The sequence below is a fragment of the Lonchura striata genome, chromosome 35 (genome assembly GCF_050655825.1).
Source record: "Lonchura striata isolate lonStrDom1 chromosome 35, ASM5065582v1, whole genome shotgun sequence".
In the NCBI taxonomy this organism is placed as follows: Eukaryota; Metazoa; Chordata; class Aves; order Passeriformes; family Estrildidae; genus Lonchura; species Lonchura striata.
The window spans coordinates 1,127,986-1,242,335 of record NC_140737.1 but is presented as its reverse complement, the minus strand read 5'-3'; the positions used below and the strand labels follow the sequence as shown (position 1 = coordinate 1,242,335).

The following is a 114,350-nucleotide window of genomic DNA, read 5'->3' as shown; positions in this document are numbered from 1 at the left end:
CCCCAAATCCCCAAAATTCCCCCAAAATCTCCAAAATTTCCCCCCAAATCCCAAAATTTCCCCCCAAATCCCGAAATTTCCCCCAAATCCCCGAAATTTCCCCCAAAATCCCGAAATTTCCCCCCAAATCCCCGAAATTTCCCCCCAAATCCCGAAATTTCCCCACAAAATTTCCCCACAAATCCTGAAATTTCCCCCCAAAATCCCCGAATTTTTCCCCCAAATCCCCGAAATTTCCCCCAAATCCACAAAATTTCCCCCAAATCCCGAAATTTCCCCCAAATCCCCAAAATTTCCCCCAAATCCCGAAATTTCCCCCCAAATCCCCGAAATTTCCCCCCAAATCCCCGAAATTTCCCCCCAAATCCCCGAAATTTTCCCCCAAATCCCGAAATTTCCCCCCAAATCCCCAAAATTTCCCCCCAAATCCCCGAAATTTCCCCCCAAATCCCCGAAATTTCCCCCCAAATCCCCGAAATTTCCCCCCAGATCCCCGAAATTTCCCCCCAAATCCCCGAAATTTCCCCCCAAATCCCCGAAATTTCCCCCCAGATCCCCGAAATTTCCCCCCAAATCCCCTAAATTTCCCTCCAAAAAATCCCCGAAATTTCCCCCCAAATCCCGAAATTTCCCCCCCAAATCCCCAAAATTTCCCCACAAATCCCCGAAATTTCCCCGAAATTTCCCCCAAATCCCCAAAATTTCTCCAAAATTTCCTCCCAAATCCCCAAAATTTCCTCCCAAATCCCCGAAATTTCCCCCCAAATCCCCAAAATTTTCCCCCATATCCCCGAAATTTCCCCCCAGATCCCCAAATTTTCCCCCAAATCCCGAAATTTCCCCCAAATCCCCAAAATTTCCCCGAAATTTCCCCCCAAATCCCCAAAATTTCTCCGAAATTTCCCCCCAGATCCCGAAATTTTCCCCAAAATTCCCGCGGGGCGCGGCGGAGGGGGCGTGGCCTGGCCGAGTGGGCGTGGTCTCAGTCTGGTGGGCGTGGCCTCTGCGGCCGCGCGCGTGCGCAATCGCGCTGTGGGCGTGGCCTGTCCGCTGTGGGCGTGGCCCCGCCCCTGCGGCAGCCGCTGCGGGCGCGCCGAGGGGGCGTGGCCAACACAGAAATGGGCGTGGCCAGCCTGGAAATGGGCGTGGTCAACACGGAAATGGGCGTGGCCAGCCCGCAGTGGGCGTGGCCTGAGGCCGGCGGGGCGGCCCCGTTCGAAACGGGGGCTGGAGGGGGGACCCCAGAAATGGGACAGCCCCCAAAAATGGGACCCCAGAAATGGGACAGCCCCCCAAAAATGGGATCAGTGAAATGGGACAGTCCCCCAAAAATGGGACCCCAGAAATGGGATAGCCCCCCCAAAAAATGGGACCCCAGAAATGGGACAGCCCCCCAAAAATGGGACCCCAGAAATGGGACAGTCCCCCCAAAAAATGGGACCCCAGAAATGGGACAGCCCCCCAAAAATGGGACCCCAGAAATGGGACAGTCCCCCCAAAAATGGGATCAGTGAAATGGGACAGTCCCCCCAAAAATGGGATCCCTGAAATGGGACAGTCCCCCAAAAATGGGATCAGTGAAATGGGACAGCCCCCCAAAAATGGGATCACTGAAATGGGACAGCCCCCCCAAAAAATGGGATCAGTGAAATGGGACAGTCCCCCCAAAAATGGGACCCCAGAAATGGGAGAGCCCCCCAAAAATGGGATCAGTGAAATGGGACAGCCCCCCAAAAATGGGACCTTCCCCCACATTGGACCCCCTGAAACTGGGAATGCCCAAACTGGGAATGCCCAAACTGGGAATCCCCAAACTGGGAATCCCCAAACTGGGAATCCCCAAACTGGGACTCCCCAAACTGGGAATCCCCAAACTGGGACCCCTCCCCAAACTGGGAATCCCCAAACTGGGACCCCTCCCCAAACTGGGACCCCCCAAACTGGGACCCCTCCCCAAACTGGGACCCCCCAAACTGGGACCCCTCCCCAAACTGGGAATCCCCAAACTGGGAATGCCCAAACTGGGACCCCCCAAACTGGGAATCCCCAAACTGGGAATCCCCAAACTGGGACCCCTCCCCAAACTGGGACCCCCCAAACTGGGAATCCCCAAACTGGGAATCCCCAAACTGGGACCCCCCAAACTGGGACCCCCCCCAAACTGGGAATCCCCAAACTGGGAATCCCCAAACTGGGACCCCCCAAACTGGGACCCCCCAACCCCATTTTTGGGGGGTCAGCGCAGTTTTGGCCCCGCAGCCCCCCGGGTGTGATGGAGGCCGGGGGGGGGGGACCCCCAGAGCCCCCCGAAGCCCCCCCAGATCGGGGAGGGGCAGGACGGGCTGCTCGACCTGGGCAGGAAGGTGGGAGCAAAACAGCCCCGAACACCCCAAAAATGGCCCCAAAGCACCCCAAAAATGGCCCCGAAACACCCCAAAAGTGGCCCCAAAACACCCCAAAAATGGCCCCAAAACAGCCCCAAAAATGGCCCCGAAGCACCCCAAAAATGGCCCCGAAACAGCCCCAAAAATGGCCCTGAAACAGCCCCAAAACACCCCAAAAATGGCCCCGAAACACCCCAAAAATGGCCCCGAAACAGCCCCAAAAATGGCCCTGAAACAGCCCCAAAACACCCCAAAAATGGCCCCGAAACAGCCCCAAAAATGGCCCCAAAACACCCCAAAAATGGCCCCGAAGCACCCCCAAAATGGCCCTGAAACAGCCCCAAAAATGGCCCCGAAGCACCCCAAAAATGGCCCCAAAACACCCCAAAAATGGCCCCGAAGCACCCCCAAAATGGCCCTGAAACAGCCCCAAAAATGGCCCTGAAACAGCCCCAAAACACCCCAAAAATGGCCCCAAAAAACCCCCAAAACACCCCAAAAATGGCTCCGAAACAGCCCCAAAACACCCCAAAAATGGCCCCGAAGCACCCCAAAAATGGCCCCGAAACACCCCAAAAATGGCCCCAAAGCACCCCAAAAATGGCCTTAAAACAGCCCCAAAAATGGCCCTGAAACACCCCAAAAATGGCCCCGAAACACCCCAAAAATGGCCCCGAAACACCCCAAAAATGGCCCCGAAACACCCCAAAAATGGCCCCGAAACACCCCAAAAATGGCCCCGAAACACCCCAAAAATGGCCTTAAAACAGCCCCAAAAGTGGCCCTGAAACACCCCAAAAATGGCCCCGAAACACCCCAAAAGTGGCCCTGAAACAGCCCCAAAAATGGCCCCAAAACAGCCCCAAAACACCCCAAAAATGGCCCTGAAACAGCCCCAAAAATGGCCCCAAAACACCCCAAAAATGGCCCTGAAACACCCCAAAAATGGCCCCGAAACACCCCAAAAATGGCCCTGAAACACCCCAAAAATGGCCCCAAAACAGCCCCAAAACACCCCAAAAATGGCCCTGAAACAGCCCCAAAAATGGCCCCAAAACACCCCAAAAATGGCCCTGAAACAGCCCCAAAAATGGCCCCGAAACACCCCAAAAATGGCCCCGAAACACCCCAAAAATGGCCTTAAAACAGCCCCAAAAATGGCCCTGAAACACCCCAAAAATGGCCCCGAAACACCCCAAAAATGGCCTTAAAACAGCCCCAAAAATGGCCCTGAAACAGCCCCAAAACACCCCAAAAATGGCCCCAAAACAGCCCCAAAACACCCCAAAAATGGCCCTGAAACAGCCCCAAAAATGGCCCTGAAACACCCCAAAAATGGCCCCGAAACACCCCAAAAATGGCCTTAAAACAGCCCCAAAAATGGCCCTGAAACACCCCAAAAATGGCCCCGAAACACCCCAAAAATGGCCCCGAAACACCCCAAAAATGGCCCCGAAACACCCCAAAAATGGCCCTGAAGCACCCCAAAAATGGCCCCGAAACACCCCAAAAATGGCCCCGAAACAGCCCCAAAAATGGCCCCGAAACACCCGAAAAATGGCCCTGAAACAGCCCCAAAACACCCCAAAAATGGCCCCAGAACAGCCCCAAAAATGGCCCCAAAACAGCCCAAAACTGGCCCAAAGCACCCCAAAATCCAGCCTTGAACTCGCCCTGAACCAGCGCTGAAACATCCCCAAACCAGCCAGAAAACAGCTCCCGAAATAGCCAAAACCCAGCCCAAAAACCAGCCCAAAAACCAGCCCAAAAACAGCCCAAAACCAGCCCAAAACCAGCCCCAAAAACACCCAAAAACAGCCCAAAACCAGCCCAAAACCGGCCCCAAAAACACCCAAAAACCAGCCCAAAAACAGCCCAAAAACCAGCCCAAAACCAGCCCAAAACCGGCCCCAAAAACACCCAAAAACAGCCCAAAAACCAGCCCAAAAAACACCCAAAACCAGCCCAAAACCGGCCCCAAAAACACCCAAAACCAGCCCAAAACCGGCCCCAAAAACACCCAAAACCGGCCCCAAAACCGCCAAACTCTGCCCCAAAATCAGAGCAAACCCCGTTCCAAAATGAGATGAAACCCAGTCCAAAAAAAAACCCCGAAACCGGCCTGAAACAGCCTCAAACCCCCCAAACCTGCCCCAAAAATCGACTTTAGAGCCCCAAAATAGCCCAAAACCAGAAGCAGCCCCAAAATGGGTCTCAAAGAGCCCCAAAATAACCCAAAACCAGCCCCAAAAATCAGCCTAAAAAAAATAACCCAAAACCAGCCCCAAAATGGGTCTCAAAGAGCCCCAAAATAGCCCAAAACCAGCCCCAAAATAACCCAAAACCAGCCCCAAAAATCAGCCTAAAACCAGCCCCAAAATAGCCCAAAACCAGCCCCAAAAATCAGCCTAAAACCAGCCCCAAAATAGCCCAAAACCAGCCCCAAAAATCAGCCCAAAAAAAAAAGCACAAAACCGGCCCCGAAGCAGCTGAAAGTGAGACCAAATCCAGCCCCAAAAACGCCAAGAAAAATCAGCCCAAAACCATCCCAAAAATCCGAGCCAAGCCAAGCCCAAAACTGCCAAAAATCAGCCCAAAATGGGTGCAAAGGCAGTGCCAAAACACCCCAAAACACCCCAAAACACCCTAAAACACCCCAAATCACCCCAAAACACCCCAAAACACCCCAAAACACCCCAAAACACCCCAAAACTCCCCAAAACACCCCAAAACACCCTAAAACACCCCAAATCACCCTAAAACACCCCAAATCACCCCAAATCACCCCAAAACACCCCAAATCACCCCAAAACACCCCAAATCACCCCAAAACACCCCAAAACACCCTAAAACACCCCAAAACTCCCCAAAACACCCCAAAACACCCCAAATCCCCAAATCCCCAAATCCCCAAATCCCCAAATCCCAAAATTCCCCCAAATCCCAAATCCCCAAATCCCAAAATTCCCCAAATCCCCCCAAAATTCCCCCAAATCCCCAAATCCCCCAAATCCCCCCAAAATTCCCCAAATCCCCAAATCCCCAAAATTCCCAAAATCCCCAAATCCCAAATCCCAAATCCCAAAATCCCAAAATCCCAAAATTCCCCCAAATCCCCAAATCCCCAAATCCCAAATCCCCAAATCCCAAAATTCCCCCAAATCCCCAAATCCCCAAATCCCCAAATCCCCAAATCCCAAAATTCCCCCAAATCCCCAAATCCCCAAATCCCCAAATCCCAAAATTCCCCCAAATCCCCAAATCCCCAAATCCCCCAATCCTTGTTTTTTTTGGACTGCAAATTTTGGGATCCAAATCCCAGATTTTGGGGCTTTCAATCCCAATTTCTCCCAATTTTCGGGACGGGATTCCAAATTGTTGCGGCCTCCATCCCTTTCCTTGCTGTCCTGATCCCATTTTTGGGATCCAAACTCCCAAATTTTGGGGTGGAAATCCCAATTTTTGGGGTACCAATCCTGATTTGTTCATTCCCACCGGAATTCCCGGTTTTCCCCGTTCATTCCCACCGGAATTCCCGGTTTTCCCCGTTCATTCCCACCGGAATTCCCGGTTTTCCCGGTGTTTCCCAGCGGGGCAGGGCAATGCTGCAGGTGGAATTCCCAGGGTTAATTCCCGCTGGAATTCCCGGGTTTTCCTGCTGGAATTCCCACTGGAATTCCCGGGTTTTTCACTGTGTTTTCCCCAGTCATTCCCGGTTTTTGCCATTCATTCCCAGTGGAATTCCCGGTGTTTTCCCACTGGAATTCCCCATCCATTCCGTGTTTTCCCGGTGTGAATTCCCATGTTTTTCCTGGTGTAATTCCCAGATTATTTTGGTTTGTTCTCAGCGGGGCGGGCTCTGACAATTCCCGACCATTCCCGTTTTTTCCCCGGGGTTTTCTCCATCCATTCCCAGGGATTATTCCCGGTTATTCCCGGTGTTTAATCCAGGTGTAATTCCCAGTTATTCCCGGTGTAATTCCCATTTATTCCCATTGTAATTCCTGGTTATTCCCGGTGTTTATTCCCAGTTCTTCCCAGTGTAATTCCCGGTTGTTCCTGGTGTTTATTCCAGGTGTAATTCCCGTTCGTTCCTGGTGTAATTCCCAGTTATTCCCGGTGTTTATTCCCATTTATTCCCATTGTAATTCAAGTTATTCCCGTTGTAATTCCCAGTTATTCCTGGTGTAATTCCTGGTTATTCCCAGTGTAATTCCCGGTGTTTATTCCCGTTTTAATTCCCATTTATTCCCGGTGTAATTCCTGGTTATTCCCAGTGTTTATTCCCGGTTATTCCCGGTGTTTATTCCCGTTATTCCCAGTGTAATTCCTGTTATTCCCGGTATTCCCGGTGTAATTCCCGGTATTCCCGTTTTAATTCCTGGTATTCCCGGTGTAATTCCCGGTTATTCCCAGTATTTATTCCCGTTATTCCCGGTGTAATTCCTGTTATTCCCAGTGTAATTCCCAGTGTAATTCCCGGTGTAATTCCCGGTGTAATTCCTGGTGTAATTCCCATTATTCCTGGTGTAATTCCCGGTGTAATTCCTGTTATTCCCGGTGTAATTCCCGTTATTCCCGGTGTAATTCCCAGTGTAATTCCCGGTGTAATTCCCGGTGTAATTCCCGGTGTAATTCCTGTTATTCCCGGTGTAATTCCCGTTATTCCCGGTGTAATTCCCGGTGTAATTCCCGGTGTAATTCCCGGTGTAATTCCCATTATTCCCAGTGTAATTCCCGGTGTAATTCCCGGTGTAATTCCTGGTTATTCCCGGTGTTTATTCCCGGTGTAATTCCCGTTCTTCCCGGTGTAATTCCTGGTGTAATTCCCGGTGTAATTCCCGTTATTCCCGGTGTAATTCCTGGTGTAATTCCCGGTGTAATTCCCGGTGTAATTCCCGTTATTCCCGGTGTAATTCCCGGTGTAATTCCTGGTGTAATTCCCGGTGTAATTCCCGTTATTCCCGGTGAAATTCCCGTTATTCCCGGTGTAATTCCCGGTGTAATTCCCATTATTCCCAGTGTAATTCCTGTTATTCCCAGTGTAATTCCCGGTGTAATTCCCGGTGTAATTCCCGGTGTAATTCCCGTTATTCCCGGTGTAATTCCCGGTGTAATTCCCGTTATTCCCGGTGTAATTCCCGTTATTCCCGGTGTAATTCCCGGTGTAATTCCCATTATTCCCAGTGTAATTCCTGTTATTCCCAGTGTAATTCCTGTTATTCCCAGTGTAATTCCCAGTGTAATTCCCGTTATTCCCGGTGTAATTCCCGGTATTCCCGGTGTAATTCCCGTTATTCCCGGTTATTCCCAGTGTTTATTCCCGGTTATTCCCAGTGTAATTCCCGGTGTAATTCCCGGTGTAATTCCCGGTGTAATTCCCGGTGTAATTCCCGTTATTCCCGGTGTAATTCCCGGTGTAATTCCCGGTGTAATTCCCGGTTTTTCCCGGCAGCGGGGCTGCGACAGGCCCGGCCGGTGAGTCGCCATCCCGAAATCCCAGAAATCCCGGAATTCCCAAAAATCCCGGGCGAAATCCGCTCGGAAACGGCCCCAAAATGGCCCCAAAACGGCCCAAAATGGCCCAAAACGGCCCAAAATGGCCCAAAACGGCCCAAAATGGCCCCAAAATGGCCCCAAAATGCCCAAATGACACAAACCGGCCCAAAACGGCCCCAAATGACCCAAAATGGCTCAAAACGGCCCCAAAATGCCCCAAATGACCCAAAATGGCCCAAAACGGCCCAAAACGGCCCAAAACGGTCCAAAAAGACCCAAAATGGCCCAAAATGGCCCAAAACGGCCCAAAATGGCCCAAAATGACCCAAAATGACCCAAAATGACCCAAAATGGCCCAAAATGGCCCAAAACGGCCCCAAAACGGTCCAAAATGACCCAAAATGGCCCCAAAATGGCCCAAAATGACCCAAAATGACCCAAAACGGCCCAAAATGGGTCCAAAACGGCCCAAAATGGCTCAAAACGGCCCCAAAATGCCCCAAATGACCCAAAATGACCCAAAATGGCGCAAAATGGCCCCAAATGACCCAAAATGACCCAAAATGGCCCAAAATGGCCCAAAACGGCCCAAAACGGCCCAAAATGGTCCAAAAAGACCCAAAACGGCCCAAAATGTCCCAAAACGGCCCAAAATGGCCCAAAATGCCCAAATGACCCAAAACGGCCCAAAATGGCCCAAAACGGCCCAAATGACCCAAAATGGCCCAAAATGCCCCAAAATGCCCCAAAATGCCCCAAATGACCCAAAATGGCCCAAAATGCCCCAAAATGCCCCAAAATGGCCCAAAATGGCTCAAAATGGCCCCAAAATGACCCAAAATGGCCCAAAATGACCCAAAATGGCCCAAAATGCCCCAAAATGGCCCCAAAATGCCCCAAAATGCCCCAAATGACCCAAAATGGCCCAAAACGGCCCAAAATGGCCCCAAATGGCCCCAAATGACCCAAAACGGCCCAAAATGGCCCAAAATGACCCAAAATGACCCAAAATGGCCCAAAATGGCCCAAAACGGCCCAAAATGGCCCAAAATGGCCCCAAATGACCCAAAATGGCCCAAAATGGCCCAAAATGACCCAAAATGGCCCAAAATGGCCCAAAACGGCCCAAAATGGCCCAAAACGGCCCAAAATTACCCAAAATGGCCCAAAATGGCCCAAAACGGCCCAAAACGGCCCAAAACGGCCCAAAATGACCCAAAATGGCCCAAAATGACCCAAAATGGCCCAAAATGCCCCAAATTCCCACCACAAACGCCCCAAAGCCGCCGGCACCGCGGGCGGGGAGCCGCGCTCCCGAAAATTCCCAAAAATTCCTGAGTGGTCAAAAAGAAATCCAGGAATTCCTGGAATTCCCAAAATTCCCCAGCCGGGCCCGGGAGGTGCTGGCGGCGCGTCCCCAAAATCTGCCGAAATCGGCCCAAATTCCCCCAAAATCCATGGAATTCCCAAATCCATGGAATTCCCAAATCCCTCCCCCCAAAATCTACCCAAAATCTGCCCAAAATCTCCCCAAAAATCCATGGAATTCCCCAATCCCTCCTCCCAAAATCTGCCCAAAATTTATCCAAATTCTCCCAAAATCCATGGAATTCCCAAATCCATGGAATTCCCAAATCCATGGAATTCACAAATCCCGCCCCACAAAATCTACCCAAAATCTACCCAAATTCTCCCAAAATTCATGGAATTCCCAAATCCTTGGAATTCCCCAAATCCTTGGAATTCCCAAATCCCTCCTCCCAAAATCTGCCCAAAATCGGCCCAAATTCCCCCAAAATCTCCCCAAATTCCCCCAAAATTCATGGAATTCCCAAATCCATGGAATTCCCAAATCCATGGAATTCCCCAATCCCTCCCCCCAAAATCTCCCCAAATTCTCCCCAAAAATCCATGGAATTCCCAAATCCCTCCTCCCAAAATCTGCCCAAAATTTATCCAAATTCTCCCAAAATCCATGGAATTCCCAAATCCCTCCCCCCAAAATCTCCCGAAATCGGCCCAAATTCCCCCAAAATTCATGGAATTCCCAAATCCATGGAATTCCCCAAATCCATGGAATTCCCCAAATCCAACCCCCCAAAATCTGCCCAAATTCTCCCAAAAATCCATGGAATTCCCCAAATCCCTTTCCCAAACCTCCCAAAATCTGCCCAAATTTTCCCAAAATCCATGGAATTCCCCAAATCCCTCCCCCCAAACCTCCCAAATTCTTCCCAAATTCTCCCCAAAATCCATGGAATTCCCTAAATCCATGGAATTCCCTAAATCCCTACTCCCAAACCTCCCAAAATCTGCTTTTTGGGGGATTTTTGGGGATTTTTGGGGCTTTTCGGGGATTTTTGGGGCTTTTTGGGGATTTTTGGGGCTTTTTGGGGATTTTTGGGGATTTTTGGGGATTTTTGGAGATTTTGGGGGATTTTGGGGGATTTTTGGGGATTTTGGGGGATTTTTGGGGATTTTTGGGGATTTTTGGGGATTTCGGGGGATTTTGGGGGATTTTGAGGATTTTTGGGGATTTTGGAGGATTTTTGGAGATTTTTGGGGATTTTTGGGGCTTTTTGGGGATTTTTGGGGGATTTTTGGGGATTTTTTGGGGCTTTTTGGGGATTTTTGGGGATTTTTGGAGATTTTTGGGGATTTTTGGGGCTTTTTGGGGATTTTTGGAGATTTTTGGGGATTTTTGGGGGCTCTCCCCGGTATTTCGGGAATTTGGAGGGATTTCTCCCAGTGTTTCCAGGGGTTGGGGGGATGATCCCGCTTTTTGGGGGTTTTTTTTGGGTGTTTTGAGGGTTTTTAGTATTTTTGGGGATGGATTTTGGGGGGATTTTGGGTGAATTTGGGTGAATTTGGGGTGAGTTTGGGTGAATTTGGGAATGGATTTTGGAAATGGATTTTGGGTGGATTTGGGTGAATTTTGGGTGAATTTGGGGTGAATTTGGGGGTGGATTTTGGAGATGGATTTTGGGTGAATTTGGGGATGGATTTGGGGGAATTTGGGGATGGATTTTGGGTGAATTTGGGGTGAATTTGGGGATGGATTTTGGGTGAATTTTGGGTGAATTTGGGGTGAATTTGGGGTGGATTTTGGGTGAATTTGGGGTGAATTTCGGGGTGAATTTCGGGGTGGATTTGGGGGAATTTAAGGATGGATTTTGGGGGGATTTTGGGTGAATTTGGGGATGGATTTGGGGTGAATTTGGGGATGGATTTTGGGTGGATTTGGGGGAATTTGGGTGAATTTTGGGTGAATTTGGGGGTGAATTTGGGGATGGATTTTGGGGGGATTTGGGTGGATTTGGGGATGGATTTTGGGGGAATTTGGGGATGGATTTTGGGTGAATTTGGGTGAATTTGGGGATGGATTTTGGGTGAATTTGGGTGAATTTCGGGATGGATTTTGGGGGGATTTTGGGTGGTTTAAGGGGGATTTTTTGGGGGGATTTTGGGGTTTTGGGGGATTTGTGGGATTTTTTGGGGGGATTTTGGGGGAAATTCGGGGGATTTTGGGGGTTTGGGGGATCTGGGGGGGATTTGGGGGATTTGGGGGATTTTGGGGATTTTGGGGATATTTGGGGGGCAGTTTTTGGATCTCGAGGGATTTTGGGGGATTTTGGGTGGATTTGGGTGGATTTGGGCAGTTTTGGGTGGATTTGGCGTTTTTGGGGTTTTTTGGGTGGATTTGGGGTTTTTGGGGCAGTTTTGGGGTTTTTGGGGCAGTTTTGGGGGTTTTTGGGGCAGTTTTTGGGGTTTTTGGGGCAGTTTTGGGGCAGTTTTGGGGTTTTTTGGGGCAGTTTTGGGGTTTTTGGGGCAGTTTTGGGGCAGTTTTGGGGGGTTTTGGGGCAGTTTTTGGGGTTTTTGGGGCAGTTTTGGGGTTTTTTGGGTGGATTTGGGGTTTTTTGGGTGGATTTGGGGTTTTTGGGGCAGTTTTGGGGTTTTGGGGGCAGTTTTGGGGTTTTTTGGGTGGATTTGGGGTTTTTTGGGTGGATTTGGGGGTTTTGGGGCAGTTTTTGGGGTTTTTGGGGCAGTTTTTGGGGTTTTTGGGGCAGTTTTGGGGGTTTTTTGGGTGGATTTGGGGTTTTTGGGGCAGTTTTTGGGGTTTTTGGGGCAGTTTTTGGGGTTTTTGGGGCAGTTTTGGGGGTTTTTGGGGGCAGAATTTGGGGTTTTTGGGGCAGTTTTTGGAGTTTTTGGGGCAGTTTTTGGGGTTTTTGGGGTGGATTTGGGGTTTTGGGGGTTTTTGGGGCAGTTTTTGGGGTTTTTGGGGCAGTTTTGGGGTTTTTGGGGCAGTTTTGGGGTTTTTGGGGCAGTTTTGGGGTTTTTTGGGGCAGTTTTTGGGGTTTTTGGGGCAGTTTTTGGGGTTTTTGGGGCAGTTTTGGGGGTTTTTGAGGCAGTTTTTGGGGTTTTTGGGGCAGTTTTGGGGGTTTTTTGGGTGGATTTGGGGTTTTTGGGGCAGTTTTGGGGTTTTTGGGGCAGTTTTGGGGGTTTTTGGGGCAGTTTTTGGGGTTTTTGGGTGGATTTGGGGTTTTTGGGGCAGTTTTGGGGTTTTTGGGGCAGTTTTGGGGTTTTTGGGGCAGTTTTGGGGGTTTTTGGGGCAGTTTTGGGGTTTTTGGGGCAGTTTTTGGGGTTTTTGGGGCAGTTTTTGGGGTTTTTGGGGCAGTTTTGGGGTTTTTGGGGCAGTTTTTGGGTGGATTTGGGGCAGTTTTGGGGGGTTTTTGGGGCAGTTTTGGGGGTTTTTGGGTCTCTCCCCAGCGCCCCCATCCGGACGTTCTCCTCCTGCCGCCCCTCGAACAAACCCAGGCGGGACCGGGGGGACGAACTGGTTTAAACCGGTCCAAACTGGTTTAGACCGGTCCAAACTGGTTTAGACTGGTCCAAACTGGTTTAGACCGGTCCAAACTGGTTTATACTGGGCTGGACTGGTTTAGACCGGTCCAAACTGGTTTAGACCAGTCCAAACTGGTTTAGACCAGTCCAAACTGGTTTAGACCGGTCCAAACTGGTTTATACTGGGCTGGACTAGTTTATACCGGTCCAAACTGGTTTATACCAGTCCACACTGGTTTCTACTGGTTTATATCAGTCCATACTGGTTTATACTGGTTTATACCGGTCCATATTGGTTTATACTGGTTTATACCAGTCCATACTGGTTTCTACTGGTTTATACCAGTCCATACTGGTTTCTAATTGTTTATACTGGTTTCTACCGGTTTCTACCGGTCCATACCAATTTCTACCAGTTTCTACTGGTCCATATTGGTTTATACCGGTTTATACTGGTCCATACTGGTTTCTACCTGTTTCTTCCCCCCAGCTCTCCCCCGCTGGACATGGAGCCCGACCCTGACCCCTCTCGCCGCCGGCCCCGGCCCCGGGTCCGGCCAGTCCGGCCAGTCCGGCCAGTCCGGCCACTCCGGCAAGTCCGGCCAGTCCGGCCAGTCCGGTCACTGCGGTCACTCCATCACTCATCACTCCATCACTCCATCACTCCATCACTCATCACTCCATCACTCCATCACTCCATCCCTCCATCACTCCATCACTCATCACTCCATCACTCCATCCCTCCATCCCTCCATCACTCATCACTCCATCACTCCATCACTCCATCACTCCATCCCTCCATCACTCCATCACTCATCACTCCATCACTCCATCCCTCCATCCCTCCATCACTCATCACTCCATCACTCCATCACTCCATCACTCCATCACTCCATCACTCCATCACTCCATCACTCCATCACTCCATCCCTCCATCCCTCCATCACTCATCACTCCATCACTCCATCACTCCATCACTCCATCACTCATCACTCCATCACTCCATCACTCCATCACTCCATCACTCCATCACTCCATCACTCCATCACTCCATCCCTCCATCCCTCCATCACTCCATCATTCCATCACTCCATCACTCCATCACTCCGGTCACTCCATCCATCCATCACTCCATCACTCATCCCTCCATCCCTCCATCACTCCATCACTCCATCACTCCGTCACTCCGTCACTCCATCACTCCGTCACTCCGTCACTCCGTCACTCCGTCACTCCGTCACTCCGTCACTCCGTCACTCCGTCACTCCGTCACTCCATCACTCCATCCCTCCATCACTCCATCACTCCATCACTCATCACTCCATCACTCCATCACTCCATCACTCCATCACTCCATCACTCCATCACTCCATCACTCCATCACTCATCACTCATCACTCCATCACTCCATCACTCCATCACTCCATCACTCCATCACTCCATCACTCCATCACTCCGGTCACTCGGTCACTCCATCACTCCGTCACTCCATCACTCCATCACTCCGGTCACTCGGTCACTCCATCACTCCATCACTCCATCACTCCATCACTCCATCACTCCATCACTCCATCACTCCATCACTCATCACTCCATCACTCCATCCCTCCATCACTCATCACTCCGGTCACTCCGGTCACTCCATCACTCCATCACTCCATCCCTCCATCCCTCCATCACTCCATCCCTCCATCACTCCATCACTCATCACTCCATCACTCCATCACTCCATCACTCCGGTCACTCCGGTCACTCCATCACTCCATCACTCCATCACTCCATCACTCCATCACTCCATCACTCCATCACTCCATCCCTCCATCACTCCATCACTCCATCACTCCATCACTCCATCACTCCATCACTCCATCACTCCATCACTCCATCACTCCGTCACTCCATCACTCCATCACTCCATCACTCATCACTCCATCACTCCGTCACTCCGTCACTCCATCACTCATCACTCCATCACTCCATCACTCCATCACTCCATCACTCCATCACTCCATCCCTCCATCACTCCATCACTCCGTCACTCCATCACTCCATCACTCCATCACTCCATCACTCCGTCACTCCATCACTCCATCACTCCATCACTCCGTCACTCCATCACTCCATCACTCCATCACTCCGGTCACTCCATCACTCCATCACTCCATCACTCCGGTCACTCCATCACTCCATCACTCCATCACTCCATCACTCCATCACTCCATCACTCCGGTCACTCCATCACTCCATCACTCCATCACTCCATCCCTCCATCACTCCATCACTCCATCACTCATCACTCCATCACTCCATCACTCCATCACTCCATCACTCCATCACTCCGTCACTCCATCACTCCATCCCTCCATCACTCCATCACTCATCACTCCATCACTCCATCACTCCATCACTCCATCCCTCCATCACTCCATCACTCCGGTCACTCCATCACTCCATCACTCCATCACTCATCACTCCATCACTCCATCACTCCATCACTCCATCACTCCATCACTCCATCACTCCATCACTCCGTCACTCCATCACTCCATCACTCCATCCCTCCATCCCTCCATCACTCCGTCACTCCATCACTCCATCACTCCATCACTCCATCACTCCATCACTCCGTCACTCCATCACTCCATCCCTCCATCACTCCATCACTCATCACTCCATCACTCCATCACTCCATCACTCCATCCCTCCATCACTCCATCACTCCGGTCACTCCATCACTCCATCACTCCATCACTCCGGTCACTCCATCACTCCATCACTCCATCACTCCATCACTCCATCACTCCATCACTCCATCACTCCATCACTCATCACTCCATCACTCATCACTCCATCACTCCATCACTCCATCACTCCATCACTCATCACTCCATCACTCCATCACTCCATCACTCCATCACTCATCACTCCATCACTCCATCACTCCATCACTCCATCACTCCATCACTCCATCACTCCATCACTCCATCACTCCATCACTCCATCACTCCATCACTCCATCACTCATCACTCCATCACTCCATCACTCCATCACTCCATCACTCCATCACTCCATCACTCATCACTCCATCACTCCATCACTCCATCACTCCATCACTCCATCACTCATCACTCCATCACTCCATCACTCCGGTCACTCCATCACTCCATCACTCCATCACTCATCACTCCATCACTCATCACTCCATCACTCCATCACTCCATCACTCCATCACTCCATCACTCCATCACTCATCACTCCATCACTCCATCACTCCGTCACTCCGTCACTCCATCACTCCGGTCACTCCATCACTCCATCACTCATCACTCCATCACTCATCACTCCATCACTCCATCACTCCATCACTCCATCACTCCATCACTCCATCACTCATCACTCCATCACTCCATCACTCCATCACTCATCACTCCATCACTCCATCCCTCCATCACTCCATCACTCCATCACTCCATCACTCCATCACTCATCACTCCATCACTCCATCACTCCATCCCTCCATCACTCCATCACTCCATCACTCCATCACTCCATCACTCATCACTCCATCACTCCATCACTCCATCACTCCATCACTCCATCCCTCCATCACTCCATCACTCATCACTCATCACTCCATCACTCCATCACTCCATCACTCCATCACTCATCACTCCATCACTCCATCCCTCCATCACTCCATCACTCCATCACTCCGTCACTCCATCACTCCATCACTCCATCACTCCATCACTCATCACTCCATCACTCCATCACTCCGTCACTCCGTCACTCATCACTCCATCACTCCATCACTCCGTCACTCCGTCACTCATCACTCCATCACTCCATCACTCCGTCACTCCATCACTCATCACTCCATCACTCCATCACTCCATCACTCCATCACTCCATCACTCATCACTCCATCACTCCATCACTCCGTCACTCCGTCACTCATCACTCCATCACTCCGTCACTCCATCACTCCATCACTCCATCACTCCATCACTCCATCACTCCATCACTCATCACTCCATCACTCCATCCCTCCATCACTCCATCACTCCATCACTCCGTCACTCCATCACTCCATCACTCCATCACTCCATCACTCCATCACTCCATCACTCCATCACTCATCACTCCATCACTCCGTCACTCCATCACTCCATCACTCCATCACTCCATCACTCCATCACTCCATCACTCATCACTCCATCACTCCATCACTCCATCACTCCGTCACTCCATCACTCCATCACTCCATCACTCATCACTCCATCACTCCGTCACTCCGTCACTCCATCACTCATCACTCCATCACTCCATCACTCCATCACTCCATCACTCCATCACTCCATCCCTCCATCACTCCATCACTCCGTCACTCCATCACTCCATCACTCCATCACTCCGTCACTCCATCACTCCATCACTCCATCACTCATCACTCCATCACTCCATCACTCCATCACTCCGTCACTCCATCACTCCATCACTCCATCACTCCATCACTCCGGTCACTCCATCACTCCATCACTCCATCACTCCATCACTCCATCACTCCATCACTCATCACTCCATCACTCCATCACTCCGTCACTCTGTCACTCATCACTCCATCACTCCGTCACTCCATCACTCCATCACTCCATCACTCCATCACTCCATCACTCCATCACTCCGTCACTCCATCACTCCATCACTCATCACTCCATCACTCCATCACTCCATCCCTCCATCACTCCATCACTCATCACTCCATCACTCCATCCCTCCATCCCTCCATCACTCATCACTCCATCACTCCATCACTCCATCACTCCATCACTCCATCACTCATCACTCCATCACTCCATCACTCCATCACTCCATCACTCCATCACTCCATCACTCATCACTCCATCACTCCATCACTCCATCCCTCCATCACTCCATCACTCATCACTCCATCACTCCATCACTCCATCACTCCGTCACTCCATCACTCCATCACTCCATCACTCCATCACTCCATCACTCCATCACTCCGTCACTCCATCACTCCATCACTCCGTCACTCCATCACTCCATCACTCATCACTCCATCACTCCATCACTCCATCACTCCATCACCCCCTGAAATTTTGGGATAGAAATCTTTATTTTTGGCGCTTTAGAAATTCTTTATGGGGAAACAGAAGAGGGGCGTGGCCTGCAGAGGGCGTGGCCACACCCGACCACGCCCCCAAAATTCTGGGGACCCCCTCTCCGAAAATTTCGGGTTCCCAGCCCCAAAAATCCCCAAATTTTGGGACAGAAATCTTTATTTTTGGCAATTTTTAAAAGAGTTTAAGGGGAAGCGGGAGGGGCGTGGCCTGGAGGGGGCGTGGCCACACCCGACCACGCCCCCCGTTTTTTGGGGGGGGGGATCTCCCCCAATCCAAAACCAGAAAAAAAAAATATTTTGGGGTGAAAAATCTTCATTTTCCCAATTCTGGGCGGATTTGGGGCGGCCTCGACCCAAGAAACGGCTCCAAGGCAGCGGCTCCGGGCGGTTTTTTGGGGTTTTCCCCCCAAATTTTGGGGTCACGACCCCTTAAATGTTGGTAGCCTCCCCAAATTTTGGGGTTTCCCCCCTAAATTCCCCCCCAAATTTTGGGGATTCACCCCTAAATTCCCCCAAAAATTTTGGGGTTTCCCCCTAAATTTCCCCCCCCAGATTTTGGGATTTCTCCTTTTGCTCCCCAATTTCGGTTCCAAATTCCCAAATTTTGGGGTTTCCCCCCTAAATTCCCCCCCAAATTTTGGGGATTCCCCCCTAAATTCCCCCCCAAATTTTGGGGTTTCCCCCTTAATTTCCCCTCCCAGATTTTGGGATTTCTCCTTTTGCTCCCCAATTTCAGTTCCAAATTCCCAAATTTTGGGGATTCCCCCCTAAATTCCCCCAAAAATTTTGGGGTTCCCCCCCTAAATTTCCCCCCCCCCCAGATTTTGGGATTTCTCCTTTTGCTCCCCAATTTCTGTTCCAAATTCCCAAATTTTGGGGTTCCCCCCCCTCCAAATTTTGGGATTTCTCCTTTTGCTCCCCAATTTCGGTTCCAAATTCCCAAATTTTGGGGTTCCCCCCCCTCCAGATTTTGGGATTTCTCCTTTTGCTCCCCAATTTCGGTTCCAAATTCCCAAATTTTGGGGATTCCCCCCTAAATTCCCCCAAAAATTTTGGGGTTTCCCCCCTTAATTTCCCCCCCAGATTTTGGGATTTCTCCTTTTGCTCCCAAATTTCGGTTCCAAATTCCCAAATTTTGGGGTTCCCCCCCTCCAGATTTTGGGATTTCTCCTTTTGCTCCCAAATTTCGGTTCCAAATTCCCAAATTTTGGGGATTCCCCCCTAAATTCCCCCCCAAATTTTGGGGTTCCCCCCATTCAAGCTCCTCCAATTTTGGGGTCCCCGTTCATTCCACATTTTGGGGTTTCCCCAGAATCCTCAGCAAATTTTGGGGTTCCCCTCCTTAAGTGAAACAAAATTTGGGGGTTCCCCTGTCCTCGGTTTTGGGGGATTTTTGGGGGGATTTTTGGGGAGTTTCGGGGGGATTTTTGGGGGGATTTTTGGGGAGTTTCGGGGGGATTTTGGGGGATTTTGGGGTGGATTTTGGGGGATTTTGGGGTGGATTTTGGGGAGTTTCGGGGTGATTTTTGGGGTGCATTTTTTGGGAGTTTTGGGGGGATTTTTGGGGTGGATTTTGGGGGATTTTTGGGGTGGATTTTTGGGGGGGTTTTTGGGAGTTTCGGGGGGATTTTGGGGTGGATTTGGAGGGATTTTTGGGGGGATTTTGGGGTGGATTTTGGGGGGATTTTGGGGTGGATTTGGGGGTACTTTCGGGGGGATTTTTTGGAGGATTTTTGGGGATTTTGGGGTGGATTTTTGGGGAGTTTTGGGGGGATTTTGGGGTGGATTTGGAGGGGTTTTTGAGAGGATTTTTGCGGAGTTTCAGGGGGATTTTGGGGGTATTTTTGGGGGGATTTTGGGGTGGATTTGGGGGTATTTTTGGGGGGATTTTTTGGAGGATTTTTGGGGATTTCGGGGTGGATTTGGGGGTATTTTTGGGGGGATTTTTTGGAGAATTTTTGGGGCGTTTTGGGAGATTTTGGGGTGGATTTTGGGGTAGATTTGGGGGATTTTTTGGAGGATTTTTGGGGGAATTTCGGGGGGATTTTGGGGTGGATTTGGGGGGATTTTTTGGGAGTTTCAGGGGGATTTTGGGGGGATTTTTTGGAGGATTTTTGGGGAGTTTTGGGGGGATTTTGGGGTGGATTTGGGGGTATTTTTGAGGGGATTTTTTGGAGGATTTTTGGGGATTTCGGGGTGGATTTGGAGGGATTTTTGAGGGGATTTTTTGGAGGATTTTAGGGGATTTCGGGGTGGATTTGCGGGTATTTTTGGGGGAATTTTTTGGAGGATTTTTGGGGATTTCGGGGTGGATTTGGGGGTATTTTTGGGGGGATTTTTTGGAGGATTTTAGGGGATTTCGGGGTGGATTTGGGGGGATTTTGGGGGGGATTTTTGGAGGATTTTAGGGGATTTTGGGGTGGATTTGGGGGTACTTTCGGGAGGATTTTTTGGAGGATTTTTGGGGAGTTTCGGGGGGATTTTGGGCTGGATTTGGGGGGATTTTGGGGGGGATTTTTTGGAGGATTTTTGGGAGTTTCGGGGGGATTTTGGGGTGGATTGGGGGGTATTTTGGGGGGGGATTTTTTGGAGGATTTTTGGGGATTTCAGGGGATTTTGGGGGTACTTTCGGGGGGAATTTTTTGGAGGATTTTAGGGAATTTCGGGGTGGATTTGGGGGTATTTTTGGGGGGATTTTGGGGTGGATTTTGGGGGATTTTTTGGAGGATTTTTGGGGGAATTTCGGGGGGATTTTGGGGTGGATTTGGGGGGATTTTTTGGGAGTTTCAGGGGAATTTTGGAGGGATTTTTTGGGGGATTTTTGGGGAGTTTCGGGGGGATTTTTTGGAGGATTTTTGGGGATTTCGGGGTGGATTTGGGGCTATTTTTGGGGGGATTTTTTGGAGGATTTTTAGGGATTTCGGAGCAGATTTGGGGTGGATTTTGGGGGGATTTTTTGGGAGTTTTGGGGGGATTTTGGGGTGGATTTGGGGGTAATTTTGGGGGGATTTTTTGGAGGATTTTAGGGGAGTTTCGGGGGGATTTCGGGGTGGATTTGGGGGTATTTTTGGGGGAATTTTTTGGAGGATTTTTGGGGATTTCGGGGGGATTTTGGGGGTACTTCCGGGGGGATTTTTTGGAGGATTTTAGGGGATTTCGGGGTGGATTTGGGGGCATTTTCGGGGGAATTTTTTGGAGGATTTTAGGGGATTTTGGGGTGGATTTGGGGGTATTTTGGGGGGATTTTTTGGTGGATTTTTGGGGATTTCGGGGTGGATTTGGGGGTGGATTTGGGGGTACTTCCGGGGGTATTTTGGGGTTGGGGGGTTTGGCTGGGCGGGCGCTCAGGGCCGCACGCTGTGGCGCACCCAGCGCAGGTACGGCGGGTTCCCCTGCGCCACCGGCAGCGCCACGACCTCGGGCACCTCGTACGGGTGGCGGCTCCTGGGGAGCAGAGCCCAGCTCGGGACCCCAAAAACCCCAAAAACTGCCCCAAAAACTGACCCGGGACCCAAAAACCCCAAAAACTGCCCCAAAAACTGCCCCGGAACCCAAAAAATCCCAAAAACTGCCCCAAAAACTGCCCCGGGACCCCAAAACCACAGCGGGAACCCCAAAACCCCAAAAACTGCCCCAAAAACTGCCCCGGGACCCAAAAATCCCAAAAACTGCCCCAAAAACTGCCCCGGAACCCAAAAAATCCCAAAAACTGCCCCAAAAACTGCCCTGGAACCCCAAAACCACAGCGAGAACCCCAAACCCAGCTCGGGAACCCCAAAAACCCCAAAAACTGCCCCAAAAACTGACCCGGGACCCAAAAATCCCAAAAACTGCCCCAAAAACTGCCCCGGAACCCCAAAAATCCCAAAAACTGCCCCAAAAACTGCCCCAGAACCCCAAAATCCCAAAATCAGCCCCAAAAACTGCCCCGGAACCCCAAAATCCCAAAATCAGCCCCAAAAACTGCCCCGGAACACCAAAATCCCAAAATTACACCCCAAAACTGCCCCGGAACCCCAAAATCCCAAAATCAGCCCCAAAAACTGCCCCGGAACCCCAAAATCCCAAAATCAGCCCCAAAAACTGACCCAGAACCCCAAAACCACAGCGGGAACCCCAAAACCCCAAAAACTACCCCAAAAACTGCCCCGGGACCCAAAAATCCCAAAATTACACCCCAAAAACTGCCCCGGGACCCAAAAATCCCAAAATTACACCCCAAAACTGCCCCGGAACCCCAAAATCCCAAAATCAGCCCCAAAAACTGCCCCGGAACCCCAAAATCCCAAAATTACACCCCAAAAACTGCCCCGGGAACCCCAAACCCACCTCGGGAACCCCAAAATCCACAATATCCCCCCAAAACCAGCCCTGGGGACCCCAAAAATCCCCAAAATCCCACCCGGGACCCCCCAAAATCGGACCCAAACCCCGCTGGGACCCCCAAAATTCCCCCAAATCCACCAGCCCCCCCTCCAGCACCCTCCAAATCCCCCCTGGGACCCCGAAAATCTCTCCCAGGCCCCCCAAAATTCCACCCTGGACCCCCAAAATTCCACCCGGGAACCCCAAATCCCCCCTGGGACCCCCCAAAATCCCCCCAAACGCCCCCAGGACCCCCAAAATCCCCCCTGGGACCCCCAAAATCCCCCCCAGAACCCCCAAAATTCCACCCGGGACCCCCAAATCCCCTCTGGGACCCCCCAAAATGCCCCCCAGGATCCCCAAAATTCCACCTGTGACCCCCAAATCCCCCCTGGGACCCCCAAAATCCTCCCCAGGTCCCCCCAAAATCTCCCCCAGACCTCCCAAAATTCCACCCGGGACCCCCAAAATCCCCCCCCAGAACCCCCAAATCCCCCCAAACGCCCCCAGGACCTCCAAAATCTCCCCTGGGATCCCCAAAATTCCACCCAGAACCCCCAAAATTCCACCCGGGACCCCCAAATCCCCCCCTGGGATCCCCAAATCCCCTCTGGGACCCCCCAAAATCTCCCCCAGGTCCCCCAAAATCTCCCCCAGGCCCCCCAAAATTCCACCCGGGACCCCCAAAATCCCCCCCCAGAACCCCCAAATCCCCCCCAACGCCCCCAGGACCCCCCAAAATCCCCCCTGGGATCCCCAAAATCCCCCCCAGAACCCCCAAAATTCCACCCGGGACCCCCAAAATTCCACCCGGGACCCCCCAAAATCTCCCCCAGAACTCCCAAATCCCCCCTGGGACCCCCCAAAATTCCACCCAGGCCCCCCAAATCCCCTCAGGGACCCCCCAAATCCCCCCAGAACCCCCAAATCCCCCAACCCCCCCCAGTCCTCACCGGACGAAGTCGCTCAGCGCCGGCACCCGGGAACTGCGGGTCTTGATCATCTGGGGACAGGGGACAGGGGACACTGGGGACACTGGGACACTGGGGACACTGGGGGGGACACTGGGGTGACACTGGGGACACTGGGACACTGGGGACATTGGGGACACTGGGGACATTGGGGGGACACACTGGGGACACTGGGGGGATTGGGGACACTGGGGACACTGGGGACACTGGGGGGATTGGGGACACTGGGGACACTGGGGACACTGGGGGGATTGGGGACATTGGGGACACTGGGGGGACATTGGGGACACTGGGGACACTGGGGACACTGGGGGGACACTGGGGGGACACTGGGGACACTGGGGACATTGGGGACACTGGGGGGACACTGGGGACACTGGGGACATTGGGGACACTGGGGGGACACTGGGGACACTGGGGGGACACTGGGGGGACACTGGGGACACTGGGGCCATCACTCACCAGCAGGACCTCGCTGTCCTCCTCCAGCTTCCCCTGCCACGTGTACCTGGGGGACATCGGGGACACTGGGGGTGGCACCTCCTGTCCCCAGTGTCCCCAGTGTGTCCCCAGTGTCCCCCCAGTGTCCCCAGTGTCCCCCCAGTGTCCCCAGTGTCCCCAGTGTCCCCAGTGTCCCCAGTGTCCCCCCAGTGTCCCAGTGTCCCCAGTGTCCCCAGTGTCCCCAGTGTCCCCCCAATGTCCCCAGTGTCCCAGTGTCCCCCCAGTGTCCCCAGTGTGTCCCCCCAGTGTCCCCATGTCCCCAATGTCCCCAGTGTCACCCCAGTGTCCCCAATGTCCCCAATGTCCCCAGTGTCCCCAGTGTCACCCCAGTGTCCCCAGTGTCCCCATGTCCCCAATGTCCCCAGTGTCACCCCAGTGTCCCCAATGTCCCCAATGTCCCCAGTGTCCCCAGTGTCCCCCCAGTGTCCCCAGTGTCCCCAGTGTCCCCAGTGTCCCCAGTGTCCCCCCAGTGTCCCCAGTGTCCCCAGTGTCCCCAGTGTCCCCCCAGTGTCCCCCCAGTGTCCCCCCAGTGTCCCCAGTGTCCCCATGTCCCCACTCACACCGAGGTCACCCCGGGTATGATGTTGACACAGGCGGCCAAACGCTGCTGGACCAGAGCCCTGGAAGGGACAGGACAGTGTCACCTGCTGTGTCACCTCCTGTGTCACCTGCTGTGTCACCTGCTGTGTCACCCCGTGGGACAGGGACAGGACAGTGTCACCTGCTGTGTCACCCCGTGGGACAGGGACAGGACAGTGTCACCTCCTGTGTCACCTCCCGGTGTCACCCCTGGGACAGGGATGGAGACAGGGACAGTGTCACCTCCCCCTGCCACCCCTGGTTACGGTGTCCCTGCGGTGTCACCCCTGGTTACGGTGTCCCCCCCGCTGTCCCTGGTGTCACCCCTGGGGACGGTGTCCCCCCGGCGTCACCCCTGGTTACGGTGTCCCCCCCGCTGTCCCCGGTGTCACCCCTGGTTACGGTGTCCCCCCGGTGTCACCCCTGGTTACGGTGTCCCCCCCGCTGTCCCTGGTGTCACCCCTGGTTACGGTGTCCCCGCGGTGTCACCCCTGGTTACGGTGTCCCCCCCGCTGTCCCCGGTGTCACCCCTGGTTACGGTGTCCCCGTGGCGTCACCCCTGGTTACGGTGTCCCCCCGCTGTCCCCGGTGTCACCCCTGGTTACGGTGTCCCCCCGCTGTCCCCGGCGTCACCCCTGGTTACGGTGTCCCCCCGCTGTCCCCGGTGTCACCCCTGGTTACGGTGTCCCCGCGGCGTCACCCCTGGTTACGGTGTCCCCCCGCTGTCCCTGGTGTCACCCCTGGTTACAGTGTCCCCCCGCTGTCCCCGGTGTCACTCCTGGTTACGGTGTCCCCCCGGCGTCACCCCTGGTTACGGTGTCCCCCCCGCTGTCCCCGGTGTCACCTGGCCAGCTCAGTGGCCACGCTGACGTTGGGGCAGGTGACGAAGGCGGCCGAGATCTCGGCGCTGTCCCCGGATCCGTCCCCGGCGCTGTCCCCGGCGCTGTCCCCGGCGCTGTCCCCGGCGCTGGCCGTGCCGGTGGTCGCAGTGGCTGTGCCGGTGGTCGCGGTGGCCGTGCCGGTGGTCGCGGTGGTTGTGGTGGCCATGCCGGTGGTCGCGGTGGCCGTGCCGGTGGTCGCGGTGGTTGCGGTGGCCATGCCGGTGGTCGCGGTGGCCGTGCCGGTGGTTGTGGCAGCCATGCCGGTGGTTGCGGCGGCCATGCCGGTGGTCCCGGTGGTCGCGGTGGCCGCGGGCGTCACTCGCCGGCCCAGCGCCGGCAGCAGCAGCAGCGACAGCGCCTGTGAGAGAGAGAGCGGCTGTTGTGATACCGGCCTGTCGCGATGGGGTGTATCGCAACACCGTGTGACGATATCGGCCTGTCGCGATGGGGTGTATCGCAACACCGTGTGACGATATCGGCCTGTCGCGATGGGGTGTATCGCAACACCGTGTGACGATATCGGCCTGTCGCGATGGGGTGTATCGCAACACCGTGTGACGATATCGGCCTGTTGTGATGGGGCGTATCGCGATAGTGCTGTGTATCAGTCAGTATCAACCTGTCGCGATGGGGTGTAACATGACACCGTGTCATGGTGTCGGCCTGTTGTGATGGGGTGTATCACAACACCGTGTCACGATATCAGCCTGTTGTGATGGGGTGTATCATGACACCGTGTCACGATATCGGCCTGTTGTGATGGGGTGTATCTCGACACCGTGTCACGGTATCGGCCTGTCGCGATGGGCTGTATCGTGATAGTGCATGTCACCATATCAGCCTGTCGCGATGGGGTGTATCTCGATAGCGCTGTGTATCAGTCAGTATCAGCCTGTTGCGATGGGGTGTATCGCGATAGCGCTGTGTATCAGTCAGTATCAGCCTGTTGCAGTAGCAGTGACGTCAGCCTGTCGCGATACCGGCACGTCACAACAGTTATCGTGACATCAGCCTGTCACACCATCAGCCTGTCACACAATCAGCCTGTCACCCATCAGCCTGTCACCCATCAGCCTGTCACACAATCAGCCTGTTGCACCGTCAGCCTGTCACCCATCAGCCTGTCACCCATCAGCCTGTCACACAAACAGCCTGTCGCACAATCAGCCTGTCACCCATCAGCCTGTCACCCATCAGCCTGTCACCCGTCAGCCTGTCACACATCAGCCTGTCACCCGTCAGCCTGTCACCCGTCAGCCTGTCACCCATCAGCCTGTCACATCATCAGCCTGTCACCCGTCAGCCTGTCACCCATCAGCCTGTCACACAAACAGCCTGTCACCCATCAGCCTGTCACCCATCAGCCTGTCACACTGTCAGCCTGTCACCCATCAGCCTGTCACCCATCAGCCTGTCACCCATCAGCCTGTCAGTCGCGATATCGCACAGCCGCCCGCCTGGAGGAGACCCCCGAGGCCACAGAGCCCCGAGAGCCCCGAGGGGAAACAGGAAACAGGAAACAGGAAACAGGAAACAGGAAACAGGAAACGGGAAATGGAAACGGGAAATGGAAATGGGAAATGGGAAATGGAAACGGGAAATGGGAAATGGGAAATGGAAATGGGAAATGGGAAATGGAAATGGAAATGGAAATGGGAAATGGAAATGGGAAATGGGAAATGGGAAATGGAAATGGAAATGGGAAATGGAAATGGAAATGGAAATGGGAAATGGGAAATGGGAAATGGAAATGGAAATGGGAAATGGAAATGGAAATGGAAATGGGAAATGGGAAATGGGAAATGGAAATGGGAAATGGAAATGGAAACAGGAAATGGAAATGGAAATGGGAAATGGGAAATGGAAATGGGAAATGGAAATGGAAACAGGAAATGGAAATGGAAATGGGAAATGGAAATGGGAAATGGGAAATGGAAATGGGAAATGGGAAATGGAAATGGGAAATGGGAAATGGAAATGGGAAATGGGAAATGGGAAATGGGAAATGGAAATGGAAATGGAAATGGGAAATGGGAAATGGGAAATGGAAATGGAAATGGGAAATGGAAATGGAAATGGAAATGGGAAATGGGAAATGGGAAATGGAAATGGGAAATGGAAATGGAAACAGGAAATGGAAATGGAAATGGGAAATGGGAAATGGAAATGGGAAATGGAAATGGAAACAGGAAATGGAAATGGAAATGGGAAATGGAAATGGGAAATGGGAAATGGAAATGGGAAATGGGAAATGGAAAATGGAAATGGGAAATGGGAAATGGAAATGGGAAATGGGAATGGGAAATGGGAAATGGAAATGGGAAATGGAATTAATTAATTAATCCCAGAGCGCCCCAGGGGCACAGAGCCCCGGGACACCGGGAATTCCCGGGATTAATTAATTAATTAATTAATTAATTAATTAATTAATCCCAGAGCGCCCCAGGGGCACAGGGCCCCGGGACGCCGGGAATTCCCGGGATTAATGAATTAGTTAATTAATTAATTAATCCCGGAGCGCCCCAGGGGCACAGGGCCCTGGGACGCCGGGAATTCCCGGGATTAATTAATTAATTAATTAATTAATTAATCCCGGAGCGCCCCAGGGGCACAGAGCCCCGGGACACCGGGAATTCCCGGGATTAATTAATTAATTAATTAATTAATTAATCCCAGAGTGCCCCAGGTGCACAGAGCCCCGGGACACCGGGAATTCCCGGGATTAATTAATTAATTAATTAATTAATTAATCCCGGAGCGCCCCAGGGGCACAGAGCCCCGGGACACCGGGAATTCCCGGGATTAATTAATTATCAATTAATTAATTAATTAATTAATCCCAGAGTGCCCCAGGGGCACAGAGCCCCGGGACACCGGGAATTCCCAGGATTAATTAATTAATTAATTAATTAATCCCGGAGCGCCCCAGGGGCACAGAGCCCCGGGACACCGGGAATTCCCGGGATTAATTAATTAATTAATTAATTAATTAATTAATTAATTAATCACAGAGCGCCCCAGGTGCACAGAGCCCCGGGACACCGGGAATTCCCGGGATTAATTAATTAATTAATTAATTAATTAATTAATTAATTAATCCCGGAGTGCCCCAGGTGCACAGAGCCCCGGGACACCGGGAATTCCCGGGATTAATTAATTAATTAATTAATTAATTAATCCCGGAGCGCCCCAGGGGCACAGAGCCCCGGGACACCGGGAATTCCCGGGATTAATTAATTATCAATTAATTAATTAATTAATTAATCCCAGAGTGCCCCAGGGGCACAGAGCCCCGGGACACCGGGAATTCCCGGGATTAATTAATTAATTAATTAATTAATTAATCCCGGAGCGCCCCAGGTGCACAGGGCCCCGGGACACCGGGAATTCCCAGGATTAATTAATTAATTAATTAATTAATCCCGGAGCGCCCCAGGGGCACAGAGCCCCGGGACACCGGGAATTCCCGGGATTAATTAATTAATTAATTAATTAATTAATTAATTAATTAATCACAGAGCGCCCCAGGTGCACAGAGCCCCGGGACACCGGGAATTCCCGGGATTAATTAATTAATTAATTAATCCCAGAGTGCCCCAGGTGCACAGAGCCCCGGGACACCAGGAATTCCCGGGATTAATTAATTAATTAATTAATTAATTAATCCCGGAGCGCCCCAGGGGCACAGAGCCCCGGGACACCGGGAATTCCCAGGATTAATTAATTAATTAATTAATTAATCCCAGAGCGCCCCAGGTCCACAGGTCCCCGGGACACCGGGAATTCCCAGGATTAATTAATTAATTAATTAATTAATTAATCCCAGAGCGCCCCAGGGGCACAGAGCCCCAGGACCCCGGGAATTCCCGGGATTAATTAATTAATTAATTAATTAATTAATCCCAGAGCGCCCCAGGTGCACAGAGCCCCGGGTCACCGGGAATTCCCGGGATTAATTAATTAATTAATTATTAATTAATCCCGGAGCGCCCCAGGGGCACAGGGCTCCGCGACGCCGGGAATTCCCGGGATTAATTAATTAATTAACTAATTAATTAATTAATCCCGGAGCGCCCCAGGTGCACAGAGCCCCGGGACACCGGGAATTCCCGGGATTAATTAATTAATTAATTAATTAATGCCAGAGCGCCCCAGGTGCACAGAGCCCCGGGACACCGGGAATTCCCAGGATTAATTAATTAATTAATTAATTATTAATTAATCCCAGAGCGCCCCAGGGGCACAGAGCCCCGCGACACCGGGAATTCCCGGGATTAATTAATTAATTAATTAATTAATTAATCCCAGAGCGCCCCAGGGGCACAGAGCCCTGGGACACCGGGAATTCCCAGGATTAATTATTAATTAATTATTAATTAATCCCGGAGCGCCCCAGGGGCACAGGGCCCCGCGACACCGGGAATTCCCGGGATTAATTAATTAATTAATTAATCCCAGAGCGCCCCAGGGGCACAGGGCCCCGGGACCCCGGGAATTCCCGGGATTCACTAATTAATTAATTAATTAATCCCAGAGCGCCCCAGGGGCACAGGGCCCCGCGACATCGGCACTCACAGCCCAGGCCGCTCTCATCGGCCGCCGGATCCTCCTGGGCTGGGGGGAAGAGTCAGAGCTAAAAGGGACCCCAAAAATCCCAAAAATCCCAAAAAACGCCCCAAAAGCACCCCCAGCACCAAACCTGACCCCAAAAACCCCAAAAATCCCAAAAAACGCCCCAAAAGCACCCCAGCACCAAACCTGACCCCCAAAAATTCCAAAAATCCCAAAAAACGCCCCAAAAGCACCCACAGCACCAAACCTGACCCCAAAAACCCCAAAAACCCCAAAAAACTACCCAAAACCACCCCAAACCTGACCCCAAAAAACCCAAAAATCCCGAAAACCCCAAAAACCCCAAAAACCCACCCCAAAATCGCCCCCAGCCCAAAAACCCAGCCCAAAATCACCCCAAAGCCCCCCCAGACCACAGCCCCCAAACCCGACCCCAAAATCACCCCAAAAACGCCCCAAAATTACCCCAAAATTACCCCAAAATTACCCCAAAATCACCCCAAAATTACCCCAAAATCCCCCCAAAATCCCCCCAAAATTACCCCAAAATTACCCCAAAATCACCCAAAATCCCCCCAAATCCCCCAAACCCCCAAGCCGCCCCTCCCCCAAGGAATCCCGCCCCTCCCCCAGAAATCTCGGCCCGGGCCCCGCCCCCTCCCCAAAATCCCCCCGGGCTGCCCCAGAGTCGCCCCCTCCCCAAATTCACCCAAAATCTCCCTGCGGCTGTTCCCAGGCCCCGCCCCCTCCCCAAATTCCCGCCAAACCCCCTCGGATTTCCCGCGGGATCTGCCCAGGCCCCTCCCCAAATTCCCGCCAAACCCCCACCCCGGATTTCCCGCCGGATCTGCCCCGCCCCCTCCCCTTCCCCAAATTCCCGCCAAACCCCCTCCCAGAATTTCCCGCGGGATCCTCCCAGGCCCCGCCCCCTCCCCAAATTCCCGCCAAACCCCCTCCCAGATTTCCCGCGGGATCTGCCCAGGCCCCTCCCCAAATTCCCGCCAAATCCCCTCCCAGATTTCCCGCGGGATCTGCCCCGCCCCCGCCCCCTCCCCAAATTCCCGCCAAACCCCCCCCCGGATTTCCCGCGGGATCTGCCCCGCCCCCTCCCCCTCCCCAAATTCCCGCCAAACCCCCCTCCCAGATTTCCCGCGGGATCTGCCCCGCCCCCGCCCCCTCCCCAAATTCCCGCCAAACCCCCCTCCCAGATTTCCCGCGGGATCCGCCCGGGCCCCTCCCCCTCCCCAAATCCCCCCGCCCCTCCCCCCCCTCACCGCTCCCGCGCGCCGCTCGCGCCGCCGCCCCCACGTGACCCCGGAGCCCCTCCCCCTTCCCCGTGACGTCACCGGAAGCGGCCGGGGGCGGAGGGAGGGGGGGAGGGGGAGCCCCCGCCCCTCCCTGCCCCTCCCCCACCCCCGATCCGCCGCCCCTCCCCCACCCCGGGGCCTCCCTCGCCTCGCCCCTCCCCCACCTCGGCCCCGCCCCCTTTGGCCCCTCCCCCCCTTTGGCCCCGCCCCTCCCCGCGGCCCCTCCCCCCACTCCCGGTCCTCCCCCCCCTCCCCTCCCCTCCCCTCCCCCCCCCGGTTCCCGCTGCCGCCCCTCCCCCACCCCCTGCCCCGCCCCCTTTTGCCCCTCCCTCCATTTCCGGCCCCTCCCCCTCCCCTCCCCCTCTCCCCTCCCCCTCCCCCCTCCCCCCCCCCGCTCCGGGTCCTCCCCCCTCCCCCTCCCCCGCCCCTCCCCCCGCCGGGGGTGTCGCGCGCCGGTGGCACCATGTCCTATGTCCCCTTCCGAGGTACGGGGGGGCAAACTGGGAGCACTGGGAGCACTGGGAGCGCGCGGGGCCGCCCGCGGGGCGGGACTGGGCGAACTGGGAGCGGGGGAGGCTCTTACTGGGGATACTGGGAGCGGGGGAGGATCTTACTGGGAGTACTGGGAGCGGGGGAGGCTCTTACTGGGAATACTGGGAGCGGGGGAGGCTCTTACTGGGAGTACTGGGAGCGGGGGAGGCCGGGACTGGGGATACTGGGAGCGGGGGAGGCTCTTACTGGGGATACTGGGAGCGGGGGAGGCCGGGACTGGGGATACTGGGAGCGGGGGAGGCTCTTACTGGGGATACTGGGAGCGGGGGAGGCCGGGACTGGGGATACTGGGAGCGGGGGAGGCTCTTACTGGGGATACTGGGAGCGGGGGAGGCCGGGACTGGGGATACTGGGAGCGGGGGAGGCTCTTACTGGGGATACTGGGAACGGGGGAGGCTGTTACTGGGGATACTGGGAGCGGGGGAGGCCGGGACTGGGGATACTGGGAGCGGGGGAGGCTCTTACTGGGAGTACTGGGAGCGGGGGAGGCCGGGACTGGGCGAACTGGGACTGGGGGCGGCCGGGACTGGGGATACTGGGAGCGGGGGAGGATCTTACTGGGAGTACTGGGAGCGGGGGTGGCCCTTACTGGGGATACTGGGAGCGGGGGATGCTGTTACTGGGAGTACTGGGAGCGGGGGAGGCTGTTACTGGGGATACTGGGAGCGGGGGAGGATCTTACTGGGGATACTGGGAGCGGGGGAGGCTCTTACTGGGGATACTGGGACTGGGGGCGGCTGTTACTGGTCATACTGGGATTGGGGGCGGCTGTTACTGGGGATACTGGGAGCGGGGGAGGCTCTTACTGGGGATACTGGGAACGGGGGAGGCTCTTACTGGGGATACTGGGAGCGGGGGAGGCCGGGACTGGGGATACTGGGACTGGGGGAGGCTGTTACTGGTGATACTGGGAACGGGGGAGGATCTTACTGGGGATACTGGGAGCAGGGGAGGCTCTTACTGGGAGTACTGGGAGCGGGGGAGGATCTTACTGGGAGTACTGGGAGCGGGGGAGGCTGTTACTGGGAGTACTGGGAGCGGGGGAGGCTCTTACTGGGGATACTGGGAGCGGGGGAGGCTCTTACTGGGGATACTGGGAGCGGGGGAGGCTCTTACTGGGGATACTGGGAGCGGGGGAGGCTGTTACTGGGGATACTGGGAACGGGGGAGGCTGTTACTGGGAGTACTGGGAGCGGGGGAGGCTCTTACTGGGGATACTGGGAGCGGGGGAGGCTGTTACTGGGAGTACTGGGAGCGGGGGAGGATCTTACTGGGAGTACTGGGAACGGGGGAGGCCGGGACTGGGGATACTGGGAGCGGGGGAGGCCCTTACTGGGGATACTGGGACTGGGGGAGGCCGGGACTGGGGATACTGGGACTGGGGGTGGCTGTTACTGGTCATACTGGGATTGGGGGCAGCTGTTACTGGGAGTTACTGCGACTGGGGGCGGCTGTTACTGGTGATACTGGGACTGGGGGTGGCTGTTACTGGTCATACTGGGATTGGGGGTGGCTGTTACTGGGAGTTACTGGGACTGGGGGCGGCTGTTACTGGTCATACTGGGATTGGGGGTGGCTGTTACTGGTTATACTGGGACTGGGGGTGGCTGTTACTGGTCATACTGGGACTGGGGGCGGCTGTTACTGGTTATACTGGGACTGGGGGCGGCTGTTACTGGTCATACTGGGATTGGGGGTGGCTGTTACTGGTTATACTGGGACTGGGGGCGGCTGTTACTGGGAGTCACTGGGACTGGGGGTGGCTGTTACTGGTCATACTGGGACTGGGGGTGGCTGTTACTGGGAGTTACTGGGACTGGGGGCGGCTGTTACTGGTCATACTGGGACTGGGGGCGGCTGTTACTGGGAGTTACTGGGACTGGGGGTGGCTGTTACTGGTTATACTGGGATTGGGAGCGGCTGTTACTGGGAGTTACTGGGATTGGGAGCGGCTGTTACTGGGAGTTACTGGGACTGGGGGCGGCTGTTACTGGTTATACTGGGACTGGGGGTGGCTGTTACTGGTTATACTGGGACTGGGGGCGGCTGTTACTGGGAGTTACTGGGACTGGGGGTGGCTGTTACTGGTTATACTGGGATTGGGGGTGGCTGTTACTGGGAGTTACTGGTTTCCAGTGATGCTGTTACTGGTCATACTGGGAGATGGGGACGCTCTTACTGGTGATACTGGGACTGGCGGTGGCTCTTACTGGTGCATACTGGTACCAGTGCATGCTGGAACTGGGAGTTACTGGGACATGAGACCGGGGTTAACTGGGGGTTACTGGTGTTAACTGGGGGTTACTGGTGGCTACTGGTGTTAACTGGGGGTTACTGGTGTTTACTGGTGTTAACTGGGGGTTACTGGTGGCTACTGGGAGATGAGGATGGTGTAACTGGTTCTTACTGGTTCTTACTGGTTCTTGCTGGTGGTTACTGGTGTTAACTGGGGGTTACTGGGGGTTACTGGGAGATGGGGATGGTGTAACTGGTTCTTACTGGTTCTTACTGCTGGTTACTGATTGTTACTGGTGGTTACTGGTTGTTACTGATTGTTACTGGTGGTTACTGGTTGTTACTGCTGGTTATTGATTGTTACTGGGGGTTACTGGGAGTTACTGATTGTTACTGGCTGTTACTGGTGGTTACTGGAGGTTAATGGTGGTTACTGGTTGATACTGGTTGTTACTGGTTGTTACTGCTGGTTACTGGTTGTTACTGATTGTTACTGGCGGTTACTGGGAGTTACTGATTGTTACTGGCGGTTACTGGGAGTTACTGATTGTTACTGGCGGTTACTGGGAGTTACTGATTGTTACTGGCGGTTACTGGGAGTTACTGATTGTTACTGGCGGTTACTGGGAGTTACTGATTATTACTGGCTTTTACTGGTGGTTGCTGTTGGTTACTGGTGGTTACTGGTTGTTACTGGCTGTTACTGGCTGTTACTGGAGGTTAATGGTGGTTACTGATTGTTACTGGTGGTTACTGGTGGTTACTGGTGGTTATTGATTGTTACTGGTTGTTACTGGGGGTTACTGGGAGTTACTGATTGTTACTGGCTGTTACTGGTGGTTACTGGGGGTTACTGATTATTACTGGTGGTTACTGGTGGTTACTGACGGTTACTGGTTCTTACTGGTTGTTTCTGGCGGTTACTGACGGTTACTGGTTGTCACTGATTGTTACTGGTTGTTACTGGTGGTTGCTGTTGGTTACTGGTGGTTACTGGTGGTTACTGGCTGTTACTGGTTGTTACTGGCTGTTACTGGTTGTTACTGGTTGTTACTGATTGTTACTGGCTGTTACTGGTGGTTACTGGCGGTTACTGGTGGTTACTGGTTGTTACTGATTATTACAGGTTGTTACTGGTGGTTACTGGCGGTTACTGGCGGATACTGGCGGATACTGGCGGTTACTGGTGGTTACTGGTGGTTACTGGAGGTTAATGGTGGTTACTGGAGGTTACTGGTTGTTACTGATTGTTACTGATTATTACTGGCTGTTATTGGTGGTTACTGCTTGTTACTGGCTGTTACTGGTGGTTACTGGTTGTTAGCGATTGTTACCGGCGGTTACTGGTGGTCACTGGCTGTTACTGGTGGTTACTGGGGGTTATCGGGGGTTACTGGGAGATGGGGACGGTGTAACTGGTTCTTACTGGTTCTTACTGGTTCTTACTGGTGGTTACTGTTGGTTACTGGTTCTTACTGGTGGTTACTGGTTCTTACTGGTGGTTACTGGTTCTTACTGGTTCTTACTGGTGCGCGCGGCTGGGGGGTGCCAGCCCAGCCTGTCCCGTGGGTCTGGGGGCCGTGGGGTCCCCCCGTGGCTTTTTGGGGTCCTGGGGGGGCTGAGGGACCCCCGGAATTCCCAGGGGGAATTTGGGGACCCCTCCTCAAACCCCCCAAACTCCCAAAATCCCCAAAATCTCCCAAAATCCCCAAAATCCCAAAATCCCCAAATCCCCAAATCCCCAAAATCCCCAAAACCCCAAAAACCCCAAATCCCCAAAAACCCCAAAACCCCAAACTCCCAAAATCCCCAAACTCCCAAAATCCCAAAATCCCCAAATCCCCAAAATCCCCAAAATCCCCCAAAATCCCCAAATCCCAAAATCCCCAAAATCCCCCAAAATCTCCCAAAATCCCAAAATCCCCAAATCCCAAAATCCCCCAAATCCCCCAAAATCCCCAAAATCCCCAAATCCCCAAAATCCCCCAAAATCCCCAAACTCCCAAAATCCCCAAACTCCCAAAATCCCAAAATCCCCAAAACCCCAAAACCCCCAAAATCCCCAAAATCCCCCAAAATCCCCAAAACACCAAAATCCCCAAAATCCCCAAAATCCCCAAAACCCCAAAAACCCCAAAACCCCAAAATCCCCAAATCCCCAAATCCCCCAAAACCCCAAAATCCCCAAAACCCCAAAATCCCCAAAACCCCCAAAATCCCCAAAATCCCCAAAATCCCAAAATCCCCGAAATCCCCAAAAACCCCAAACTCCCAAAATCCCCAAATCCCCAAACTCCCCAAAAACCCCAAAACCCCCAAAATCCCCCAAAACCCCAAAAACCCCAAAATCCCCAAAATCCCCAAAATCCCCAAAATCCCCAAAATCCCCAAAAACCCCAAAATCCCAAAATCCCCAAAACCCCAAAACCCCCAAAACCCCAAAATCCCCAAAATCCCCAAAATCCCCCAAAATCCCCAAAACCCCAAAATCCCAAAACCCCAAAATCCCCAAAACCCCCAAAACCCCAAAACCCCAAAATCCCCAAAACGCCAAAATCCCAAAATCCCCAAAATCCCCAAAATCCCCAAAAACCCCAAAACCCCCCAAATCCCCAAAATCCCCCAAAATCCCCAAAATCCCCCAAAACCCCAAAATCCCCAAAATCCCCAAAATCCCCAAAATCCCAAAAACCCCAAAATCCCCAAAACCCCAAAATCCTGGGAATTTGGGACAGAGGTCAGTCCTGGGTGTTCCCGGGGGGATTTTGGGGTTCCCAAGGGGGATTTTGGGGTTCCCAGTGGGGATTTTGGGGTTCCCAGTGGGGATTTTGGGGTTCCAGGGGGGAATTTGGGGTATCAGGGGGGATTTTGGGGTTCCCAGTGGGGAATTTGGGGGTCTCAGGGGGGATTTTGGGGTCCCAGTGGGGATTTTGGGGGTTCCCGGGGGGATTTTGGGGTCCCAGGAGGGATTTTGGGGTCCCAGTGGGGATTTTTGGGTTCCCAGTGGGAATTTTGGGGTTCCCAGGGGGAATTTTGGGGTTCCCAGTGGGAATTTTGGGTTCCCAGTGGGGATTTTGGGGTTCCCGGGGTGGATTTTAGGGTCCCACGGGGGATTTTGGGGTTCCCAGTGGGGATTTTGGGGTTCCCAGTGGGAATTTTGGGGTTCCCGGGGTGGATTTTGGGTTCCCAGTGGGAATTTTGGGGTTCCCGGGGTGGATTTTGGGGTTCCCGGGGTGGATTTTGGGGTTCCCAGTGGGAATTTTGGGGTCCCAGTGGGGATTTTGGGGTTCCCAGTGGGGATTTTGGGGTCCCAGTGGGAATTTTGGGGTTCCCGGGGTGGATTTTGGGGTTCCCAGTGGGGATTTTGGGGTTCCCAGTGGGGATTTTGGGCTCCCAGGGGGGATTTTGGGGGTTACCGGGGTGGATTTTGGGGTCACGGGGGGGATTTTGGGGTTCCCAGTGGGAATTTTGGGGTTCCCGGGGTGGATTTTGGGGTTCCCGGGGTGGATTTTAGGGTCTCAGGGGGGATTTTGGGGTCCCAGTGGGAATTTTGGGGTTCCCGGGGTGGATTTTAGGCTCCCAGGGAGGATTTTGGGGGGGGTCTCGGACACCAGTTCTTCCCCATCTGCGCCTCTTGGGGGGCACCCAGGGATTGGGGGGGGGTCCCAAAGGTGCTCTGTGACCCCCCCCCCAAAAAAAAAAATTTTGGGGTCCCCCCAATCCCCCAGAATCCCCCCCCAGCTTGGGGGGCACCACGACCACCCCGATACCGGGCTGAGGGTGGGGGGGTGCCTTGGGTGGTCCCGCAGCACCCTGGGGTGAGGATCGGGAGAATTTTGGGACCCCCCCCCCAAAATTTTGGGGTCCCCCAGAATCCCGCCCAGCCCGGGGGGTCACTGTGACCACCCCGATACCGGGCTGAGGGTGGGGGGGGGGGTGCCGTGGGTGGTCCCGCAGCACCCTGGGGTGAGGATCGGGAGAATTTTAGGACCCCCCCCAAAATTTTGGGGTCCCCCAGAATCCCCCCCAGCTTGGGGGTCACCGCGACCACCCCGGTACCGGGCTGAGGGTGGGGGGGTGCCATGGGTGGTCCCGCAGCACCCTGGGGTGAGGATCGGGAGAATTTTAGGACCCCCCAAAGAAATTTGGGGACCCCCCCCAAAAAACAAGGCCCGGTGGGCGCCGCGGTTGCCGGAGCAACGGGAGGAGGATGCGGGTGTGGTGGTGGGGGAGGGGGCGGCCAGATGTGACCCCCCCACGCCCCCCCAGATGTGCGCGGAGCCCCCCTGGGCCGCGGGCCCTACGCCCCCTCCCCTTACGAGCGCCCAGCCTGGAACCCGCGCTTCTGCATCATCTCCGGCAACCAGCTGCTGATGCTCGACGAGGAGGAGGTGAGCACCGGGAAGATGGGTGGGGGGTCCCCCAAAAAACACATTGAGACCCCCCACAAAATCGGGGACCCCCCACCCACCCACCGCAGATCCACCCGCTGCTCATCCGGGACCGGCGGGGGGAACCGTGCCGGAGCAAGCTGCTGCGGAGAACCGTCAGCGTGCCGGTGGAGGGGCGCCCGCACGCCGAGCACGGTAACGGGGGGCTCGGGGGAACCGGGGAACCGGGGGGGAACCGGGGGTCCCGACCCCCCCCTCGGTTTGGGGTGGGGGCGGGTTTGACACCCCCCCCTCCCTTTTTCGGGAGCCATGGTGACATCCCATAATGGTCGCAGAGGCGCTGCGCTGCCTGGCGACGGTTGTCGTGGAAACGGGGACACGGGCTGCCCCCCCCTCCCCCTCCCCAAAATTCCTTCCTCCACTCCGCGGCGGTGCCGCCCCCGGCCGCGGGTTTGGGGTAAAACGGGGCGAATTTGGGGCTCCGGAAATGGGGGTGGGGAGGGGCAGCACGGGCAGGGGCAGGGGACGCTGCTGTCACCTCCCCGGTGACACCGGGAAAAGGGACAGGGACACCGGGACAGGGACAGGGACACCGGGAAAAGGGACAGGGACACCGGGACAGGGACAGGGACACCGGGACAGGGGCAGGGACACCGGGACAGGGACAGGGACACCGGGACAGGGACAGGGCCACCGGTGTCACCTCCCCGGTGCCACCGGGACAGGGACAGGGACACCGGGGACAGGGACAGGACCACCGGGACAGGGACAGGGACACCGGGGACAGGGACAGGGACACCGGGACAGGGACAGGGACACCGGGGACAGGGACAGGGACACCGGGAAAAGGGACAGGGACACTGGGACAGGGACAGGGACACCGGGGACAGGGACAGGGACACCGGGACAGGGACAGGGACACCGGGGACAGGGACAGGGCCACCAGGGACAGGGACAGGGACACCGGGACAGGGACAGGGACACCGGTGTCACCAGCGGTGCCAGGGGGACACAGGTGCCACCGCTGTCACCTCCCCGGTGCCACCAGGAAAAGGGACAGGGCCACCGGGACAGGGACAGGGCCACCGGGACAGGGACAGGGCCACCGGGTACAGGGACAGGGACACCAGTGTCACCGCTGTCACCGGGAGCAGGGTCAGCGGTGCCACCCTCGCGGCTGGGGACAGGGACAGGGCCACCGGTGTCACCGGCGGTGCCAGGGGGACACCAGTGCCACCTCACTCTGCTGCCGCCCTCCCAGTGCCACCGGGGACAGGGACAGGGCCACCGGTGCCACCGGCGGTGCCAGGGGGACACAGGTGCCACCGCTGTCACCTCCCCGGTGACACCGGGGACAGGGACAGGGCCACCACTGTCACCTCCCCGGTGGCACCGGGGACAGGGACAGGGCCACCGGTGCCACCCCCAGTGCTGGGACAGGGACAGCAGTGCCAGCTCGTCAGTGCCACCGCTGTCACCCCGCTGCCACCTTCCCAGGGCCGCCAGTGCCACCCCTGCTGTCACCACTGTCACCATCCAGTGCCACCACCGCTGCCATCCTCCGCTGCTGTCACCGCTGCCACCATCCACTGCCACCGGTGTCACCGGTGCCAGCGGTGCCACTGTCACTGCTGTCACCATCCACTGCCACCGGTGTCACCGGTGCCAGCGGTGCCACTGTCACTGCTGTCACCATCCGCTGCCATAAATGTCACCGCTGCCACCATCACCAGTGTCACCAGTGCTGTCATTGTCACCAGTGGTGCCACCGCTGTCACCCCCAGTGTCCCCCCTGCCGACACCATCCCCAGTGGCAGCACTGCCACCTGTCACCCAGCGTGTCCCAGTGCCACCATCCCCAGTGCCACCAGTGTCCCCAGTGCCACCGGTGTCCCCAGTGCCACCATCCCCAGTGCCACCAGTGTCCCCAGTGCCACCGGTGTCCCCAGTGCCACCATCCCCAGTGCCACCAGTGTCCCCAGTGCCACCAGTGTCCCCAGTGCCACCAGTGTCCCCAGTGTCTCCAGTGCCACTGGTGCCACCATCCCTACTGTCCCCACTTTCCCCAGTGCCACCATGTCTGGTGTCACTGGTCACCCCCAGTGTGTGCCACAGTCTGTCCTGGAGCCACCATCCCCAGTGCCACCAGTGCCACCGTCCCCAGTGTCCCCAGTGCCACCAGTGCCACCATCCCCAGTCTGTCCCAGTGCCACCGTCCCCAATCTGTCCCAGTGTCCCCAGTCTGTCCCAGTGTCCCCAGTCTGTCCCAGTGCCACCGTCCCCAATCTGTCCCAGTGTCCCCAGTCTGTCCCAGTGTCCCCAGCCTGTCCCAGTGTCCCCAGTGCCACCAGTGCCACGATCCCCAGTGTGTCCCAGTGTCCCAGTGCCACCATCCCCAGTGCCACCGGTGCCACCAGCCCCAGCCTGTCCCAGTGTCCCAGTGCCACCGGTGCCACCATCCCCAGTGTGTCGCAGTGCCACCATCCCCAGCCTGTCCCAGTGTCCCAGTGCCACCAGTGCCACCATCCCCAGTGTGTCCCAGTGCCACCATCCCCAGTGTGTCCCAGTGCCACCGTCCCCAGCCTGTCCCAGTGTCCCAGTGCCACCATCCCCAGTGCCACCGGTGCCACCGTCCCCAGCCTGTCCCAGTGTCACCGTCCCCATTCTGTCCCACTGTCCCCAGTCTGTCCCAGTGTCCCCAGTGTCCCCAGTCTGTCCCAGTGTCGCCATCCCCAGTCTGTCCCAGTGTCCCAGTGCCACCAGTGCCACCATCCCCAGCCTGTCCCAGTGTCCCCAGCCTGTCCCAGTGTCCCCAGTGTCACCGTCCCCAGTGTGTCCCAGTGTCCCCAGCCTGTCCCAGTGTCCCCAGCCTGTCCCAGTGTCCCCAGTGTCACCGTCCCCAGTCTGTCCCAGTGTCCCCAGTCTGTCCCAGTGTCCCCAGTGCCACCATCCCCAGTCTGTCCCAGTGTCCCCAGTCTGTCCCAGTGTCCCCAGTCTGTCCCAGTGTCCCCAGTGCCACCATCCCCAGTCTGTCCCAGTGTCCCCAGTCTGTCCCAGTGTCCCCAGTCTGTCCCAGTGTCACCATCCCCAGTCTGTCCCAGTGTCCCCAGTCTGTCCCAGTGTCCCCAGTCTGTCCCAGTGTCCCAGTGCCACCATCCCCAGTCTGTCCCAGTGTCCCCAGTCTGTCCCAGTGTCCCAGTGCCACCATCCCCAGTCTGTCCCAGTGTCCCCAGTCTGTCCCAGTGTCCCCAGCCTGTCCCAGTGTCCCCAGTCTGTCCCAGTGTCACCGTCCCCAGTCTGTCCCAGTGTCCCCAGCCTGTCCCAGTGTCCCCAGCCTGTCCCAGTGTCCCCAGTCTGTCCCAGTGTCACCGTCCCCAGTCTGTCCCAGTGTCCCCAGCCTGTCCCAGTGTCCCCAGCCTGTCCCAGTGTCCCCAGTCTGTCCCAGTGTCACCGTCCCCAGTCTGTCCCAGTGTCCCCAGCCTGTCCCACCATCCCCAGTCTGTCCCAGTGTCCCCAGCCTGTCCCAGTGTCCCCAGTGCCACCATCCCCAGCCTGTCCCAGTGTCCCCAGCCTGTCCCAGTGTCCCCAGTCTGTCCCAGTGTCCCCAGTCTGTCCCAGTGTCACCGTCCCCAGCCTGTCCCAGTGTCCCCAGCCTGTCCCAGTGTCCCCAGCCTGTCCCAGTGTCCCCAGTGTCCCCAGCCTGTCCCAGTGTCCCCAGTCTGTCCCAGTGCCACCATCCCCAGTCTGTCCCAGTGTCCCCAGCCTGTCCCAGTGTCCCCAGCCTGTCCCAGTGTCCCCAGCCTGTCCCAGTGTCACCATCCCCAGTCTGTCCCAGTGTCCCCAGCCTGTCCCAGTGTCCCCAGCCTGTCCCAGTGTCCCCAGCCTGTCCCAGTGTCACCCCTCACCTCCCAGTCCCCCCCAGTTCCCCTCCCCCCCCCTTTTTTCCCACGGCCCTCTGGCCCCGCCCCTTTCCCACGCCCCCGCCGTGGGCGTGGCCTCCCGCGCCTGTGGGCGTGGCCTGCGCACTGTGGGCGTGGCCAGGGGGACGCTGTGGGCGTGGCCTGTGCGCTGTGGGCGTGGCCAGTGGACACTGTGGGCGTGGCCTGTGCGCTGTGTGCGTGGTTTCCATGCGCTGTGGGCGTGGCCAGGAGACGCTATGGGCGTGGCCAGGGGACGCTGTGGGCGTGGCCTGCGCGCGGTGGGCGTGGTTTCCCGTGCGTTGTGGGCGGGGCCTGCGCGCGGTGGGCGGGGCCTCCCCAGCGCGGGGCGGCGGCGGCGGCGCCGGGTGAGTGCGGGGGGGGCGAGTGTGAGTGAGGGGGGGGCGAGTGTGCAAAGGGGGGGGCGAGTGTGCAAGGGGGGGAGAGGAGAGTGTGCAAGGGGGGGGGAGGGGCCGGGGCGGGCCCCCGGAGCGCGGGGAGGGGGAGGGGGGGTGGGGGAGGGGCAGCGGGGGCGGCGCGCGGAGCGGCGAGCGGGGGGAGGGGAGGGGAGGGGGAGTGAGTGTGCAAAAAGGGGGGGGAAGGGAGGGAGGGGGTGAGTGTGCAACGGAGGGGGGGAGAGGGACGGGTGAGTGTGAGGGGGGGGCGCAGGTGAGCGGGAGGGAGCGGGGGAGCGCGCGGGGCCGGGGGGGTCAGGGGAGTGTGCAAGGCCCAGGTGTGTGTGTGTGTGTCAGGTGTGTGTGTGTGTGACCCCCCCAGGTGTGTGTGTGTGTGTGTGTGTGTGACCCCCCCCAGGTGTGTGTGTGTGCATGTGTGTGTGTGTGTCTGTGTGTGTGTGTGTGTGTGTGTGTGTGTGTGCGTGTGTGTGTGTGCCCCCCCAGGTGTGTGTGTGTGTCAGGTGTGTGTGTGTGTGTGTGTGTGTGTGTGTGTGTGCGTGTGTGTGTGTGTGTGACCCCCCAGGTGTGTGTGTGTGTGCCCCCCAGGTGTGCCCGTGCCCCCCAGGTGTGTGTGCCCGTGCCCCCCCAGGTGTGTCTGACCCCCCAGGTGTGTCTGACCCCCCAGGTGTGTGTGCCCGTGCCCCCCCAGGTGTGTCTGACCCCCCAGGTGTGCCCGTGCCCCCCAGGTGTGTGTGTGTGTGCCCCCCAGGTGTGTCTGACCCCCCCAGGTGTGTGTGTGTGCCCCCCAGGTGTGTCTGACCCCCCCAGGTGCCCCCCAGGTGTGTGTGTGTGCCCCCCAGGTGTGTCTGACCCCCCCAGGTGCCCCCCAGGTGTGTGTGTGTGCCCCCCAGGTGTGTCTGACCCCCCAGGTGCCCCCAGGTGTGCCCGTGCCCCCCCCAGGTGTGTCTGACCCCCCAGGTGTGCCCGTGCCCCCCCCAGGTGTGTGTGTGTGCCCCCCCCAGGTGTGTCTGACCCCCCAGGTGCCCCCAGGTGTGCCCGTGCCCCCCAGGTGTGTCTGACCCCCCCCAGGTGTGCCCGTGCCCCCCCAGGTGTGTCTGACCCCCCAGGTGCCCCCAGGTGTGCCCGTGCCCCCCCAGGTGTGTGTGTGTGCCCCCCCAGGTGTGTGTGTGTGTGCCCCCCCCAGGTGTGTGTGCCCCCCCCCCAGGTGTGCCCGTGCCTCCCCAGGTGTGCCCGTGCCCCCCCAGGTGTGTCTGACCCCCCAGGTGCCCCCCAGGTGTGCCCGTGCCCCCCCCCAGGTGTGTCTGACCCCCCCAGGTGTGTGCGTGTGTCTGACCCCCCCAGGTGTGTGTGTGTGTGTGACCCCCCCAGGTGTGTGTGTGTGCCCCCCCAGGTGTGTGTGTGTGTGCCCCCCCAGGTGTGTGTGTGTGTGCCCCCCCCAGGTGTGTCTGACCCCCCAGGTGCCCCCAGGTGTGTGTGTGTGTGCCCCCCCCAGGTGTGCCCGTGCCCCCCAGGTGTGTCTGACCCCCCAGGTGCCCCCCAGGTGTGTCTGACCCCCCAGGTGCCCCCAGGTGTGCCCGTGCCCCCCCAGGTGTGTGTGCCCCCCCAGGTGTGTGTGCCCCCCCAGGTGTGCCCGTGCCCCCCCAGGTGTGTCTGAACCCCCCCAGGTGTGTCTGACCCCCCAGGTGCCCCCAGGTGTGCCTGTGCCCCCCAGGTGTGTCTGACCCCCCAGGTGCCCCCCAGGTGTGCCCGTGCCCCCCCCAGGTGTGTCTGACCCCCCCAGGTGTGCCCGTGCCCCCCCAGGTGTGCCCGTGCCCCCCCCAGGTGTGTCTGACCCCCCCAGGTGTGTCTGACCCCCCCCAGGTGTGCCCGTGCCCCCCCCAGGTGTGTCTGACCCCCCAGGTGCCCCCAGGTGTGTCTGACCCCCCAGGTGTGTCTGACCCCCCAGGTGCCCCCCAGGTGCCCCCAGGTGTGCCCGTGCCCCCCCAGGTGTGTCTGACCCCCCAGGTGTGTGTGTGTGCCCCCCCCAGGTGTGTCTGACCCCCCAGGTGCCCCCCAGGTGTGTGTGTGTGTGCCCCCCCAGGTGTGCCCGTGCCCCCCCAGGTGTGTCTGACCCCCCCCAGGTGTGTGTGTGTGTGCCCGTGCCCCCCAGGTGTGTCTGACCCCCCAGGTGTGCCCGTGCCCCCCCAGGTGCCCCCCAGGTGTGTGTGTGTGTGCCCCCCAGGTGTGCCCGTGCCCCCCAGGTGTGTGTGTGTGTGCCCCCCCCAGGTGTGTCTGACCCCCCAGGTGCCCCCAGGTGTGCCCGTGCCCCCCCAGGTGTGTCTGACCCCCCCCAGGTGTGCCCGTGCCCCCCAGGTGTGTCTGACCCCCCAGGTGCCCCCAGGTGTGCCCGTGCCCCCCCCGCCGCCCCCCATGCCCGCGGGGGTCTCTCCGGCCCCGCCGGGGGGGCTCGGGGGGGCCCCGGGGCGGCTCTAGGACCATGTGGGGCCCCCCCGCCGCGCCCCCCCCCCAAATCCCGGGGTCCCCCTGGACCCTGCGGGGACCCCCCGGCCCCCCCCGGCTCGGCCCCGAGGGCGGCAGCAGCACCGTGGCCGGTAGGAGAGAATTGGGGAGGGGGCTTCGAAGTGGGGAGGGGGCTTCAAAATGGGGAGGGGGCTGCGAGCTGGGGAGGGGGCTTCGAAGTGGGGAGGGGGTTAAAAAATGGGGAGGGGGCTTCGAATTGGGGAGGGGGGTCCAAAATGGGGAGGGGGTTACAAAATGGGGAGGGGGCTTCGAATTGGGGAGGGGGCTCGGAATTGGGGAGGGGGCTTCAAAGTGGGGAGGGGGCTTCGAAATAGGGAGGGGGCTTCGAAATGGGGAGGGGGTTACAAAATGGGGAGGGGGCTTTGAATTGGGGAGGGGGCTCTGAATTGGGGAGGGGGCTTCAAAATGGGGAGGGGGCTTCGAAGTGGGGAGGGGGCTTCGAAATAGGGAGGGGGTTACAAAATGGGGAGGGGGTTACAAAATGGGGAGGGGGCTTCGAATTGGGGAGGGGGTTACAAAATGGGGAGGGGGCTTCAAATTGGGGAGGGGGCTCTGAACTGGGGAGGGGGTTTCGAAGTGGGGAGGGGGCTGCAAGCTGGAGAAGGGGCTTCGAATTGGGGAGGGGGTTACGAAATAGGGAGGGGGCTCTGAATTGGGGAGGGGGCTTCGAAGTGGGGAGGGGGCTTCAAAGTGGGGAGGGGGCTCTGAACTGGGGAGGGGGTTTTGAATTGGGGAGGGGGCTCTGAAATGGGGAGGGGGCTTCAAATTGGGGAGGGGGCTGCGAGCTGGGGAAGGGGCTTCGAATTGGGGAGGGGGTTTCGAAATGGGGAGGGGGTTACAAAATGGGGAGGGGGCTTCGAAGTGGGGAGGGAGCTCTGAATTGGGGAGGGGGCTCTGAATTGGGGAGGGGGCTCTGAATTGGGGAGGGGGTTTCGAACTGGGGAGGGGGCTCCGAATTGGGGAGGGGGTTCGGAATTGGGGAGGGGGCTCCGAATTGGGGAGGGGGCTCAGAACTGGGGAGGGGGCTCATGGTTAAAGGGGATTTGGGGGAGGGGGAAGATTTTGGGGGCGTTTTTTGGGGATTTTGGGCAATTTTAGGGACGTGTGGGAGGTCGCAATTGAAGGGACCCCAAAATTTTGGGGAGGGGGCTGAAAACTGGGGGAGGGGCAGTTTTTTGGGGAGGGTTAAAGGCATTTGGGGGTGCAGAGCGAAGGGGACCCCAAAATTGGGGTGAGGGTCCCGAAATTTGGGGGTGGGGGGAGCCCCTGAGACCCTCCCCCAAAATTTCTCCCGATTTCCCCCAAATTTCCTCTTTTTCCGCCCCTCGGCCTGGATTTTGTGGCCCCCCAGAGAATTTTGGGGGTGGGATTTTGGGCTCCTCACGGGTTGAGAGTGGAATTTTGGGGACCCCCCCCCCATTATCCTCATTTTTTGGGGTCCCCTCACCCCCCGTGACCCCCCCAAAATCCCCCCAGACCCCAAATCCCCCCTTGAACCCCCCTGGGGCAGATTTTGGGGTCCCCCAGATGGGTTTTCTGGGGGATTTTGGGGTCTCAGAGGCCGAGGGGGAATTTTGGGGACCCCCCCCATGATCTCCATATTTTGGGGTCCCCTCACCCCCTTTGACCCCCCTAAAAGCCCCCTGAGACCCCAAAATCCCCCCAGAGCCCCAAATCCCCCACAGAGCAGATTTTGGGTCCCCCAGAGGGGTTGGGGGTGACATTTTGGGGTCCCCCCAGATTTTGGGGTGGGATTTGGGGTCTCCCTGGTTTTTGGGGCGGGATTTGGGGTCTCCCTGATTTTTGGGGTGGGATTTGGGGTCTCCCTGGTTTTTGGGGCGAAATTTGGGGTCTCCCTGGTTTTTGGGGTGGGATTTTGTGTCTCCCTGGTTTTTGGGGTGGGATTTGGGGTCTCCCAAGGTTTTTGGGGTGGGATTTGGGGGTCCCCCTGGTTTTTGGGGCGAAATTTGGGGTCTCCCTGGTTTTTGGGGTGGGATTTTGTGTCTCCCTGGTTTTTGGGGTGGGATTTTGTGTCTCCCAAGGTTTTGGGGTGGGATTTTGTGTCCCCCTGGTTTTTGGGGCGGGATTTGGGGTCCCCCCAGATTTTGGGGTGGGATTTTGTGTCTCCCTGGTTTTTGGGGCGGGATTTGGGGCTCTCCCTGGTTTTTGGGGTGGGATTTTGTGTCTCCCTGGTTTTTGGGGCGGGATTTGGGGTCTCCCTGGTTTTTGGGGTGGGATTTTGTGTCTCCCTGGTTTTTGGGGTGGGATTTGGGGTCTCCCTGGTTTTTGGGGCGGGATTTTGTGTCTCCCAAGTTTTTGGGGTGGGATTTGGGGTCCCCCTGGTTTTTGGGGTGGGATTTGGCATCTCCCTGGGTTTTGAGCTGGAATTTGGGAATCCCCTCGAGTTTTGGGGTGGGTTTTGGTCCCCCCGGGTTTCGGGGTGCGTTTCGGGTTCCTGCCGGGTTTCGGGGTGGGTTTTGGGGTGCCCTGACCCCCGTGCCCCCCCCCAATTCCCAGATTACCACGGCGGCCGCTCCCGCAGGAAGAGCGTTCCCGGGGGGAAGCAGTTCAGCATCAACATGGACGCGCCGCCCGCGCCCCCCTTCCGGCCCTCGGTGAGCGCCCGGCGCCGCGGCGACCCCGGACCCCCGTCATCCGTCGCCATGGTTACTGTGATCCTCCCATTGTTGCCGTGGTCGCCGTTGTCACCCAACAGCCGTTGCCATGGTTACTGTGATCCTCCCATTGTTGCTGTGGTCGCCGTTGTCACCCAACAGCCGTTGCCATGGTTACTGTGATCCTCCCATCGTTGCCGTGGTCACCGTTGTCACCCAACAGCCGTTGCCATGGTTACTGTGATCCTCCCATTGTTGCCGTGGTCGCAGTTGTCACCCAACAGCCGTTGCCATGGTTACTGTGATCCTCCCATTGTTGCCGTGGTCGCCATTGTCACCCAACAGCCGTTGCCATGGTTACTGTGAACCTCGCATCCTTGCCGTGGTCGCGGTTGTCACCCAACAGCCGTCGCCATGGTTACTGTGATCCTCCCATTGTTGCCGTGGTCGCAGTTGTCACCCAACAGCCATGGTTACCATGGTTACCATTGTCACCCATCACCTGCTGCCATGGTTACCATTGTCCTCCATTTCCATGGTTACTGTGGTCCCCCATCGCCAGTTGCCATGGTTACCGTTGTCACCCATCACCTGTTGCCATGGTTACCGTTGTCATTCATTTCCATGGTTACTGTTGTCACCCATCACCTGTTGCCATGGTTACCGTTGTCACCCATCACCTGTTGCCATGGTTACCGTTGTCATTCATTTCCATGGTTACTGTTGTCACCCATCACCTGTTGCCATGGTTACCGTTGTCACCCATCACCTGTTGCCATGGTTACCATTGTCCTCCATTTCCATGGTTACTGTGGTCCCCAATCACCGGTTGCCATGGTTACCGTTGTCATCCATTTCCATTGTTACTGTGGTCCCCCATCGCCGGTTGCCATGGTTACCGTTGTCACCCATCACCTGTTGCCATGGTTACCGTTGTCACCCATCACCTGTTGCCATGGTTACCATTGTCATCCATTGCCATGGTTACTATGGTCCCCCATCATCTGTTGCCATGGTTACCATTGTCACCCATCACCTGTTTCCATGGTTACCGTTGTCATCCATTTCCATGGTTACTGTGGTCCCCCCCAATGCCGGTTGCCATGGTTACTGTTGTCACCCATCACCTGTTGCCATGGTTACCATTGTCATCCATTTCCATGGTTACTGTGGTTCCCCCATCGCCTGTTGCCATGGTTACCATTGTCCTCCATTTCCATGGTTACTGTGGTCCCCAATCACCGGTTGCCATGGTTCCCGTTGACACCCATCACCTGTTGCCATGGTTACCATTGTCACCCATCACCTGTTCCCATGGTTACCGTTGTCATCCATTTCCATTGTTACTGTGGTCCCCCATCGCCGGTTGCCGTGGTTCCCGTTATCACCCATCACCCGTTGCCATGGTTACCGTTGTCACCCATCACCTGTTGCCATGGTTACCACTGTCACCCATCACCTGCTGCCATGGTTACTGTTGTCACCCATCACATGTTGCCATGGTTACGGTCCAATGCACCCACTGCCGTGGTTGCCCCATCATACACCCGTTGCCATGGTTACCGTGGTACCCAGACAGCCGTTGCCGCGGTTACCGCGGTTGTGCCTGTTGCCATGGTTACTGTGACCCATTGCAAACCCCCCCCGTTGCCATGGTGACAATGATTCCTGTGGTCCCCACTCTCCTGTTGCTATGGAAACTCCTCCTCCATCTGTCACCGTGGGAACCGTGATGCTTCGCTGCCCGTCACCGCGGTAACCCTGCGGTACCTGTTGCCATGGTAACCAGGTAACCCAAGTCTGGGCTAACCTGTTGCTATGGTAACCAGGTAACCCAAGTCTGGGCTAACCTGTTGCCATGGTAACCAGGTAACCCGGATCCGGAATAACCCGTTGCCATGGTAACCAGGTAACCCGGATCTGGAATAACCTGTTGCCATGGTAACCAGGTAACCCGGATCTGGAATAACCTGTTACCATGGTAACCAGGTAACCCGGATCTGGAATAACCTGTTACCATGGTAACCAGGTACCGCCCCCCGGGTCCAGACTAACCCGTTGCCATGGTAACCAGGTAACCCGGATCCAGAATAACCCGTTGCCATGGTAACCAGGTAACCCGGATCCAGACTAACCTGTTGCCATGGTAACCGGGTCACCCGGATCCAGAATAACCCGTTGCCATGGTAACCAGGTAACCCGGATCCAGACTAACCTGTTGCCATGGTAACCAGGTAACCCGGATCTGGAATAACCTGTTACCATGGTAACCAGGTACCTCCCCCCGATCCAGAATAACCTGTTGCCATGGTAACCAGGTAACCCAAGTCTGGGCTAACCTGTTGCCATGGTAACCAGGTAACCCGGATCCAGACTAACCTGTTGCCATGGTAACCAGGTAACCCAAGTCTGGGCTAACCTGTTGCCATGGTAACCAGGTAACCCGGATCCAGACTAACCCGTTGCCATGGTAACCAGGTAACCCGGATCTGGAATAACCTGTTGCCATGGTAACCAGGTAACCCAAGTCTGGTCTAACCTGTTGCCATGGTAACCAGGTAACCCAAGTCTGGTCTAACCTGTTGCCATGGTAACCAGGTAACCCAAGTCTGGTCTAAACTGTTGCCATGGTAACCAGGTCACCCGGATCCAGAATAACCCGTTGCCATGGTAACCAGGTTACCCGGATCCAGAATAACCCGTTGCCATGGTAACCGGGTCACCCGGATCCAGAATAACCCGTTGCCATGGTAACCGGGTCACCCGGATCCAGAATAACCCGTTGCCATGGTAACCGGGTAACCCGGATCCAGAATAACCCGTTGCCATGGTAACCAGGTAACCCGGATCCAGAATAACCCGTTGCCATGGTAACCGGGTCACCCGGATCCAGAATAACCCGTTGCCATGGTAACCAGGTAACCCGGATCCAGAATAACCCGTTGCCATGGTAACCAGGTAACCGGATCCAGAATAACCCGTTGCCATGGTAACCAGCTCGTCCCCAGTGACCCGTTGCCATGGTAACTGTGGCGCTGTTCTGCCTCTGGCCGTGGTTGTGGCCCGTGGCCTGTTGCCACGGCAACGTCCGCCTGTCGCCATGGACACCATGACCCCTGTGGTGACCCCTCAATGATCCCCCCATGACCCCTGAGTGACCCCAGTGACCCCTCAGTGACCCTGTGACCCCTCAGTGACCCCAATGACCACCCCTGACCCTGTGACCCCTCAGTGACCCTGTGACCCCTCAGTGACCCCAGTGACCCCTCAGTGACCCTGTGACCCCTCAGTGACCCCAGTGGCCTCAGTGACCCCAATGACCACCCCTGACCCTGTGACCCCTCAGTGACCCTGTGACCCCTCAGTGACCCCAATGACCACCCCTGACCCTGTGACCCCTCAGTGACCCCAGTGACCCCTCAGTGACCCTGTGACCCCTCAGTGACCCCAATGACCACCCCTGACCCTGTGACCCCTCAGTGACCCCAGTGACTCCTCAGTGACCCTGTGACCCCTCAGTGACCCCAATGACCACCCCTGACCCTGTGACCCCTCAGTGACCCCAGTGACTCCTCAGTGACCCCAGTGACCACCCCTGACCCTGTGACCCCTCAGTGACCCCAGTGACTCCTCAGTGACCCCAATGACCACCCCTGACCCTGTGACCCCTCAGTGACCCCAGTGACTCCTCAGTGACCCTGTGACCCCTCAGTGACCCCAATGACCACCCCTGACCCTGTGACCCCTCAGTGACCCCTCAGTGACCCCAATGACCACCCCTGACCCTGTGACCCCTCAGTGACCCCAATGACCACCCCTGACCCTGTGACCCCTCAGTGACCCCAATGACCACCCCTGACCCTGTGACCCCAATGACTGCTGACCCAAAGTGACCCCTTGACCCCCAACGCTTCTGTGACCCCTGGGTGACCTCCCAGACCCCACGGAGCCCCATGACCTTTCGGTGACCCCAGTGACCCCTGTGTGACCCCTGTGTGACCCCTGTGTGACCCCTGTCCCCAGCAAGGCTTCCTGAGCCGCCGCCTCAAGAGCTCCATCAAGCGCACCAAGAGCCAGCCCAAGCTGGACCGGACCAGCAGCTTCCGGCAGATCCTGCCGCGCTTCCGCAGCGCCGACCACGACAGGTACCGCACCTGGAGCACCTCATGCACCTGGGCACACCTGGGATACACCTGGGTACAGCTGGGATACACCCGGGGCACCTGGGATACACCTGGGTACAGCTGGGTACACCTGGGCACACCTGGGATACACCCGGGGCACAGGGGGATACACCTGGGTACAGCTGGGTACACCTGGGCACCTGGGATACACCTGGGGGCACCTGGGATACACCTGGGGCACCTGGGATACACCTGGGGCACCTGGGATACACCTGGGATACACCTGGGGGCACCTGGGATACACCTGGGTACAGCTGGGTACACCTGGGCACACCTGGGATACACCCGGGGCACAGGGGGATACACCTGGGTACAGCTGGGTACACCTGGGGCACCTGGGATACACCTGGGGGCACCTGGGATACACCTGGGGCACCTGGGATACACCTGGGATACACCTGGGGGCACCTGGGATACACCTGGGGCACCTGGGATACACCTGGGATACACCTGGGGGCACCTGGGATACACCTGGGTACAGCTGGGTACACCTGGGCACACCTGGGATACACCCGGGGCACAGGGGGATACACCTGGGTACACCTGGGATACACCTGGGGCACTGGGGGATACACCTGGGGCACTGGGGGATACACCTGGGTACAGCTGGGTACACCTGGGGCACCTGGGATACACCTGGGGGCACCTGAGATACACCCAGGGCATTGGGGATACACCTGGGGGCACCTGGGATACACCCAGGGCATTGGGGATACACCTGGGGGCACCTGGGATACACCTGGGGGCACCTGGGATACACCTGGGGCACCTGGGATACACCTGGGGGCACCTGGGATACACCCGGGGCACTGGGGGATACACCTGGGGCACTGGGGGATACACCCGGGCACAGCTGGGTACACCTGAGATACACCTGGGGGCACCTGGGATACACCTGGGGCACCTGAGATACACCTGGGGGCACCTGGGATACACCCGGGGCACTGGGGGATACACCTGGGGGCACCTGAGATACACCTGGGGCACCTGAGATACACCTGAGATACACCTGGGGGCACCTGGGATACACCTGGGGGCACCTGGGATACACCCGGGGCATTGGGGATACACCTGGGCGCAGCTGTGTACACCTGAGATACACCTGGGTACACCTGAGATACACCTGGGTACACCTGAGATACACCTGGGGGCACCTGGGATACACCTGGGGCACTGGGGGATACACCTGGGCACAGCTGGGTACACCTGAGATACACCCGGGGCACTGGGGGATACACCTGGGTACACCTGAGATACACCTGGGTACACCTGAGATACACCTGGGGGCACCTGGGATACACCTGGGACATACCTGGGGACACCTGGGGCACACCTGGGACATACCTGGGCACACCTGGGTATACCTGGGCACACCTGGGGCATACCTGGGCACACCTGGCACATACCTGGGCACACCTGGGACATACCTGGGCACACCTGGGCACACCTGGGGACACCTGGCACATACCTGGGCACACCTGGGCACACCTGGGACATACCTGGGCACACCTGGCACATACCTGGGCACACCTGGGACATACCTGGGCACACCTGGGGACACCTGGGACATACCTGGGCACACCTGGCACATACCTGGGGACACCTGGGACATACCTGGGCACACCTGGGCACACCTGGGGCATACCTGGGCACACCTGGGCACACCTGGCACATACCTGGGCACACCTGGGGCATACCTGGGCACACCTGGGCACACCACCGGGACTCCTGGAGGCACTAGGGGTCACCTGGGGACACACCTGAGGGAGTTTGGGGGCACCTGGGGACACCTGGAAACACACCTGGGACACACCTAGGAGACCTGGACACACCTGGGGACATCAGGGCACACCTGGGGACACCACGGGGGCATTTGGGGACATTTGGGGGCACTGGACCAGCAGCTCCCACAGCGCCGAGCGTGACAGGTACCGGCAACACCTGGGGAACACCTGGGGGCACCCCGGGGCCCTTTGGGGTCCCACCAGGTGGGAGCCCTGAGGTCCACCAGGAACTCCCGAAAGGCCCCCAAAAATCTCCTGAAAATCCTATCAAATCCCCCCAAAATCCAAAAAAAAAATCCCCGCAATTTCTCCAAAAATCCCGTCAAATTTACCCAAATCCTCTTAAATCTCCCAAGATCTCCCCAAAATCCCCTCAAATCCCCCTAAAATTTCATCACATCCCCCCCAAATTCCCTCAAATCCCCCCAAAATCCATTCAAATTCCCCCCAAATTCCCCCAAATCCCCCCTGAATTCCCGTAATTCCCAAAATTCTCCCCCAGGGCGCGGCTGATGCAGAGCTTTAAGGAGTCCCACTCGCACAAACCTCCCCAAAATTCCCCAAATCCCCCAAAATGTCCCCAAATCCCCCCAAATTCCCCAAATCCACCCCCACAAAATTGCCCCGAATTCCCAAAATTCCAGAACCCCCCCAGGGCACGGCTGATGCAGAGCTTTAAGGAGTCCCACTCGCACAAACCTCCCCAAAATTCCCCCAAAATGTCCCCAAATCACCCCAAATTCCCCCAAAATGTCCCCAAATCCCCCCAAATTCCCCAAAAATGTCCCCAAATCCCCCCAAATTCCCCAAAAATGTCCCCAAATCCCCCCAAATTGCCCCAAATTCCCCCAAAATGTCGCCAAATCCCCCCAAATTCCCCAAAAATGTCCCCAAATCCCCCCAAATTGCCCCAAATTCCCCCAAAATGTCCCCAAATCCCCCCAAATTCCCCAAATCCCCCCCCAGGGCCTGGCTGATGCAGAGCTTTAAGGAGTCCCACTTGCACAAACCTCCCCAAATTGCCCCAAAATCACCCCAAAATGTTCCCAAATCCCCCCAAATTCCCCCAAAATGTCCCCAAATCCCCCCAAATCACCCCAAATTCCCCCAAAATGTCCCCAAATCGCCCCAAATCCCCCTCCCAAAAACTTCCCGGAATTCCCGAGATTCCGGACCCCCCCAGGGCGCGGCTGATGCAGAGCTTTAAGGAGTCCCACTCGCAGAAACCTCCCCAAAATGTCCCCAAACCCCCCCAAATTGCCCCAAAATCCCCCCAAATCCCCCCCAAATGTCCCCAAATCCCCCCCCCAAAACTTCCCGGAATTCCCGAGATTCCGGACCCACCCAGGGCCTGGCTGATGCAGAGCTTTAAGGAGTCCCACTTGCACAAACCTCCCCAAAATCCCCCCAAAATGTCCCCAAATCGCCCCAAATTCCCCCAAAATGTCCCCAAATCGCCCCAAATCCCCCTCCCAAAAACTTCCCGGAATTCCCGAGATTCCGGACCCCCCCAGGGTGCGGCTGATGCAGAGCTTTAAGGAGTCCCACTCGCACAAACCTCCCCAAAATGTCCCCAAATCCCCCCAAATCGTTCCAAATCCCCCCAAAATGTCCCCAAATCCCCCCAAATCGCCCCAAATCCCCCCAAAATGTCCCCAAATCCCCCCAAATTCCCCAAATCCCCCCCAGGGCCTGGCTGATGCAGAGCTTTAAGGAGTCCCACTCGCACAAACCTCCCCAAAATGTCCCCAGATTCCCCCAAAATGTCCCCAAATCCCCCCAAAATGCCCCCAAATCGCCCCAAATCCCCCCAGATCCCCCAAAAATGTCCACAAATCCCCCCCCCAAAACTTCCCGGAATTCCCGAGATTCCGGACCCCCCCAGGGCGCGGCTGATGCAGAGCTTTAAGGAGTCCCACTCGCACAAACCTCCCCAAAATTCCCCCAAATCGCCCCAAATCCCCCCAAAATGTCCCCAAATCGCCCCAAATCCCCCCAAAATGTCCCCAAATCCCCCCAAATCCCCCCAAATTCCCCAAATCCCCCCCCCAAAATTGCCCCAAATTCCCAAAATTCCAGAACCCCCCCCCAGGGCCTGGTTGATGCAGAGCTTTAAGGAGTCGCACTTGCACAAACCTCCCCAAAATTCCCCCAAAATGTCCCCAAATCACCCCAAATTCCCCCAAAATGTCCCCAAATCGCCCCAAATCCCCCCCCAAAAACTGCCCCGAATTCCCAAAATTCCAGAACCCCCCCAGGGCCTGGCTGATGCAGAGCTTTAAGGAGTTCCACTCGCACAAACCTCCCCAAGATGTCCCCAGATCCCCCCAAAATGTCCCCAAATCGCCCCAAATCCCCCCAAAATCCCCCCCAGATCCCCCCCCCAAACTTCCCGGAATTCCCGAGATTCCGGACCCCCCCAGGGCGCGGCTGATGCAGAGCTTTAAGGAGTCCCACTCGCACAAACCTCCCCAGATTGCCCCAAAATCCCCCCAAAATGTCCCCAAATCCCCCCCAAATGTCCCCAGATCCCCCCAAAATGTCCCCAAAATGTCCACAAATCCCCCCAAATCGCCCCAAATCCCCCCAAAATGTCCCCAAAATGCCCCCAAATCCCCCCCCCCAAAACTTCCCGGAATTCCCGAGATTCCGGACCCCCCCAGGGCGCGGCTGATGCAGAGCTTTAAGGAGTCCCACTCGCACAAACCTCCCCAAAATTCCCCAAATCCCCCCCAAATGTCCCCAAATCCCCCAAAATGTCCCCAAATCCCCCCAAATCCCCCTCCCAAAAACTTCCCGGAATTCCCGAGATTCCGGACCCCCCCAGGGCGCGGCTGATGCAGAGCTTTAAGGAGTCCCACTCGCACAAACCTCCCCAAGATGTCCCCAAATCCCCCCAAATCGTCCCAAATCCCCCCAAAATGTCCCCAAATCCCCCCCAAATGTCCCCAAATCCCCCCCAGGGCCTGGCTGATGCAGAGCTTTAAGGAGTCCCACTCGCACAAACCTCCCCAAGATGTCCCCAAATCGCCCCAAATTCCCCCAAAATGTCCCCAAATCCCCCCCAAATGTCCCCAAATCCCCCCCCCAAAACTTCCCGGAATTCCCGAGATTCCGGACCCCCCCAGGGCGCGGCTGATGCAGAGCTTTAAGGAGTCCCACTCGCACAAACCTCCCCCAAATCCCCCCAAAATGTCCCCAAATCGCCCCAGATCCCCCCAAAATGTCCCCAAATCCCCCCAAATCGCCCCAAATCCCCCCCCCCAAAACTTCCCGGAATTCCCGAGATTCCGGACCCCCCCAGGGCGCGGCTGATGCAGAGCTTTAAGGAGTCCCACTCGCACGAGTCGCTGCTGAGCCCCTCGAGCGCGGCCGAGGCGCTGGAGCTGAACCTGGACGAGGATTCCATCATCAAGGCCGTGCACAGCAGCATCCTGGGCCAGGAGTTCTGCTTCGAGGTGCGCCTTCCGGAACTTTCCGGAGCTTTCCGCGCATTCCGGGGGTTTCTCCACCCCCTGCCGGGGTGGCGCTCACCTGGGCGGTGGCCGCAGGTGACGACGGCGTCGGGCACCAAGTGTTTCGCCTGTCGGTCGGCGGCCGAGAGGGACAAATGGATCGAGAACCTGCAGCGCGCCGTGAAGCCCAACAAGGTGGGGAGGGGGGTGGGGAGGGGCTTGGGGGGTGGGCAATTGGTCATGGCGGTGGGCAACTGGTCATGGGGGTGGGCAACTGGTCATTGGGGTGGGCAACTGGGAGTGGGGGTGGGCAACTGGTCATTGGGGTGGGTAACTGGTCATTGGGGTGGGCAACTGGGAGTGGGGGTGGGCAACTGGTCATTGGGGTGGGCAACTGGTCATGAAGATGGGCAACTGGTCATGGGGGTGGGCAACTGGGAGTGGGGGTGGGCAACTGGTCATGGGGGTGGGCAACTGGTCATGGGGGTGGGCAACTGGTCATGAAGATGGGCAACTGGTCATTGGGGTGGGCAACTGGTCATTGGGGTGGGCAACTGGTCATTGGGGTGGGCAACTGGTCGTGGGGGTGGGCAACTGGTCATTGGGGTGGGCAACTGGGAGTGGGGGTGGGCAACTGGGAGTGGGGGTGGGCAACTGGGAGTGGGGGTGGGTAACTGGTCATTGGGGTGGGCAACTGGTCATGGGGGTGGGTAACTGGGATTGGGGGTGGGCAACTGGTCATTGGGGTGGGCAACTGGGAGTGGGGGTGGGCAACTGGTCATGGGGGTGGGCAACTGGGAGTGGGGGTGGGCAACTGGTCATTGGGGTGGGCAACTGGTCATTGGGGTGGGCAACTGGGAGTGGGGGTGGGCAACTGGGAGTGGGGGTGGGCAACTGGTCATTGGGGTGGGCAACTGGTCATTGGGGTGGGAAACTGGGAGTTTGGATGGGCAACTGGTCATTGGGGTGGGCAACTGGTCATTGGGGTGGGCAACTGGTCATTGGGGTGGGCAACTGGTGGGGATGGGGGATCATTAACTGGTGCTTGATGGTCAGCTGGTCATGGGGATGGTCAGTGGATCTTGGGAATGGTCAGCTGGTGATGGTGAGCTGGCCATGTGGGGGTGAACTGGTCGTCGGGGTCGCCAAGTGGTGGGAACGGAAACGGTCAACTGGTGTTAATGATTAGCTGGTCATGGGAATGGTCAACACGTGGGGGTGGTCATGGTGTTGATGGCGAGCTGATGTTTGATGGTCAGCTGGTGGAGATGGTCAGATGGTGGGGTTGGCCATCTGGTGCCAATGGTTAACAGGTGTTTCATGGTAAACTGGTGGTTTTAGTGGTCAACTGTTAATGGAGATGGTCAATGGCTATTGATGGTCAACCGGTGTTTGATGGTCAGCTGGCATCGATGGTCATCTGGTGGTGGGGGTGGTTATGGTGTTTATGGTCAAGTGTGTTGATGGTCAGCTGGTGTTGGCGGTTAACTGGTGGGGATGAAGGTGGTCACCTGGTGTTGATGTCAGCTGGGCTAAGGATGCCCAAGCCATGGCGATGAGCCTGGTCAGCTGGTGTTGATGGTCAGCTGGTGTTCAGGGTGCTCATGATGTTGATGGCCAACAGGTGTTGGTGGTCAGCTGGTGGGGGTGAGGCTGGTTGAGCAATGGCAATGAGTGTGGTCAGCTGGTGTGGATGGTCAGCTGGTGTGGATGGTCAGCTGGTGTCAATGGTCAACTGATGTTAATGGTCAGCTGGTGTCAATGGTCAGCTGGTGTCAATGGTCAACTGGTGTTAATGGTCAGCTGGTGACAATGGTCAGCTGGTGTCGATGGTCAGCTGGTGTGGATGGTCAGCTGGTGTGGATGGTCAGCTGGTGTAGATGGTCAGTGGGTGCTGATGGTCAGTGGGTGCTGATGGCCAGCAGGTGTTGGTGGCCAGCTGGTGCTCACAATCACCTGATGGCAGTGGGGATGGTCACCTGGTGTTAATGATCGCCTGCTGTTAATGATCGCCTGGTGTTAATGACTGCCTGGTGTTAATGACCACCTGGTGTTACTGATCGCCTGGTGTTAATGACCACCTGGTGGCAATGATCACCTGGTGATAATGACCACCTGGTGATAATGACCACCTGGTGTTAATGACCACCTGGTGTTAATGACCACCTGGTGGCAATGACCACCTGGTGTTAATGATCGCCTGGTGTTAATGACCACCTGGTGTTAATGACCTCCTGGTGGCAATGACCACCTGGTGGCAATGACCGCCTGGTGTTAATGATCACCTGGTGTTAATGACCACCTGGTGTTAATGATTGCCTGGTGTTAATGACCACCTGGTGTTAATGACCGCCTGGTGTTAATGATCGCCTGGTGTTAATGACCGCCTGGTGTTAATGATCGCCTGGTGTTAATGATTACCTGGTGTTAATGATCACCTGGTGTTAATGATCACCTGGTGTTAATGATCGCCTGGTGATAATGATCGCCTGGTGTTAATGATCGCCTGGTGATAATGATCGCCTGGTGTTAATGACCGCCTGGTGTTAATGATCACCTGGTGGCAATGATCACCTGGTGGCAATGACCACCTGGTGTTAATGATCGCCTGGTGGCAATGACCACCTGGTGGCAATGACCACCTGGTGGCAATGACCACCTGGTGGCAATGATCACCTGGTGGCAATGATCACCTGGTGTTAATGATCACCTGGTGTTAATGACCGCCTGGTGGCAATGACCGCCTGGTGGCAATGACCACCTGGTGTTAATGACCACCTGGTGTTAATGACCCCCTGGTGTTAATGACCACCTGGTGGCAATGACCACCTGGTGGCAATGACCGCCTGGTGGCAATGACCACCTGGTGGCAAGGGGGATGGCCACCTGGCATTGATCCAGCCGGGCTAGGGCCAGCCCAGCGGCGGTCCCGAGCTGCTCCACGGGCATTGCTGCTCCGCCGCTGTCCTGACCACGAGATGTCCATGGGCGCTGACCCCCGGCCCCCCGCCCCGCAGGACAACAGCCGTCGCGTGGACAACGTGCTGAAGCTGTGGGTGATCGAGGCGCGCGACCTGCCGCCCAAGAAGCGCTACTACTGCGAGCTGTGCCTGGACGACATGCTGTACGCCCGCACCACCAGCAAGGCCCGCACCGACAACGTCTTCTGGGGCGAGCACTTCGAGTTCAACAACCTGCCGGCGGTGCGCACCATCCGCCTGCACCTCTACAAGGACACCGACAAGAAGAGGAAGAAGGACAAGAGCAACTACGTGGGCATGGTGAGCATCCCCATCGCCAGCGTCACCGGGCGTCACTTCGCCGAGCAGTGGTACCCCCTGAGCCAACCCAGCGGCAGCAAGAGCAAGGCCGGCTGTCCGGCGCTGCGGGTCAAGAGCCGCTTCCAGACCATGAGCATCCTGCCCATGGAGCTCTACAAGGAGTTCGCCGAGTACGTCACCAACAACTACCGCATGCTGTGCGCCGTGCTGGAGCCGGTGCTCAGCGTCAAGAGCAAGGAGGAGGTGGCCTGCGCGCTGGTGCACATCCTGCAGAGCACCGGCAAGGCCAAGGTGGGACCGGCGGGTGGAACGGTGGGGTTTGGGGAGGGTGGGGTGGTGGGGTGGATGATGGATGGATGATGGATGATGGATGATGGATGATGGATGGATGGATGATGGATTGATGATGGATGGTGAATGGATGGGGGATTGATGGGGGACTGATGGATGATGGATGGATGGAGGATGATGGATGGATGTGGATGGATGGATGGATGTGGATGGATGATGGATGATGGATGGATGATGGATGGACAGATGGATGATGGATTGATGATGGATGGTGAATGGATGGGGGATTGATGGGGGATTGATGGATGGATGATGGATGGATGGATGGATGGATGGATGGATGATGGATGGTGAATGGATGGATGGATGGATGGATGATGGATGGATGGATGGATGGATGGATGGATGGATGGATGATGGATGGATGGATGATGGATGGATGGATGATGGATGGATGATGGATGGACAGATGGATGATGGATGATGGATGGATGGATGGATGGATGGATGGATGGATGATGGATGGATGGATGGATGGATGGATGGATGGATGGATGATGGATGGATGGATGATGGATGATGGATGGATGGATGGATGATGGATGGATGGATGGATGGATGGATGATGGATGGATGATGGATGATGGATGGATGGATGGATGATGGATGGATGGATGGATGGATGGATGGATGGATGGATGATGGATGGTGAATGGATGGATGGATGGATGGATGATGGATGGATGGATGGATGGATGGATGGATGGATGATGGATGGATGGATGATGGATGGATGGATGATGGATGGATGATGGATGGACAGATGGATGATGGATGATGGATGGATGGATGGATGGATGGATGGATGATGGATGGATGGATGGATGGATGGATGGATGGATGGATGGATGATGGATGGATGGATGTATGGTGGATGGTGGATGGATGGATGGATGGATGGATGGATGATGGATGGATGGATGATGGATGGATGGATGGATGGATGGATGGATGATGGATGGATGGATGGATGGATGGATGATGGATGGATGATGGATGATGGATGGATGGATGGATGGATGGATGGATGGATGGATGGATGGATGGATGATGGATGGATGATGGATGATGGATGGATGGATGGATGATGGATGATGAATGGATGGATGGATGGATGGATGATGGATGGATGGATGATGGATGATGGATGGATGGATGATGGATGGATGATGGATGATGGATGGATGGATGGATGGATGATGGATGGATGGATGATGGATGATGGATGGATGGATGATGGATGGATGGATGGATGATGGATGATGAATGGATGGATGGATGGATGGATGATGGATGGATGGATGATGGATGATGGATGGATGGATGATGGATGGATGATGGATGATGGATGGATGGATGGATGGATGATGGATGGATGGATGATGGATGATGGATGGATGGATGATGGATGGATGGATGGATGATGGATGATGAATGGATGGATGGATGGATGGATGATGGATGGATGGATGATGGATGGATGATGGATGGATGGATGGATGGATGGATGGATGGATGGATGGATGATGGATGGATGGATGGATGGATGATGGATGGATGATGGATGATGAATGGATGGATGATGGATGATGGATGATGGATGATGGATGGATGGATGGATGATGGATGGATGATGGATGATGGATGGATGGTGGATGGTGGATGGATGGATGGATGGATGGATGATGGATGATGGATGGTGAATGGATGGATGGATGGATGATGGATGGATGATGGATGATGGATGATGAATGGATGGATGGATGGATGGATGATGGATGGATGGATGGATGGATGGATGGATGGATGATGGATGGATGGTGGATGGTGGATGGAATGAAGGATGGAGATGGAGGAAGATTTATGGATGGGTGGTGGAGATGGGACAGAGGGACGTCTGGCACCGGGCCATGCTGATGGTCATGGGCAGGACTTTCTGTCGGACATGGCCATGACGGAGGTGGATCGTTTCATGGACCGGGAGCACCTGATCTTCCGGGAGAACACCTTGGCCACCAAAGCCATCGAGGAGTACCTGAAGCTCATCGGCCAGAAATACCTCAAGGACGCCATTGGTGAGCTCCAGCAGCACCAGGGGGTGCCGGTGGGGGCGTGGTCTCATTGGCAGGGTGGGTTGTCCCACTCACAGCCATGAGATGGTTGGGTGGTTTCTTCTCGTGGCCACGTGATCTTTGGGTGGTCCCCATTTATGGCCATGACATGGTTGGGTGGCTCGTTCCTGTGGTCATGACATCCTTGAGTGGTCCCCACTCATGGCTATGATGTCATTGGATGGTGCCCACTCATGGTCAGGTTCCATCACCACCATCATGGGATTGTTGGAGTGTCTCTGCTCATGGCCATTACACGGTTGGGGTCCCACACATGACCAGATTCCATCACCACCCTCATGAGATGTTTGGGTGGTCCTTTCTCACATCCATGAGATATTTAGGTGGTCTCTACTCATGGCCATGACATGGTTGGGCAGGCCCTTGTTATGGTCACAAGATGGTTGGGAGGTCCCTGCACACAGTCAGGTTCCATCACCACCATCATGAGGTCATTGGGTGGTCCCACAGGTGGTCATGAGGTGGTTGGGTGGCCCCTTGTTGCGGTCATGAGATGTTTGGGAGGTCCCTCCTCACAGCCTGGTTCTATCACCATCACCATGAGATTGTCGGGTTGTCCCTTCTCATGGCCATGAGATCATTGGGCAGCTTCTTTTCATGGCCACGTCCCCGATCAGATGGTTCTGGGATGATTGGGTGGTTCCTACTCACAATCAAGTTCCATCACCTTCATCAATGAGATGGTTGGGTGGTCTCTTCTTGTGGCCATGAGACATTGTGGTCCCTCTCATGGTCCTGACATGGTTGTGTGGCCCCTTGTGGACGTGAGGGGTTGAGTCAACCCCACTCACAGCCAGGTTCCATCACCACCATTGTGAGATTGTTGGGTTGTTCCTTCTCATGGCCATGAGATGATTGGGTGGTCCCAGCTTCCACTTCCATTGTCATCATGAGATCTTGGGTGGTCCCCACTCATAGCCAGGTTGTATCACCACCATCATGAAATCATTGTGTGGTCACTTTTCATGGCCATGACAGGGTTGGGTCCCTTCTTGTGGTCATGACATGGTTGGGTGGTCTCCACTGATGACCAGGTTCCATTACCACCATCATGAGATCGTTTGGTGGCCCCCACTCATGGCCATTAAATCATTGGTTCCAGGTTCCATTTCCATCATCATCATCATCATGAGATCTTGGATTGTCCCCACTCATGGCCAGGTTCCATCACCACCATTGTGAGATCTTTGGGTGGTCAGCTCTCACGGCCATTAGATCATCGGATGGTCCCCACTCATGGTCATGTTCCATCACCATCATCATGAGATCTTTGGGTGGTCAGCTCTCATGGCCATTAGATCATCGGATGGTCCCCACTCATGGCCAGGTTCCATCGCCATGAGATCTTTGGGCGGTCAGCTCTCATGGCCATTAGATCATCGGATGGTCCCCACTCATGGTCGTGTTCCATCACCACCATCATGAGATCTTTGGGTGGTCCCTTCTCACATCCATGACACGGTCGGGTCCCTTCTCCTCCTGCTCCTCGGTGTCCCCACGGGTGTCCCCGCGCCACGCCGCAGGCGAGTTCATCCGGGCGCTCTACGAGTCGGAGGAAAACTGCGAGGTGGACCCCATGAAGTGCTCGGCCTCCACTCTGGCCGACCACCAGGCCAACCTGCGCATGTGCTGCGAGCTGGCGCTCTGCAAGGTGGTCAACTCGCACTGGTGAGCGCGGCGACGCGGCGGGACGGGCCGGGAAGGTCCGCGGGGTCCGTGTCCCACCGTGTCCCACGGTGTCCCGCCGGCAGCGTGTTCCCGCGGGAGCTGAAGGAGGTGTTCGCCTCGTGGCGGCTGCGCTGCGCCGAGCGCGGGCGCGAGGACATCGCCGACCGCCTGATCAGCGCCTCGCTCTTCCTGCGCTTCCTGTGCCCCGCCGTGATGTCCCCCAGCCTCTTCGGCCTCATGCAGGAGTACCCCGACGAGCAGACGGCGCGGACGCTGACGCTCATTGCCAAGGTCATCCAGAACTTGGCCAACTTCACCAAGTGAGGGCAGCAATGGCGGCAGGGACGGGGCTGGGGGCTTGGGGAGGGAAAGATGGATGGATGATGGATGGATGGATGATGGATGGATGGATGGATGATGGATGGATGGATGGATGGATGGATGGATGATGGATGATGGATGATGGATGGATGGATGGATGGATGGATGGATGGATGGATGATGGATGGATGGATGATGGATGATGGATGGATGATGGATGATGGATGATGGATGGATGGATGGATGATGGATGATGGATGATGATGGATGGATGGATGTTGGCTGATGATGGATGGATGGATGGATGTTGGCTGATGATGGATGGATGGATGATGGATGGATGGATGGATGATGGATGGATGGATGATGGATGGATGTTGGATGGATGATGGATGGATGATGGATGGATGGATGGATGGATGTTGGCTGATGATGGATGGATGGATGTTGGCTGATGATGGATGGATGATGGATGGATGGATGGATGGATGTTGGATGATGATGGATGGATGGATGGATGATGGATGGATGGATGGATGTTGGCTGATGATGGATGGATGGATGGATGATGGATGGATGGATGGATGATGGATGATGGATGGATGTTGGCTGATGATGGATGGATGATGGATGATGGATGGATGATGGATGGATGATGGATGATGGATGGATGATGGATGATGGATGGATGATGGATGGATGGATGGATGATGGATGATGGATGATGATGGATGGATGGATGTTGGCTGATGATGGAAGGATGCTGGTGGACAATGCATGACAACAGGTGATGATGGATGTTGCACAAACCCCCTTCCCACCCTTCCCACCCCTCACCTGCTGATGCCCACCTGCTGGGCGTGTCCCCCCCACCGCCGGCCCCGCCCTCACCTGGCGCACCTGTGGCAGGTTCGGGAGCAAGGAGGAGTACATGGCGTTCATGAACGAGTTCCTGGAGCTGGAGTGGGCCAGCATGCAGCAGTTCCTCTACGAGATCTCCAACCTGGACACGCTGACCAACAGCACCAGCTTCGAGGGCTACATCGACCTGGGCCGCGAGCTGTCCACGCTGCACGCGCTGCTCTGGGAGGTCATGAGCCAGCTCAGCAAGGTACCACACCTGCGGCACACCTGGGGAGCCCACCGTGGCCTCACCTGTGCGGTGACAGGCTCACCTGGGGAGTGACAGGCTCACCTGTGCGGTGACAGGCTCACCTGTGCAGTGACAGCCTCACCTGTGCACCCATGGCCTCACCTGTGCAGTGACAGCCTCACCTGTGCAGTGACAGCCTCACCTGTGCACCCATGGCCTCACCTGTGCAGTGACAGGCTCACCTGTGCAGTGACAGCCTCACCTGTGCACCCATGGCCTCACCTGTGCAGTGACAGGCTCACCTGTGCAGTGACAGCCTCACCTGTGCAGCCACAGCCTCACCTGTGCAGTGACAGCCTCACCTGTGCAGTGACAGCCTCACCTGTGCAGTGACAGCCTCACCTGTGCACCCATGGCCTCACCTGTGCAGTGACAGCCTCACCTGTGCAGTGACAGCCTCACCTGTGCAGTGACAGCCTCACCTGTGCAGTGACAGGCTCACCTGTGCAGTGACAGCCTCACCTGTGCACCCATGGCCTCACCTGTGCAGTGACAGCCTCACCTGTGCAGTGACAGCCTCACCTGTGCAGTGACAGACTCACCTGTGCAGTGACAGCCTCACCTGTGCAGTGACAGGCTCACCTGTGCAGTGACAGACTCACCTGTGCAGTGACAGCCTCACCTGTGCAGTGACAGGCTCACCTGTGCAGTGACAGGCTCACCTGTGCACCCACGGCCTCACCTGTGCAGTGACAGGCTCACCTGTGCAGTGACAGGCTCACCTGTGCAGCCATGGCCTCACCTGTGCACCCACAGCCTCACCTTTGCAGTGACAGCCTCACCTGTGCAGTGACAGGCTCACCTGTGCAGTGACAGCCTCACCTGTGCAGTGACAGGCTCACCTGTGCGGTGACAGGCTCACCTGTGCAGTGACAGGCTCACCTGTGCAGTGACAGCCTCACCTGTGCACCCATGGCCTCACCTGTGCAGTGACAGCCTCACCTGTGCAGTGACAGCCTCACCTGTGCAGTGACAGGCTCACCTGTGCACCCATGGCCTCACCTGTGCAGTGACAGGCTCACCTGTGCAGCCCAGCCTCACCTGTGCAGTGACAGCCTCACCTGTGCAGTGACAGGCTCACCTGTGCAGTGACAGCCTCACCTGTGCACCCACAGCCTCACCTGTGCAGTGACAGGCTCACCTGTGCAGCCCAGCCTCACCTGTGCAGTGACAGGCTCACCTGTGCAGTGACAGGCTCACCTGTGCACCCATGGCCTCACCTGTGCAGTGACAGGCTCACCTGTGCAGTGACAGGCTCACCTGTGCAGTGACAGCCTCACCTGGGCAGTGACAGCCTCACCTGTGCAGTGACAGCCTCACCTGTGCACCCACGGCCTCACCTGTGCACCCATGGCCTCACCTGTGCAGTGACAGGCTCACCTGTGCACCCATGGCCTCACCTGTGCAGTGACAGGCTCACCTGTGCAGTGACAGGCTCACCTGTGCAGTGACAGCCTCACCTGTGCACCCACGGCCTCACCTGTGCAGTGACAGCCTCACCTGTGCAGTGACAGGCTCACCTGTGCAGTGACAGCCTCACCTGTGCAGTGACAGGCTCACCTGTGCTGTGACAGCCTCACCTGGGCAGTGACAGCCTCACCTGTGCAGTGACAGCCTCACCTGTGCAGTGACAGGCTCACCTGTGCACCCACGGCCTCACCTGTGCAGTGACAGCCTCACCTGTGCAGTGACAGGCTCACCTGTGCAGTGACAGGCTCACCTGTGCAGTGACAGCCTCACCTGTGCACCCACAGCCTCACCTGTGCAGTGACAGCCTCACCTGTGCAGTGACAGCCTCACCTGTGCAGTGACAGCCTCACCTGTGCAGTGACAGCCTCACCTGTGCAGTGACAGGCTCACCTGTGCAGTGACTGGCTCACCTGTGCAGTGACTGGCTCACCTGTGCAGTGACAGGCTCACCTGTGCAGCCCAGCCTCACCTGGGCAGTGACAGGCTCACCTGTGCAGCCCAGCCTCACCTGTGCAGTGACAGGCTCACCTGTGCAGCCCAGCCTCACCTGGGCAGTGACAGGCTCACCTGTGCAGCCCAGCCTCACCTGGGCAGTGACAGGCTCACCTGTGCAGCCCAGGCTCACCTGTACAGTGACAGCCTCACCTGTGCAGTGGTCATGGGCAGGGTGACCCCCCCCAACCTCCACAGGTGTCCCCCCACCAGCGTCCCACCACAGGAGCTTCCGGGGGTCCCTCCAGGTGAGGTCCCAGGGGTCCCACCTGCCCAGGTGAGCTCCCCAGGTGTGCCCAGGTGTGCCCAGGTGTGCACAGGTGCTCCCAGGTGTGCTCAGGTGTGCTCAGGTGCACCCAGGTGCTCTCAGGTGTGCCCAGGCTCTTCCAGGTGCTCTCAGGTGCTCTCAGGTGCTCCCAGGTGCTCCCAGGTGTTCCCAGGTGTGCTCAGGTGTTCCCAGGTGCTCTCAGGTGTGCTCAGGTGCTCTCAGGTGCACCCAGGTGTTCCCAGGTGTTCCCAGGTGCTCTCAGGTGTTCTCAGGTGTTCCCAGGTGTTCCCAGGTGTTCTCAGGTGCGCTCACCTGTGCCCGCAGGAGGCGCTGCTGAAGCTGGGCCCCATTGCAGTCATTGGGATGAGGTCCCAGGTGTTCCCAGGTGCTCTCAGGTGCTCTCAGGTGCTCTCAGGCGCACCCAGGTGCTCTCAGGTGCTCTCAGGTGCTCTCAGGCGCACCCAGGTGCTCTCAGGTGCGCCCAGGCTCTCTCAGGTGCTCTCAGGTGTGCCCAGGTGTTCCCAGGTGCTCTCAGGTGCTCTCAGGTGCTCTCAGGCGCACCCAGGTGTGCCCAGGTGTGCCCAGGTGTGCCCAGGTGCGCTCAGGTGCGCTCACCTGTGCCCGCAGGAGGCGCTGCTGAAGCCGGGCCCCATTGCAGTCATTGGGATGAGGTCCCAGGTGTGCCCAGGTGTGCTCAGGTGCTCTCAGGTGCACCCAGGTGCTCTCAGGTGCTCTCAGGTGCTCTCAGGTGTGCTCAGGTGTTCTCAGGTGTGCCCAGGTGTTCCCAGGTGTGCCCAGGTGCGCTCACCTGTGCCCGCAGGAGGCGCTGCTGAAGCCGGGCCCCATTGCAGTCATTGGGATGAGGTCCCAGGTGCACCCAGGTGTGCCCAGGTGTTCCCAGGTGTGCCCAGGTGTTCCCAGGTGCTCTCAGGTGTTCTCAGGTGTTCCCATGTGCGCTCAGGTGCGCTCACCTGTGCCCACAGGAGGCGCTGCTGAAGCCGGGCCCCATTGCAGTCATTGGGATGAGGTCCCAGGTGCTCTCAGGTGTTCTCAGGTGCACCCAAGTGTTCTGAGGTGTTCCCAGGTGCGCTCAGGTGCGCTCACCTGTGCCCGCAGGAGGCGCTGCTGAAGCCGGGCCCCATTGCAGTCATTGGGATGAGGTCCCAGGTGCACCCAGGTGCTCTCAGGTGTGCCCAGGTGCTCCCAGGTGCACCCAGGTGCTCTCAGGTGTGCCCAGGTGCTCCCAGGTGTTCTCAGGTGCTCTCAGGTGCGCCCAGGTGCGCTCAGGTGCGCTCACCTGTGCCCGCAGGAGGCGCTGCTGAAGCTGGGCCCCATTGCAGTCATTGGGATGAGGTCCCAGGTGCACCCAGGTGCTCTCAGGTGTGCCCAGGTGCTCCCAGGTGCACCCAGGTGCTCTCAGGTGTGCCCAGGTGCTCCCAGGTGTTCTCAGGTGCTCTCAGGTGCGCCCAGGTGCGCTCAGGTGCGCTCACCTGTGCCCGCAGGAGGCGCTGCTGAAGCTGGGCCCCATTGCAGTCATTGGGATGAGGTCCCAGGTGCTCTCAGGTGCACCCAGGTGTTCCCAGGTGTTCTCAGGTGCGCTCACCTGTGCCCGCAGGAGGCGCTGCTGAAGCCGGGCCCCATTGCAGTCATTGGGGTACCTCTGGATGAGGTCCCAGGTGTGCTCAGGTGTGCCCAGGTGCGCTCAGGTGCACCCAGGTGTTCCCAGGTGTGCCCAGGTGTTCTCAGGTGCGCTCACCTGTGCCCGCAGGAGGCGCTGCTGAAGCTGGGCCCCATTGCAGTCATTGGGATGAGGTCCCAGGTGCTCTCAGGTGCACCCAGGTGTTCCCAGGTGCGCTCAGGTGCTCTCAGGTGCACCCAGGTGTTCCCAGGTGTGCTCAGGTGCGCTCACCTGTGCCCGCAGGAGGCGCTGCTGAAGCTGGGCCCCATTGCAGTCATTGGGGTACCTCTGGATGTGGTCACAGGTGCTCTCAGGTGTTCCCAGGTGTTCTCAGGTGCGCTCACCTGTGCCCGCAGGAGGCGCTGCTGAAGCCGGGCCCCATTGCAGTCATTGGGATGAGGTCCCAGGTGCTCTCAGGTGCTCCCAGGTGTTCCCAGGTGCGCTCAGGTGCGCTCACCTGTGCCCGCAGGAGGCGCTGCTGAAGCTGGGCCCGCTGCCGCGGCTGCTGACCGACATCAGCGTGGCGCTGCGCAACCCTCACCTGCAGCGGCAGCCGAGCCAGGGCGAGCGGCTGCCGCCCAAGGGGCTGGTGCTGCGCGGGCCCTCGGCCGACCTGCAGCCCTACCTGGTGCGCGACCTCAACAGGTGAGGCACCTGCGCGCCCCGCCCGCCCCGCGCGAGGTGTCCCCTGTCTCACCTGGGCTGGCCCCACCCACCCCCGTGTCACCGCCGTGACCCCAAATACCTGCGGGGCCTTCAGTGCGACCCCCAGTGTCACCTGGCGTTGCTGGGTCTCACCTGGGGGTGTCACCTGTCCCTTTTCCGGTGGCCTCACCTGTCCCAGGTCTCACCTGGGGGTGTCACCTGTCCCTTTTCCAGTGGCCCTCACCTGTCCCAGGTGTCCCTGGGGGTGTCACCTGTCTCTTTTCCGGTGGCCCTCACCTGTCCCAGGTATCCTTGGGATTGTCCCCGGTGGTGTCACCTGTCCCAGGTATCCCTGGGGATGTCCCCAGCGGTGTCACCTGTCCTCCCATGGTGTCCCCCAGGTCTCACCTGGGGGTGTCACCTGTCCCTTTTCCGGTGCCCTCACCTGTCCCAGGTATCCTTGGGATTGTCCCCAGCGGTGTCACCTGTCCTTCCACGGTGTCCCCCAGGGGTGTCACCTGTCCCTTTTCTGGTGGCCCTCACCTGTTCCAGGTGTCCCTGGGGATGTCCCCAGCGGTGTCACCTGTCCTTCCACGGAGTCCCCCAGGGGTGTCACCTGTCCCTTTTCTGGTGCCCTCACCTGTCCCAGGTGTCCCTGGGGATGTCACCTGTCCTTTCCTGGTGTCCCCCAGGTCTCACCTGGGGTGTCACCTGTCCCAGTGTCCCCTCACCTGTCCCAGGTGTCCCCAGGTCTCACCTTGGGGTGTCACCTGTCCTTCCACGGTGTCCCCCAGGTCTCACCTGGGGGTGTCACCTGTCCTAGTGTCCCCTCACCTGTCCCAGTGTCCCCTCACCTGTCCCAGGTATCCCTGGGGATGTCACCTGTCCTTCCCTGGTGTCCCCCAGGTCTCACCTGGGGTGTCACCTGTCCCAGTGTCCCCTCACCTGTCCCAGGTGTCCCCAGGTCTCACCTGGGTCTCACCTGTCCCTGTCCCCACAGCTCCGTGGATCTCCAGTCCTACATGGTCCGGGGGCTCAACAGGTGAGGGGCGGGGCTTGGGGTTCGGGGTTTGGGATTTGGGATTTGGGATTTGGGATTTGGGCTTTGGGATTTGGGGTTTGGGGTTTGGGGTTTGGGATTTGGGAATTGGGATTTGGGAATTGGGAATTGGGGTTTGGGGATTTGGGATTTGGGAATTGGGATTTGGGAATTGGGATTTGGGAATTGGGATTTGGGATTTGGGAATTGGGATTTGGGATTTGGGGTTTGGGATTTGGGGTTTGGGGTTTGGGATTTGGGGTTTGGGGTTTGGGGTTTGGGATTTCGGGATTTGGGATTTGGGAACTGGGATTTGGGATTTGGGGATTTGGGGATTTGGGGATTTGGGATTTGGGATTTGGGAATTGGGATTTGGGAATTAGGATTTGGGAATTGGGATTTGGGAACTGGGAATTGGGATTTGGGATTTGGGATTTGGGATTTGGGATTTGGGATTTGGGAACTGGGAATTGGGATTTGGGAATTGGGATTTGGGGATTTGGGATTTGGGGATTGGGATTTGGGATTTGGGGTTTGGGATTTGGGGATTTGGGATTTGGGGATTTGGGATCAGGATGGGGATGGTGATTTGGATTGGGGCAGAGATTGAACTGGGATCAAGGATAGGGATGGGCACAGGGTTGGGGACGGGAATGTTTGGGATGGGGACAGGAACGTCTGGGATGGGGACAGGAACATTTGGGATGGGACGGGAATGTTTGGGATGGGACGGGAATGTTTGGGATGGGACGGGAATGTTTGGGATGGGGACAGGAACATTTGGGATGGAATGGGAACGTCTGGGATGGGGACAGGAACGTTTGGGATGGGATGGGAATGTTTGGGATGGAATGGGAACGTCTGGGATGGGATGGGAATGTTTGGGATGGGAACAGGAACATTTGGGATGGGGACAGGAACATTTGGGATGGGACAGGAACATTTGGGATGTGGATGGGAATGTTTGGGATGGGATGGGAACGTTTGGGATGGGGACAGGAACATTTGGGATGGAATGGGAACGTCTGGGATGGGGACAGGAACATTTGGGATGGAATGGGAATGTTTCCTATGGGGACAGGAACATTTGGGATGGGACGGGAATGTTTGGGATGGGATGGGAACGTCTGGGATGGGGACAGGAACATTTGGGATGGGATGGGAATGTTTGGGATGGGGACAGGAACATTTGGGATGGGATGGGAATGTTCGGGATGGGATGGGAACGTCTGGGATGGGGACAGGAACATTTGGGATGGGGACAGGAACATTTGGGATGGGACAGGAATGTTTGGGATGGGAACAGGAATGTTTGGGATGGGATGGGAACATTTGGGATGGGACGGGAATGTTTGGGATGGGATGGGAACGTCTGGGATGGGGACAGGAACATTTGGGATGGGGACAGGAACATTTGGGATGGGATGGGAATGTTTCCTATGGGGACAGGAACGTTTGGGATGGGATGGGAATGTTTCCTATGGGGACAGGGTGGGACAGGCAGGGATGGGCTGGGACAGGGACAGCCAAGGGACGATGGTTCCAGAGATGGATTTGGGATATGGGACGGTGTCCAACCGCCGGCACGCCGTGTGTGTTCCCCATCCCGGATCCTCCATCCCTCCATCCCCTATCCCTCATCCCATGTCCCCTCCATCCCTCACCATCTCCCCATCCCATCTCCCCATCCCGTATTCCCATCCCATATTCCCATCCCGTATTCCCATCCCGTATTCCCATCCCATATTCCCATCCCATATTCCCATCCCATATTCCCATCCCATATTCCCATCCCGTATTCCCATCCCGTATTCCCATCCCGTATTCCCATCCCGTATTCCCATCCCATATTCCCATCCCGTATTCCCATCCCATATTCCCATCCCGTATTCCCATCCCGTATTCCCATTCCATATTCCCATCCCATATTCCCATCCCGTATTCCCATTCCATATTCCCATTCCATATTCCCATCCCATATTCCCATCCCATCTCCCCATCCCATATTCCCATCCCATATTCCCATCCCATCTCCCCATCCCGTATTCCCATCCCATATTCCCATCCCATATTCCCATTCCATATTCCCATCCCATATTCCCATCCCATCTCCCCATCCCATCTCCCCATACCCCACATCTCCTTATCTCACATCCCCACATCCCACCCCACATCCCATCCCACAAATCGTTCCCCACACCCCATACCCCACACCCCCGTGCCCACATCCCCGTTCCCCACATCCCACCCCACATCCCACCCCACATCCCTGTACCCCACAACCCCGTACCCCACATCCCACCCCGCATCCCACCCCACATCCCACCCCACACCCCATTCCCCACAACCCCATACCCCACATCCCACCCCATATCCCTGTACCCCACACCCCATACCCACACCCCATACCCACACCCCCATACCCACACCCACGTACCCACACCCCGTTCCCCACATCCCACCCCACATCCCACCCCACACCCCGTTCCCCACATCCCTGTACCCCACAACCCCGTACCCCACATCCCACCCCACATCCCATCCCACATCCCACCCCACATCCCTGTACCCCATACCCCACACCCCCATATCCACACCCTGTTCCCACATCCCACCCCACATCCCACCCCACATCCCACCCCACACCCCGTGCCCACCCCGCCCTCCCCGTGCCCCACATCCCACCCCATATCCCTGTACCCCACACCCCATACCCACACCCCCGTCCCCACACCCCCATACCCCACACCCCCATACCCACACCCCATTCCCCACACCCCCGTGCCCACAACCCCGTACCCCACATCCCACCCCACATCCCACCCCACATCCCACCCCACATCCCTGTACCCCACAACCCCGTACCCCACATCCCACCCCACATCCCACCCCACATCCCACCCCACATCCCACCCCACATCCCACCCCACATCCCATCCCACAAATCGTTCCCCACACCCCCATACCCACACCCCATTCCCCACATCCCCATACCCACACCCCCATACCCACACTCTGTACCCCACATCCCACCCCACATCCCCGTTCCCCACACCCCCGTGCCCACATCCCACTCCACAACCCCATACCCCACATCCCACCCCACAACCCCATACCCCACATCCCACCCCACAACCCCATACCCCACATCCCACCCCACACCCCGTTCCCCACACCCCATACCCACACCCCTGTTCCCACACCCTGTACTCCACATCCCACCCCACACCCCGTTCCCCACATCCCTGTACCCCACACCCCCATACCCCACATCCCACCCCACATCCCTGTACCCCACACCCCCATACCCACACCCTATACCCACACCCCATACCCACACCCCCATATCCACACCCTATACCCACAACCCCGTACCCCACATCCCACCCCACATCCCATTCCACACCCCGTTCCCCATACCCCATACCCACACCCCTGTACCCACACCCCATACCCACACCCCGTTCCCCACATCCGTGTACCCCACACCCCTATACCCACACCCCATACATACACCCCATACCCACACCCCATACCCACACCCCCGTCCTCACATCCCACCCCACACCCCGTTCCCCACATCCCTGTACCCCACACCCCTATACCCACACCCCCGTTCCCACACCCTGTACCCCACAACCCCGTACCCCACATCCCACCCCACATCCCACTCCACACCCCATTCCCCACACCCTATACCCACACCCCATACCCACATCCCACCCCACAACCCCGTACCCCACATCCCACCCCACATCCCACTCCACACCCCCATACCCACACCCCATACCCACATCCCACCCCACACCCCCGTGCCCGCCCCACCGCTCCCGCAGCTCCATGGACGTGCCCCGCCTGCCGTCCCCGCCGCAGGAGAAGGGCCCTCCGGAGGTGCTGGTCCTGAGCCGCCCGCCGCTCGCCCGCTCCTCGCCCGCCTACTGCACCAGCAGCTCGGACCTCACCGAGCCCGAGGGCGGCCGCGGGGGCGCGCTGGGGGTCGGCAAGAGCGTGTCCATGCTGGACCTGCAGGACGGACGCGTGGACAGCATCCCCAGCCTGCCGGCCGAGCTGCTGGCCGGGGGCGCGACCCCCGGGGCCGCCGGCCAGGGTGGGCTGCGACCCGGGCGCCTCTCGCAGGGCAGCGCGTCCAGCCTGGCACCGCCGCGCCTCGGGGTGCCCGAGCCCGGGGCTCCGCAGCTGCGGGTGCCGCTGTCCTTCCAGAACCCTCTCTTCCACCTGGCCGCCGACGGACCCCTGCGCGGCCCCGACGGCGGCGGAGGGAGCGGTGGGAGAGGCGAGGGGGGCGGCGGAGACGGGGGACACTTCGGGGCCGTCGCCCCGCCGCCGCTGCACGGTTACAGCAAGAGCGAGGAGCTGGCGAGCCCTCCCCAAAAACACATCACGCACAGCCACAGCTACAGCGACGAGTTCGGCCGGCCGGGCGGCGACTTCGGCCGCAGGCAGCTGTCGCTCCAGGACACGCTGGCCCCACCGCAGATCACCATCGGGGCTCCCCCGCCGCCCACCCCACGGGGGTCGCGGCCCGGGAAAGGGGCCGGGGGTCCCTCGGCGCTGGGGGTGCCCCAAAAGCCGCGTCCGGCCAGCGGGAACCTGCTGGCATCGCCCGAGCCCGCCTACGGGCCGGCGCGCTCCCGCCAGCCCTCGCTGGCCAAGGAGGCCTCGGTGGCCGGGATGAAGCCGCCCGTCACCAAGCAGGTGAGGGGACACGGGGGCGTGGGGGGACATGGGGACATTGGGGACATTGAGGACGTTTGGGGTGTGGGGGACTTGGGGACATTGAGGACATTTGGGGACACTGGGGGACATGGGGGGTTGGGGATGTGCACGGTGTTGGGAGGGTGTGGGGATATGGGGACATGGGGACATGGGGAGATGTGAGGACCTTGGGGACATTTGGGGACATTTGGGGACACTGGGGACATGGGGAGATGTGAGGACCTTGGGGACATTTGGGGACACTGGGGGACATGGGGAGATGTGAGGACCTTGGGGACATTTGGGGACATCGGGGACATGGGGGGTTGGGGATGTGCGGGGACACTGGGGACACTGGGGACATGGGGAGATGTGAGGACCTTGGGGACATTTGGGGACCCTGGGGGACATGGGGAGATGTGAGGACCTTGGGGACATTTGGGGACACTGGGGGACATGGGGAGATGTGAGGACCTTGGGGACATTTGGGGACCCTGGGGGACATGGGGAGATGTGAGGACCTTGGGGACATTTGGGGACCCTGGGGGACATGGGGAGATGTGAGGACCTTGGGGACAATGGGGACATTTGGGGACGCTGGGGGACATGGGGAGATGTGAGGACCTTGGGGACAATGGGGACATTTGGGGCCATCGGGGACATGGGGAGATGTGAGGACCTTGGGGACATTTGGGGACACTGGGGGACATCGGGGACATGGGGACATTGGGGATGTGCGGGATATGGGGACACTGGGACATGGTGGCATGTTGGGGACATGGGGACATTGGCATGTGGGACATGGGACACGCTGGGGACAAGGTGGTGGAGGGGGAACCAAACTCATCTTTGTGTCCCCAATGTCCCCCCGGTGTCCCCTGTGTCCCCCTTTATCCCTGTGTCCCCAATCTGTTCCATATTCCCCGGATGTCCCCGTGTCCCCCTGATGTCCCCATGTCCCCTCACTGTCCCCGTGTCCCCCTGATGTCCCCCTGATGTCCCCACGTCCCCTCACTGTCCCCATGTCCCCCTGATGTCCCCCTGATGTCCCCACGTCCCCTCACTTCGTGTCCCCATGTCCCCACGCTGTCCCTTCACTGACCCCACACTGTCCCCGTGTCCCCGTGTCCCCTCACTGTCCCCTCACTGTCCCCATTGTCCTCATGTCCCACCTGTGTCCCCTTGGTGTCCCCGTTTCCTGTCACTGTCTCCTTCCTGTCGCTGTGTCCCCGTGTCCCCCGTGTCCCCTCCGTGTCCCCCTGTCCCGTGTCCCTGTGTCCCCCCATGTCCCCGTGTCCCCTCCATGTCCCCGTGTCCCCCCATGTCCCCTTCATGTCCCCGTGTCCCCCCGTGTCCCCTCCATGTCTCCATGTCCCCTCCATGTACCCGTGTCCCCATGTCCCCATGTCCCCCCATGTCCCCATGTCCCCTCTGTGTTCCCGTGTCCTCATGTCCCCGTGTCCCCTCCATGTCCCCGTGTCCCCGTGTCCCTCCGTGTCCCCCTGTCCCCTCCATGTCCCCATGTCCCCTCCATGTCCATGTGTCCCCGTGTCCCCGTGTCACCGTGTGTCCCCCCGTGTCCCCCCGTGTCCCCTCCATGTCCCCGTGTCCCCCCGTGTCCCCCCATGTCCCCATGTCTCTGTGTCCCCCATGTCCCCATGTCTCTGTGTCCCCCATGTCCCCATGTCTCCATGTCTCCCCGTGTCCCCTCCGTGTCCCCCTATGTCCCCATGTCCCCCTCATGTCCCCGTGTCCCCCCATGTCCCCGTGTCCCCGTGTCCCCTCCGTGTCCCCATGTCCCCCTCATGTCCCCGTGTCCCCATGTCCCCTCCATGTCCCCATGTCCCCGTGTCTCCTCCATGTCCCCGTGTCCCCCCATGTCCCCCTGTCCCCTCCATGTCCCCATGTCCCCTCCATGTCCATGTGTCCCCGTGTCCCCGTGTCACCGTGTGTCCCCCCGTGTCCCCCCGTGTCCCCTCCATGTCCCCATGTCCCTCCGTGTCCCCCCATGTTCCCGTGTCCTCATGTCCCCCTCATGTCCCCGTGTCCCCCCATGTCCCCGTGTCCCCTCATATCCCCATGTCCCCCTCATGTCCCCGTGTCCCTCCATGTCCCCGTGTCCCCGTGTCCCCGTGTCCCCCTCATGTCCCCATGTCCCCGTGTCCCCATGTCCCCCTCATGTCCCCGTGTCCCCCCGTGTCCCCTCCATGTCCCCATGTCCCCCCATGTCCCCCTGTCCCCTCCATGTCCCCATGTCCCCTCCATGTCCATGTGTCCCCGTGTCCCCGTGTCCCCCCGTGTCCCCCCATGTCTCCGTGTCCCCATGTCCCCCTCATGTCCCCATGTCCCCGTGTCCCCCCATGTCTCCGTGTCCCCATGTCCCCCTCATGTCCCCATGTCCCCGTGTCCCCCCATGTCCCCGTGTCCCCATGTCCCCTCCATGTCCCCATGTCCCCTCCGTGTCCCCGTGTCCCCCCATGTCCCCATGTCCCCGTGTCCCCTCCGTGTCCCTGTGTCCCCTCACTCTCCCCGTGTCCCCATGTCCTGTGTCCCCCATGTCCCCTCCATGTCCCTGTGTCCCCTCACTGTCCTCGTGTCTCCATGTCCCCATGTCCCCCTCATGTCCCCGTGTCCCCCCATGTCTCCATGTCCCCGTGTCCCCCCATGTTCCCGTGTCCCCATGTCCCCCTCATGTCCCCATGTCCCCGTGTCCCCTCCATGTCCCCATGTCCCTCCGCGTCCCCCCATGTCCCCTCCATGTCCCCGTGTCCCCTCCGTGTCCCCGTGTCCCCATGTCCCCGTGTCCCCTCCGTGTCCCCATGTCCCCGTGTCCCCATGTCCCCCTCATGTCCCCGTGTCCCCTCCGTGTCCCCGTGTCCCCATGTCCCCGTGTCCCCTCCGTGTCCCCATGTCCCCATGTCCCCATGTCCCCCTCATGTCCCCGTGTCCCCTCCGTGTCCCCGTGTCCCCATGTCCCCCTCATGTCCCCGTGTCCCCTCATGTCCCCTCCGTGTCCCCCCATGTCCCCATGTCCCCGTGTCCCCTCCGTGTCCCCATGTCCCCGTGTCCCCCCATGTCCCCCTCATGTCCCCGTGTCCCCCCGTGTCCCCGTGTCCCGTGTCCCGCAGGCGTCGCAGACGCCGTCCACGCTGAACCCGGTGCTGCCGGCGTCGGAGCGCACGGTGGCCTGGGTGTCCAACATGCCGCACCTGTCGGCCGACATCGAGAGCTCGCACATCGAGCGCGAGGAGTACAAGCTCAAGGAGTACTCCAAGTCCATGGACGAGAGCCGGCTGGACCGGGTAGGGCAGGTGGGGGACAGGTGTGACAGGTACAGGTGTGAGGGACACAGGTGTGAGGGACAGGTGTGAGGGACACAGGTGTGAGGGACACAAGCTCAAGGAGTACTCCAAGTCCATGGACGAGAGCCGGCTGGACCGGGTAGGGCAGGTGGGGGACAGGTGGGACTGGGACAGGTGGGACTGGGACAGGTGGGACTGGGACAGGTGTGAGGGACACAGGTGTGAGGGACAGGTGTGAGGGACACAGGTGTGAGGGACACAAGCTCAAGGAGTACTCCAAGTCCATGGACGAGAGCCGGCTGGACCGGGTAGGGCAGGTGGGGGACAGGTGGGACTGGGACAGGTGGGACTGGGACAGGTGTGAGGGACACAGGTGTGACTGGGACAGGTGTGAGGGACTCAGGTGTGAGGGACACAGGTGTGAGGGACACAGGTGTGAGGGACACAAGCTCAAGGAGTACTCCAAGTCCATGGACGAGAGCCGGCTGGACCGGGTAGGGCAGGTGGGGGACAGGTGTGAGGGACAGGTGTGACTGGGACAGGTGTGAGGGACACAGGTGTGAGGGACACAGGTGTGAGGGACACAGGTGTGAGGGACAGGTGTGAGGGACAGGTGTGAGGGACAGGTGTGAGGGACACAGGTGTGAGGGACAGGTGTGAGGGACAGGTGTGAGGGACAGGTGTGAGGGACAGGTGTGAGGGACACAGGTGTGAGGGACACAAGTTCAAGGAGTACTCCAAGTCCATGGACGAGAGCCGGCTGGACCGGGTAGGGCAGGTGGGGGACAGGTGTGAGGGACAGGTGTGAGGGACACAGGTGTGAGGGACACAGGTGTGAGGGACACAGGTGTGAGGGACAGGTGTGAGGGACACAGGTGTGAGGGACACAGGTGTGAGGGACACAGGTGTGACTGGGACAGGTGTGAGGGACACAGGTGTGAGGGACACAGGTGTGAGGGACATAGGTGGGACTGGGACAGGTGTGACAGGTACAGGTGTGAGGGACACAGGTGTGAGGGACAGGTGGGACTGGGACAGGTGTGAGGGACACAGGTGTGAGGGACAGGTGTGAGGGACTCAGGTGTGAGGGACACAAGCTCAAGGAGTACTCCAAGTCCATGGACGAGAGCCGGCTGGACCGTGCAGGGCAGGTGTGAGGGACACAGGTGTGCTCAGGTGTGTATGACACAGCTGTGAGTGACACAGGTGTGCTCAGGTGTGAGTGATACAGCTGTGAGTGACACAGGTGTGCCCAGTGTGCCCAGGTGTGAGTGACACAGGTGTGCTCAAGTGTGCTCAGGTGTGAGTGACTCAGGTGTGCTCAGGTGTGAGTGACACAGGTGTGCCCAGGTGTGCTCAGGTGTGAGTGACACAGGTGTGCCCAGGTGTGAGTGATACACCTGTGAGTGACACAGGTGTGCTCAGCTGTGCTCAGGTGTGTATGACACAGATGTGAGTGGCACAGGTGTGCCCAGGTGTGCCCAGGTGTGAGTGACACAGGTGTGCTCAGGTGTGAGTGACACAGGTGTGCTCAGCTGTGAGTGACACAGGTGTGCTCAGGTGTGAGTGATACAGCTGTGAGTGACACAGGTGTGCTCAGGTGTGAGTGACACAGGTGTGCCCAGGTGTGAGTGACACAGCTGTGAGTGACACAGGTGTGCTCAGGTGTGAGTGACACAGGTGTGCTCAGGTGTGCCCAGGTGTGAGTGATACACCTGTGAGTGACACGGGTGTGCTCAGGTGTGCTCAGGTGTGAGTGACACGGGTGTGCCCAGGTGTGCTCAGGTGTGAGTGATACAGCTGTGAGTGACACAGGTGTGCTCAGGTGTGCTCAGGTGTGAGTGACACAGGTGTGCCCAGGTGTGAGTGATACAGCTGTGAGTGACACAGGTGTGCTCAGCTGTGCTCAGGTGTGTATGACACAGCTGTGAGTGACACAGCTGTGCCCAGGTGTGCTCAGGTGTGAGTGGCACAGGTGTGCTCAGGTGTGCCCAGGTGTGAGTGATACAGCTGTGAGTGACACAGGTGTGCTCAGCTGTGAGTGACACAGGTGTGCTCAGCTGTGCTCAGGTGTGTATGACACAGATGTGAGTGACACAGGTGTGCCCAGGTGTGAGTGATACACCTGTGAGTGACACAGGTGTGCTCAGCTGTGCTCAGGTGTGTATGACACAGCTGTGAGTGGCACAGGTGTGCCCAGGTGTGCCCAGGTGTGCTCAGGTGTGCAGGGATCCGGCCGATTACGGGGGCGGAGCTCAGGTGTGCAGATGTTCAGGTGTGTTGATGTTCAGGCGTGCAGTGATCCAGGTGAGCAGACGTTCCGGCGTCCAGGTGTGTCCAGGTGTGTCCAGGTGTGCCCAGGTGTTCAGGGATCCAGGCGATGGTCCTGGTGGATCTCAGGTGTGCCGGGATCCAGGTGTGCAGGTGACAGGAGATGATCCCATGTACCTCAGCAGGTGCTGCTGGTGGATCCCAGGTGTGGCAGGTGTCCCCAGGTGTGGCAGGTGTCCCCAGGTGTGTCAGGTGTCCCCAGGTGTGACAGGTGTGGCAGGTGTCCCCAGGTGTGTCAGGTGTCCCCAGGTGTGACAGGTGTGACAGGTGTGCCCATAGCGGGGTGTAGGGGGTTCCCAGGTGTGACAGGTGTGACAGGTGTGACAGGTGTGCCCATAGCGCGGTGTAGGGGGTTCCCAGGTGTGACAGGTGTGACAGGTGAGACAGGTGTGACAGGTGTGCCCATAGCTGGGTGTAGGGGGTTCCCAGGTGTGACAGGTGTGACAGGTGTGCCCGTAACTGGGTGTAGGGGGTTCCCAGGTGTGACAGGTGTGACAGGTGTGCCCATAGCTGGGTGACAGGTGTGACAGGTGTGACAGGTGTGCCCGTAGCTGGGTGTAGGGGGTTCCCAGGTGTGACAGGTGTGACAGGTGTGACAGGTGTGCCCGTAGCTGGGTGTAGGGGGTTCCCAGGTGTGACAGGTGTGACAGGTGTGACAGGTGTGCCCGTAGCTGGGTGTAGGGGGTTCCCAGGTGTGACAGGTGTGACAGGTGTGCCAGGTGTGACAGGTGAGACAGGTGTGACAGGTGTGCCCGTAGCTGGGTGTAGGGGGTTCCCAGGTGTGACAGGTGTGCCCATAGCTGGGTGTAGGGGGTTCCCAGGTGTGACAGGTGTGACAGGTGTGCCCATAGCTGGGTGCCAGGTGTGCCAGGTGTGCCAGGTGTGCCCGTAGCTGGGTGTAGGGGGTTCCCAGGTGTGGCAGGTGTGCCCGTAGCTGGGTGTAGGGGGTTCCCAGGTGTGCCAGGTGTGCCCGTAGGTGTCCCCAGGTGCGCTGCAGTGTCCCTTTGGCAGGTGAAGGAGTACGAGGAGGAGATCCACTCGCTGAAGGAGCGGCTGCACAGGGACAGGGGGGTGACAGGTGTGACAGGTGTGACAGGTGTGCCCGTAGCTGGCTGTAGGCGGTTCCCAGGTGTGACAGGTGTGGCAGGTGTGCCCATAGCAGGGTGACAGGTGAGACAGGTGTGACAGGTGTGCCCATAGCTGGGTGCCAGGTGTGACAGGTGTGGCAGGTGTGCCCATAGCTGGGTGCCAGGTGTGCCAGGTGTGGCAGGTGTGCCCGTAGGTGTCCCCAGGTGCGCTGCAGTGTCCCTTTGGCAGGTGAAGGAGTACGAGGAGGAGATCCACTCGCTGAAGGAGCGGCTGCACAGGGACAGGGGGGTGACAGGTGTGACAGGTGTGACAGGTGTGCCCATAGCGGGGTGTAGGGGGTTCCCAGGTGTGCCAGGTGTGACAGGTGTGCCCGTAGCTGGGTGTAGGGGGTTCCCAGGTGTGACAGGTGTGACAGGTGTGCCCGTAGCTGGGTGTAGGGGGTTCCCAGGTGTGACAGGTGTGGCAGGTGTGACAGGTGTGCCCATAGCTGGGTGTAGGGGTTTCCCAGGTGTGACAGGTGTGCCCATAGCAGGGTGTAGAGAGTTCCCAGGTGTGACAGGTGTGACAGGTGTGTCCATAGCTGGGTGTAGGGGGTTCCCAGGTGTGACAGGTGTGCCCGTAGCTGGGTTCCCAGGTGTGCCAGGTGTGGCAGGTGTGCCCGTAGGTGTCCCCAGGTGCGCTGCAGTGTCCCTTTGGCAGGTGAAGGAGTACGAGGAGGAGATCCACTCGCTGAAGGAGCGGCTGCACAGGGACAGGGGGGTGACAGGTGTGACAGGTGTGACAGGTGTGCCCATAGCTGGGTGTAGAGGGTTCCCAGGTGTGACAGGTGAGACAGGTGTGCCCATAGCTGGGTGCCAGGTGTGCCAGGTGTGCCAGGTGTGCCCGTAGCTGGGTGTAGGGGGTTCCCAGGTGTGACAGGTGTGACAGGTGTGCCCGTAGCTGGGTGTAGGGGGTTCCCAGGTGTGACAGGTGTGACAGGTGTGCCCATAGCTGGGTGACAGGTGTGCCAGGTGTGGCAGGTGTGCCCGTAGGTGTCCCCAGGTGCGCTGCAGTGTCCCTTTGGCAGGTGAAGGAGTACGAGGAGGAGATCCACTCGCTGAAGGAGCGGCTGCACAGGGACAGGGGGGTGACAGGTGTGACAGGTGTGCCCATAGCTGGGTGCCAGGTGTGACAGGTGTGGCAGGTGTGCCCGTAGGTGTCCCCAGGTGCGCTGCAGTGTCCCTTTGGCAGGTGAAGGAGTACGAGGAGGAGATCCACTCGCTGAAGGAGCGGCTGCACAGGGACAGGGGGGTGACAGGTGTGACAGGTGTGCCCGTAGCTGGGTGCCAGGTGTGCCAGGTGTGACAGGTGTGTCCATAGCGGGGTGTAGGGGGTTCCCAGGTGTGCCAGGTGTGGCAGGTGTGCCCCTAGCTGGGTGACAGGTGTGCCAGGTGTGCCAGGTGTGCCCGTAGGTGTCCCCAGGTGCGCTGCAGTGTCCCTTTGGCAGGTGAAGGAGTACGAGGAGGAGATCCACTCGCTGAAGGAGCGGCTGCACATGTCCAACCGCAAGCTGGAGGAGTACGAGCGGCGCCTGGTGACGCAGGAGGAGCAGACCAGCCGCATCCTCCTGCAGTACCAGCAGCGCCTGGAGCTCAGCGAGAAGCGGCTCCGGCAGCAGCAGCAGGAGAAGGACTCGCAGATCAAGAGCATCATCGGCAGGTGAGGGACACACGGGGACAGCGGGGACACGGGGACACTGGGGACACTGGGGGGACTGGGGACACGGGGACACGGGGACACGGGGACACGGGGACACTGGGGGGACTGGGGATACTGGGGACACTGGGGACACTGGGGACACACTGGGGACACTGGGGACACTGGGGACACTGGGGACATGGGGACATTGGGGACACTGGGGACACTGGGGACACTGGGGCACGGGGACATGGGGACATTGGGGACACTGGGGACATGGGGACACTGGGGACATGGGGACATTGGGGACACTGGGGACACACTGGGGACACTGGGGACATGGGGACACTGGGGACATGGGGACATGGAGGGAACATGGGGACACTGGGACACTGGGGACACACTGGGGACACTGGGGACACTGGGACACTGGGGACATGGGGACACTGGGGACACTGGGGACACTGGGGACATTGGGACATGGAGGGAACATGGGGACACTGGGGACACTGGGGACATGGGGACACTGGGGACATTGGGACACTGGGGACATGGGGACATGGGGACACTGGGGACACTGGGGACACTGGGGACACAGGGACACACTGGGGACACTGGGGACACTGGGGACATGGGGACATGGGGACATGGAAGGAACATGGGGACAGCGGGGACACTGGGGACACTGGGGACATGGGGACATGGGGACATTGGGACACTGGGGATACTGGGGACATTGGGGACATTGGGGACACTGGGGACACTGGGGACATTGGGGACACACTGGGGACACTGGGGACATTGGGGACATTGGGGACATTGGGGACACTGGGGACATTGGGGACATGGGGACACTGGGGACACTGGGGACATTGGGGACACACTGGGGACACTGGGGACATTGGGGACATTGGGGACATTGGGGACACCGGGGACATTGGGGACATGGGGACACTGGGGACACTGGGGATACTGGGGACATGGGGACACTGGGGACACTGGGGACATGGGGACACTGGGGACACTGGGGGGACACTGGGGACATGGGACATTGGGGATACTGGGGATACTGGGGACATGGGGACATGGGGACATTGGGACACGGGGACACTGGGGACACTGGGGACATTGAGGGGACATTGAGGACAGCAGGGACCATGGGGACAGTGAGGGGACATTGGGGACAGCAGGGACACAGGGACATTGAAGGGACATTTGGGACATTTGGGACACAAGGACATGAGGACATTGGGGACAGCAGGGACACAGGGACATTGAGGGGACATTGGGGACAGCAGGGACAATGGGGACATGGGGACAGTGAGGGGACATTGGGGACAGCAGGGACACGGGGACATTGAGGGGACATTGAGGGGACAGCAGGGACATTGGGGACACACAGAATGACACAAGGGACATTGGGGACACAGGGGACAGAGGGACACGGGGTACAGAGGGACACAGGGGACACAGAAGGACATGCGGGTGACACAGGCACACGTAGGACATGGGTGATACAGAGGTGACAGGGGCCATGGGGACACCCAGGGACACGGGGACACAGCATGGGCCACGTGTGTCCCCAGGATTGTCCCCAAGTCCCCGGGGTGTCATTGGCATGTCCCCAGCTGTCCCCAGGCTGTCCCCAGGATGTCCCTGGGCTGTCCCCGTGTCCCGGGGCTGTCCCCGGGCTGTCCCCAGGCTGTCCCCGTGTCCCCAGGCTGTCCCCAGGATGTCCCTGGGCTGTCCCCGTGTCCCCGGGCTGTCCCCAGGCTGTCCCCAGGCTGTCCCCACGCTGTCCCCACGCTGTCCCCAGGCTGTCCCCGTGTCCCGGGGCTGTCCACGTGTCCCCGGGCTGTCCCCGGGCTGTCCCCGTGTCCCGGGGCTGTCCCCGTGTCCCGGGGCTGTCCCCAGGCTGTCCCCAGGCTGTCCCCAGGCTGTCCCCGTGTCCCCAGACTGTCCCCAGGCTGTCCCCGTGTCCCGGGGCTGTCCCCAGGCTGTCCCCAGGCTGTCCCAGGCTGTCCCCGTGTCCCGGGGCTGTCCCCAGGCTGTCCCCGGGCTGTCCCCGGGCTGTCCCCGTGTCCCGGGGCTGTCCCCACGCTGTCCCCGTGTCCCGGGGCTGTCCCCAGGCTGTCCCCAGGCTGTCCCCGTGTCCCGGGGCTGTCCCCACGCTGTCCCCGTGTCCCGGGGCTGTCCCCAGGCTGTCCCCGGGCTGTCCCCGTGTCCCGGGGCTGTCCCCACGCTGTCCCCGTGTCCCGGGGCTGTCCCCAGGCTGTCCCCAGGCTGTCCCCGTGTCCCCAGGCTGTCCCCACGCTGTCCCCGGGCTGTCCCCAGGCTGTCCCAGGCTGTCCCCGTGTCCCGGGGCTGTCCCCAGGCTGTCCCCAGGCTGTCCCCAGGCTGTCCCCGGGCTGTCCCCGTGTCCCCGGGCTGTCCCCGGGCTGTCCCCAGACTGTCCCCGGGCTGTCCCCGGGCTGTCCCCGTGCCCCGGGGCTGTCCCCGTGTCCCGGGGCTGTCCCCACGCTGTCCCCACGCTGTCCCCAGGCTGTCCCCACGCTGTCCCCGGGCTGTCCCCGGGCTGTCCCCAGGCTGTCCCAGGCTGTCCCTGGGCTGTCCCCACGCTGTCCCCACGCTGTCCCCGTGCCCCGGGGCTGTCCCGGGGCTGTCCCCAGGCTGTCCCGGGGCTGTCCCGGGGCTGTCCCCAGGCTGTCCCCGGGCTGTCCCCGTGTCCCGGGGCTGTCCCCAGGCTGTCCCCATGTCCCCGGGCTGTCCCCAGGCTGTCCCGGGGCTGTCCCCAGGCTGTCCCCACGCTGTCCCCATGTCCCCAGGCTGTCCCGGGGCTGTCCCCGGGCTGTCCCCGGGCTGTCCCCGTGTCCCGGGGCTGTCCCCAGGCTGTCCCGGGGCTGTCCCCGTGTCCCCAGGCTGTCCCCGTGTCCCGGGGCTGTCCCCGGGCTGTCCCCACGCTGTCCCCGTGTCCCGGGGCTGTCCGCACGCTGTCCCCACGCTGTCCCCGGGCTGTCCCCAGGCTGTCCCCATGTCCCGGGGCTGTCCGCACGCTGTCCCCACGCTGTCCCCGGGCTGTCCCCGGGCTGTCCCCGTGTCCCGGGGCTGTCCCCACGCTGTCCCCACGCTGTCCCCAGGCTGTCCCCGTGTCCCGGGGCTGTCCCCACGCTGTCCCCACGCTGTCCCCGGGCTGTCCCCGTGTCCCGGGTCTGTCCCCACGCTGTCCCCGGGCTGTCCCCGTGTCCCGGTGCTGTCCCCACGCTGTCCCCGGTCTGTCCCCGTGTCCCGGGGCTGTCCCCGGGCTGTCCCCGTGTCCCGGGGCTGTCCCCGGCTGTCCCCAGGCTGTCCCCACGCTGTCCCCGGGCTGTCCCCGTGTCCCGGGGCTGTCCCCACGCTGTCCCCACGCTGTCCCCAGGCTGTCCCCGGGCTGTCCCCGTGTCCCGGGGCTGTCCCCACGCTGTCCCCACGCTGTCCCCGGGCTGTCCCCGTGTCCCGGGGCTGTCCCCAGGCTGTCCCCACGCTGTCCCCGGGCTGTCCCCGTGTCCCGGGGCTGTCCCCGGGCTGTCCCCGTGTCCCGGGGCTGTCCCCGGGGGGGTGGCAGCATGACCCCGGTGAAGCCTGGCCCCGCAGGCTGATGCTGGTGGAGCAGGAGCTGCGCAGGGATCACTTGGGCGCCCACGACCCGTCCGAGGGCCGGCGGCGGCTGCTCGACGCTCAGGTGGAAATTACAATGTCATTGCTCTGCTCCGTGTGACATCGGCCATCCCACGCCGCGCTGGGGGCTGGGCCGGGGGGATTTGGGGCGCTCCGGGGGTGCCCAGCAGCTTTCAGGGGGTTCTGGGTGTCCCTGGGGGGGTTTGGGGGGGTTATGGGTGTCCCTGGGGGGGTTTTGGGGGGGTTTGTGGAAGTTTTGGGGGGTTATGGGTGTCCCTAGGGGGGGTTTTGGGGGGGTTCTGGGTGTCCCTAGGGGGGGTTTGGGGGGGGTTTGTGGAAGTTTTGGGGGGTTATGGGTGTCCCTAGGGGGGTTTTGGGGGGGTCTGTGGAAGTTTTGGGGGGTTATGGGTGTCCCTGGGGGGGTTTGGGGGGGTCTGTGGAAGTTTTGGGGGGTTATGGGTGTCCCTAGGGGGGTTTGGGGGGGTTATGGGTGTCCCTGGAGGGGTTTGGGGGGGGTCTGTGGAAGTTTTGGGGGGTTATGGGTGTCCCTAGGGGGGATTTGGGGGGGTCTGTGGAAGTTTTGGGGGGGTTATGGGTGTCCCTGGAGGGGTTTGGGGGGGGTCTGTGGAAGTTTTGGGGGGTTATGGGTGTCCCTGGGGGGGTTTTGGGGGGGTTATGGGTGTTCCCTGGGGGGGTTTTGGGGGGGTCTGTGGAAGTTTTGGGGGGTTATGGGTGTCCCTGGGGGGGTTTGGGGGGGTCTGTGGAAGTTTTGGGGGGTTATGGGTGTCCCTGGGGGGGTTTTGGGGGGGTTATGGGTGTTCCTTGGGGGGGTTTGGGGGGGTCTGTGGAAGTTTTGGGGGGTTATGGGTGTCCCTGGGGGGGTTTGGGGGGGCCTGTGGAAGTTTTGGGGGGTTATGGGTGTCCCTGGGGGGGTTTGGGGGGGTTATGGGTGTCCCTGGGGGGATTTGGGGGGGTCTGTGGAAGTTTTGGGGGGTTATGGGTGTCCCTGGGGGGTTTTGGGGGGGTTATGGGTGTCCCTGTGGGGTTTGGGGGGGTCTGTGGAAGTTTTGGGGGGGTTATGGGTGTCCCTGGGGGGGTTTTGGGGGGGTCTGTGGAAGTTTTGGGGGGTTATGGGTGTCCCTGGGGGGTTTTGGGGGGTTATGGGTGTCCCTAGGGGGGTTTTGGGGGGGTCTGTGGAAGTTTTGGGGGGTTATGGGTGTCCCTGGGGGGGTTTGGGGGGGTTATGGGTGTCCCTGGGGGGTTTTGGGGGGTTATGGGTGTCACTGGGGGGGTTTGGGGGGGTCTGTGGAAGTTTTGGGGGGTTATGGGTGTCCCTGGGGGGATTTGGGGGGGGTCTGTGGAAGTTTTGGGGGGTTATGGGTGTTCCCCGGGGGAGTTTTGGGGGGGTCTGTGGAAGTTTTGGGGGGTTATGGGTGTTCCCTGGGGGGGTTTGGGGGGGTTATGGGTGTCCCTGGGGGTTTTGGGGGGTTTTTGGGGGTCTCTGGGGGGGGTCTGGAGGGGTTTTGGGGGGTTCTGGGTGTCTCTCGGGGGTTTTGGGGGGTTCTGGGTGTCTCTCGGGGGTTTGGGGGGTTTTTGGGTGTCTCTGGGGGGGGTCTGGAGGGGTTTTGGGGGGTTCTGGGTGTCTCTCGGGGGTTTTGGGGGGTTCTGGGTGTCTCTCGGGGGTTTGGGGGGGTTATTGGGGGTCTCTGGGGGTACATCTCGGGTTATTTGGGGTGTGTGGTGGATATTTTGGGGGGTTCTGGCCATTCCCAGGGGTCTCTGGGAGGTTTTGGGGGGATCCCTCTGGGTATTTTGGGGGGGCTCTGGTGGGGTATTGGTGGGTTATTGGGGTTTGGGGGGGTTGTGGGTGTTCCCAGGGGGATTTTGGGGAGCCTCGGAGGGTTTTGGGGGTCTCCAAGTGTCCCTGGGAGGTTTCGGGGCATTCTGGGAGGATAATTTGGGGTTTGGGGGATTTTTTTGGGGGGTCTCTGGAAGGGTTTGGGGACCTGTCACCTCTGGGGGCTGTGGGGGGACAAGGCCGCCCCTGGGCGGGACGTGGTGGCACTTGGGGACCGGGCCACCCCCAGGGGGACAACGGGACCCCTGGAGGGGACCTGAGGGGGACAGGGCCACCCCCAGTGAGGACAGGGCCACCCCTGGGGGGACAAAGTGACCCCTGGAAGGGACAGGGCCACCCCTGGGGGGACAAAGTGACCCCTGGAAGGGACAGGGCCACCCCTGAGGGGACAAAGTGACCCCCAGAAGGACAGGGCCACCCTTGAGGGGACAAAGTGACCCCCAGAAGGACAGGGCCACCCCTGAGGGGACAAAGTGACCCCTGGAAGGGACAGGGCCACCCCTGAGGGGACAAAGTGACCCCTGGAAGGGACAGGGCCACCCCTGAGGGGACAAAGTGACCCCCGGAAGGACAGGGCCACCCCTGGGGGGACAAAGTGACCCCCAGAAGGGACAGGGCCACCCCTGGGGGGACAAAGTGACCCCCCAGAAGGGACAGGGCCACCCCTGAGGGGACAGAGTGACCCCCAGAAGGGACAGGGCCACCCCTGGGGGGACAAAGTGACCCCCAGAAGGACAGGGCCACCCCTGGGGGGACAAAGTGACCCCCCAGAAGGGACAGGGCCACCCCTGAGGGGACAAAGTGACCCCCAGAAGGACAGGGCCACCCCTGAGGGGACAGAGTGACCCCCAGAAGGACAGGGCCACCCCTGGGGGGACAAAGTGACCCCCAGAAGGACAGGGCCACCCCTGAGGGGACAAAGTGACCCCTGGAAGGGACAGGGCCACCCCTGAGGGGACAAAGTGACCCCTGGAAGGGACAGGGCCACCCCTGGGGGGACAAAGTGACCCCCCAGAAGGACAGGGCCACTCCTGAGGGGACAAAGTGACCCCTGGAAGGGACAGGGCCACCCCTGAGGGGACAAAGTGACCCCCAGAAGGACAGGGCCACCCCTGGGGGGACAAAGTGACCCCTGGAAGGGACAGGGCCACCCCTGAGGGGACAAAGTGACCCCTGGAAGGGACAGGGCCACTCCCGGAGGGACAGGGCCACCCTCGGTAGGGACAAGGCCACCCCCGAGGGGACCAGGTGGCCCCCAGAGGGGACAGGGCCACCTCTGGGGTGACACCAGAGGGACGTTTCAGTGCAGAGGTGACATCGCCCCGCCACCCCCACCCCAGGGACAGCGCCACCTCGGTGTCCCCAAGGCCACCCCCGTGTCACCCCTCCACCAGCGACCAGTTCCTGTGCCCCCTCCTTGGGTCAGGGCCACCTTGGGCCACCCCAGGCCACCTCGGGCCACCTTGGGGCCACCCTGGGCCACCCCAGGACACCTCGGGGCCACCTCAGGGCCACCTCAGGGCCACCTTGGGCCACCTCAGGGCCACCCCAGGCCACCTCAGGGCCACCTCAGGGCCACCTCGGGCCACCTCGGGGCCACCCCGGGCCACCTCGGGGCCACCTTGGGCCACCTTGGGCCACCTCAGGGCCACCCCGGGCCACCCCAGGCCACCTCAGGCCACCTCAGGGCCACCTCGGGGCCACCTCAGGACACCTTGGGCCACCTCGGGCCACCTCGGGGCCATCTTGGGGCCACCTCAGGGCCACCCCAGGCCACCTCAGGGCCACCACAGGACACCTCGGGCCACCTCGGGGCCACCTCGGGGCCACCCCGGGCCACCTTGGGCCACCTTGGGCCACCTCAGGGCCATCTCGGGGCCACCACAGGACACCTCGGGCCACCTCAGGGCCACCTTGGGGCCACCCCAGGCCACCTCAGGGCCACCTTGGGGCCACCTCAGGGCCACCCCAGGCCACCTCAGGGCCACCTCAGGGCCACCCCAGGCCACCCCGGGCCACCTCGGGGCCACCCCAGGCCACCTCGGGCCACCTCGGGGCCACCTTGGGGCCACCCCAGGCCACCTCAGGGCCACCTTGGGGCCACCCCAGGCCACCTCAAGGCCACCTCGGGGCCACCTCAGGCCACCTCAGGCCACCTCGGGCCACCTCGGGGACACCCCAGGCCACCTCGGGCCACCTCGGGCCACCTCGGGGCCACCCCGGGCCACCTCAGGGCCACCTCGGGGCCACCCCAGGCCACCCTGGGGCCACCCCAGGCCACCTCAGGGCCACCTCAGGGCCACCCCGGGCCACCTCAGGGCCACCCCGGGGTCAGGCCGGGCCAGCCCGGCCGGGCCGTGTCCCCGCGCGGCGCGGTGGCCGCGGTGGCCCTGATGTCCCCTCCCGTGTCTCTCTTGTCACAGCTGTCCGTCAGGTAGCGCGGCCCGGCCCCGCCAGTGGCACCGGACCCTCGGCCACCGGTGACACCCCAGGTGGGTCCTTGTCCCCTCCCTGCCACCCCCCGGGCCGCACAGGAGCACCCTTGGGGACACGGATCCCAGATGTCCCCAAGAGCCTCTCGTGTCCCCAGGGGACACTGGGAAGCCTTGGGGACATGGATCTGGAATGTCCCCAAGCGCTCTGCTGGCTCCGAGGGACACTGGGGACACTTCACGGCTGTCCCCATGTCCCTCCTGTGTCCCCATGTCCCTCCCACGTCCCTCAGGCACGTTGGGGACCTTTGGGGACACGGATCCAAGGTGTCCCCAAGACCCTCCTGTGTCCCTAAGGGACATTGGGGACCCTCGGGGACACGGATCTGGAGCGTCCCCATGTCCCTCCTTTGTCCCCACGTCCCTCGTGGGCACTGGGGGCTCCTTGGGGACACGGGTCCAGGTGTCCCCAAGGGACACTGGGGACAGAGATCTAGATGTCCTCATGTCCCTTCGCCCTCCCTCGGGAACACTGGGGACACGCATCCAGGTGTCCCCATGTCCCTCCTGTGTCCCCAAGTTCCTCAAGGACACTGGGACCCCTTGGGGACACAGATCCAGGTGTCCCCAAGGGACACTGGGACCCCCTGGGGACACGGATCCAGGTGTCCCCATGTCCCTCCTGTGTCCCCATGTCTGTCCCACGTTCCTCAAGGACACTGGGACCCCTTGGGGACACGGATCCAGATGTCCCCAAGATGCTCGTTGTCCCCAAGTCCCTCCCATGTCCCTCAGGGGCACTGGTGACACTTGGGGACACTTGGGCACATGGATCCAAGATGTCCCCAAGACCCTCCCGTGTCCCCGCATTCTTCAGGGACACCTTGGGGACACAGACCGAGGTGTCCCCTTGTCCTCTGGGGACACAGATGCAGATGTCCCCATGTCCCTCCTGTGTCCCCATGTCCCTTGGGGACATGGATTCAGGTGTCCCCACGTCCCTCCTGGTGTCCTCCTGTCCCTCCCGCGTCCCTGTGTCACCTGGGGACACGTCTCCAAGTGTCCCCATGTCCTTTAGGGACATGGGGGACCCCCTGGGGTCACGGATCAAGGTGTCCCCTTGTCCCTCCTGGTGTCACCGTGTCCTTCCTGGTGTCCCCATGTCTCTGGTGGACACTGGGGACCCTCCTGGGGACACCACCCCCGGTGTCCCCATGTCCCTCCTGGTGTCCCCATGTCCCTTAGGGACACTGAGGACCCTTTGGAGACATTGGGCACCCCCTGGGGACACCACCTCAGGTGTCCCCATGTCCCTCCTGGTGTCCCCATGTCTCTGGTGGACACTGGGGACCCTTCGGGGACACCACCCCCGGTGTCCCCATGTCCCTCCTGGTGTCCCCATGTCCCTTAGGGACACTGAGGACCCTTTGGAGACATTGGGCACCCCCTGGGGACACCACCTCAGGTGTCCCCATCTCCCTCCTGGTGTCCCCATGTCTCTGGTGGACACTGGGGACCCTTCGGGGACACCACCCCAGGTGTCCCCATGTCCCCTCAGGTGCCACCACTGGCCCTGTCCCCACCCCCCGGAGGTGCCACCATTGTCCCCATCCCCACCCGGGGGGTGACCATGGTTGGGGGGGGGTTTGGGGGAGGTTGTCACCAAACGTCCCCCAGCGCTGGCGCCGCGTCACCGTCACCATCCTCGTGTCCTGTGTCTGTCCCCATCTCACCGGGGTGGTGGGGAGGTGACACCTGTGTCCGTGTGCCATGTCCTGTCACCGCGGGTGGGGCAGGGGACAGCTCAGGGGGTTTGGGGACAGCTGAGTGAGCACCGGGACAATTTTGGGGGGGCGGGGACGGTTTAGGGGAGGGCAGGGACAATTTTTGGGGGGGGGTGGGGACAAATTTGGGGGTGAATTGCCTCGGTTTTGGGGGGGTGGGGACAAATCAAGGGCGTCCCACCTTCGCGTTTTAGGGTTAGCGTGGAACTTTTAGGGTCGGGGTGAAGTTTTGGGTGTCGGGGTGAACTTTAGGGGGTCAGGGTGAAGTTTTAGGGGGTCAGGGTTAATTTGAGGAGGTCAGGGTGAAGTTTTAGGGGGTCAGGGTGAAGTTTTGGGGGTTCGGGGTTAATTTGAGGGGGTCAGGGTGAACTTTAGGGGGGTCAGAGTGAACTTTAGGGGGGTCAGAGTGAACTTTAGGGTGTCAGGGTGAAGTTTTGGAGGTCAGGGTGAACTTTAGGGGGTCAGGGTGAAGTTTTAGGGGGTCAGGGTTAATTTGAGGGGGTCAGGGTGAAGTTTTAGGGGGTCGGGGTGAACTTTAGGGGGTCAGGGTGAACTTTAGGGGGGTCAGGGTGAAGTTTTAGGGGGTTCGGGGTTAGTTTGAGGGGGTCAGGGTGAAGTTTTAGGGGGTCAGGGTGAAGTTTTAGGGGGGTCGTGGTGAACTTTAGGGGGTCAGGGTGAACTTTAGGGGGTCGGGGTGAAGTTTTGGGGGGTCAGGGGGAACTTTAGGGGGTCAGGGTTAATTTGAGGAGGTCAGGGTGAAGTTTTAGGGGCTCAGGGTGAAGTTTTGGGGGTTTGGGGTTAATTTGAGGGGGTCAGGGTGAAGTTTAGGGGGTCAGGGTGAACTTTAGGGGGGTCAGGGTGAACTTTAGGGTGTCAGGGTGAACTTTAGGGGGTCAGGGTGAAGTTTTGGGGGTTTGGGGTTAATTTGAGGGGGTCGGGGTGAAATTTAGGGGGTCAGGGTGAAGTTTTAGGGGGTCAGGGTGAACTTTAGGGGGGTCAGGGTGACGTTTTAGGGGGTCGGAGTGAAGTTTTAAGGGGTCGGGGTGAACTTTAGGGGGTCAGGGTGAACTTTAGGGTGTCAGGGTGAACTTTAGGGGGTCAGGGTGAACTTTAGGTGGGTCGGGGTGAACTTTAGGGGGTCGGGGTGAACTTTAGGTGGGTCGGGGTGAACTTTAGGGGGTCGGGGTGAACTTTAGGGGGTCAGGGTGAAGTTTTGGGGGTCGGGGTGAACTTTAGGGGGGGTCGGGGTGAACTTTAGGGGGTCAGGGTGAACTTTAGGGGGTCAGGGTGAAGTTTTGGGGGTCGGGGTGAACTTTAGGGGGGTCAGGGTGAACTTTAGGGTGTCAGGGTGAAGTTTTAGGGGGTCAGGGTGAACTTTAGGGGGTCGGGGTGAACTTTAGGGGGTCAGGGTGAAGTTTTGGGGGTCGGGGTGAACTTTAGGGGGTCAGGGTGAAGTTTTGGGGGGTCGGGGTGAACTTTAGGGGGTCAGGGTTAATTTGAGGGGGTCAGGGTGAACTTTAGGGGGGTCAGGGTTAATTTGAGGGGGTCAGGGTTAATTTGAGGGGGTCGGAGTGAACTTTAGGGGGATCAGGGTTAATTTGAGGGGGTCAGGGTGAAGTTTTAGGAGGTCAGGATGAACTTTAGGGGGTCAGGGTTAATTTGAGGGGGTCAGGGTGAACTTTAGGGGGGTCAGGGTGAAGTTTTAGGGGGTTCGGGGTTAGTTTGAGGGGGTCAGGGTGAAGTTTTAGGGGGTCAGGGTTAATTTTAGGGGGTCAGGGTTAATTTGAGGGGGTCAGGGTGAAGTTTTGGGGGTCGGGGTGAAATTTAGGGGGTCAGGGTGAACTTTAGGGGGTCGGGGTGAAGTTTTGGGGGTCGGGGTGAAATTTAGGGGGTCAGGGTGAACTTTAGGGGGTCGGGGTGAAGTTTTAGGGGGTCGTGGTGAACTTTAGGGGGTCAGGGTGAAGTTTTAGGGGGTCGTGGTGAACTTTAGGGGGTCAGGGTTAATTTGAGGGGGTCAGGGTTAATTTGAGGGGGTCGTGGTGAACTTTAGGGGGATCAGGGTTAATTTGAGGGGGTCAGGGTGAAGTTTTAGGAGGTCAGGATGAACTTTAGGGGGTCAGGGTGAACTTTAGGGGGATCAGGGTGAACTTTAGGGAGGTCAGGGTTAATTTTAGGGGGTCGGGGTGAACTTTAGGGGGTCAGGGTGAACTTTAGGGGGATCAGGGTTAATTTGAGGGGGTCAGGGTTAATTTGAGGGGGTCCGGGTGAACTTTAGGGGGGTCAGGGTGAAGTTTTGGGGGTTCGGGGTTAATTTGAGGGGGTCAGGGTGAAGTTTTAGGAGGTCGGGATGAACTTTAGGGGGTCAGGGTGAACTTTAGGGGGTCAGGGTGAAGTTTTGGTGGGCCAGGGTGAAGTTTTAGGGGGTCAGGGTGAAGTTTTAGGGGGATCAGGGTGAACTTTAGGGGGTCAGGGTGAACTTTAGGGGGTCAGGGTGAACTTTAGGGGGGTCGGGGTGAACTTTAGGGGGTCAGGGTGAACTTTAGGGGGGTCAGGGTTAATTTGAGGGGGTCAGGGTTAATTTGAGGGGGTCGGAGTGAACTTTAGGGGGATCAGGGTTAATTTGAGGGGGTCAGGGTGAAGTTTTAGGAGGTCAGGGTGAACTTTAGGGGGATCAGGGTGAACTTTAGGGGGTCGGGGTGAAGTTTTAGGGGGTCGGGATGAACTTTAGGGGGTCAGGGTGAACTTTAGGGGGGTCGGGGTGAACTTTAGGGGGATCAGGGTGAACTTTAGGGGGTCGGGGTGAAGTTTTAGGGGGATCAGGGTGAACTTTAGGGGGGTCAGGGTTAATTTGAGGGGGGTCAGGGTTAATTTGAGGGGGTCAGGGTTAATTTTAGGGGGGTCAGGGTTAATTTGAGAAGTTCGGGGTTAACTTGAGGAGTTCGGGGTGAGCCCCGGGCCAGGTCCAGGGATGGTTTTGGGCGCGTTCGCGCCGATTTTCGGGGCCACCCCGCACCGGCGCCCCGCAGGTGAGTGAGCCCTGCATGGGTGGGGGGGCGGCGGCCACCTTGGGGCCACCTTGGGGCCACCTTGGGGACACCTTGGGGACACCTCGGGGACACCTCGGGGACACCTCGGGGACACCTTGGGGACACCGCAGGGCGCTGGCCGGGGCGGGGGGGTGAATGAGCCCCCTCGGTGCCTTGCAGGAGAGGCAGCTTTCCGCCGTGGGTGCAGCAGACCAGGGTGTGATTTGGGGGGCCGGGGGGGTCCCCGGGCGGCCCCCGCCTCCGCCCCCGCCACCCCCGATCACGGCCAACGGCTGCGAGCGGCGCGGCCCCGCTGCTGAGCACTGACCCCCGCCCCGGGGGTCGCCGGGACCCCCCCCCAAAAAACAGCAGCCGCACCCCCCTTCGATCCCCCTGACCCCCCCAGCCCTGGGGGGAAAGGGGGAAAGGGGAGGGTGGGGGGGGGGAGCACCCGGAGACCCCCGGGGTGAGCAGGAGGAGGAGGAGGAGGCGAGGGGGGCTCGCCCTTGGGTGGGGGGTCTCACGCGAGTAATTCGGGGGGGTTTCGCGCGAGGGATTTTTGGGGGTCCTCGCGCAGCAGGTCCTTGTGCAAAGGGCTCCTCGTGTGGGGAAAATGGGGGGGGGGTCGGGATTTGGGGTCTCCGTGGGAGGATTTTTGGGGTCTCCTCGTGCCGCCATCTTCTCACGTCGCCAAGAGGAGTTTGGGGTCCTTGCGCTGGAGCCCCCTGGAGTGTCACCAGCTCCGCACCGAGGGCTCCTTGTGGCACCCAGAGGAAATTTGGGGGGCTCCGAGTGGCAGCGGGACCGGCGCAGCCCTCGCGAGGGTCCCGAGTGCCACCACGTCCTCGTGTCACCAAGAGGAACGGGGTGGGGGGCTTCGAGCAAGAGCCCCTCGGGTGCCACCAGCTCCTCGGGTGCCACCAGCTCCTGGAGTGCCACCATCTCCTTGAGCGAGTGCCACCAGCTCCTGGAGTGCCACCATCTCCTCGGGTGCCACCAGCTCCTGGAGTGCCACCAGCTCCTTGAGCGAGTGCCACCAGCTCCTCGGGTGCCACCAGCTCCTCGGGTGCCACCATCTCCTGGAGTGCCACCAGCTCCTGGAGTGCCACCAGCTCCTGGAGTGCCACCATTTCCTCGAGTGCCACCATCTCCTCGGGTGCCACCATCTCCTCGAGCGAGTGACACCAGCTCCTCGGGTGCCACCATCTCCTGGAGTGCCACCAGCTCCTGGAGTGCCACCAGCTCCTGGAGTGCCACCATTTCCTCGAGTGCCACCATCTCCTCGGGTGCCACCATCTCCTTGAGCGAGTGCCACCATCTCCTGGAGTGCCACCAGCTCCTCGAGTGAGTGCCACCATCTCCTCGAGTGCCACCATCTCCTGGAGTGCCACCATCTCGGGTGCCACCATCTCCTTGAGTGCCACCAGCTCCTGGAGTGCCACCATCTCCTGGAGTGCCACCATCTCGGGTGCCACCATCTCCTCAGGTGCCACCATCTCCTGGAGTGCCACCATCTCCTGGAGTGCCACCAAGAGCCCCCCGAGTGTCACCAGGACCGGCTCAGCCCCCCTGTGCGGGTCCCTGGTGTCACCGGGGTCTCTCTCTGTGTCACACGCCGCCCTCGGGCGTCCACCGGCACCCCCCCCCCGAGCACCGGGACCCCCGAATTCCACCGTCCTCGTGCACCGGGACCCCCCTCAGGCATCAGGACCCCCGAGTTTCCTCGCCCCCCTTCTCGGGCACCACCGGACCGCCCCACGAGGAACCGGGACCACCGGAGACGCCCCCACCCCATCAGTCAGCGCCGTCACCGTGCACCGGGACCCCCCCCACGAGCATCGACCCCCCCCTCGAGCACCGGCACCACCGGACCTCCCCTCAAACATCGCCAGCCTCAGGCACAGGGACCACCGGAGACCCCCCCCACCAATCACCGAGAACCCCCCCTGGGACACCGGGACCACCGGAGACCCCCCCCCGAATCACCGAGCACCGGGACCCCCCCCCCCGTGCATCCCCCTCCCGTCGTGCACCAGCACCGAGACTGGACCCTCCTCGTGCAACGGGACCCCCGCCCCGTGCATTGACCCCCCACCCCTCACCGAGCACCGGGACTGGGACTGGACCCCCCCCTCGAATCCCGGGACCCCCCCCCGGACAGCGCCACCCCCCGAGCACCGGGCCCGGACCCCCCTTTGTGCCCCCCACCCATCACGGGGTTCTGCCCCCTCCCCTTTGACCCCCCCCCCCGGTGCCGCGGGACCCCCGGGAACAGCGCCGGGACCGGGGGGACCCCGAGCGCTGGGGGGGCACCGGGGGGTCCCTTGGGGCTCTGTCCTGTCCCCCCCCCCACCCCCGTTATCACCAGGGTCCCCCCCAATTTACCAGGACCCCCCCCCCCATTCACTGCTTCCCCCCTTCACCGACCCCCCCAAAGCGCTGGGACCCCCCCCCGAGCCATGAGCCCCCCCCCCCCCCAGCGCGCCAGGACCCCCCACTCACCTGCCAGCCCCCCACCCATGGGAACCCCCCCTCACCACCCCCACGCTCACCAGGACCCCCCACCCATGGGACCCCCCCAATCCATGGGACCCCCACACTCACCAGGACCCCCCCACACTCACCACGACCCCTCAATCCATGGGACCCCCACACTCACCACGACCCCCCCACACTCACCACGACCCCTCAATCCATGGGACCCCCCAATCCATGGGACCCCCACACTCACAACGACCCCCCAATCCATGGGACCCCCACACTCACCAGGACCCCCCAGTCCATGGAACCCCCCCCACACTCACCAGGACCCCCCCACCCATGGGACCCCCACACTCACCACGACCCCCCCCACTCACTACGACCCCCCAATCAATGGGACCCCCCAATCCATGGGACCCCCCCCCACACTCACCAGGACCCCCCCACCCATGGGACCCCCACACTCACCACGACCCCTCAATCCATGGGACCCCCCAATCCATGGGACCCCCACACTCACCACGACCCCCCAATCCATGGGACCCCCACACTCACCACGACCCCCCAACCCATGGGACCCCCACACTCACCAGGACCCCCCCACTCACCAGGACCCCCCAATCCATGGGACCCCCCAATCCATGGGACACCCCCAAACTCACCACGACCCCCGAATCCATGGGACCCCCCCCCCACTCACCACAACCCCCTCCACTCACCACGACCCCCCAACCCATGGGACCCCCACACTCACCAGGACCCCCCCACTCACCACGACCCCCCAATCCATGGCACCCCCCAATCCATGGGACACCCCCAAACTCACCACGACCCCCCCACCCATGGGACCCCCACACTCACCACGACCCCCCCCAATCCATGGGACACCCCCAAACTCACCACGACCCCCCAATCCATGGCACCCCCCAATCCATGGGACCCCCACACTCACCTGGACCCCCCCACACTCACCACGACCCCCCCCCACTCACCACGACCCCCCAATCCATGGCACCCCCCAATCCATGGGCCCCCCCCCACTCTCCACGCCCCCCCCCTTGATCGAACCCCCCCGAAACGCCCCCGGCCCGTCCGCCCCGGCCCCCCGAGCCCCCGGCCCGCGTCGGGCCCCGCCGGGGCCGGGCTGGCTCCACCCCCCGGGGCCCCCCCGAGCCCCCCCGGACCCCCCGAGCCCCCCCGGTGGGGCCGGGCTGGCTCCACCCCCCGGGGCCGCCGCTGCGCGGAGCCTTTCAATAAACGCTGATCGGTCTTGTAGCCACGCCCACGGGGGGCGGGGCCGCGCGGGGCCGGCCAATGGGGAGCGGCGGAGCGGGGAGGGGGCGGGGAGTAGGAAGGGGTTGTGAATGGGAGCGTGGGAAAATGGGCGGGGCCAGGGGAGCGGCGGCCAATGGGGAGCGGCAGAGCGGGAAGGGGGCGGGGAGTAAGGAGGGCTGTGAATGGGAGCGTGGGAAAATGGGCGTGGCCAGGAAGCGGCGGCCAATGGGGAGGGGGAGTGGGCGTGGCCAGGGAGCGGCGGCCAATGGGGAGGGGAGTGGGCGGGGCCATGGAAGCGGCGGCCAATGGGGAGGGGGAGTGGGCGTGGCCAAGGGAGCGGCGTCCAATGGGGAGGGGAGTGGGCGTGGCCAGGGGAGCGGCGGCCAATGGGGAGCGGCGGAGCGGAGAGGGGGCGGGGACTAGGAAGGGGTTGTGAATGGAAGCGTGGGAAAATGGGCGTGGCCAGGGGAGCGGCGGCCAATGGGGAGGGGAGTGGGCGTGGCCAGGGGAGCGGCGGCCAATGGGGAGGGGAGTGGGCGTGGCCAGGGGCAGGAAGGGGTGGGCGATGAAAGGGGCGGGGCCTGGTAAAGGGGCGGGCAGGGAACGGGAATTTCCCGGAATTTCTCGGAATTTCCCGGAATTTCCCGGAATTTCCCGAAATTTCCCGGAATTTCCCGGAATTTCTCGGAATTTCCCGGAATTTCCCGGAATTTCTCGGAATTTCCCAGAATTTCCCGGAATTTCCCGGAATTTCTCGGAATTTCCCGGAATTTCCCGGAATTTCCCGGAATTTCCCGGAATTTCTCGGAATTTCCCGGAATTTCCCGGAGTTTCCCGGAATTTCCCGGAATTTCTCGGAATTTCCCGGAATTTCTCGGAATTCCCCAGAATTTCCCGGAATTTCCCGGAATTCCCCGGAATTTCCCGGAATTTCCCGGAATTCCCCAGAATTTCCCGGAATTTCCCAGAATTTCTCGGAATTTCCCGGAATTTCACGGAATTTCTCAGAATTTCCCGGAATTTCCCAGAATTTCCCGGAATTTCTCGGAATTTCTCGGAATTTCCCAGAATTTCCCGGAATTTCCCGGAATTTCTCGGAATTTCCCGGAATTTCTCGGAATTTCTCAGAATTTCCCGGAATTTCCCAGAATTTCTCAGAATTTCACGGAATTTCCCGGAATTTCCCAGAATTTCCCAGAATTTCCCGGAATTTCTCGGAATTTCTCGGAATTTCCCAGAATTTCTCGGAATTTCTCGGAATTTCCCGGAATTTCCCGGAATTTCCCAGAATTTCCCGGAATTTCCCGGAATTTCTCAGAATTTCTCAGAATTTCCTGGAATTTCTCGGAATTTCTCAGAATTTCCCGGAATTTCTCAGAATTTCTCAGAATTTCCCGGAATTTCCCGGAATTTCCCGGAATTTCCCGGAATTTCCCGGAATTTCCCAGAATTTCCCGGAATTTCCCGGAATTTCTCGGAATTTCCCGGAATTTCCCGGAATTTCCCGGAATTTCTCGGAATTTCCCGGAATTCCCCAGAATTTCCCCGAATTTCCCGGAATTTCCCGGAATTTCCCGGAATTTCCCGGAATTTCTCGGAATTTCCCGGAATTTCCCGGAATTTCTCGGAATTTCCCGGAATTCCCCAGAATTTCCCGGAATTTCTCGGAATTTCCCGGAATTCCCCAGAATTTCCCGGAATTTCTCAGAATTTCCCGGAATTTCTCGGAATTTCCCGGAATTTCCCGGAATTTCCCGGAATTTCCCAGAATTTCCCGGAATTTCTCAGAATTTCCCGGAATTTCTCGGAATTTCCCAGAATTCCCCAGAATTTCCCGGAATTTCCCAGAATTTCTCGGAATTCCCCAGAATTTCCCAGAATTTCTCAGAATTTCCCAGAATTTCCCGGAATTTCTTGGAATTTCCCAGAATTTCCCGGAATTTCTCGGAATTTCCCGGAATTTCCCAGAATTTCCCGGAATTCCCCAGAATTTCCCGGAATTTCTCAGAATTTCCCGGAATTTCTCGGAATTTCCCAGAATTCCCCAGAATTTCCCGGAATTTCCCAGAATTTCTCGGAATTTCCCAGAATTTCTCAGAATTTCCCGGAATTTCCCGGAATTTCTCGGAACTTCTCAGAATTTCCCGGAATTTCCCAGAATTTCCCGGAATTTCCCGGAATTTCCCGGAATTTCCCGGAATTTCCCGGAATTTCCCGGAATTTCCCGGAATTTCTCAGAATTTCTCGGAATTTCCCAGAATTTCCCAGAATTTCCCGGAATTTCCCGGAATTTCCCGGAATTTCCCGGAATTTCCCGGAATTATTTCCTCTCCCGCCTCCAACACTCGCATCGCCGCGTTCCCCCGCACGACGCCGTCGTCGGTGCGCGGTCGCCGTGGGACGTGAAAGGAGCACAGAGACGCTTGGGAAGGTGAAAGCAGAAAAAAAGGAAGTTTTATCCGAACATCTGATTTCTAGAATTCCAAAGGTGACCGTGGGTTGGAGGGTGGAATCACCACCTCTCCAACCGCGCTGGCTCACGGATCAGTCAATCATTTCTCTGCACCCACGTAGACATCTGTGAATTATTTTACTTTTTAACGAAGTTGCGTCACTGTCGGATATGCAAATGTCAACGCTTGACGCCGGCACGACGCGGAAATCCATCTTCCCAAATAAATGCCGCGAGGCGCAACAAGGAACGGAGCAGAGCAGGCCCAAGCTTAGGCGTGAAGGAAAATGAACTTTATGAAGCTGTTACTAGAATAAAATACGCACGCTACGTCCAGAATTAAAACATTCCTCCTCCCCGCACCCAACAAACCACAAAACTCGGACCCTCAATCAGGTTATCACCTTTCAGATAATCAATACTCAGTCCATCAAGGGAGAGAGGAATCTCTCCAGTGCCATCTACCCCTAGGAACCACAGCTGGGACCTCTGGTGTTTCCATGTCACACGTGGCACCGTCTGGTGAAAATCTGCCGGTGTGACATTCTCCATGTCACACTGTCCTCACCACCGTGCATGGACAGACTGCTCACAGGGTTTCTTTTCAAGGGCGCTTTGCCAAGGAGCAAAGAAAACAACAGTTCCGTTTCTCATTTTTGAGACCACACTCCCCCCGCATTTTCTTCCTCCTCTGGGGTCGAGGGTGAAAAGAGAAATCTTCATCTTCCTGAAGACAAGAGGACATCACCACACCCTCCTCAGCTTTCCTCTGTTCGCGCCATTCCTGTGCTGGAAGTTGCTGGAGGAGTCTCTTGGTTCACCATTGCATCCCCCTAAAAATGCATTTTTTTTGTTGCAGGAGAAATTGGTTCAGTCAATGGCCAACAAGAAAATCCAGCCAAAAGCCACTCCATCATCTCCTCCCAACCTTCTTTCCCTAACATCTCAGGGCCCAGAGTGTCTCTTTTCTCTTTCAAATCGAGGAGGAGTCATATTTCACAAAGCTTCCATTTCCCAGGAAAGGGTTAAAAGTGTCGGACTCCACAGATGGTGAAATCTCAGCCCAGACTCCAACTCCCAGCGATGGGCATCTTCTCCTTCCTTCTTCTTCTTCTCTGCCGGCAAATTTCCAGGTGCCTTCAGGTGTCTGTTTCCCTCTGGTGGTGTGGGGAACAAAAACATCTCAACTTTCCTTCACCCTTTGAACAAAAACATCTCAACTTTCCTTCACCCTTTGAACAAAAACATCTCAACTTTCCTTCACCCTTTGAACAAAAACATCTCGTTTCCTTCACCCTTCGAACAAAAACATCTCAAGTTTCCTCCATCCTTCGAACAAAAACATCTCAAGTTTCCTTCACCCTTAGAACGAAGACATCTCAAGTTCCCTCCATCCATCGAACGAAGACGTTTCAACTTTCCTCCATCCTTTGAACAAAAACATCTCAAGTTTCCTCCATCCTTCGAACAAAAACATCTCAACTTTCCTCCATCCTTCGAACAAAGACGTCTCAAGTTCCTCCATCCTTCGAACAAAAACATCTCAAGTTTCCTCCATCCTTCGAACAAAGACGTCTCAACTTTCCTTCACCCTTCGAACAAAGACATCTCAACTTTCCTTCACCCTTCGAACAAAAACATCTCAAGTTTCCTCCATCCTTCGAACAAAGACGTCTCAAGTTTCCTCCATCCTTCGAACGAAGACGTCTCAAGTTCCTCCATCCTTCGAACGAAGACGTCTCAAGTTCCTCCATCCTTCGAACGAAGACGTCTCAACATTCCTTCACCCTTCGAACAAAGACGTCTCAAGTTTCCTCCATCCTTCGAACAAAGACGTCTCAAGTTCCTCCATCCTTCGAACGAAGACGTCTCAAGCTTCCTTCACCCTTCGAACAAAAACATCTCAAGTTTCCTTCACCCTTCGAACGAAGATGTCTCAACTTTCCTTCACCCTTTGAACAAAAACATCTCAAGTTCCTCCATCCTTCGAACGAAGACGTCTCAAGCTTCCTTCACCCTTCGAACGAAGACGTCTCAACTTTCCTCCATCCTTTGAACAAAAACATCTCAAGTTTCCTCCATCCTTCAAACAAAGACATCTCAACTTTCCTCCATCCTTCGAACAAAAACGTCTCAACTTTCCTCCATCCTTTGAACAAAGATGTCTCAAGTTTCCTTCACCCTTCGAACAAAAACATCTCAGGTTTCCTTCACCCTTCGAACAAAAACATCTCAACTTTCCTTCACCCTTCAAACAAAAACATCTCAAGTTTCCTCCATCCTTCGAACAAAGATGTCTCAAGCTTCCTTCACCCTTCGAACGAAGACGTCTCAAGTTTCCTCCATCCATCGAACGAAGACGTCTCAACTTTCCTCCATCCTTCGAACAAAAACGTCTCAAGTTTCCTTCACCCTTCGAACAAAAACGTCTCAACTTTCCTCCACCCTTCGAACAAAGACGTCTCAAGTTTTCTTCACCCTTCGAACGAAGACGTCTCAACTTTCCTCCATCCTTCGAACAAAGATGTCTCAAGTTTCCTTCACCCTTCGAACAAAGACGTCTCAAGTTTCCTCCATCCTTTGAACAAAAACATCTCAAGTTTCCTCCATCCTTCAAACAAAGACGTCTCAAGTTCCTCCATCCTTCGAACGAAGACGTCTCAAGTTCCTCCATCCTTCCATCCAAAGGAGCTGGTCCAGCTCGGTTCCAGTCCCTTCACCGCCTGGCCTGCCTCTCCCAGGCCAGGGAGACAGTCTGCACTCTCCAGAGAGACAGTTCTCCTGGGAGTTCCTGCTTTTAACCCCTGTCTTCTCAGAGGTGTGTCCAAGCCTTCAGTTGCCAATATCCAAACCTGACCACTGATTGGTTTGACCCTCTTCTCCCCGAGAAAATTCACTTCCATGTCAAACCACGACAGCAAACATTACCAGAAGGCTAAAGAAGTTTTATGAGTTTACAACTTTCAAAAGATCTATAAAACACTTTTAAAAATCAGGGCAACATCTCAACCTTTTTCTGTCAAAAAAAAAAAAAAAAGATAAAAAAGAAAATGAACGTGGTTGAAAGGGAAAATTTAACAATGTCAAAAAGAAAAACGATCAACGCTCAGTGTCCACTCACGGAGGAATCATCGGAGCGATCGCTCGCGTCGTCTGCACCTGAGTCATCACTCGGTGGCCCACCAACTTGATGACTTTCCGTTTGGTCACACGTCCCGAAGCGATAAGCTCATAGGGACCTTCCCATTGTCTGGTGACTAAATTCCACACCCGAACCTTCGCTCGAGGCTGGTGTGCCTCGTCTGCAAGGAAAGGTGATGATTCAAAGCGACAGGGTTATTTGAGTTCTGCAGCACAGGAAGATGATGGATGACAATTCTTTCTCCAGCCGACTGTGCGGGGTCTCACCCTGCATTCCCCGTTTTTGGTTTGGAAGAACCCGCTTCCGAGTACCACGAGCGCGTTCTACAATAGCGTGGCCAGCTGGAGAATGGGAGATACCAAACTTGTGTGGACACAACTGCAGGACCACTGTCGGTTTTCACAGCTGAAGGTATGCCCAGAACGGCATTGCCAGTGGGCAATGACATTGTTATAAATGAGAATTTATTCAGCCAGATTAAAAATAAAAATCATTTTATTTGCGGTCAGATTCTATCTAGTCAGCCGCACGGAAAGGACAGAGCCGAGCTCGGGGTCGACCCTGGGTGAGCAACAAGGAGTCACCTCAGCAGAGGTTTTCTTGGGCACCTCCATCCTGGCACAGGCGGTTTTTATAGGGAAAATTCCACCTGAGGCCAAGATTTGAGCAGTTAGTCTTTTCTTCTATTCAGAGTCTATAAGTTAATAAATCCTCGCCGTGGATTGGAAGGATTGTTTCTTTGCAGTTCCTTCGCATCCCGACGACACGCCGGAATTCGCCTTATCAGTTCCGCGCTCAGCGATATCAACAGAGATTTTTGCCCCACGGCACGTGCAATTCTCCTGCCCTGTGTGGCCTGTGCCCCGTCTGGAGTTTGTGGTTCCCATCTTCATCACTATATGGACGAGATTTTGGTGGCTGGGTCCATCCAGGAGGAGCTGCTGAGGATTCAGCCTCGGTTGCTCGATGCTTTGTGTGCTCATGGGCTGCAGGTTATAAATGAGGTTATAAATGAGAATTTATTCAGCCAGATTAAAAATAAAAATCATTTTATTTGCGGTCAGATTCTATCTAGTCAGCCGCACGGAAAGGACAGAGCCGAGCTCGGGGTCGACCCTGGGTGTGCAACAAGGAGTCAACCTCAGCAGAGGTTTTCTTGGGCACCTCCATCCTGGCACAGGCGGTTTTTATAGGGAAAATTCCACCTGAGGCCAAGATTTGAGCAGTTAGTCTTTTCTTCTATTCAGAGTCTATAGGTTAATAAGATTTTCTTTTTTTGGTGATGAGGAGAAATAATTCAATGTCCAGAGTAGTTGAATTCTTGATGAGAGTTTAGGGGAAGGCTGCATTCACATGGATCTGTCTGAGGATTTCCATGATATCCATCTTGGATGATCAGCACTGATGATCAACACCTGGAGCTCAGACATGGTCCATCTCCTGGCCAAGCCACATCCTTTTACTTGTAAATCAGTTTCTAATATAAATCCAGTCTCGCCTGTAATAGGGGGGGAACTAATACGACGGGCACGATTTAACGAATATCCAATATTACATATTTCGTACGAGGAATGGCACGAATTATATTTATTACACATAACAACATGGTGGGCCTTTTCTCCAGCGTGAGCAGAAGCCCACGTCGCAGAGGAGAACGTGTCCACCGTGACATGCACGTACCTGAGCTGGCCAAACTCGGCAATCTGGGTGACATCGCCAAAGCTCCAGGGCCCCGAGGACTCTGGGGTTTACCTCTGCAGGTAAAGGTGCAGCAAGCGCGTGATGGTCACCACACGACTCGACCAGTTTCATTTGCCGTCAGCTGAAACTGCTTCTGCAAGGTACGTGCACTCTGATGGAAAAACCCACGCTGAGAGACTCCAGGTCAGAATTACAATTTGTTGGGAAAAGGGAAAAAGAGACAAAAATACGTGCAATGACACAAAAGGAAAATAAATCACTGACAAAGTCAGAATACAACCTGACGCCCCTCTGGCCATTGTGCTGGTAGCAAATTGGGGTGGCTGCAGTCCTCGTGGAGTGGCAGATGTGGTTCTGTTGGAGCAGTGGTCCCATAGAAAAGGTGTAGTCAGTCGAGTGGAAACCCCGGCTGTTCCTCTTGGAAACCTGTGGGAAGGCTGCTCCTCTGTTCAGAAATCCCAGGATAGATCCAGGTGGGAATGCTCAGCTCCTCCCCCTGGGTGGAGCATCTCACCGTGGGCCGGATTAGCCAACCTGTCAACCCTCGCGTTGCCTTCTTCTACAAACCTCGGCGAATTGGTGCGGCTCCTCACATGCAGAAGGTAAAACGGACGAACCCGGGCCTGAATCGCACACCGCAAGGTCTTCAGTGAACGAAACGAGGCAGGGTTACTGACGTCCTTCAAAACCGAGCCACCCAACCGCTGTGCGATGTCGGCCGCACGGGCAGAATCCGTGACCAAGTTGGGAAAATCTCTCCAGTGCCATGAGAGCAGCCCTCAACTCAACCAATTGGGCTGATCCATCCTCGTGACCTTCCAGGACCTGCCGCTCGGATCCGTCCTTCCAGGTAACAATGGCCTTTCCTGTTTTTCCCGAATCATTGCGTAACACGGTGGGTCCTTGCACGGGTTCTTGGCTATTTTCGGGCCACAAAGAGATTTGTGTGAATTTTGCCACCTGGCTAGGCGGGTGGTAAGTGATCCGCCCTGAGAAGTTTTCCAGAGCGCTTCGCAGGGGACACGCAGTGTGCGAAGCTCCAGTCCAAATCCTCCCGCTGTACCAGGAGCATGATCTTTGTGGGACCCACACCCATCAAGTCCAAGAGCGTTGCCAGCGTTCGATTCGATTATCCAGCGAGCAATGAGCTCCAGCAACGCAGTTGCCATCTTCTGCGGCTGACGGGGCAGGAAAACCCATTCCAGGATGTGCAAACAATCAGACCATTGGGAATTCCACTGGCCAATTGTGCGATGCGGATCTGGACATCAACGGAAGGATCAATGTGACAAACCTGACGGGCAGAAACAGCCTCCATTCCGGGGACAAGGTGGCAAGGGTGAGGACTGTGATGTCCACACCACTGTCAAAAAGCCTGTGGAAACAAACCCTTGGTCGACGTGCGAGGTGATTTTGAATCAGGATCTCCTTTTAACAAATCAAACAGAGGGTTTGTTGTGGGTTGGTGAGGCTCAGGCACAGACGTAACCAGGTGATGACACCCATCAGTTTTTGAACATCACTCAGTGTCTTCACCGATTGCACAAATTTCACCTCCCGGTGTCGGATTGTCCGTTCCAGAATTTTGACCCCCAAATACTTCCAAGGAGGTTGTTGCTGAACCTTTTTCTGGAGCCACCTGCAACCCGTGAGCACACAAAGCATCGAGCAACCGAGGCTGAATCCTCAGCAGCTCCTCCTGGATGGACCCAGCCACCAAAATCTCGTCCATATAGTGATGAAGATGGAAACCTCAAACTCCAGACGGGGCACAGGCCACACAGGGCAGGAGAATTGCACGTGCCGTGGGGCAAAAATCTCCATTGATATCGCTGAGCGCGGAACTGATAAGGAGAATTTCGGCGTGTCGTCGGGATGCGAAGGAACTGCAAAGAAACAATCCTTCCAATCCACGGCGAGGTTTTATTAACCTGTGGGAAGCGTGGAAGGTGACGGCGTGCCCACCTGCAATTTCTCCATGGTTTCCATCACGGCACTGACCTTTCAGAGGTGTGTAACAACATCCATTTCCTGGATTTCTTCTTGATGCAGAAGACAGGCGTGCTCCAGGAACTGGCAGAAGGATGAAGATGACCCTGGTCCAACTGGTCGTGCACCAGGTTTCAAAGGGCAGATGATTTGTCTCGAGGGAGAGGTCAGTGGTTCTCTCAGACGGGTGTGTCCACCACCGTAGGGGTGTAGGACACTCGGCACCTTTCATCGCAGCGGTTCCCACCAAAACCCGTCCGGATGTGCAGCCCCAGTGGACAGAACATCCCTCGCCCAGAGGATGAAGCTCGCTGAAGTCAGGTGTGGCTCAGGTGTTGCTCAGGTGTCGCTCAGGTGTGCCAGGTGTCACCCAGGTGTCACTCAGGTATGCCAGGTGTCACTCAGGTGTCACTCAGGGGTCACTCAGGTGTCACTCAGGTGTCACTCAGGTGTCACTCAGGTGTGCCAGGTGTCACTCAGGTGTGCCAGGTATCACCCAGGTATCACCCAGGTATCACCCAGGTGTCACTCAGGTGTGCCAGGTGTCACTCAGGTGTGCCAGGTATCACCCAGGTATCACCCAGGTATCACCCAGGTGTCACTCAGGTGTGCCAGGTATCACCCAGGTATCACCCAGGTATCACCCAGGTATCACCCAGGTGTCACTCAGGTGTGCCAGGTGTCACTCAGGTGTCACTCAGGTGTGCCAGGTGTCACCCAGGTGTCACTCAGGTGTCACTCAGGTGTCACTCAGGTGTGCAATGTGTCGCTCAGGTGTCACTCAGGTGTCACTCAGGTGTCACTCAGGTGTGCCAGGTGTCACTCAGGTGTCACCCAGGTGTCACTCAGGTGTCGCTCAGGTGTGCCAGGTGTCACTCAGGTGTCACTCAGGTGTCACTCAGGTGTGTCATGTGTCACCCAGGTGTCACTCAGGTATGCCAGGTGTCACTCAGGTGTCACCCAGGTGTCACTCAGGTGTCGCTCAGGTGTGCCAGGTGTCACCCAGGTGTGCCAGGTGTCACTCAGGTGTGCCAGGTGTCACTCAGGTGTGCCAGGTGTCACTCAGGTGTCACTCAGGTGTCACTCAGGTATCACCCAGGTGTCACTCAGGTGTCACTCAGGTGTCACCCAGGTGTCACTCAGGTGTCATCCAGGTGTCACTCAGGTGTCACCCAGGTGTCACTCAGGTGTCACTCAGGTGTCACTCAGGTGTGCCAGGTGTCACTCAGGTATCACTCAGGTGTCAGGTGTGCCAGGTGTCACTCAGGTGTCATCCAGGTGTCATTCAGGTGTGCCAGGTGTCACTCAGGGGTCACTCAGGTGTCACCCAGGTGTCACTCAGGTGTGCCAGGTGTCACTCAGGTGTGCCAGGTATCACCCAGGTGTCACTCAGGTGTCACTCAGGTGTGCCAGGTGTCACTCAGGTGTCACCCAGGTGTCACTCAGGTGTGCCATGTGTCACTCAGGTGTCGCTCAGGTGTCACCCAGCTGTCACTCAGGTGTGCCAGGTGTCACTCAGGTGTGCCAGGTATCACCCAGGTGTCACCCAGGTGTCACCCAGGTGTCACTCAGGTGTCGCTCAGGTGTGTCAGGTATCACCCAGGTGTCACCCAGGTGTCACCCAGGTGTCACCCAGGTGTCACTCAGGTGTCACTCAGGTGTGCCAGGTGTCACTCAGGTGTCACCCGGGTGTCACTCAGGTGTCACTCAGGTGTGCCAGGTGTCACTCAGGTGTGCAATGTGTCACCCAGGTGTCACTCAGGTGTCACTCAGGTGTGCCAGGTGTCACTCAGGTGCCACCCAGGTGTCACTCAGGTATCACTCAGGTGTGCCAGGTGTCACTCAGGTGTCACCCAGGTGTCACCCAGGTGTCACTCAGGTGTCACCCAGGTGTCACTCAGGTGTCACTCAGGTGTGCCATGTGTCACTCAGGTGTCACTCAGGTGTCACTCAGGTGTCACTCAGCTGTGCCAGGTGTCACTCAGGTGTGCAATGTGTCACCCATGTGTCACTCAGGTGTCGTTCAGGTGTGCCAGGTGTCACCCAGGTGTCACTCAGGTGTCACTCAGGTGTCACTCAGGTGTGCCAGGTATCACCCAGGTATCACCCAGGTATCACCCAGGTGTCACTCAGGTGTGCCAGGTGTCACTCAGGTGTGCCAGGTATCACCCAGGTATCACCCAGGTATCACCCAGGTGTCACTCAGGTGTGCCAGGTATCACCCAGGTATCACCCAGGTGTCACTCAGGTGTGCCAGGTATCACCCAGGTATCACCCAGGTATCACCCAGGTATCACCCAGGTGTCACTCAGGTGTCACTCAGGTGTCACTCAGGTGTGCCAGGTGTCACTCAGGTGTGCCAGGTATCACCCAGGTGTCACTCAGGTGTCACTCAGGTGTGCCAGGTGTCACCCAGGTGTCACTCAGGTGTGCCAGGTGTCACCCAGGTGTCACTCAGGTGTCACCCAGGTGTCACTCAGGTGTCACTCAGGTGTCACTCAGGTGTCACTCAGGTGTGCCATGTGTCACTCAGGTGTCACCCAGGTGTCACTCAGGTGTCACTCAGGTGTGCCAGGTGTCACTCAGGTGTGCCAGGTGTCACCCAGGTATCACCCAGGTGTCACTCAGGTGTCACTCAGGTGTCACCCAGGTGTCACTCAGGTGTGCCAGGTGTCACTCAGGTGTGCCAGGTATCACCCAGGTATCACCCAGGTATCACCCAGGTGTCACTCAGGGGTCACTCAGGTGTGCCAGGTGTCACTCAGGTGTCACTCAGGTGTGCCATGTGTCACTCAGGTGTGCCAGGTATCACCCAGGTATCACCCAGGTATCACCCAGGTGTCACTCAGGTGTCACTCAGGTGTGCCATGTGTCACTCAGGTGTCACTCAGGTGTCACTCAGGTGTCACTCAGGTGTGCCATGTGTCACTCAGGTGTCACCCAGGTGTCACTCAGGTGTGCCATGTGTCACTCAGGTGTGCCAGGTATCACCCAGGTGTCACTCAGGTGTGCCATGTGTCACTCAGGTGTCACTCAGGTGTCACTCAGGTGTCACTCAGGTGTCACTCAGGTGTGCCATGTGTCACTCAGGTGTCACCCAGGTGTCACTCAGGTGTCACTCAGGTGTGCCAGGTGTCACTCAGGTGTGCCAGGTGTCACTCAGGTGTGCCATGTGTCACTCAGGTGTCACTCAGGTGTCACTCAGGTGTCACTCAGGTGTCACTCAGGTGTGCCAGGTGTCACTCAGGTGTGCAATGTGTCACCCAGGTGTCACTCAGGGGTCACTCAGGTGTGCCAGGTGTCACTCAGGTGTGCCAGGTGTCACTCAGGTGTGCCAGGTGTCACCCAGGTGTCGGCTCCGAGATTCGCCATCCGGGCGGGTCTGCGCGAAATTCCCGAATTTTTGTGTGTGATTCCGGCGGTTCTGTGCAAAATGCCCAGCTCTTTGGTGAAATTCTGCCAGTTCTGGTGGAAATTTTCATTTGTATATTCGGACTTTCTTTCTGCTGCCATCTGTGGTTTTGCAATCTTTCCCCGGCTGCAGCTTGTGGTCTTTTATAACTTTGAGAATATTTTTATACAAGCACAACTTATTACCTGTACACTTTACGTAAGCACGAATTATTCCATAACATATATTACAGTAGGGCTGCAGAAATCCTCCTGCAGATCCATGGGATGCAGAGATCCAGTGGAGATCCATGGGATGCAGAAATCCAGTGCGGATCCATGGGGATGCAGAGATCCCCTGCAGATCCATGGGGATGCAGGGATCCAGTGAGGATCCATGGGATGCAGAAATCCTCCTGCAGATCCATGGGGC

At 58.3% G+C, this 114,350-nt stretch overlaps 2 protein-coding genes across 29 annotated transcripts; one reads left to right on the top strand and one right to left on the bottom strand.

The window, feature by feature from the left end:
* Positions 1–17,850: 17,850 nt before the first annotated feature.
* CUTA (cutA divalent cation tolerance homolog) lies at positions 17,851–31,620 on the bottom strand. 7 transcript variants are annotated; one of them, XM_085565176.1, is made up of 10 exons: positions 31,514–31,620; positions 29,748–29,786; positions 25,470–25,530; positions 25,304–25,355; positions 25,136–25,237; positions 24,273–24,332; positions 23,674–23,719; positions 23,194–23,243; positions 21,185–21,319; positions 17,851–21,005 (listed from the first exon to the last, which is right to left on the bottom strand). In XM_085565176.1, exons 1-9 carry the CDS (start codon positions 31,514–31,516, stop codon positions 21,220–21,222), a joined length of 513 nt encoding a protein of 170 aa, XP_085421302.1. In that variant the 5' UTR covers positions 31,517–31,620; the 3' UTR covers positions 17,851–21,005; positions 21,185–21,219. The 7 variants fall into 7 exon arrangements, with proteins under 7 accessions (XP_085421302.1, XP_085421303.1, XP_085421306.1 ...); XM_085565177.1 differs by lacking the exon at positions 17,851–21,005 and having other exon boundaries at positions 21,203–21,319; positions 25,304–25,348; positions 25,463–25,530; XM_085565180.1 differs by lacking the exon at positions 17,851–21,005 and having other exon boundaries at positions 21,203–21,319; positions 29,748–29,805; positions 31,514–31,617.
* SYNGAP1 (synaptic Ras GTPase activating protein 1) lies at positions 31,467–99,430 on the top strand. Of its 22 annotated transcripts, none has more exons than XR_014950906.1 (22): positions 31,467–31,536; positions 38,108–38,229; positions 38,319–38,424; positions 47,600–47,697; positions 51,721–51,842; positions 53,699–53,809; positions 56,970–57,123; positions 57,217–57,315; positions 60,138–60,692; positions 62,683–62,827; positions 64,408–64,552; positions 64,636–64,872; positions 65,783–65,984; positions 70,404–70,579; positions 71,580–71,621; positions 75,455–76,334; positions 79,463–79,636; positions 84,543–84,754; positions 88,351–88,454; positions 92,669–92,737; positions 97,668–98,477; positions 98,974–99,430. XR_014950906.1 is itself a non-coding variant. In XM_085565150.1 (21 exons), exons 1-21 carry the CDS (start codon positions 31,515–31,517, stop codon positions 97,805–97,807), a joined length of 3,912 nt encoding a protein of 1,303 aa, XP_085421276.1. In that variant the 5' UTR covers positions 31,467–31,514; the 3' UTR covers positions 97,808–99,430. The 22 variants fall into 22 exon arrangements, 10 of the variants coding, with proteins under 10 accessions (XP_085421276.1, XP_085421274.1, XP_085421278.1 ...); XR_014950901.1 differs by lacking the exons at positions 97,668–98,477; positions 98,974–99,430 and adding exons at positions 93,343–93,579; positions 93,613–94,757 and having other exon boundaries at positions 84,549–84,754; positions 92,669–93,227; XR_014950900.1 differs by lacking the exons at positions 97,668–98,477; positions 98,974–99,430 and adding exons at positions 93,343–93,579; positions 93,613–94,757 and having other exon boundaries at positions 88,351–88,451; positions 92,669–93,227.
* Positions 99,431–114,350: the final 14,920 nt, after the last annotated feature.

Excerpts from the sequence above, each read along its gene's own strand:
- SYNGAP1 (XM_085565148.1), top strand. The coding sequence starts at position 31,515 with ATGTCCTATGTCCCCTTCCGAG. Across the intron at positions 88,455-92,668 it reads GGCTGCTCGACGCTCAGGTG|CTGTCCGTCAGGTAGCGCGG; the intron begins GAAATTACAATG and ends CTCTTGTCACAG. Across the intron at positions 92,738-97,667 it reads GGCCACCGGTGACACCCCAG|GAGAGGCAGCTTTCCGCCGT; the intron begins GTGGGTCCTTGT and ends GGTGCCTTGCAG.
- CUTA (XM_085565176.1), bottom strand. Across the intron at positions 25,531-29,747 it reads CGATGAGAGCGGCCTGGGCT|GCGCTGTCGCTGCTGCTGCT; the intron begins GTGAGTGCCGAT and ends TCTCTCTCACAG. Across the intron at positions 23,720-24,272 it reads ATACCCGGGGTGACCTCGGT|GTACACGTGGCAGGGGAAGC; the intron begins GTGAGTGGGGAC and ends GATGTCCCCCAG.